At 51.6% G+C, this 139682-nt stretch overlaps 11 protein-coding genes, 4 non-coding genes and 1 pseudogene across 17 annotated transcripts in view; 8 read left to right on the top strand and 8 right to left on the bottom strand.

Annotated features, from left to right (window-relative positions):
- The window catches only part of LOC128268705 (glucose transporter type 1), a 43730-nt gene extending 36759 nt beyond the window's left edge, over positions 1 to 6971 (top strand). The window contains exons 16-17 of one of the 2 annotated variants that reach the window (XM_053005897.1): positions 3506 to 4069; positions 6856 to 6971. In XM_053005897.1, coding sequence (XP_052861857.1) covers positions 3506 to 4069; positions 6856 to 6971 — 680 coding nt within the window. The remainder of the gene's footprint in view (positions 1 to 3505; positions 4070 to 6855) is intronic. The other variant, XM_053005898.1, reaches the window with a different exon arrangement.
- A 61-nt stretch (positions 6972 to 7032) lies between these two features.
- On the top strand, positions 7033 to 10220 carry LOC128279142 (uncharacterized). Its single transcript, XM_053017861.1, has 3 exons — positions 7033 to 7052; positions 7100 to 7206; positions 7249 to 10220. Exons 1-3 carry the CDS (start codon positions 7033 to 7035, stop codon positions 10218 to 10220), a joined length of 3099 nt encoding a protein of 1032 aa, XP_052873821.1.
- An 11526-nt stretch (positions 10221 to 21746) lies between these two features.
- On the bottom strand, positions 21747 to 37869 carry LOC128268742 (homeodomain-interacting protein kinase 2). The gene is made up of 8 exons (XM_053005937.1): positions 37690 to 37869; positions 30221 to 30541; positions 25853 to 25953; positions 25573 to 25782; positions 25049 to 25495; positions 24366 to 24968; positions 22968 to 24283; positions 21747 to 22896 (listed from the first exon to the last, which is right to left on the bottom strand). Exons 1-8 carry the CDS (start codon positions 37852 to 37854, stop codon positions 21968 to 21970), a joined length of 4092 nt encoding a protein of 1363 aa, XP_052861897.1. The 5' UTR covers positions 37855 to 37869; the 3' UTR covers positions 21747 to 21967.
- Positions 37870 to 68522: 30653 nt separating this feature from the next.
- Positions 68523 to 74701, top strand: LOC128267803 (coiled-coil domain-containing protein 102A). 2 transcript variants are annotated; one of them, XM_053004728.1, is made up of 6 exons: positions 68523 to 68967; positions 70524 to 70634; positions 71048 to 72061; positions 72120 to 72394; positions 72868 to 73627; positions 73859 to 74701. In XM_053004728.1, the coding sequence occupies exons 1-6, from the start codon at positions 68866 to 68868 to the stop codon at positions 73865 to 73867; spliced, it is 2271 nt and encodes a 756-aa protein (XP_052860688.1). In that variant the 5' UTR covers positions 68523 to 68865; the 3' UTR covers positions 73868 to 74701. The 2 variants fall into 2 exon arrangements, with proteins under 2 accessions (XP_052860688.1, XP_052860689.1); XM_053004729.1 differs by lacking the exon at positions 72868 to 73627.
- LOC128267804 (lysozyme c-1-like) lies at positions 69202 to 69932 on the bottom strand. Its single transcript, XM_053004730.1, has 3 exons — positions 69738 to 69932; positions 69501 to 69653; positions 69202 to 69422 (listed from the first exon to the last, which is right to left on the bottom strand). The coding sequence occupies exons 1-3, from the start codon at positions 69868 to 69870 to the stop codon at positions 69286 to 69288; spliced, it is 423 nt and encodes a 140-aa protein (XP_052860690.1). The 5' UTR covers positions 69871 to 69932; the 3' UTR covers positions 69202 to 69285.
- A 92-nt stretch (positions 74702 to 74793) lies between the features above and the next one.
- On the bottom strand, positions 74794 to 75365 carry LOC128278197 (lysozyme c-1-like). Its single transcript, XM_053016871.1, has 3 exons — positions 75239 to 75365; positions 75009 to 75161; positions 74794 to 74930 (listed from the first exon to the last, which is right to left on the bottom strand). Exons 1-3 carry the CDS (start codon positions 75363 to 75365, stop codon positions 74794 to 74796), a joined length of 417 nt encoding a protein of 138 aa, XP_052872831.1.
- A 484-nt stretch (positions 75366 to 75849) lies between these two features.
- On the bottom strand, positions 75850 to 83919 carry LOC128279141 (elastin). Its single transcript, XM_053017860.1, has 10 exons — positions 83878 to 83919; positions 81629 to 81714; positions 81444 to 81544; positions 81261 to 81359; positions 80984 to 81190; positions 77484 to 79957; positions 77220 to 77419; positions 77022 to 77144; positions 76882 to 76949; positions 75850 to 76814 (listed from the first exon to the last, which is right to left on the bottom strand). The coding sequence occupies exons 1-10, from the start codon at positions 83917 to 83919 to the stop codon at positions 76123 to 76125; spliced, it is 4092 nt and encodes a 1363-aa protein (XP_052873820.1). The 3' UTR covers positions 75850 to 76122.
- Positions 83920 to 84428: 509 nt separating this feature from the next.
- Positions 84429 to 84501, top strand: Trnav-uac (transfer RNA valine (anticodon UAC)). The gene has a single exon. It is a non-coding gene; the product is annotated as a tRNA-Val (tRNA).
- Positions 84502 to 86499: 1998 nt separating this feature from the next.
- On the bottom strand, positions 86500 to 86572 carry Trnav-uac (transfer RNA valine (anticodon UAC)). Its single transcript has one exon. It is a non-coding gene; the product is annotated as a tRNA-Val (tRNA).
- A 1393-nt stretch (positions 86573 to 87965) lies between these two features.
- LOC128279140 (retinaldehyde-binding protein 1-like) lies at positions 87966 to 89014 on the bottom strand (annotated as a pseudogene).
- A 1783-nt stretch (positions 89015 to 90797) lies between these two features.
- Positions 90798 to 93239, top strand: LOC128267624 (alpha-tocopherol transfer protein-like). The gene is made up of 2 exons (XM_053004508.1): positions 90798 to 91547; positions 92582 to 93239. Exons 1-2 carry the CDS (start codon positions 90831 to 90833, stop codon positions 92852 to 92854), a joined length of 990 nt encoding a protein of 329 aa, XP_052860468.1. The 5' UTR covers positions 90798 to 90830; the 3' UTR covers positions 92855 to 93239.
- A 1089-nt stretch (positions 93240 to 94328) lies between these two features.
- LOC128267374 (uncharacterized protein CG1161) lies at positions 94329 to 95981 on the top strand. Its single transcript, XM_053004195.1, has 4 exons — positions 94329 to 94488; positions 94567 to 94803; positions 94901 to 95026; positions 95630 to 95981. The coding sequence occupies exons 1-4, from the start codon at positions 94426 to 94428 to the stop codon at positions 95780 to 95782; spliced, it is 579 nt and encodes a 192-aa protein (XP_052860155.1). The 5' UTR covers positions 94329 to 94425; the 3' UTR covers positions 95783 to 95981.
- Positions 95982 to 96110: 129 nt separating this feature from the next.
- Positions 96111 to 96183, bottom strand: Trnat-ugu (transfer RNA threonine (anticodon UGU)). The gene has a single exon. It is a non-coding gene; the product is annotated as a tRNA-Thr (tRNA).
- A 1606-nt stretch (positions 96184 to 97789) lies between these two features.
- Positions 97790 to 99438, top strand: LOC128279139 (uncharacterized). Its single transcript, XM_053017859.1, has 3 exons — positions 97790 to 97834; positions 97918 to 99168; positions 99232 to 99438. Exons 1-3 carry the CDS (start codon positions 97790 to 97792, stop codon positions 99436 to 99438), a joined length of 1503 nt encoding a protein of 500 aa, XP_052873819.1.
- A 2536-nt stretch (positions 99439 to 101974) lies between these two features.
- Positions 101975 to 103214, bottom strand: LOC128267425 (elongation of very long chain fatty acids protein 7-like). The gene is made up of 4 exons (XM_053004258.1): positions 103157 to 103214; positions 102892 to 103082; positions 102423 to 102803; positions 101975 to 102353 (listed from the first exon to the last, which is right to left on the bottom strand). The coding sequence occupies exons 1-4, from the start codon at positions 103212 to 103214 to the stop codon at positions 102039 to 102041; spliced, it is 945 nt and encodes a 314-aa protein (XP_052860218.1). The 3' UTR covers positions 101975 to 102038.
- An 18297-nt stretch (positions 103215 to 121511) lies between these two features.
- On the top strand, positions 121512 to 121584 carry Trnav-cac (transfer RNA valine (anticodon CAC)). The gene has a single exon. It is a non-coding gene; the product is annotated as a tRNA-Val (tRNA).
- Positions 121585 to 139682: the final 18098 nt, after the last annotated feature.

The raw sequence follows: 139682 nt of genomic DNA, 5'->3' as shown, positions 1-139682 counted from the left end.
AAATCGAAATACGAAACAAATTTTGAAGGATCCTTTTAGCACATTTTATGCAGCAAACAAAGACGAAGTTTCGGTAAAAGTGCGTCGAATGTAGGCTTTCAAATTCCGCGCTGTTACTAGTTTAGTAACATCAACTTTGTATAAGGAACGCGGATCCACATTCGGGCACATGACCCAGCTACACAGAAACCCTCTCTCTGCTGCCACTCACATCAAACGCTGCTTTTATAGGCGCATGGCGCTACTAACTTGTGAAAGCAAGTGTCAGACCCTCGTTGGGGAGCCTCGGTTCCGGTGTACGCTACGCCGCCGTTCGGTCTTCTTGCGGAAAACTTAAGAACAATCGTCCCGGCGCAGGAAGGGAAGACCCACACAAAACACCCGCCCGGTGCGTGTGCGTGTTTAAATATTTGTAGCATTAACGGGGTTGCGCACACGCCACCCGGCTCGCTGGCCGACGGAACACGTTGTTTGCGCTGTGGTTCGAGGGAACCACCCGTTTTTTTCCGTGCTCCCATTGCACCGGAAAGTTTTCCACGCTACATTCAACCAGTGTAGCACACACACACACAGACACACCGACGAGGGCCACCTCCTCTAATGGGGCTGAGTTCCAACGCGCAAAGGACCTCTGCCTGCCGCGTTGCCTCGGAGGCGCCAGTAGCTTTTCCCAACGCTCCGTTTTCCGTATTGTAAATACAACGTGTTAAATCGTGTACTTAAACCTACACACCGCCACCCACCAGCGGCCGACCCTGCGCTCCACCCGCACACACACACACACACGCACACCTGGCACTTATCTTTGCGCCGTGCGCCGCAACGTTTGTCGCAAGACCCGAAGACGAAAAACATGACTTTCATGTTCGTAAGTGGAAGATTTAAATCAACACTCTCCAGCGACAACCGTCACTCCGGCGACACACATCCCCTGGCGCGCCCGGCACACACACACACACCCGGACCCGGGACGACTCCTTTTTGGAGGGCTTCCGCTCGCACTCTTTGCGCGTGATCCTCATTATGGGGCCGCAAGCGCCGGAAAGCGCAAACACCGCGAGCGAGAAAGAGACCCCGAGAGTGACAAATGGGACCGAAAAAGCTTCGAGCGCACGGTCCCGGTGAATCCTTTTTCCCTTTCCCATGCGCCTCCGACACCTGGCCGTTCCCTGGCCGCAGGTTGTCATTTACAGGCGCAACATTTTCATCATTTATCATCACACACACACACACACCGTTGGCGGCATCATCTTTGATGCTCCGGAGATTGTGTCGCACCCGGGCAGGCGGCCCCGGCCTGCCGGCCGGCCACAACCGGAGGGCCGGGGCATTAAATCACGCCGCCAGCAATATTTCCCACTCTCGCGGGGTGTCGCCGGCACCACCACCACCAGCATCCGGATGTCTCTATATCGGGTGCGCTTTCTGCGCTGGCTGGCTGGTGGGCGAAATGGTGCCATTCTTTCGCTTCGCAGAGCCTGCCACGTCCTTGGCTGTGGCAGGTTCTTTTTTGGCCTCTCGTTGGCAATTCACAAAAAGTCGCTCACACAACTCAATCAACATAACGCAGCGGGGAAGAAGAGCACGGCGTAAAAACGAAACTGCCCGTGAGATGTTTTTGTTGGCAGGTGTTTCTGGGGCCCCGGGCCCCTGCAAACGACCGACCGACTTGCCACACCCCAGAAAGGGATAAGTGCCAATTGAGCTGAATTTCGCATCGCACTTGTCATTATTATTGCCGCTGGCTTGGCTTTATGTTGGCTTCGTTGGTTATTATAACTAACTTCATCTTCCATTATACTAACTTACGTTGTCTCTTTAAATCTCGTTCCGTGCATGTGTCGTATGTTTGTTACGTTGTTTAATGTGTGATTTTGTAGATCGTAGAACCATACTCCGTTCGCCATTGTAGCACTTTGATTTGGTTAACGTTTAACAAATGGATAACCTTTCACAAGCAGAGCCTTTCTTATTGCTTGAAATATTCAATTGTGCGTCATCTAAATGTTCAGCAAGGTCTATGTTTTGAAGTTGATTCACCAACAGTACGAGGCTTGCCTAAAATCAATAAGAAAGAGCATCGTGTTCAAGGTCTATAAAGAAAGCAGTAAAGTTCGAAGTTGAACGAAGAAAACAATTTTACCAGAAATTGAAAGAATTCACCACCAATTTAAATGAGTAACAAAACAAAAGCAGCGAAACCTAACGAAATTTATGAAGCTGTGTTCTCGTAAAAGACGCTTTTACAATGTCTTTTCAATAATCTATCAAACTCTAAATACTTTATACCCTTTATTACCGGCCCTGTGAAATTCGATGTTCGGTTTTTTGCTTCTAACGCCAGGCCAACTAGATTGATAACTAGAACCTGTGCGATTGATAACTAGAAAATGTGCGGATACCGTTTCACTTTTATTTTATTAAGAAGAAGAACTTAAAAGAACACAAAACAGTAAAACTTTTTCGAATTTTAAGTTAAATAATCTGCAGTATTTCTTCTTTATATTTCTCTGCAGTTTATTTCTTTGTTTACTACGTACTTAGTATACGTCAGATGTTTATACCCGTTAGCAGAGTAACGCCGTTAGCGTTACCGTAGTAACTTAACGTAACGTGACATTTGTTTCTTCCATTGTCATAGTAGATTAGCAAATCATTTATTCGACGAATCGATTAAATAAGTTCAATAGTTTTAAGCAAATAATGTAAATAGACACAAAGTTGTACAAAACACCGCTAATACTTCCGAAAAGTACAACAAACGTAGTTTAAACCGTAGAACAAACAAACCAACCACACTGCGACACTAGAAATGCCAATGCTGGCCCACTTAACCAAGAGACTCTCGCAAATGCTTCACCACCATCCTTAAATGCTCTCTATCTAGGACTCTTTTGCTCTCTGTCTCTTCCTGACACTCGATCACTCACCGCCACGCTCCGTTCGCCAATCCGTGCAAGCTCAGTACTGCACCGATACCGACGATAAGCCACGGGACACACCCACAACACGCAAACACACACACGTACACACCCACACACACACACTAGTCACTAGAGTTTTGCCTACAGCTGAGTCAGCACCTTGAGCTCGGCAGAGCCAAATGGCGCACGGCACACGGCGGCTCAGCTTGTTCCACGCAGTCCGCTTAGCAGACCTTCCGCTTCCGCCGGGCCAGGCGCTCGCCGACCCACCGACAGACGGTCCCACACCCGGCCGGCGGCCAGCGCAGCGCGCGGCGGCGCCCTGGCCGGCTTCTGGCTCTTCCGTAGTGTTTGGCGCAAAGCGCAAACCACACCACCGTAGTAGGTGCCGTCCAGTCACACGGCACGCCACGTCACGGGGCACGGTACGACCTTCACCCGCGCTCTCGCTCACTGTCACCCTTTCACCCAAAACCACCCCCACAAGCACTGGAGGGGTCCTTCGCGTTGCGTTGCGTTTCACTTGAACTCGTCTCGTTCCTGTACTCGTCGATCATGCTGCTGCTGCTGCGGCTCCTCAGTGTTTGGGTCCGCGATGCTCGACGGTGAGATGGGCCCGTATCCGCTGAGCGATCGGGGCACCATCGGATACGGGTCGGCCACGATGGACGGTGAGATGGGCCCTTATCCGCTCGACGGCGAAATGGGCCCTTATCCGCTCGACGGCGAGATGGGCCCGTATCCGCTCGACGGCGAGATGGGTCCTTACCCGCTCAGTGACCACAGCAACCTGCTCGGTCCGTCGTACGGGCTGGGCGGTTACGGGGCACCGGCGAACTACGGTACGACGACGACGAAGATGGCGGGCACGACCGTTGCCATCAGCACCAACTGTTCGCCGATGCCGATGCGGCGGGCGCGCATCAGCGGCGGCGGCGGCGGCGGCAGATCCTCCGGAGCGCACCACGGGAGCACCAGTAACAATGCCAGTTACGGCTACTCCGGCCACCCGCCGGCACCGGCGCCCTGCCACAGGCATGCCGGCGGTGGTGGCGGTGGTGGAGGCACTGCTGGTGGCACCGGCGGCATTCCGGTGCGGGACAGCTTTCGACGTCACTCGGCCCACGGACGGATCGTTTCCACAGGTACAGCACACGCAAATCGTAAAAAGATCCGTTTTTTGAGTAGCGTTCGATTTGCGGGGCGCGCGCGGGGCGGATGGTACTGTGGCCTTGAAGAGAAATCCCCCCCCACCGAACCTGTCAATGTGTTCCACATTACCTGTCACAATCTGAGCGATCTGAGCCTACTCTTTTACTTTCGAAACGAACTCTTCTCGGGAGCCCTTCCTAACCTCGACTTGGAGCGCTTCCTTTCTTTCGCTCTCTTTCTAACGCTCTGTCTCTCTCTCTCTTTCTTTCTCTCTCTTCTATTCCGTTTCCTGGCAGGTCCCTAAAAATGTGGCGCCCTCTTTCGGCCGTTTTCCCCTTCACTCAGGGCTTCTTCTCTAGTAGCTTCCTTCGTTGCTTTCCTCGTCGAGTCGAGAGTCCTGGCGTCGACTTTCTCAAACCGCGTCTTGCAGACATCAGGTACTGTTTGAGTTACGCTATTTGACCCCTACGCTTTGAACACGTGGTGCCTCAGAGAGAGCCCCCACCCCCAGGGGCCACCACAGTACCATCCGCCGTGTGACCGCGTGTGTTCGTGTGCGTGTGTGTCTTGTTATTAAATATTCAATGTTTCAGCGAACAAGGATCAGTCCAAGCGAGAGCCGCGGACCACGAAAAGAACCAAGTAACGTTCTCGATCGATCCACGGTCGTTGTGCGTGTCGTGTCTCTGTGACGATTGCGCTGGGCAGGGATAAGGGCATGGGGCCATCGGCCCCCCCGGAACCTGTTTCGCTTTCGTTCCTCGGCATCCTCCGTTTCCTCCTCCTAACAACTCTCTATGGCCGTTGCCGGAGGTGGACTCGCCGCGCCGTGCCTAGCCGAGCTGCAGCTCGAGCGAACAGATAACAATTTCACACACACACAGAAACAGAGACCACACACTCCACAAACATCACTCAGGCCGAAGTATCGGAGCGGATCTTAATGATGCGATCTTAATTAGAGAGAGAGTGAGTCCCGGGGTGGTGGGCCCCATTTGGTGGGCCACAAAAATTAAGCGAACGCAACAACCTGCGCCCCATCAACACGAGTCCAATTGGTGTCCTTCCGATAAATGGGGGGCGATAAAAAGTAATCCCAACGGTGCCCAAGGCCGTCAGTAACTGTCACGGTCGGTCCCATTCCCCGTTGATCGATTCACCGTTGTAGTCGCCTTACAGGACGGTACTTAGACCGCGTAACGAAGATAAAAATGCAAATCGTCGCCATCGTTTCCAAGGAGCCCTCGGCGACACATTCGACCCTAATGCGGCCGCCTGCCATGGGGCCAAATTGAAGGCGCAACAGGCCAACGAAGGCGCGGCAAGAAGTGGATTGATTTTTAGGGGATTTTAAATTTAAACCCCAACATCGTGTGTGGGAACAGCTTTGAACGGTGGGAACCCGGGTACTGTCCGGGGTTCCGTGCCTTGGCTAATCGTTTCGGCCCCCCCAGCCGTGGCCGATGATATCGATGCATAAAGCACACTTTCGGGTGTGTGTGTGCCAAATTTATGTGCAATTTATTCATGCATTTACATTATCCAGTCCCGGGCGCAGAAGATGTGGCGAGCATAATTTTGGTCGCCTCGCCGCGGGACGGGTCAAGGACGGGGACGGGATCCCCCGTAATGTTTCATCCATAATAAATTGGCGCAGCCGATCCGTTCCGTTGGCTCCGGAAAAATGAATGATGGCGACTGATGGCGCGGGACGACCGCGGGCGGGCGGGCGAATGATAAAATTTAATCCTCCTTCTGCCCGCTGCCCGGGCCGAAAGTGGGCCACGGTACCCCGGTTGCCTCGGCTACATAAATTTTAATGAGTAGTAAAGTTCCGTCCGACGTAGATAAGGGACCGCACCGGACCCCGCCCCGGAATCGCAGGGAAAACTCCATTTTTGGTCGCCCGGTGTCCAATTGAAAATTCATGCGACGAACGCCGGAACGGAACGGAGATAAATGCTTCAAGATGAACATGAATAAAGTTAGCGAACACCAGCAGGAGCAGCGCAGCGAACGAACCGGTAAACCGGTGTTGAACCGGAGCTGAAAAGTTACAGGAAGAAACTCGAACCCGGGGAACAGCAAGGCAAAAATAGTTAATACGCTGTTGACGAAACGTGTCCACGCGATCCGAACACGGCTTAGCAGGTGAAGTGACGCCATTCCCCGCCAATAGATCGAACGACACAACACGCAACAACAACAACGCAACACACTGGTAAACTCCTCATACTCGAACACCCTCGAATCGGGGGTGACCATTGCCTGAACTCATTCTCTGCATGACCGTATCGTAGTGTTGTTGTTGATCAGCGCGCAGAGCCGATCCGGATTCCCGGATTGCCGGTCTCCGTTTTCCGGTCCGGTCCGGTCCTTCCTTTTGCATGCGGAATTCTAGTGCTCCTCGCTGTAGAGCGCGCTTTCGGAATGCCTTTTCTTCGTCTTCTTCGCGCGCATTCATTCGATTTAGTTCGTTTTTGACATAGATTCGAGTTATTCCGTTCACTTTTAGCCGAGACACGAACCGTAGCCCTCTCATGGAATGTCTTTCTCTCTGTTCTCTTTCTCCTCCCTGTTCCCCCTAAACCCGTTCCGCTTGTATCGCCTTTGGCAGCCTTAGGCCCAGCCTTGCCCAAAGTAGTAGTGGCCGGTCTAGCCCGACCGCCATCCCTTCGGCAACCCTGCCCCGCTACCCGGTCAATTAATGGTTTTTGTCTCTGTTACCGCTTTCCGACGGGGCGGCGGCGCACCATCGGCCCCATCTCTCCCGCTGCAGCCGCATCCGAGCGTTGTTCCGAAGGCGCAAGAGGTACTCAAAATCGAACTGCCACCTGTGCGCCCCATCACCGTCATCAGCAGCAAGTACCTGTCTGCCAGAACACAGGGCCTTGACTGGCGAGCACCGCCTTGACTCCTAGTGCGTTCGACCCGGGCACGGCCCCGAGCGAGGGCGATGGTGGTAGCAGCAGCGGCGTGGGCGGTCCCTGTGACCACCGGTGTACCCTCGGGAGCACCGTCAGTCTACACACGGCCGGTCGGCGGCCACGCGGCCGTTCCGACGCGCTGAGCCGTAGCCGGATTAGCCTGCGCAGCGAAACCACCGGCAGCAGTGGTGCGGCCTCGAGTGGTGGTCACCATCATCATCACCACCACCACCACCATCACCACCAGCAGCAGCAGCAGCGACAGCACGCCCTGCACCCACCGTCACGGGGCCACCGGCGGCACTCGTCGCAGCAGTCGCTGTCGCACTGCCCACACCATCGCCAGCACGGGGACGAAGAACGCGAGGAGCGAGAGCGGTGCCAACGCGAGGAGGACGAGACGGCCGGCGAAGAGGACGTGACGGCCGGCGAAGAGGACGAAGAGGAGGAGGAGGTGGCCGGCACGACGGCCACCTGCACCGAGGACGAGCGGCACGCGGCCGGCTCGGTGTCGACGATGTACGCCGAGAACTGTCACTGCAGCCGGGGCAACCTGACGACCACCGACGATGACGACGAGATCCAGCAGTACTTTATAGTGGACCACACCCAGCAGCAGCCGCAGCACCACGTGCCACCGGCACCGCAGCGCAGTGTCTCGCGGCGCCCGTCCGTGTCGAGCGGGGCGTCGCGCCGCAGCACTCCGCGGTCGCGGCGTGGCACGACGACCCCGATGAGCTGCTGTTCGCACCACTCGCAGCCACCCGGGATGGCCGCTGCCGCCGCCGCTAGCTACCAGCACCACCAGCACCACCATCCGCAGCGCTTTACGGATCCGGAGTCACCGGCCGCTGTAAGCCGGCGGACCGACAGTGGGTCGAATGCGACCATCTCGAACTTCAACATCAATCCGGCGCGGTTCCAGTGCAGTTACTACACGGCGGACGAAAGCGAGAACTCGTACTGTTCGATCAGTGGCGAGAACATCCGGCAGATCCAGGCACAGACGGCCATCCAGCATCGGCTCGATCGGGAGGAGCAGAAGCAGCGGCTGGTGCCGCTGCCTCTGCAGCCGCCAGATCAACCGGCGGCGGTGCTTGCCACGGATACCGACAGCCAGCAGGATGTGGCTAGCCTAAACGAGTCGATCCTTTCGACGGGCGTCGAGTCAACGTCGAGCGATCAGCGGGGGCCGGCGGACGGTGGTTCGACGACGACCACGACCAGCACAACAACCACGTCGACCACGCAGCGCCAGCTGCTGCACCAGGTTGGGTCGGGTGGACCGGGGAGTGGAGGACGCGGCACACCGAAGAGTGCCGGAAGCCAGCTCGTCCTGACGCCGTCCAAGATCACGATCGAGAACATTGGCCAGCTGTCGGAGCTCGGCCGGACGGAGAGCTACGAGTTCGACGATCTGGACATCAACATCCCGGAGATCTTTCAGTCGCCGTCGAAGATCAAATGGAGCTTCCTGGCGCACCTGGACGAGTCGAAGTCGAACAAGTCACGCATCAGCTCCGTGTCGAGCCTGGTGGACGCAGCCAGTAGTGGGCGCGGCCGGAGCGGAACCGAGTCGGGCGGGGCCGACGTCAGCGAGACGGCCAGCGACAACGAGTACAGCCCGAACAGAATCCGACGCCGTCGGCCGGAACCCCTGCCGAGCGAGGCGGTAGGCGGCGGCCCGAGCGGTGGCCAGCAGCCGGTGGGAGCCGGCGGGATTCAGGCGTCCTCATCTAGCTGCAAGATCGAAGAGCTGCTGAAGAAGTCGTCCCCGTCGGCATCGTCCGACTTCAAGACGGTCTCGATCTGGCGCGCGGAGAACGGCGACGAGGGCAACGCGATCATCTTCCACCACGAGAGCGAGATCGTCGAGAATTGCTGCACGAACCATTTTTTAGACCACAGTAACTACGACGTGTGCCGTGTGGACAACTGTGACTACCTGATCCGGAGCAGCGACACGGATACCGGCTCGAAGCGGGCGTCCTGCGGCACGCTCTGCAAGAGCGAGGAACGCCTGAACAACGCGATCGCCCCGTCGGCCTCGCTGGCCAAGCAGCTGGAGCTGAAGCAGCGTAACGTGTTCACCACGACCGCCGGGCCGGGTGCTTCGATGAGCGGAGGGGCCTCAACCACGCCGACACTGGCCGCAACCGCCCCGACGGCCACGGTGTACAGCATCATCTCGCCCGATCTGAAGCGATTCGAGAAGCAGACGAACCTGAACCGCCACTCGGTCAACCTGAGCCAGAACCTGCCGGCCTCGCCGACGTCGTCCTCGTCCACGTCATCCATCTTTGCCGGCAACTACGGCGGCTCGTCCGTGTACCGGAACATCAATCACCACCATCAGCCGGAGGCGCACCACGGGATCTCGTCGGACTACGACAAGCTGGTCAACACCACCGCCGGGACGCTGTCACGCGGCGCCGGAACCTCGTCCCGGTCGCGGCTCAACACGGCCCCGCCCAGCACGGGCTCCCGGTCGGCCACCTCAACTCTCCGGCGACTCACGACGACGACGGGCGGCTCATCGACGACCACCTTCAACAATCAAACGACTCCGAGACCGCACTCCAACAACAACTACTACGACGACGGAGCGCGTACACTGTCGACCGCTTCGCTCCGGGGGCCACCAGTACCGCCACTCCACGATGCGGTAGCGATCGTCACGACCGGTCCGGAACCGGGCGACCCGGCGCTGCCCCCGTTCAGCATCTCGGCCGGGGCCGAAACGGCGGCCGCGGCCGCCGCCAGCCAGTTCTACAACAAATCCTACCACTACAACCTGACCGCCCAGAACCAGCTCTACTTTCAGGCCTTCTCGAACGCGGTCCGCGAGCAGGAGCAGCAGAACTGCGAGTTCCACCAGCACCAACCGCAGACGCCGTCGCCGCAGCCGCAACCCAGCTGCCCGCAGTGCTACGAGTACTACGGCTGCCAGGCGCAGTACTACGCGAACGCGACCAACGAGGCGGACAGCGAGTTTGCCGAGGCCAATGCCGCCGCCGCCGCCGACGGTGGTGGCGGAAGCAGTGCCGGGCCCGGCGGTGGCGTGATGCGACGGCGGGGTGGATGGCGCCGGAACGTAGGCACCACGCTGCGTATCAACGGGCTGGTGAGGGTGGTCCGGACGAGGGCCCGCAAGTGCGCCGACTACATCCGTCAGAAGGAGCACCAGAGCAACAACCGGTTCCGGCGGCGCAAGTAAACCACTTCACTTCGGAACGGAGCGGCGTGACGCACAACAGGATGCGAGGCTGGGGCGCGTAGGCCCAAAGGGCTCTAGAATATAAGTGAGTGAGTGCGCTGTAGGCTATAAGATGCGGCATGTTGGGGCGGTAGGTTAAGGGGGGGGGCCCACTAGGGGCCCAACACACACTAGGGTAAGCGAAGCGCTAGGAACGTCGCGAGAATACGTCGCTTTGGGTTTCTGTACCGTTCCGTTACAACGTTTCCGTTATTCAGTACACACACTGAGTAGCTTTGTCTATGCACAAATTAGACGACTAGTACGTAAGCGGTGGGTCCGTCGTGGGGTCGCACTGCGAGAGCGACGAAACGCGCCTATGCCACGAAGGAATTCTATGCCATTTCCGGGGGAGGGCGTATTAAGTAAGAAATTTGATCTTAAAATCTCTAGTCAAGACGACGGACGGGCCGGCGTCATCCCGCTTGTTGTACGTGTTAAGGACCTTGCCGAGGCGCGAGCGCGGCGCACCACACACAGATTTGTTATACGGACGACGGGACGACGGTTCCGGCTGTTTCGCTCCTCGAACTAGCAACTAAGACACTAGCACTGTACATTGATAAAGATTTTACCTTCAACCTACTCCCGGACCGCCCGGCGGCGGGCGGTTTCGGAGGGAACTTTGACTGAATTAGTTGTTTGGTACCTTGCGTTTGTAAACACACCTACCTACCTACCGTCACGCCGTCTAGTTAAATGCAAATGGAATTGCACGTGGTGGAAGGAACCGTTGTATGGTTAATTGCCGAACTGTGTTACGCGCCCCGGCCACGGTCACCGTCGTGGTTGGCTGTGTGTGCTTTTCGCGGCTATCGATTTCGTTTCCCGACTCCCGTTCCGTTTGCCCCTTCGCCGCCGATGCTGTATTTGTGGACACAATATCCCATGGTTTGCCCAATGTAAAAAGAAAACAAAATGGGACAAATAGATACAACACGGGACGGGCCGGTTGGCGGACCCTGCTTGCCAGAACGGAACACAGCTAGAAGCAAAGAAACAAACAAACAAAAAAAACATAACAAACGAACATATTTTAAGCGTCAAAACATGTAGATAATGATTTTTCTGTACTTACGTCTTAGCAATTTGACAGACACAGAAAACATCAACGTAACACTACGGTTTAATAATTGGGGGGATAAGCAAAACGAGAGAACCTAGAACGTATAAAGAAGCAAAAAAAAAACAACCTAGAGACAAACCTTATACAACTAAACCTTAAATACCACATAATGGATAACTCTTACTTACCGTCTAAGTATAATATAGATATGTAAACGGTGAAAGTGTAATACGCCCGGTCGGGAGGAGTCTAGCAAACGTGTTGGTAGAAATAATTGGAGACAGTGAGAGCGCGAGGGAAAACGAGAGCGAAAGTAGTAGAAATTTATCAACTGTATAGCTATCACTGCAAAATTATTACCTTAATTACTACACGACACAGCGAGGTTAAGTAGCCAGGCCAGGCCTGCCAGGCGAGTCCTTCGAAACAATCTGCGCAGCCGCCGGGTGACACTGGCTGTCAAAAACCGGTCGACTATCTGTCATACTGCGCAGCAGCAGGCGTCGGCGCGAACGAAACCGAACAGAAAACAGTATATTAACAGTACATATATAAAGTAATTTTGATGCACTGCCAAAATGGTTTTTAAGAAAAACTTACCTAAACCGAAAATAATAATACCGTTTCGACCGCGACCGCTAGCCCGCTAGCGGTCGTCCCAATATGTAGTGGGTTAGAATAAGGGTATCCCTCCTAGTGTGTAACAATGGCGACCGGGCGACCTGGCCCATTTCCAATCGACCGTGTTTAAGAAACGGGTTTCGAAATGAGGTCCTCACACAAGCGTTAGCGTTATTTGACACGAGGTCGCATCACTTGAACATTTAAGTTGTTTTTGGACCGTTTCTTCGTGTTCGTCTCGGGCGTATGACGGTACCGGCACATTCTTTGAGCACCGTTCCCTTTGTTGATGTCTGCCGTATCACGCCTTCTCGGGAGCATAGATTAAGGGCTCACTGTTCCCTCACTGTTCACACAATGTACGGCAAAAATCGTATTCAAATCACTGCCAGAAGCGTTTTCAAGTGTTACATTTCTCCCTCCTTGCGTTGTGCTGAAAGGGAAACGCCCAACAAGCGCGCCAAGCAGCGAACCATGAGCATTGCGTTTCCGCCTGCTTCCGTTCTCCCCGACCTGTGTTGATCGCGATGCCATATTTCCACTGGCCAGTGGGCCACTTTAAACGAAAAAGTAAACTTAAGTCCCTAATACACACACCCCCGGACAAGCATATTCCAGAAAACCCAACCTCCCCAGCATAAAAAGCACACACTCTGAACTAAGAAAGATATAGGAACTATAATGAGATACAACAGTACACTAAGGGCTAAAACTTCTAAAAGCAAAAAAAAATAAAAAATATTAAAATTCACAAAACAAAAAATCGTACACACAACCCACAAACGAGTTCGAACAATACGAGTGTCGGTAGGAAGCGTTAATCGATCGGTCGATCGACCAAACAGCGACGGAACTGGTGCCGAGGTGCCGAGGACGGGGCATGAAGCGAGGGAACGGATAACGTTAAATAATTATTAAATAAATATATTACAATGTATTCTGAAGCGAGCGAGATAGAGGATGTACAATTTATAAGTTTTTATGAAATACGAAATGGGCGTAAGGAAAAAAGGCGCCACTTGATTCCGCTTCCGGTCCGCGCGGAATCGTGTCCGTCGCAAAAGGGAGTACACACTTTGCAGGCCGGCAAGGTGATTGAATCAGTTAAACTCGAACCGGAGGACATTAAGGCAGAAATAACCAAACCGGGGACTGGGGATTATAATTCTAAATGTAAATAGGGTAACCGAATCCGTGCGGGGGATACGTTTAGGCGAGCATTAATTATGAATAGTTACGCTAACGCGAAACAAGAAAATCACGAAACAGTTTCACAAACACACACACGCGCACCCCATAAACGTAGAGTTCGAAAAAAAGCATAGAAAATTGGGGCTGAAATCGGTCGCGAAAATGCGATTCGGGGGCATTCGTTCAGTCGCTAAAACACACAACAACAAAAGGTTCACAGTTCAGCCCTACTACTTACTACACACTATCAACAAACTAAAAACACCACCAACTAGAGCCGCACTGGACATAGATACTAAGAAGCCATCGGAAGCCGCTATTAGATAAAACGAAGCGAATGGAAAAACTCAACTTTCCCACACACACAGAACTGCAGGGGCAAGTGCACTGCCGAGTGGGAGAGTACGGAGTAAACGACAGAGTTTTATCATCGAAGCGCAAGCGAATATCCATCTCTCCAGTTCCATACAACTTTGAGAATTGATCGAGGAAGAGTTCAGACGAGTCGTCGTTCGAAAGGGAGGGCGGAAAACGCCTTGGCCTGAACGAACGCCACTAATCAAATGCTAACCAAATGAAATAATTAATACAAAAATGGGGTGTTTGAAGTTAAACAAAAAGCAAGGGGTCAAAAAACATGGTAGAAACTTTAACACGGAAAACTAACAATCCCCCTTGTTCAGCATTATTACCGATTATGATTATCGTCATTATTGAATTGTTCTCCAACACACACACACACACACATACACATACACACAACACACACATGATAATCGAGTTAGAATGAACGAAAAAGGTACAGAAAATGACTACGAAAAAACAATGCGGCCGCAAGGTGATCTTCTTCAAAGTGATCGCAACGGCAATGAATAACGCAAAAAAACAACAAACTAACAGAGTATCTAAATAACGAAGAAACAACACTCATACGCGCATTCACATACACACACACACAACAGAACTAGAGTTGCAATGAACAAAATGGACAAACGTAACACAAAAAAAAACAAAACAAAACAAAAGTTAAAGCTTTTACACTAGATTCATTGAGATGAGAGCGATGAAGCAAAGAAAAATGGGCACTATTGATTTAGCTGGGCGTCAGACGGGCGCAAAACAATAGGAGAACCCGCGTAGGGAACCGAATACGAAGGCACGGTAGTAAACAGTCGTCTGAAGAAGTCGCAAGCCAAGCTAGGGAGACGAACGCGTAGGAAACGCGTTGGAGCGGTGAGTGAGAGGTGATGGGAAGGGTAAGATACGGCGCAGCATAAGATATTTATTACTTCATTTAAAGATTACCAGAACCGGAGCAAAACCGAAAGAATAAATAAACCAAAATGGAAAAATTAAATAATCTCCCGCGTTGTGCGTTTCAATTCGCGAAAGAAAACTCTCGGCAGCACTCTTGGGGGGATCGCTCGTTGGGGCAAAGGGATCGCTTGGCCACGCCCACCAAACGATCGTGCCCCCGGTTGGAAGGGCGAGACAGATACAGTGATCGTTGCAGCGTGCACACGAGATAGGCAGCTACTGTGTCTGCGTTCTCTGTCACGCTGCCGTTGCCCGGTAGCCTCAGCTTGAGCTAGCTCCTGTGCGCTCCTGCTACCCTGTTACTTTGGACCGTTTTAGCGACGGCTTGGTTTGCGGACGATTCCGCCGGACGCTAGTGGTCCCCCCGGCTCGCTAGGGATCCCCGGTTCGTTTTAGGGATGCATGCGAAATTTTCCTGGGTTATTGTATATATCGAGGAGTTGAAAACTTACCCGTAAGCTATTTGTGAAACAATTTCGGACACAGAAATGATGAACCAATAGACACCCGCAGAGGCAATTAGCATTGCTATAATAATTTGTATCTTTTTTCATTTATTTCTCTCCCCCATCTGTCGCTCTAACAATGTCAGTTGTTTGTGGGTTGTTTAGTGTTCTTGGGCGGCCCCCCTGGCTCACTGTGTGTGTGTGCTCATGTGTTCGTTTCCGGCCTACTACTACAACTGCTGTGATTGTGGTTACTCTCCGGTTGCTACGCGTTCACTTGGGTTTCGTTTGTTCACATTTTTGCTGACTATGCTTTTACTGTGTTCGGTTGTGTGTGTATGTGTTGTGTACAAGCGATCTTTTCTGCGCGCGCCCACCAAAGTGACCTGTGTGTGGTTGATTCTTTATTTTTTACATTCAAAAATATATAATTTATATATTGTTTCATATTTGCATACATCTTTAGTCTATGCGCTAAACATTCTTGTGAATTACACGCACACCACGCCACGTTCGTCTTTTGTTTTCCATTTCATAGAGATCGTCGATTCGAAGACTCACAAATGGTTTCCTTCTTAACTCTATACTATAACTTTTGTGCTTGTGCGTGGCAAGGATCCGCCGCCGGTATGCTGCTCTAGTCGATGGGATGGTAAATGTGTCTCCGCGCGCCAGCCAAAGAACGCGACTGTAATGCGTAGGACAACAAAGAACAGTAAAGTGGGTACAAAGACAAGGTGTTGGAGAGACTACAAATAGATGCTGTAATGTTATCATATTAAAGCCACACTCAGAGTACAACCCTACCCACTACCGGCTACCCGGCTTCGAAACAGCGCGCAATAAGGGAGAGAACGTTCGTACAACACACTCCGGCCTCGGGGACCGCGGGGACTCTTGTTTGGACATGTCGGTAGAAACATCTCGTTTCCTTTTAAGTCTGTCTGGCCACATCGGCTACAACTGCTAGGCATACGCTAGGCATACGATAGGTACTCTTCAAAACGTTAAGTTATGTTGTTGTATAGTTTTTGGTTGATTTTAATTTTTTCATACTTTTTTTTTAATACAAACGATCATTTCTATTATATGCACACTACACACACTACACTTTGTTTTCTTCTTTGTTGTATAAAAGCTTTGTCTGTTTACTGGTTGTCGATTGGTGGTTGGGTACACTATTTGGTATTATTCTTCACAACGGACAGACAGATAGACCAAAGGATCGCCAACAGGCGAGCTGCTGCTGGTTGTAAGCGCGGCAAGGGGAAGAACGGGGGGTCGCTCTACTGGCTGGTGATTCTAGGGAATAAATCGTTAATTCGAATCGAAATATGTTGCTCTATCCATTTTGTTAGTGCCAGTGTTTTGATTAGTATTGTTCCTTTAATGGGTGTGGTTCCCTCCCAAGGGGTGTTGCTGTAACCACTACCTTTGTGTGTTTTGTCAATAAACATTTCACTTTTGCGTTTTCTTCTATTATATTTATATATATGTATATATATATACCTCTACGCGCGCACTCTAATATTAAATGTATTATCACAAATATGTATTTTCGGTATGATGCGCTGCCATTGCCGAGCCTCTGCTCGTGTGCCAAAAACCTTTTTCTTGGGTCCTACAGAGAGAGCCAACCTAGTTCCTCTCATCCTAGGGGCAAACGAAAAGCTTTTTAAAAGGCTCTCCCCAAAACGCTTTGTGGTTCGTAATGGTGAAGATGGGTTCCATTATGGGGAAGAAAAAGGGATCTTTTTGCAAAGCAGGGTCCCAACAGCAAGTGTAATGATATTGTGCACTCTGCGCAAACACACACACAGACAGTTTTATATAGCCAATCATACGCACCAGGGAGAAAATGTCCCATGTGAAGTACACCACGAATAGACGAGTAGAAAGAACGAGTACAAGTATTTTCTGAGCTAACTAGCTTTATGCATGTGTTGGCGTCTAATGGCGTCGACGGCGACCATGGGTGGCGGCCACATTAAAGTAAAGCGCGGATCGCAGAAAGGACGTAACCAATTTGAGTTGTGTTTCGTTTAAGCAATGGTCTCGAACCGGCGCGCATAGATTTATGGGTATGGCCCTCCCCCCCCCACAACAGCAGCGGGAGTAATGTGCGTGATTATTGCCGGACTCTTCGCGACCCCAATTCGTGGTTCTCGTGTTTTAACGATTATTGTTGAACATGTTGAACACTACTCTATTTGCCCATGTAACGACTAACTCACTACAAACCGTACACGCAAACACCCAATTCAATACGATCAGATCAGACGATCATGCCCCGTGTGCGTGCTAATGCTTCTACGCTCTACTGACGTCAAAGAGAGTACCAAATAGTTTGTAACACACTAAGTAGTTTGTTTGCTTTCCACTCGTCGTAGTCTTGATTAAACACGGAGGAGCCAACGCTAAAGGTAGGTTTGTTTTGTCCAACACTGTGTACGGTCCCCGCCATTATCTTGATATATACAAACTTAGATACAGTTACTATTCGTTAGTTACGATCACATATTAGTTGCAGATACATCAGTAGATTCGGGTCCCCCCGAAACAAGGACCTCGGGGAGCTGTGGTTCGGGGTTAAACAGGGACAAATATGCTTCTCGCCCAGCAAATATCGGCATAAGTAGTGTGTTGAATAAACGCTGTTTCTCTGTACGCAGTTGCGCAACATTATGCGCCCTAAAACTGGTAGTCTAATGTCCAACACAAAGCATTGCCAATCGAAACATCCGTAAGGTGAAATTAGACCCCCCTTTTTCTCTCTAGGTTGCTGACACTATGGTTAGTTGCTCAAAAATGCTAAAACTAAAAGCCCGAATTAGATGTCTGAGTTAATCTATCATTTTGCGTAATAATGCTTAGTATTTAGATTAAAATTTCAACCCCTCTGGTGCGCTGGTTCACATTCATGACGGTCGCGGAAAATCTGAAATAAAAACACATAATTAAAAGAAGAAATGAGGTAAAAAAACCACCAATCGTTTACATGAAACCAACTGAAGAATCATCAACTGAACTGAACGCTGAAACATACCGATTCCGATGTATTCTGTGAAAACTTCTAAAAGTAAAATAGAAAGCAAGTCAAGCAAGTAAACAGAACTGGAAAGAAAACGATAAATCGGAAATAAAAACAAAACAACTCAACTCGCTTCTGGTGTTTCATTTTGTGAACCATTTTTCGCTTTTTCTTTTGATTTTATTTCACTGTGCATGACAGCGCGCCTTTCCGCGATCGTTGTTGTTAATTTGATATTCATAGATGCCTCCGCACACACACACAACGTGCGATTGACGTGTGGCTGTGTATTGTATACCATTTTATCATCATCTTCTATATTCCATTTGTTGTGTATTTCTATGTTTGTTTCATCTTCTACCGTTTTGCTCTCGTTTAGGTTTTACATTTATCCAGTTAGTTTCTTTTTAACCCACAAATTCGTTTTAAAATTATATACTTCTTCCGCTCGACGCACACACAGATATCGTTTACACCCATTTTTAGTAATGCTTACATATGTTGTTGGCTCATCATAAAAAAACGATATATCATGTATCGAGTTATGCAATTTTAATTATGTTACCACTTGTTACCAGTGTATTATTATTATTTTCATAAGGCAATATATTGTCACTAATAGTAAATAGGAGGGCGGAAAACAACACAAAACCGATCGCTACACCAATGTGTGTGAATGTGATTCTACAAAGTATCAAAAAGGGATGAAATGGGAGCCACACGTCGGTCCTGTACTACCGCTGCTACTGTTGCCCCTGAAGCTCATACTTTGAATTCATACTGACGTAGAAGAAAACTGTACACAAAATCACCCTCTTTCGTGCGCTAGTATTGTGGTAGTAATGATAGGCCCGTGGCAATAGTGTGTGTAGCTCTCTCTGTGCGCAGCTCTCTAGTTTGCTTTTGTTTACGATTATCGGTACGAATACGGTACGGTCATTAAACAGCTATGGCTAATGTGCAATATTTACTTCCAAAAAGCAGTTCCTGTAACTGATAGTAGACCATTAGATAGAATAATTACCATAAAACATGAATGCTATAAATGAGAACGTATTCATCATTATGCTCTGCTGCTTTCCACTCGCACGCATTCCTTTCGCATATTTCGAATGTCGAGTGTTTTTGTTGGCGGTTGGTGTTTTGTTCTACAGTGTTTTCTTAGTTTTTTCTTTATTGTAATAGTTCCGTACAATGAATTATCATTTCGTTTGCTGCTGCTGCGTGGGTAAAACGTGGAATAAAAGTGTGGAAACACAAACACGCGTAAAGAGAGGGGCTAAAACAAAAGAACTGCTGATACGTGATATAAGAGAACGAGAACAACATCAAACTATTGGCCCATTAATCGGTTTGTTTCTGTGTAATCTCGTGCACTGAATAATAGAAAAAAAAATCACGAATACTTCCTTACGACTAAAAAGCCAGCGACAGCGCAGGCGATTAACAAGATGTAAAAAAGAGAAAAGCTAATCACTAAAACAGACACAGACACAGGTAAAAATTAGACAAACAAAAAACTGTACAACAACCGATTGCTCATCGGGTGGAGGAAACTAGCTCCTGCGAAGAAATTACGTTACGTAGTACGGGTAAGAGTAAAGCAATCTGAACACCGCGCAAGCGAAGAGAACGAGAAGGAAAAACGAAACGCGTTCACACAGTTGACTTTGAGAAAATATTGTGATCTAAGTTTAAAGTAAACGATAAAAATCTTAACACAATAAGCTAATGAAATACGAAATAGCCAGTCTCTCTATAAATTGATGGATTAGTTTGTTTTGTTTTGTGTAGTTTGTTATATGCATAGTTTAAAAATGTAAAATCTCTCTCCCAACAAGTCCACACAGGAGGGCCCCAGGAGCGCACGATCGGGGCGATCCCTCTCGCGTTATGCCCCATCGACCCCCCGGTGCATTTGCAGATATATATATATCGCGCGTTACAGTGTGAGTGTGATACACAAATCCTTTCATCCACTTTACAAATATAGGAAACATAAACGACATATAGAATAGTTCGCCGCGCGAACGGGGTGCGTGATAATTGATTTTTGCAGGCATCATTGCCTCTCAGCTACTATTTTCTTCTGTCCACGGGAATCCCAAAACCCCGGGGGGGCACAAATGATACGCGTTGAAAAACAGGCCACACAAAAGGAGCTGACGATCCGTTTCGTTCGCGGTTCGGCCACCTTCAGCTAAACGTAAAATAATAACGTTCTGCATCCTACGCGGAGGAATTTCAGTTTGTTATTTCAAAAGACCCGATAGTGCGCAGTGTCCCTCTAAGCTGTTGTAAAGCTTTTATAAAAGAGGACAGTACAAATTAAAAACTAATACGATTCCGGCAGTCTGCGCCTGGAAGTGCTTCTGTCCAATTCAGGGTCCAATCCTGTTACTGTTTCCAAAACTAATAGTTGTCCACTTATACACTTTAAATTCAACTGTTTGCTACGTACATAAGGCAATTTTTACTTTAAACGTTTGTAACTACACATCCACTGATGCCCACTACATACACACACACACACACACCATAAACCTCTCGCCAAAGATCAGAATTAAGATTATAAGAAATTAAATCGCCTATCCTAATTTGCGCAGATTCCTTTCGGCGAGGCGGCTACGTTGCCCAAAAGGCTACCTCGCTTACAGGAAGCTGACAAACAAACGGATTCGGCAGATTTGGGGGAATTGAAAATTAAGTGACATTTCCTTACACAAGATCCTGTGACCAATGCAAGATTTAGAAAAAGTTTTACGTGTGGCTTGGGCTTGGTATTTTAAAGAGACACGATCGGATGATACTTTAGATAAAACACACATCTTTACTTTCAGCCCAAACGAAATTTTACGACTCTTTGCGTGGCTCCTACACTTTGTAAGTTTACATACGCAGCAGAGCAGCTTCGGCTACCTCTGTGCTTAGATTGATGCCTTTCCAAAAACAACATAAATGCGTAATTTTTACACTTTACTTCTCGCACATTTAGCCATAATATTTATACGACGTGGAGTCGTATCCATCGTTCCTCTTTCCTTCCTTTACACACCGAGTTTGTGAACAATTTCCCTTTTTCTGTTTTGAGCAGGTACAAACTATTTCGAAAACTTTTACACCACACGCTCCTCTCTCTGTTCTCTACTCCGTTCTGCGTGATTCTCAGCGTACCCATCTTGTGTACTGTTTTGCAACCAACTAAAAACCTCTCACAGTAACTACACTAGAAAAATGAAGGATTATAGAACAAGAATCGCTCTCGGTACAAAACGCATTACGATAGGAAATTAATTTAGTATACACACCCTCGGGAACCCTTGCAACTTGCATTCAAGTGCACTTCCCACGCAAAGACGATGGCCACACACCGTTGCCGGGGGCAGTAGGTGCACCACCGCTTTGCGAAACCCCGTATCAGTTCGTTTTGTATGTACAAAAAGATGTTTCTGTTTTTGCTCTCGGTCCTAGCCCCGCGCGGGCCGCTGTTTACGTTCACTAAATTAAACCTTTCCTTGCCTTAGTTCTCCCCGGCAGCCAGCCATTGTGGGCCCACTCAAGGACATGCTTTTCCTAGTCACTAGACGTCCAATACACATGCAAAACAGATAGTATTACTACTGGGCATCTGGTTGGAGTAGCATTAGAGATAGAGAACACGCAATAGCAGACGCCAATCGGGGAACACACATCTAAGCGCAACCTAAACGTGACGAGCTTGCCCTCGACGAGTCTCGCAGCAGGACACACAATGGAGCCAAAAGAGAAAAAAATATAAAAAATAAACAAAAATTACAACTGTTTTGCTTCCCCTAACGCTAATTATGATGCTACACACCATTTGCTACAATGGTTCATGAGGTGCGCGGGACCGTGCGGTGAAGCTTCCCTAACCGATATAAATGACGCTAACAAAAGTATAAAAAAAACAGGGTGCTGATCACCCTCTCCAAATCGTGTAGGGATGAGGATCACGATCACCCCAATCAAGCGTCGAGATCCCCGCAAAACACCGTCCAAACAGCCGTGGAGCACTTTACTCGCCAAACCAAGCGTAGTGGTGTTTGTTGGCAATCTGAGCCGGACTGAGCGGTCCGAACTGGCCGTACTGTGCCGTTGGGAACTGGATGTGCGCCGGCAGCGGGTGCGTGGGCAGAACCTGCAGCGGGAACGACGGGAACCGCTCGGTGACCGTGTCCTTCATCGCGTACGGCGAGCTGGTGCTCAGTGGAGTCTTGCGTACCTGGCGGCTCGAAGCGTTGTGCGCCGGCGGCGGTACGACGCGATTGTACGCGGTCTGATAGGGGGCCGCAGCCTGCGACACGAAGACCGCCGATCGACGGTACATGTCACCCTGGGCGTAGATGTCCTGTTGCTGCTGTTGCTGCTGCTGATGATGGTGCTGCTGCAGAATGGCGCCCGGCGAGCTACCGAGCGGAGTGTTGGCGCTCGGCTGGTGCTGACGGTAGACGACCGGTGTCGGAGCACCCCAGGAAGTGGCACCGGTCGGGGTGCTCTTAGCATGGGCATGGGGCGGCGGCGGTGGAGCGTGTCCAATCGAACCACCATGGCAACTGCCTCCGCCAACGGCGGCAGCTGCTGCTGCTGCGGCCGCCGCTGCCGCTGCCGCCGCGGACGAGGACGACGACGACGAAGGCATGTACGAGGAGGACGATTCACGCTTGTGTCCGTAGTGCGACGAGGACGACGAAGAACCCATCGTTGGAGGGGCCCAAGACGATCGCTTATCGATTTGCTGTTGCTGCTGCTGCTGCTGTTGATGTTGCTGTTGCTGTTGCTGCTGCTGCAAAGGATATTCGTACGGGACGAATTCACTCGGTTCCTGCTTCGGTACGTGCAGCGGTTGTCCGGAGGACGACGACGGAAGCAGCAGACACTCGTTCTGGGCCATCGCCAGCAGGCGCTTCTTCTGCGACTGTCCCGCATGCTGTTCGTACTTGATCGCTGCAGAAGAAGCAAAAAAGAAGGTTAATATCCGCAATCTGTTCGCACTGGGCAGCTTATTGGTCACTTACGCTGATGTTTGGGACTGCGCCGTTCGCTCTCGCCATCGCTATCACCGACCGTGACACAAGCCGTCGTAGCCGCCGAGGACGAGACAGCCGTCGACTTACGCTGGCGGCTACTGCTCCCGGTGGAACCACCGCAGGGAGCTCCACTGTGTGCCGTGTTACTAATCACGCTCATATGCTGGTGAGCCGGAGGTTGCAGATGGTACTGTTGCTGTTGTTGCTGTTGCTGCTGGTGCTGTTGCTGCTGATGCTGCTGATGCTGCTGATGTTGGTGTCCGCCACTGCCCGATGAGCCGTTGTGGGCAAGGCTGGACGAGGAGGAGGACGTCTTAACGCCGCATCCACCGTTGCCGGCACCACGACACGAGGACGATTGGCCGTTACGGTGGCAGCTCGTCGACGATTGGTGCGCTGCCTTCGTCGACGACGTGCCGTGTTTCACTTCCGGCGTCTCATCTTCGCTGTCCGAAATCGTTATGACCGCCGTCGGCGACGGTGTATCGTGGATCGTGATCGTCTGCTGTTTGTTGCTGCCACTGCCACCAGTATGATAGCCACTGCTGCTGCTGCTGCTGGCCGCTGCATGACTACCACCACCATGGCCGTGGTGTGACGATCCGTGATGGCCGTGACCATGGCCACCGTGGTGAATGTGGCCATTCTGCTGCTGCTGCTGCTGTTGCTGCGGCTGCTGCTGTTGCTGCTGATGGTGATGGTGGTTGCCACTGCTGTGATGGATGTTGCCACCACCCATCGCCATCGAAGATCCGCCGTACGATGACGACGCGGCCGAAGACGACGAATGGTGCACGTTGCTCGATCCACTGCCCGGCATCGACCCGGAATCCACCGGCTGGTAGTGCTGCTGCTGTTGCTGCTGCTGATGGTGGTGTCCGTGATGCCCGCTGCTTCCGCCGCTCGTCAGCTGCGGTTGCTGCTGCTGCTGCTGCGAATGGTGATGATGGTGATGGTGGGACGGTGCGGACACCTGGGCCTGAGTCTGCTGAACCGGGGGCGCCTGCATCGACTGCTGACTGCCACCGCTGTGCGGTGGTCCCAACTGTTGCTGCTGCTGCTGTTGCTGATAGAAGGCGGACGAAGAGGACGATCCGGCCCCGAGTGTGGCATTGCTGCTGCTGCTACTGCTACTAGCGGCCGGCAAACCACCGCCCGTCTCGTGGTACTGCGGACACATGTGGCTCCGGTTGCTGTTGTAGCGCTGATGCGGCGGTGTGTTCTCCTTGACTCGTTTCTTAACCGGCGACAATTGGTTGCTTTCCTTCTTGTCGTGCCGGGAAACGCTGGAATATTTACGAACACTAAAAAACATCACAATCTTGCTCCTGTCCTCCCGTCCGAAACCCATTGGTCGGTCGGATTCAGTGCAGCGCAGATACTTACACCAGATGATGAACGGGTGACTCCTTCTTCGGCTCGTGGTGGCTCGTTTGGATGTTGAGGTGCGGATTGGGGTAGATGCCTTCCAGCTTCAGGAACGGAGCCGAGTCGACGATCAGCGAGTGTGCGGGGCCCGGCTGCTGTGACCAGGACGGAACGATCGCTACCTGGCGCCCGGACTGGGGCCAGGCCACGTTCGGTTGCACGGCGTTGGTCAGCAGCATCCGCTGGCCGGACGACGGTTCCACCATCGACACCGGCACCGGCACGTTCACGTACTGCTGCGGGGGAACCTGCAGCGGGGGCTGCATCGTGGTGCCGCCCACCACGACGTGCTTCGTCGGGCTCGGCATCGCCTGGTAGCCGGGCGGACACAGGATGCTCGACACGAGCTGGTGCTGGAACGCGTCGGGCCGCGCGTTACTGTACTGCCGACCCACGTTGCGCCCACCGTAGATCTGGTACAGATGGTTGTCGTACGTGGGGGCCCGCTCGCGGACAATCCGCTGGACCTGGTTGTTGAACGTGATCGTCATGTTCTCCGTCGTGTTCGGCACAAAGTTCGTCACCAGCGTGGCCGTCGTGGGTTGCACACTCAAGTTGTAGCTGAAAGCGCAAAGAGACCGTCCCCCGTTATTAGTATGCTGGCCAGTATTGGGGACCGCGCGGCCCGTTGGCCAACTTACGTGTGAATCATGGAGTCCGTTCGGCGGCACACTTCCATCATCTGCACCGAGGCCTTCACGTTGTTGCAGTGCGCGTAGTCGACCAGGTGGGCCAGCGTCGTGAACGGGTGGTTCAGCGCCTCGCCGGGCGTTATGCGGCGCTCCTGGTCGATCGTCAGCATGCGCTTCAGCAGATCGATAAACTCGCGCCGATCAGTCTTCTCCGCCAGCAGCTGGCCGCCCTCGATGTCGGTCGGCACGTTCACCTGCCCGATGTCGTCCAGGCAGTTGAAGATGTACTTGCGCGCCTCCTTGCTCTTGTTGTTGGTCTCCGCCTCGTGCTCCTCGGGCGTCTTCAGCCGCCAGAACGGGTACGTTGACTCGACGTCCCGGTAGAAGAACTTGGCCGTTTTGCTCGCACTATTCAGCATGTGCTCGGTCGGGAGACCCTGTGTCTGCGATATGTACCTGGTGGTGGCGACAGGGAAATGGAAGTGGTTTAGTTTAGTTTAGGCCCGCACGGACGCCGCACGCTGGATACGCACCTGATTTGATCATACTCAGAAGAGCCGGGATACAGGGGCCAACCCAGGAACAGTTCCGCCACCACACAGCCCAGCGACCACATGTCGATCGCCTCGCAGAACGGCAGCCCGAGGATGATCTCCGGAGCACGATAGTAGCGCGACTGCAGGTACGTATTGCACACCGTTTTGCTGACGTGTGACGCAGACCCGAAGTCGATCACCTTCACGCTGCAAAGGGGGAAACGGAAGTCATTTTAATATGGCCACGGTCGCAAGGGGGTAGCAGCTCGATACGTACCGGTACGGCTGTCGGTTGGGATCAACCAGCATGATGTTTTCCGGCTTCAGATCGGCATGGATCAGTCCGAGCTGCTTCAGTTTCAACAAAGCCGTCAAAACCTGCAAAAAAGAACAGAAAAGGATTAATCCTAGGGGGTTCGCAACGAACATAACTTATCCTCTGTGATGGCTCGAAAGTGGGGCATAGTTTAATTACCTGCCGCCGCCGGCCTCGCAAAACAATCGCACAGACAGACACAATGGGTCGCCAGAAAGTCTGCGCCCTCTGCCCGCCGTTCGCTCGCCCCACCGGTCGTCGCGGGGCGACGTTGCATTAAGCATTGATTTGAAAAGTTTTCACAGTTCAAAATGGCGCCAAAAACCGGGACCGAATGGCCCCGTCGCCGTGGCGTGGCCTCCACTGGCAATAATCGGCCACTTAGCGAATAAGGCGCGACACAATCGGCGTCGTGCTTTCGGGGGAAAAGAGCATTATTGGCACACCATCAAGGCACACACAGCAAAGTTACTCTCTTCTTTACGATGACGACGGCGGCCACCAGTCGCGTCTCGCGAAATCATAATTTCACAAGTGCGGAGAAGATTAGTGCCACGAGCCATTCGGCAATCCGAAGCATAACTACGACAACCAGCCAGCCAGCCAACGCACTGCTCCGCGGGGGGAGATCGACCTTTCCAGTGTGCCATGGGAGAGTAGTAATGAGCGCAGTCGGTCCCCGGGTTGGCCACCACGCAGCAAACCAACGGACGGCGCCCTCCCCACCAGCCAGCCAAACACCAGTAAACAAAAGTTTCGTCGACTAATTTATGCAATTTACGGCATTCAAATGGTGGCGCGGCCCCGTTCCGACTACCAGTAGCTGCTGCTGCTACTACGCCACACCATCATTATCGGCCCAATCGACGGCGCCCGCGAGTTGGACCAATTTTTGCTGGCCCCCGTTTTCGTTGGCCCGCTTCGGTTCGGTCGTAGCCCGCGGCGCGCTGCACCACCAACCAGTCAGTCAGCCTCCGCCGGAAATCGCAGACTGCGCCGCTCTGCTTAGTGAAGACGATCGCAAAAACACAATCATATTTGTGTGATAGGACCCGCCGGCGGCCGGGATCCAGCTGGTCAGGACAGAGCAAAACCAAAAAAACGGCCCCACTTAAGGGCTTCGCGGAACTGGGTTCGAAATCTCCCGGCCGCGACGCGCAACAACCAGCCTCGACGAAACCACGGAACTGTAACACAACATGGCGGGCGGCGGACTCTCCCCGGAGCGCCGGAGCAATTGCGCCATAAATTCAATTAATCGCGTATGCGGTTGGGTGCATATGATTTAAATAAAAATAACACAACTAAAGCGCCGAGCGCCACTGAAATCGGCGCAACGCAGTGGATGCGCGCGGCGGCTTGCGCGGACTTGTGGTGTGTGGCAAAACAATAGACTTTTCAATTAAACCAGAGCGCGGCGCGCGGGCCTGCAATGGACCGATTGAGAAAGGAGGCCCAGCGATTCGGAATGAGGCCTCCCCGTAAGCCACCCCCCGGTTATGCTATTCACAACAGTTCAGCGATGCATCACCAACCCGGCCGGGCGGGTGCTTTCTATTTACGGTCGAAAAGTGAAGCACAAAACAGTACTACAACAACAATAATCCTCTGCAAAAGGTTTAAGGTGTTGCCAAAAGTACCGAGATAAATTCTCCTGTTATTAGCGATCGTCGATCGTCGGGTTTTAATTGATTGAAAAATGATGTCATAAGCAGCTCTCTGGCTCATCTATGTAACTATCTCATCTCACCGGACTACCCCCCTACAGTGGCCAACCCCCAAAGGGGGGCACGCGCATCAGGTTGCCAGGTTGCCTGATTCACCACCTACAGCGAGGGAGAGGCTTGGCTTTTAGGCCCATTTTTGTGCGGCCACAGAAATCGTCCCCGCAGAGAAACACCGCTCGCTCGTTACACCCCTTTTAAGGATGCTGCCACCGTTAACGATGACACAACCACGCGCACTGGCGATAAAGGCAGAGACCTCCATTTCCATATCCAGTGAATCGTGCTCGTGTGCGTTTGTTCCAAAAAAGAAGCGTTTCGAGCTTCCTTTTTGGCGTGGTGACGCGACCACGGGTTGAGGCCCCCCCCCGCCCGAGAACCAACTTAAAACGATGATTAAAAAGCATTCATCATCGTGCGAAAGATGCTGCTGCATGAAGCGGAAGACTACATGATAGGACGGGGACACACAGAATTGATGATGATTACGCTTATCTGTGCCGCCGCAAAAAGAATGTTCGAAAGATCACCATGCCAAGAAGTCCGAGTGTCCGAGTGCGTATGATTATCGGGACGGAGCGAGACGTTGGCGGCGGTCCCATCGGCCGGCTGAGAAACGGGTGCACGATCTCTGGGGCCCAGCATTAACTGTTGGCTGCTGCTTCGCAAGTGATGCCGCGCCGCGCCGCAGCATCACGGTCATAATAAACTCAACTTTGATGATCATCAACAGTGCGCGCCCTGGTGGTGCTGCTACTCCGTGCGGTTGACTGAAACCTGTTGAGAGTTGATTGATTTGTATGCATTATTCGCCAGACTCCTCTCGGTTCTCCGGCTGAGCGGGAGCCAGCTGAGGCCACAGACAGCGCTCTTATATCCCGTTAGCAACAATCGCCGGGCCTATGTTTTTGCCTCGGTTCCCGGCGAGCAGCAGCGCAACCCTTATTGGGTCACCCATCAACGAAATGAAAGCTCGACCGACCGGGTTGGTACGCTTCCAATCAAGAGCATCTGTGGGCCCCGGTCAAATTCATGCGCGCCTGGTCGAACCGAACCGAAAGACGAGATAAGCAAAATGACATCCCATCCCGTCCGGTGAGCCCAGAGCTAGCGAAGAGGATGGCCCGAAAATCATCGCCCGGGGGGGATCGCAGATCCGGCGGGGCCTGATTTCCTGTGTACAAAACCCTATGCAAATTTTGCCAAGGGGGGCTGCTGCTGAACAAGCCGGGGTGTTTTGTAGTCGCGCCAGGGTTCGGTTCTGGTGCCTGCCTGCCTGCCAGCTGCTACAGCTCCCGGCCAGCCCCCGATCAGCGTAGGACACACACCGGCTCTCGTGGTGTGTGATTGGCTAGCGAGATCGGACGAATCTGCGCGAGAAGAAGAAAGCAAAACCATGCCCTACATCCTACACACTCTCTTCCCGACTCAAGTCGATGAGTCTTTCTTCATCAGCGAGCGGTGCCGTGGCCTCACCATAAAGTAGAATGGAGAAATGTACACCGCGCGCGCCAGCAACAGCACCCCGGACACGACTGACATTCAGGGCGCATAAAGATCGTTCATAAAGGCGAACTGGCTGGCGATGTGGAGGAGGTGATCTTTCCCCGCCAACACGATCACCGGGCTGCACATACACATTAATTGCTGCACGAAACGTTTACCGAGCGTTCCGAAGCAAGTGATCCAAGGGAATTTGCTGCTCTGGCTTGAGTAAATTATTATTCGAAACGCATCGGTAGCAGCGCACCAGAGAGGACCTGCATCCTGCTGGTGCCCGCAGGTCACTGCCTGCACACGCCTCGTGTATCGACAGTTGGATGGGTCAAGCATTAAAAATAAAATAAACCTGCTTGCCTCGGCACAGCCTGTGGCAACGCGTAACGCAACCGGCCCGGGCCAGGACTTCACGGTCTCCACCGTCGAAATAAATCGTCGATCGTAATCGCGCGCCGCACAAAAGGAAAAGGGCGAAAGGCAAATTCAACACCAGAGCACGCCGCGGCCGATCCCAATGAGACCACGACAACCATATCTGAGGCCAAACCAAACCCCAGACCTGGCACAAAATTAATGTGCAGTCGCAAAACAGGTTTTTGGGGCGAACCAGCGAGAGCCAGGCGGGAGGGACCCCATAATCAACCCTTACCCGACACCCAATGGCGACTTTGGGGCGACTTCGTTTCATTGGGCACTTGTTTCGGGGAAAAGGCCCTTCGCGGATCCTTTGGTTGGCCGCCGCCAGAAGAAGCGCGACACGACCCAAAATTGTAACGGGAAGATCTGGGTGGAACTGGGACTCGATCTTGGGCGCAATCTGTAAGAAGAACCGTACACTCATGGGCACCACAACACCGATAAGCGGACCGCAGACAATATTTCTGTTCCGGGAGAAATGAGTTACCAACAGCGTCAAACCACGGACTTCGTGCAGACACCACAGGTTCTGGGTGATAAAGGGCTGTACAGACGATAACTGATTAGAGCCCCGCGTCCGAGGTCCGAACTCTACTCCTTATCGGACAGACACCACCATTCGAATGAGCTACGACGAAGAGTGTTCTAGAAACAGCGAAGCAACTCGTAACGGAGTGTTGTGACTTACCTGCTGCAGAATCGGCCTGATGTACTTCAGCGGCAGCGGCGAGAATTTGTTCTGCTTGAGGAAGTCGTACAGGTTCTGCTCCAGCATCTCGAACACCAGGCAGGTGTGGTTCTTGTGCTGGAAGCACTCGAACGCCCGCACGAAGTTGAACTCGTCCGCATTCTCCTGGCTGAGGCGGCTCAGGATCGACACCTCGATCTGGCCCTGGCGCGCGTACGACGGGTGGTTCTTCAGGATCTTGATGGCGACGATGTCGCTGGTGCCCTTTTTCCAGCATTTCACCACCTGCCCGAACGTGCCACGGCCAAGAAACTCTAGAACCTGCACCGGAAAGTCAAAAGAGAGAGAGAAAGAGGAAACATTGATCAGTGGCGCACACGACTCAGAAGGGGATTCGGGAGCTACACACGACCGACCCTGAGGATCGTTTTCTTTTCCCCCCCGCGGAAGTCAGCAAATCGCATAACCGTAAACGTTGTCACAGAGGGCCGCCCGGCAGACCCTTCGCCGCCCGTCCGTGGCGGCTACCGGTTGATCGTTTTAACACTCGGCGCCCCAGAACCGTAAAAATCGTTCGGCCGTCCGTCCGTCCGTTCGCTTTGCCTAAAACTAACGGAACCGGTTTTGCGCTCCTCTTTCGGGGGGCCCCACCTGGAGAGGAGAGTGTGGAGCCAGGCACTGGCCAAAGATGCCGCCTTCGGAGAGAAGAAATAAAATTTAGCACCCGCCAGTGGTGGTGGCCGCAAGGCGCAGCAGCGGGTACTCTACATGTCGATGAAATTGTGAAAGTAGCAGCAGCGTGCGACGAGTGATCAAAACGAAACGAGCCACCGGGGGCATATTAATAAAAGAAAAAAACAGTAGACCCCATCGCACACACACAGCGAGAGGCAGGCACACCAACACCAAGTGTGGCCGGGCCCTTAAAACATGTTTTGGGGCCGGTCACGAAACGACGGCAAAAAAGGCCCAGGCGCGCAAATAATGTTCTGACGACCGGTTGTTGTTGGGGGGTTGTGGCAAAATCTACGCGGAGCCGAAAAAGTTGAGCCAAGGTTTGTTTTGAGGTCACACCACCCCGCTTAATGACTACTGCTGCGCCCGGTGCTGCTGTTGTGAGTTGTCGGGTTTTTTTGTTTTGCGCCGAGTGTTTCCTTAATTTTCTTGTCAACCCCCGGCCGGCCGGCCAGGCCACGGTGAATGGTGACAGCAACAACGCGGGAAAAAAATAATAATAATGGCGGAGAAAAGGAAACGAGAACCATTTTTGGGGCGGCAAGATGTGTGGCAAAAGCAAACTGGTTCAAAGTGGGCGACATGGCGAAAAACGACAGCCACAAAAAAGGGGTACCACCGGGCAGCACCAGCAGCAGCAACCTGCGCAGCAACAACAAGGAGCGGCCACGGACTTCTGAGAGGCATAGAGAGAATGGTGCCACACTCCAGTAGTAGTGCCCGGCCCCAGCATTACTGGTTCATTCTATTTGTTTTAAAATTTGGCTCGACCTCGGAGCAAATTGGGAAAAAGAGTGCTGCAAAAGGGGTTGCCCACCAACACAAATTGCTGTGGCTGTGGCTCAGCACACGCACACTAATATTTGCAACACATTGTTCGAAATACAAGCCCCCGCGGACGGACGGATCATCGGACCTCGCAGCCAGCCGTCGGTACACTGGTCGGTTTCTCGGTCAATTGAAAACCGCAAATCAGATAAGCTTCTCGGGGCCGGGGCCTATGTTTTATGAAACACCCCACCGACGAGCCACCAGCGGGCGCAATGGTGCGCGGCTGTGGTCTGTTGACAAGCGCGAACCCCCTTGGTCTGGTGGTGTGGCTGATCGTGCATGAAAAGGCCGCATGCTGCTGGGTGAGGAATCATTTGCACCACACAGCAGACTGTCCCATAACTCATAAACACCTTCCCAGAGGCCAGAAAAGACCTCACCGACCGTTTGTGGTGTGGCGCGGTAGCAAAACTAGCATTAAGCGCAGCGACGACCAGCGGCGCCGCATACAATGGTTGGCCAGTTTTGAAAATGCATTCTAATGAAGAAGAGATTAAGACACAACGTTGACTGTTCTCTTTCGTCAGCTCACAACAATCGCCGGCGCCGGTGCGCAATCCGGAGAGATCGTGCCAGCGACAACATTGTGGCGTTGTTGTGCGGGTGGGTGATCATCATCATCATCATTGGGATGAGGAGAGATCGAAAGCAACTTGACGACTTGTCATTTTGGCCCCGAATATGTTAACTGAGATTAGCGTTCTCACGATCGAAATATGGAGGGCTCAGCAACAGAAACATGAGGCGCACAATCTTCTAGAGTTCTTCAAGAATGGGGTCGTTGACGCAATAATGTCGAATTCGATCGTTGTAACGGCATGTCGGACACTCCCAGTGGTTCGCAAGACTGAACAGGTTGCGACATGTTCGGGGCTCGGCTTCTCCAAAGCCGGACCGCAGAGGCAAACGAAGCGTGAAGGCAAGTTTTCTGCCCGTTTAGGCAAATGAAATGTGACAGTGGGTCGCGAATAATGATCTAAAACCAATCTAAAACATTCATTCTGAGCGCCTTCATCAAACTTTGTCCCAATTAGTTGGCCAATTTCATCAGTTCACAATATTCGATGTATCTAGAAAGATGAAGACCGACTAGGTTCAGTTCTTATTTGGATGATCGATGTGTTTATCGCCACTCAAACAGTTTTTCCCCACAACCTTGGTTACTCTTCTCTACTCATCTAAAAGATTTTCTATCAAATGAAAGATACTCCATTTCTGTAACCGATTGACGTGATAAAAGATCGGTCGTTTTGATGAGTCTTTGTCTTGTTGGGTTCATCTGCAACGAAGCAACATTTTCGAGTGCGAGAAGCAGAATCAGCAGAATCTTTTGGAGAAACATACGAGAAATCTCCAGAAGAAGCTCTATTTGTTGTATCAATTTCAGAAGAACTTTGAGGCATTCTTTAACAATCTCTCCATTTGGTCTTCCCAGGAACTAGTATCATTTTGACGTAGATGAAGTTCAAAAACAAGATTTTATCGGAACCAAGAACCCGCTGAAACAGAAGCTGTCCAACCCGACCCCACGGCTGGTCGCACGTGGCGTAATAACGCTTTGATTTTTAAACGAAGAAAAATTGCAATCTCTGTGATCGGTCCCTCCTCCGCTCACCATGATATTCGTCGCATTGGATAACTTGTGACCTTTGCCCATAAAATAATGTCACCGAAGACACGAATTAAAACGAAAACGATGACGAAAGAGAGCAGACGAAAACCCTTTCGAAAATACGCCATACGCTACCCGTGGCCGGTATCTTCGTGGAAATGAGCGCGCCAAGAAGCCAAGAAGGTACCACTTTGAAAGGGCGCATCTGTTTGTTATTGTTATTGTATTTTCACGTTACCAACTAAATTGTGGGCCTTCCATCAGTTGCAATGCCACCATCCATCTGACTTGAGGTGGAAGTGGTTCACTCAAATCGGTTATCTGGTGAACCTATTACAATTCTAAATAGAAACCCGCGACCCACCCGCGCGGCCGATAATGGTTTGTTTTCGTCGTGGTCATCCTCCTGAACACGCCCAGATAATCGCCGTGATCGGGGTCTCCCCTCCCCACGCAAAACATGGAGGAAAGCACGCCATTAAAAATAACCGCGAGCCACGACACAATAGGAGCTACTACTACTGTTGGAGCCCGATTGCCCGAGTGGGTTGAGCAACATGCCGATCAGAGCCCTCAACACAACAATCGATAAGATAGTGGACCGGCCGAGATCCACGTTCGCCGTTCGGTTGTTGTGCTATTTGCCTGTCACGATACCCCACCACCATGCCCCGGTTCTTCTGTGCGTGAACTTATCACTCATCTTCGCCGATCGGGCGGCGGCGGCTACTACTACTGCGCTGCCTGGTCGCGGTTAGCAACCAAAGATTATCCTCGGCCAAAGTTCGGCAGGGCCATTGTTGGGGTACGTCAAATACGTCAAACGCGCAAACGTCAAAGTGGCTGCGAGCTGCTGTCCGCCTTCCATTTCAAGCTTCGCCAGGCCAGCGAACACAAAAGAAGGGGGCCCGGAAGGGTCATGCTGCCAACATATTGCGCCGGTGGTGAAGAGAAAGTTCCGAGCCGATCCGATCCGGTGGTGCGTTTCGCCAGCCCTGTATAATAATGGGGGGACCTTTCTTTCTCTCTCCCTCGCTCGGCCGGACGGTGGTGTAGAGATAATGACAGTTTGCACAGAGCAGCGCAGCCTGCAGCCTGTGCGCTCTGGTCGCGTAGGAAATTATTCACGGGGCCACACGGCGGTGACTGGCCACTACCGCCACCATATTCACACGGGCGGCCCACAATCCGTAGGGAAGGGTAAGAGATGCGTCCGCCGATGTACTCACCGCCGACGACTATTTATTTTACGTTTCGTCATCGTGATACAGAGACACAGGCGGTGTCGATGATGGGTTTTAATGAGCAGACAACAGCGCGAGAGAGGACGAAACCGCGAAGCAACCAGCAGCAGCTTCATGTGGACTTCACGGCAAGAGGTACAATGTACGGGGTTTAAGTGTGTCCACAGCCTGGGTCGAGTGAGTGAAATTTCATTCACACCAAACACCGGTTCGCGGGTAACTTTACGGCGGAACGTTCCGGACATCCTGCCCACAGGGTGATACAACACCAATGAAGAGATATTATGTATGCATTGTGCGATTACTCTTACAATGCAGGTAGGACACGCAACGCCAACAAGTAGTTGTCCGCGCTGTCAGACTTCCAAAAAGGTGTGCCTTGCGTAACACACTATTGAAATCCCAAACTTATTGCCATCACCCGTACTCCGGGATTCCGGGTGACAACCGTTCGCACTTACCGGAGCGCCCGGATGCGGTCCAGACTCGGCGACGATCGGATAGCTCCAGCAGCAGCCGGCAATCAGCGTTCACCCTGGTCTTCTAAGGAGCGTCCCGTTAATTCCGGTCCTAGCCGGTTCGGGGACTGCAGCAAAAAACAAAATCAAACCCCAAGCATATCTCGTCCGGTATCGCACAACAAACCGCAGCAAATCGGAACGACAAACCGGCGAGCGAAGGACAGAGAGCAGAACGAGCTAAAGGCAAATCTTGCAAGCCTTGATAATGCTGTCTGCTAGAAGAGGGGGGACCGGCTACAACCTTGGCCACCCACCGACCGGATACCCCGGACTTACACGAGCGTCTGGTTCTGAACGGGGAGTCGCCAGGTTGGTGGTGATACACGCCGCCGGAGCGCGCATATGGCGCGCGGGCGACATCGATTTTCTTACCGAAAGAAGGTGCTCCCCGTCGTCTCAGACGCAGACAGTCTAAGGTCTCTCTAAGCCGGCCCCCGAGCGGTGACGCGGTATCCAATTTCCCGCGGAAGACCTGAACTCTGCTTCTTGTGGTCCGTCCCTACAAGAATTGCGGCTTTTCGAGGGTTTTAAAACAAACACATTCGGCGTTGCTTTGTGGTGTCCTCCTCGTAGTCTGCCGAAGGATTAGGTGACATGGTGCTGCGTCCTCGACGACGACGACGACAAATCATACCGCCTTGTACGCAACATTATCTTCGGTATGTTTATGACGAGCGAGCTGCTCTGCGTATACCCCTAAAACCTACTACACCCTTGGGTACCGAAACCGAACCGAAATTGGCACTTTACTTTTGCTTTTTATCTTCGCCCGGCATCCGGGCTGCGTCATCGGAAGAGACGACTGCAAATGACCCTGACTCGACTTGCCAGAGGGACGACTACACACTTCGGCACTACACCCGGACTAAGCCGGAGTCCTTTGAGGCCAACGACGAAGAAGATATGTCAATGGGGCCACATACAGAGCAGAGAATAGTGCGGCACAGTGAGTGGGTGACAACATATACACCACCAACCCCCACCGGGAGAGGAAAAGGAAGCGACACCGAAAGGCCACAGCGCCCTGCGGCAAGGGCAATGAACGCTCACAGCGCAATTTGCGTCAGCCAGAGCCCGTTTTTATGATGTTTGTTTCTGTTGCCTATTGATATTGCACTTTGGCGAGGCCACTTTTTTTCTTCCTTCTGACTACGCGCCAAGGAACCACCACCAACACACTACGCTGGAGAAGACAGTTATTGCGAGCTGTGTGTTGTGGTGGGGTGCCGGGGAAACCCCGTTGTTGCTGAAGTTTTCATTCGCGGCCCGAGCCCGGCGGCCGGGGTGCGGCCATGCCGCTAGTTGTTCTTAATTACACCCGTCTTTTCCGTTATCTTCACGGTCGTATACACCACCGCGCAGACTCTCTTGGTGGGGCTCGGTTGGTGGTTCGGGTGTCCGCGGAGAGGAAAGCGTGAGCGTGTGCAGTACATTATTGTTGCTGAGGGGGGTGGTTTTTCTATTTTATCCAACAATAATTTACACACTTTACTCATCATCATCGCTGGTAACTCCCACAGGCACTCGTGTCCGTGTCTGTGACTAGCGGTCCTAGCGTGGTCTGGCACGCCCAGAGTCTAGAAGGTTAGGCTGTGGAAAAAGCCTTCGGTGGAGTGTTTTCGAGGCCACAGTCCAACGTCCCTAGAGACACTCTTCTTGGGGACGCACCCTGCGCAATGAGCGTCTAATTACAGAGAATGGCCTCGGTTCGTCCTGATTGAAATCCCGGTGTGATACCAGATCGTCGGGCACCAATAGGTGAGATAGCGTGTGTTTGGTTCGATGCCTTGAGACCACAGGAATCCAAAAACCTATAAGCACTCCACGAACTACACCCATAAGGAACTGCTGGGAAGGTTGTGCGTGGCTCGACCGCTGGTGCGTGTGAATCACTGAGACCCACCGCTCAACCCGTGGGAGGACATTTCAAAAGAGTTCTTGGTCAACCAGTTCTACGAGCCAATTTACGGCGTTGGAAAAATTTGGAAATCACCGTACTCCCCGCAACGAGGTTCCCGAGGGCCAACCCCCCACGCCCAGTCGTAAAGCGCGAGTGTGCCCGCGCCTACGAGGCATTCGTGACGCACTGATTTACGACCTACGACGGCAGCCGGCGGCGAGGCCAGGTGAGACTTGCTTCACGCGCTTTGCAGAAACAATTACCACAAAAAGTTCGCCGAGGCCAACGAAAAAAAAATGCACGAATTTTTGGGGCTGAGATAAGATATCTGTCTGACGGCGCGGGCTGGTGGCCATGGTGAACTCACCGATACGAGAAAGAGTTCATAAACCTAGATCAACAAACACATCACAACGTTGCTTTTGAGGGGGGATTTCCGGTGTTTTGGGACTAGCCGCTAGTTCTCCGACACTCCAAAACGGGGAACTAGTGGCCTGGGTAGTAAAATCGTTTGGTCCGACTCTAGATTTTAGGGTGCGCTTCTTCCCTAGCGAGTTCCCAGATCGAAATTCCCGTTCCAGGGCGTTTAGTTGAACAGCTTCCTCCTCGGCCGGGTGTGGACTTACCTCATACTGGGCGGACAGTGAGTAGAGCACCTCGTGCTGCACCAGCTGATAGTCGCCGTCGGCGCCGCTGCTCGAGCGCTTGCTGGAGGTCTGCGTGTTGGCATGACCTCCTCCGGTTGCAACCTTTGAATGTGCCGTCTTGGAGCCGTTGGACGGGGCGCCCATAGCCCCGGAAGTCGCAACCGTGCCGCTGCCGCTGCCGCCGCCGCCGCCACCACCGCCCGGTACTGCGCCGCCGCCACCGCTGGTCGCACACTCGCCGCAACCACAAACGCCCTCTGCTGTAAAGAAACGAAGGAAGGTTAAGGTAATCTGATTAGATTGTCTCCTTTTCAAACACTAAAAATGGCGGAATAAATAAAGTATTGCACAAACAAAAAGGGTAATACAAAAAATTCTTAAAAACAAAAACTTGTTTGGTGACCAACTAACTAAACGTCGTAACCTTGGAGTGTCCACCATCTCGATGATAGTTGTTTTAGTCTCTTTCTCTAAAAGAACTAACAAATGCTCAGCATAAAGAAGAACCAATGGGCATTGTAAAACAAAATCCCCGCGAGTGGCTCGAACCTTAGGACGGTTTTTGCTCACGCACCTCAGAGCGAGGATGCGTGCCACGCGAATATCAATACGGGGCTAATGCGACGTTAGAGGCTCGTGACACTTTCGCTCCACAATGTCCAACGGGGACACAAAGGAGATATACCACCCCGCCTTTAAGAACGCAAAAACCACAGAGTTTACGGAAAAACCTCACTAAACGACGCTAAACAGACCGTGACACGTGCCCGGGCCCACCGGGTTTGCGTGCGTATAAATATGAGCAAGGACCAGGCAGGATATCGAAAGGAGGTCTCACAGCAAAACCTTGCCCCGGGCGGGGCTTAGCAATAGTTTTGGCCAAAAAGGTAGAAAGGACTGCGCATCAAGCGCCGACTGGGGCGCTCACCTGATGATTGATACCCTGCGGTCGTGTGCTCCACCACCACATGCCGCGACCCAAACCGAGCTGTGAACCTTTTTGCTGGAGGCCCCCAAATTTTTATGGCGTTCATAACTTGTTGGCCACATTTCGGGCGGTTGGGGTTCATGTTGATTAACTCCGAACCCTTCTCGAGAACACGCACCACACCAAGCGCCGACCGCCGGTGTGTGTTGGCAAAACATGGAAATCAACCGATCGGAACGGCTTAACGCCACCAACACCAACACCAACAGAAGCCGGTAATCTTGGGAGGACACGCAATGACACCCCGAAAGCCAGCCACAAACAAAATGGAGCCACAGAGCACACCGTTTGGAGCGGGAAATTCCGTTTTTATTTATAAAATGCTGCGCACGCTTGTGACGCACAACGCGCGCCGGGTGGTGCCTGCGTTGGAGTGCGTGTGTGGGTTCGCTTACTGTAAGACGGACGCCCCGCGGGGTTGAAAAGCCGATTTTTGTTTTCCGTCGATGACATTGCGATGAGGACGACGTCGGTTGAAATTCCTGTCGCCATGGGAAAGTCGTTTAAAAAATATGGGATCAGCCAAGAGAGGCCGATTATGCAGAGAAGCCCGCGCGCAATAGGGCGGAAGGCCGTCAGGATTCCCGGGAGGGTGGGTGTTGGAACCACCTTCCCCCAACGGGCACCAAAAGGCGGATTAATTGCGTGCGGTGGTAGCCGAGTGGCGAGCGGCGCGCGAAAAATGTATTAATGGCGACGCGGCGGCGTTGGCGAACACGATAACGAGAAAACATCGTCGTCGACGCCGGCTCCTTGACAGAAATAATAATGGCCACCCCACCGGGGGCCTCTCCTCCAGTGCAGGGGCGTGATCCTCTCTCCGGTGGTGGTGGCCGGTGATGTGGTGTTTAAATTTAAATTATTCCAACCATTTCACAACAGATGGATTTGTTTACTAATTGCACCAATCCGATCGATGCTGCGTGGGGTCCCTTCCTCGTTGTGACGACAATGGAGCCGTTCTTGGAATTCTTTTTTTAATTGGTGTAATAAAGATCAATTTCTTTTTTACTGAATAGGACAGAATTTTTCTTACCTTGGGAACCTTAATGTCAAGTTGTTCCTAAACCAAAACAATTGAAAGAACACATTGTGGCATCAGTTCGATTAATTTTACCGGGCATCTGGTGCAGGGCGCCAAGAATAGTCGGAGATCGAAACAGTATCGCATCGTAGTGACGACATCCGTTCGAAATAAATCTATATATATAAAAGAGTACCGCGTTATTGTTATTCCCTTTATAACTCAAGAACGGCTGAACCGATTTGGCTGAAAATTGGTGTGGAGGTAGCTTAGATCCAAGGGCCCCAGATAGGATACTTTTTATAATCCGATCGCGTCACAATGAAGCCACAATACGCACAATGTGTTTTTTCCATATACTGCAACGGGACAGACAGAGCGAGCTACAGAAAACAATTGTTGGCTTCTCTTTCTCACTAATGCAGCGTTCCCCCACCCCCCTTTCCCCCTTTTAATCGTAGGGAAGCATTCCCCAGTAAGTATTTACTTAAAAATAATGAAATTGTACCGTACCGTATTTTGTTTGGGAAAAAATGTGAAGATTCGTGTCAATTCCAGCAATCCTGATCTTCAGGTGAATAAGGAGATACCAATTAGGAATGCCAGCGCCAAATCGTGAACTGAATGACGTATATAATCGAGATGTTTGGGGCATGTTGCGAGATGTTTTGGAGGGGCAATGATTTTACTGACCTGAAATTTCCGCCAAACACTGCCAGTAATTCCAAGATCAGCTGACGAAATGAAGTGCTTCTCTTCTTATTGGACAACAACCGCTGAACGGTTTTAGCCTGCACCAACCAGCGACAATGTTAATCTCTGATACTCTTTCTAAACGTTCGTTTTTACGGGCCAGGTTGTTAGTCCCGCGCCAACCCCCCTGGAACGCCGGAATCGGGAATCGAACCCATGGCCAGCTGCGATACAGGGACGAGCGTTAACGACTGCTCCTATCACCGGGGGCCCATGGCCTCTGGGGCGAAACAGAGTTCGCCGGGCCTGCTAGTATCATTTAAGGCCTCTGAGCTGTGGCCAGCCACTCAAACGAGGCACGAAATGAAGTCAGTGTGTGTTGAATCGCTTGATTTAAAAGGTGGCGACTTTGCTCTGTGTTGGATGCAGCACGTTACTCGACGCCATTTTGGGAACAAAAGACCTTCTCTCATCGATGAACAAGTTACACACAAAGAAGGTCAAATGAGAACTGATTTTTGTAAAACTTTCAGACCACTATATGGCATACGAATTACGGATGCTGTTTGTTACTACTGAAGACATATCTTAGATCTTGCCCCGATCACTGATATATTAACAGTCTGATCGCCACACGCATCTCGGTGGATGATACGTTATCACCATACTTTAAGGACTAGCAGAAAGTCCATTAGGGCTGTCATTGCATCGGCCATTTGTTTTTCTTCCACACTCGCATTGCTTGATAGCTTGATAAAAACGGAAAATCACCGACAGCGCAGCTCCCGCGAGCCACGATCATTGAGAAAGTTGTCGGACAACATCCACAACCGGCCCCACAAGGGTCCCGGGGCCTATGTGTGACAACAAACTGTGCATCTTGTTGCAATGGCGCTGTCCGTGGCCGCGCACATGGAATTATGTTATCACCATCCGGAGGGGCGCCGAGGCGAATATGAGGAAGAAACAAATCGCGATCCGGAGACGACTGTCAATCAATCGCGCTCAACCCTGATCGCTCCGCTGCGGACACACATAACAAGGACAAGGAAGGTACAAAACACAGGCATCGACGCGAAGACATGAATCCGGATATGTCGGGGAAAAGGTGAGAAAAAACGGTGCACACTCGCATGAAATGGGAAATTCCTTCAACTCCTCACAATCTTTCTGGATCCATTTCTTGAGCGCTAAGTTCCTCGTCGCAAAACCTGTTTCGTCCAATCCGGCTCTAGGGCAGCGGCAGCGGCGAATCGAAGAGCATCATTTGCGAACTCATGTGTTGTGACCTGCCTGAGCAGCGTCGCGTCGCGGGTATCTTATCACCAACCAAAATATTCGCGAACCGTAGTGCGCTTTCGAAAGCCGGGGTGGCGGTGCGCAGCGTAAACATATCAAACTCCACCGCCGAAAACCATATTCCGGGGGGCGGTCGCCCGGAGAGAGCTGTCTGTGGTGTCTAGAAGAGAGCGGCGGAGGCGGCGACGGAGGGGCTGCTCAGTGTCGCTCAGTCGGTTCCCCGCTAATATTCCTCGCGCGCGCGATGACCTCTGGCAATTGCGGCGCAATTTCGACGCTCGACGAAGCGCGCAAACTGTATCTCCCGCCGTTTCACCGCGGCCACCCAAGCCAGCCAGCCTCTGCATAAGCCACGTACGAGCGCGGCATCGCACACCCCTAAAGGCGGGCGGCCACAGCTAAAAATCCCCCGAGCCACGCCGTGGTGACAGCGGGCGGCGATGCAAATAGTCATAAATGCGTTAAAAAGGGAGGAAAGCGACGCGATAATAAATCGAATCATAACAACTGGCTGACGCGGCTCGCCTCGGCTCGTCTCTGGTCGCGATGTCTCTTCAAGCACATTGACAGCGCCGGACGGATGATGGGGCGGCTTTCTCTCTTTTTTGAACCTGATGACATTTTTGGAACACTGCTGATATTGAGAATTTCGAGAATGTCCCAATCAGTAGGTAGAACTCAGACATCATATCACTTTGGTACTTCATTTGAACTGAAGCCTCGTAAATGCCCAAATCAAGATGCTCATTCCAGAAAGCCCCAGAATCGAGGATCCAGGATTCCACATAAATTTCGTAAAGACGCATTCATTTTGCCACGCGGCTTATCGCAATCGTAGAAAGTCTTTGTCCTTCCTGTGTGTGTGTGTGTGTGTGCAACACAAAAGAGCTCCTTGACGACGGGCCTCCGCCCGCCGCAAGTAAAGCTCGACCCACTATACTATCTCACCAGGATCAGGAGAGGCCAATGCATAGGCGGCAGTGCGCGCCTCTTCCACGGCCCACCCCAACTGGCCCTAAAGTTCTCAGTGTTTCTCCTCCGACAAAAGCATGCCAACAACAATAACGTTTATCGAAACAAAAATGGCGCATTGTGAGATGAAGAATGCCGCCGGCGATGGGAAAGGCCTTCGCCAATATCCGGCCGCCGGTTCATAAAAGCAAATGTTATTGATAATGGATACGGGAGCCGCCCTCCACAGCGTAACTGGTGCGCCACCCCTCGCGCTCGCACCGCATCTCTCGACGACGACGACGGCATAACCTCCAAGTCTTTCGACCGACCGCTCCAAGGTCAAATTCCCGGAAAGTTTCACACACACACACAGAGAGAGGGCCGGGGGGCTTGCGAAAGAAGTGTGAAAAACAGGAAAAGCCGTCAAACACATCGGCTTACAGTCAGAATTATAGCCGACCGAAGATGTGCCGCAGCGGACGGCGGACGGCGAGCGTGAGAATTTGGGGAAACCGACATCCCATCACCACCGCCGCGCTCCCTCAGACCCCGGTTTCCCGGGGGCCTGCTCTAGGCCTGGGAGATGGCGACGACGATGACGGATGATTGAAAGACTCGCCATGTCGGCAGGCAATCGAAAATATCTTTTCTCGATTTTCGTGCTGGGTTCGCGTTTTTCCAGCGTTCGTGGAATGTGCCATCCCTTTGGGGCGCGGGTTCTCTCCTATTCTGGACCTCGGGGCGGGCCACCGAAACGCGCGGGGATTATCGTTACTTTTTTTTCGGTGCTCCCGGCGAAGTGGCCGGAAGTGGTGGCGAAATAGCAGCCCATCGGTGACGCGTGGTGAGAGACCTTCAAGAAGGTTGATGGCCCGCAATCGGGGGTTTTGGGCTTCGATAGTGCGGCGCGTTAAGAAGTTGGTGGGGTCCCTCACTTTTTAAGGGTGAACTTGCGTTGCGTGGCGGTCCTCTAGGAGGTCCACTAAAGGCGAACAACATATTTCCACGACCACAAGATGGACAAATAATAACGGCTCGTTGGTTCTCCATTAGAGCTCACCTTTCGAGTGCGAGAGGAGGGCGCGCGCATCACGCATGGACGAACTCATCTCGCACACGCCACCACCAGCAGGCAGGCATGATGGCGCCCGTTCGTGGTGGCGTTGCCAATAATCAGCTGGGCTAAAAATAATACACTAACGAACGCAGGATGATGGGGCCAGAGGGGCCTCACAAGAAGGTGTACATAGCGCCCCGTTGCACGCCACACGTCACGCAAAGGATATGGTTTAACACTCCTCTTCTCGATAAGCTGCGAATGGAACAAAACGTTCCTCTTTAAAGGGTAACAATTTGAGGGAAAAGTCATGATATCGAATTGCTTTATTCAACACACGAACAGTGATGCGGCGGCCGGTGATGTATATTAAAAGGATTAATCAATCATTTCTGTTGAAGCGTTCTATAACGAAGAAGTAGATTCACTTTTTAAATCGCCTTTGGCCATGGAGACTGGGCGACATTTCGACTTTGCTTGTTTACTGCAAACACGCCACAGTTTATCGATAATTAATCCGCGTCGCTACCAACCACAACCGGTGCTCGATCGTCGGCCTGTTAGGACCTGTTTTCCTTCGGAACAAATCTCGTTTTACAGCCGCCATTCGCCTGTGCGTCGACCTGCGAACACTACACGCCGCGCGGGGAACAACAACATACCCTGGCGCCCACGATGGCGAAAAGTATTGAAATTCTGCCGCAAATTGTGCACATAAACGCTGGCAGTGGGCTTTTCGGACCGTAGTTAGGTGCAGTTGAGCGCACTTTGCGCGAGTATTATGCTGGTGGACCAACCGAGGGCGGCGTGAAAATATATTCAACATCATATTCAAACAATCAAAACAACGCATCGCGGAGGGGCCAAATGTTTCAAATGATAACACACATCAACACTACCTCCGCCGCTCGGCTCGGGTCGGCTTGTTTTGATGTTCGGAGAACTATGAAAATGTGCAATCCGATACAGAAGTGCACGGCCCCCCCACCGAAAGCATAACGCCGCTTTCCTGTTTGCTTTTATTATGCTCGTAGGCGCGGCGGATAGTTACCGATCATAGATCAGTTCATCGCGAGGGCGCCCCTCGGGAAAGCTTTCGAAGCGGCAAGAATCAAACCGATTTCCCAAATTCACGCTACATTTATTAATCTCGCCTTTCGCGGGCACTACACTTCAAAGCGAAATATGTTACGGAGCTGTTACTGGAAAAAGCACATGCTTCGGTACCATTCGTTCGCCGCGGTGCTACGCGGCTACAGTTTAGCTTCCCTTCAATTGATAAAAACGTTTCTAATTTGTAAAGCAACATTAACAACTGTACTTTATATTTCTAGAAACCTTGTCATTAATAAACTTGCTACCTAAATCTAAATCTTGCCTGGTAGATAGGTAATTTGTTCTTTAGGTTCAGCTCAACTTTTCTATTTCTGGAGGAGTGTAATGCACTAAATAACTTTTCACTACCTAAATGCAGAATTATGTATGTGTGCTTTGAAGGTGGGTTAACAGACACAATGGAAATTAATCTACATTCAACGCTAATGTGGCACACCAAGCAGCACCGGAAGAAAGGATGAAACAACGAAGATCGGCTTTCTTCGGCTGGGCTGGGTGGTACGCATCCAGTGCGCTAATTTTCTCCCCGGAGGAGAGTAGAGCAAATATTTAAACAATTTCGCAAAACACCATTACGAAAATTCCACACTGCGGGGGGGGGGCGGGCGCGGGAGAAAAGAAGTCCCGGAAAAATATGTCGCCATTGTTGAGAGCGTTCCGAGGCGCCTCGGAACCGGGCGCTAAATGCGCGTCGATGCGGGCTAAAAAGTTAGAAACACAACAAGATGCGCGTCTCTCCTCAGTTTCTCAGCCAGCCAGCCAGCCAGACACACTCCGGTGGGTTTCCGCCCTGAAATGGAGCCACACAATAGCCTCGCCTAGACGAGAGATCTGGTTCAGGCCGGGGACGCTTCGTCGTGGCGCCATTCGTCGTCGATGCTAAAAAGCTAGGCGCCGCTTTCTTCGCTTAAATGACACAATTATTGTACACCCAACCCAAGGGGCGCCTTCGATGGACCATCTTTACAAGAAGTGAAAAAAAAAACAATTTCCTATCATTTTCGCCCAGGGTGTTGCTGCTGCGTTGCTGAACACGTTTAGGACCAGCGAAACGTCTCCTCGCGAGAGGTGTGTTCGCCGTGGCGTGCAAAAAAAGGGCAAACATCGCGACCGGCCGGCGCACACCTCCGGGTTCCGGTATGTTCCCCACAGAACCGGCGAAGACCTTCACACGGCAGCATCCCGGGATCACAATAATACCTCTCTCTCTCGCTCTGTCTGTCTCGAGCGCAAACCGGCTTCGACGAAGGTTACACTTTCCACCTTCATTATGTTGTTGCCGCGATCTTCGCCGCCGCTAGACTTTCGAACCATCTGTCTTGCAGACGTCTTCGGAACGATCCACTCCGTCTTGCAACAAACAAACATACCCGCCCGCCCGCCGCCCGTCCGATTGCTGCCCCAATGCAAACGGGTTAGCGATATGGGTTTTGTTCTCCGCGAAACACCGCCCCACCAGAGTCGCCAGCAAGCAACAGGTTTTTGCCGTGCCCAACAGCCGCTCGGTGGAAGAGCACCATCTGAGTCAAGGACTACGCGCCGCACGACGCGCGACTTGCCCTTAATGGCGGAGGCTCCGCGCGAAGGAAACATTAGCGCGCGAATCGTGTGACAAATTAGCCCCACCGCAGGACCACGATTTCAATAAAAGCTAATCGAACCTCAATCACGTCGCACGGTACGAGGGTACCGGTGCCGGCCTAATGCGTGCAACCCTCCGCCATCCATTTATTGCGATTACGTTTGCAATCCGTCCAGGCAGGGGTCCAGGGTTGCCACCGCGGCGGATGGTGATCTAAGCCCTGTCGCTCTGTACGCGCAATAATGGCCGCCCGTGGTAATAAACGTGCGCGCGTTGCGTTGCGTGGGCAAACCTGATTTTGGGACCGTTTCCAATGTGAAGCAGGAAGGCGGCAACTATTAATGTACTATCCCAAGAGTAAATGCCAAGAGCATTGAGAGCCACGGTACATTAAAGTGCGGAGCTCAGAAAGAGCGAAGCATAAAACGTTTCTGGTTGGGAACATAAACTCATAATGCGATCGTTAAGTGCGCACCCCCTCGTTTGAATCCTGCGCGGGCACGGGTCAACGGCAACATAAACAATACAATGTATCGACGACGACGACGACGGGCATTTTGAAACTGGTGTCAAACCTGAAGGCTTACATGCCCCCCCTAGTATCTGCTTGCTAAGCATCCGCACAATGTCCTAAAACATACTTCATTTTGGAGATCGGCACAATTGATGCCTGTAACAACCCATGGCACGGCACGGCACGGCACGGCACGGCAAAGAGCAGAAAGATGCACTGTCACCACAGCGAGTCGAACATGTCCCACCATCGACACACAAATTGCCGTAATCTACATGAATGAGCTCAGCAAGAACCGTACGCGACGACAGTGATAAATGACACAGGCCGCCAGTCAGCCAGCCTTCAGATGTGATCTTCAAGAAGAGCGGCATATGAATCATGATCGACCCCATGTGAGCGTTTGACGAACCGACCAGATGGAACCACAGCCAGGCCAGGCCGCCGTTCGCGGAGTAATGTGCAATCAATAATTACTCGGCCCGTCCCGGGTCTGGAGACACGGCGTCGTACGGCCGGTCGTAAAAGTGTCGGTGTAAATTTAATTTCTGCACTTTGCCCACGCCGCTTGGCCTCTCTCTAACAAGCTACGACGACGACACCTAACACACTTTCGGGACACACAACAGTTTACGATCCATCCAAACTTGTCTCGGCACATCAAAACTCGCTCTATTAAGAGACCCCCGGCTTCAAAACACACCACACATGGGGGTGAAGCCAACTTAAAACCACATTTATCACACCTCTCCGGTCCTGAAGAGAAAACCGGAAAAATCCTATCAATTATTTATACGAAGTCCGTGCGAAGTGCGAAAAAATAACTCCGCAAACGCGGAGGAGGAATCGAAACACATGCACATTCGAAATCACGGATTGACATTCGGCGCGGGCCAGTCGTCGGCCAAAGCGCGGAAAAGCGGCAAGAAAATGGCGCAATCTTGCCTCGTCACACACACACAGTAGCAGCAACACAGTTCCGCTCTGAGTGGCTGGGTCCGCAGCAGCGCAAAAGTCACCCCGACGAGAGAACGGTTTATTGAATTATTCATAGGAAATTGAACCAAATATTGTTTTGCCGGGATTTTCATTGCTCTCGCCCCGCGTTCCGTCCGTCCTGAGCCGTGCGCGCCGGCCGGATCGACGGAGTGGGCTGCCCACAGCTGATGAGGGACCCCCGGGGGGGGCAGCGTGCACAAAAATAGATTTCTCATACCCGGAGAAAATTACATTTTTACTCTTCGCCGTCGCTGCCTTGGGCTACCCTGTGGCCCTGAAAAACCTGCCCTGCGGTGCTATTTTCTTGCACCAGCACCGACCCGCACCGAGAGGTCAGTCGGCCTTCGCGGAAAACCAGGATTACAACGGAACCCGAACCGCGCCCGTCCGAACTGTAATTTCCTTCGCCACTTCCTGGCGGAGCGCTTCCAACGGGAGGCCACCCCGCCGTTGCGCAACAAGTGCACGCAACAACCTTGCACTTTACCTTCCACACCAACGGGACGAGCAGCAGGACGAAGACGGATCTATCAAGTTCCACCGGCGTCAATCAACGTGCTTCGTCACCCGGCCGCCCGAGTCCGTCGTGGAAGGAAGCGCCACCCACCCCCACTCACCCATCGTTACACAATCAATCCCTATTTGACAAGCATCTTTGCCCGGATCGCGCGCCAACTACCAGAGACTGTATCATGTAAGATTTTTGGATTTTGATTACATCACGACGACGATACAACGTGTCGGAAGCAGGGAGGACGGTGTTTCGAAGGACACCACACACTTCGGTAAACAAGTCCCGGGTGTTGGGTGGTGGTGTTGTTGTCCAAGGAAAATCCCCAGTTGATGATTTTTCTAGGAATCGAAGAATCAAGGACTTTTATGCGACCGACCGGGGTGCAACAATGATGCCGCCTTAAGCCTTCCGGTTGTGTACTTGTGGTGCTGTGGAATCGGGAAACCTTTAGACATGTTCCAGCTTTCAACAACAAAAATAGGTCTTCTTCGTGGAGAACTGGAACCAAAAAAGTGGACTCCAACGAGAAAACCCAGCCGCGATTGATGGCCTCTCGACCTCTCGGTTCGGTGGCCTCCGGATGGTTCTTAAGGCGGGATGCGTCGTTCAAACCCTTTCCTGATTCGCGAACTTGAGCGGTCTCTTCTCACATTGGTTGCTCATTACTGGTGTATGGTGTAGATGGGCTCACCGTGGTGCCTGGTGAACGGTGATTTATGCGCCGAAATCCAGTATGGGAATATTGGGCTCTCGACGGCGGCAGGCACGCCAAGAAGGAGACAAATGATAAATTTATGCCCATCTTTCAGGGGGCCGCACATCCCTTCGACGGCGGCCGGCGGTTAATCCGACCCTAAATAAGCCCGGCGACAACCCAAATACACTCCCTCCTGTTTTCTTACCTTCTTCAACATCCGACGCTAAGCCCGGCTTTGGCTTTCCCGAAAAGGGAACGATAAGAATAAATCTATCCTGCGGCGGGTTCGTGTATTTTCGTTAGCAAGAAAAAGTTGCGAGTCCCTCCCGTTTTTGTGGGAATGAAAAATGCTGATATCGAAGAAGACGATCATTATCATCATCCCCAAGCGCAACCGAATTGACTCCATTGGATGAATAATGAGAGGGTTTAGCTTCAACCGGGGGATTAGCAACCAACGAACCCTCCGCCATCTTCTCGTAGTTCAATTTTTAGTTCAATTTAGTATCGAGATTTGGCTCGATAAACGCATCAACCGCAGCACACCAGAACCGTCATTAGGGCGGAGGCTAGAGCTACGAGGGGTGGAACAGAAAAGTTCTCGAAGCGGGATTAAAATGTTGGCAACACTTTGTGGTGATCCGGCGGGGGGGATCCACGCAAATCGCAAAATATTTGGCCAAAACATTGGTCATTCTCATATAAATAGACGGTGGTGGCCGGCCACTCGGTGCAACCGGACATGGCTAACAGAGGACTAGGGGATTTGAACAATTAAGGCCAAAAAGGACCAGAAATTGGCACACCACATTGGTCCGTTACTTGCCACCTAATGATGCCGAGCCACAAAACCCGAAACCGACCGTCGATCCGGACCGAGCGTACAAATCCGATATGCCAAACCCAAGGGAGCTTTCGGAAATTCCATCATCGTGTCTTCCGCCGAACCGACCAGAAATTCAATCCGCGAGGGTTCAGGGACTCTGCAAAAAAAAACTAACATTGGAAAACGATAAAAACGTTTGCATTACACACTTTGTAGCATAAAGTAGCGCGCTTCCTTCGCCGCACAGCAGCATGGCAGCAGGCAGCAAACGGCGCAAAAACTATACACACGTCGCTCAAATGTGACGCGTGGACCGATCGCGAGCTGTTGCCAAAAGCCAACACGAGTCGTCCAAGGCAAGGCCGAAATGACATGAGCCTTAACCCCCTCACAGGATGGCAGCAGAGCATAACATGCAAAATCATGCGTGACGGCAGAATCATTCTGTTCCGTGCGGCAACCTACCGGAAAGGCGGAAACGGTTCTACGAGGCCGGATGACGGGAAACAAAAAGGGCAAAAAACACGCAGCAACACCCGGGGTGCGTTTTGCCGATATTCGCAACATCAACCTAATGACGGGACAGTGTGCCGGCGGTGCTGCTGCCGATGCCGGGACAGCCAAACCAATAGTAATTTAATGTTAATGATAATCTGGTACACGTGGTGGTGACCGGGTATACTGCTACTGCCTGCCGGGAGTTCAACAGTCGACTCCGGGGTTCACGCGGTTTGCTGACGTAAAGCATGCGCACGAAAAAGCCGGCTGCCAATAAAATGTAATCACACGCCATGGCGCCGCCGGTCAGGGCTTCTGGCCAAAACATAATTTTCCACGTAGAATAAGTGCAAATCAATATTGTTTTGGGATGTTGCGCGAGTTTGTGAAATTCTGCTGCTCGGTTAGCGATACTCTGTATTATAAAATGAAGAATTTATCAAAACTTGTCATGAAATATTCCGGTACCTTCACTTCAGCATTTAGAATTTTTGTTATTTTTCCGAACCGTTAAGATTGGGGCATTTAATTCCTTCGCAGTTTCGAAAAGCATCCATTGGCTTCGAAAGCATAAACACTTTGCAACTAAAGGAACATTGAAAGACGAATATTCACCTCGAAAAAATGGGGATCCTCGCGGGAACTCCCGTGGGACGCACGACCACGACAAAGAGACACACTTTTCCGACCACATTTTTGTGCCATATTAATCCATTCTTCATTATCTTTACTCTTGCCGGCTCCGGGATTGGTGTGGCTATCTCGCTCGGATTGCCAATTGCGTTGCAACCGTAAAGAGGTGCCCGCTCAGCGCACCAACCCGGGCGCGATGATTATTTCCGAGTTGACGTCATCGGACAGACAAGCGGAAAATTCCCATTGTCTTCGGCCACGACAACGACCAACTACTACTGTTGCACCACTAACACAGACCCCACCGGGTCCAAGGGGGGAGGCGGCAAAGGAAAAATCACCAGCCAGGGCAGAGGGTGATTGGCGGTGCTTTTCCTGGCTTGGCATGTTAGCCACCCGCTCGCTATCGCCTTAGTGAGCTGGTTGTGTGAGTGAAGAGACAAAAGAAGATTTCCGAGCGTGACTCATGGAAATCGTGGCGTGGGCCCCCCCACGCCGATGGTTCCTGATTATCGACGGGACGCGCGCGCGGTCGGACGGGTTTTCTCTGGGCGCGCGCGCTCTGATTGAATATGCCGGTCCTCAAGACGATGGATATAACCCCAAATGGAGACACACACAGAGCACAGCGAATAAGTTATGTCCCAAAAATCTTTTCCGATCCTTTCCGATCCTTTCTGGTACCCCGGGAAGTCCACGCACGCACGCACGCACGAACCCTGCTCTTTGTTTTCGACGACCATCTGCAAAAGCATGGCGCACCGGGGCGGCCGGTTTTCCTTTTCTCTGCGCCGGGGAAAAACCGAGTGAGTCACGCCATTCGGAAGTGATTCGTTGGTTTTTATTTTCCACCGTCCACACGCCTTTCGATTCCCGACTACCTCACGTCGTCCCGGGTTTTACCGGTTCCAAAGGGAGGCGGCTCTCTCTACCCGTTGCTGCTGGCGCTTTACTTCGCCCAATTTGTCAGTATTTCCTTTTTGCAAAATACCACCACCCGACCCCCCGTTGGATCTGACCTTTTTTTCGTCGTCTTTGTTCGAAGGACCTCGAACAAACCACCGGGCGCGTCCTTTTCTTCGTCCTTTTTTCTTCAGCGGCCCTCTGGTTGTGTGAATGACTTTTCTTGCCGCATTTGGCTCATCATTTTTGACCGTCGTTACTTCGCGGGGCGTTCCTCGTTTTCTAGTTGGACGCAAACCAAATTTGATGTGCGTCCGAGCGCTAGTAGCGAGGTCTGTTTGTTCCCGACATTAATTTTATACAGGCGCGAGGCGCGCTCGGTTTTGCTTTCATTTTTTTGCGAGCAATTCATTATTTTTATGCCCCCAAGAGAGTACGGGGGGTTTTATGTACCGGGTCCCCTCATCAGCTCAAGTGTGTGTCGTTATTCGCTTCCCGCTTTAGTGGCCCGCCGTTTCGGTTGGCGACGATACTTTACCGGTCGGAACTAGTGAAGTCAGCAGCACGGAACAAAAGTGCGGTACTTGTACTTTTATGTTGTTCTAAAATTTTAGAAGCGGGGCGATTTAAAACATACAAATAAAAATGGTTCCAGAACGTTATTTGTTCGTCTCCAAACTCGCTAACGCGCCATACGGCGGGTGGTTGATCGACTTACACACACACATCACCTGTAGGTGAGACTAACAAGATTATATACCAACCGTCCCCCCCGGGGGGGCACTGTTCGCGATGGTAAGCGATAATTATATTGAGCAACACACAATGCCGACACTGGCGTATTATATTTCGCGTGCCACGTGAAAGACAAATGACAAAACATGGTAGCCCCAAAAATGGGACAGATTACCGTAATGGGAGACCCCACAAAACAAACTGCCGTTGAACACGGAAGCAGCTCCTCCGATGGACCCGGATGAGGAGGAAAAATTGAGGCCTCTTTGGGTGCGATCCATCTTCGGCTGATGGGCAAAGCGAGCACGCCTCCACACACAACTTCCCACGAGCTCTGTTAATTGACCCAAGGACCCACACGGATACTTGAAGCGCGTATGACCCAATCCTTGACCTCGCAGGTCACAGTGTGTAGTAAAGAAAAACAAGCGATCATTCCCCTGAGTCATGATCGATGTTTTGCGATGAGCTCCGTAGTTTGATTATTTCTTCCGAAGAACAACAAGAAGCTAATCACGAAAGCAAACGAAGTAAGAATTTGCGTCTTATCAACAACTACTTCTCATACTTCTCTGGAAAAATACGAGAGATCGTTTGACATTTCGAAAGGCGGCCGCAGGAGAAGAAAACAACCTTCCGGGGACCTTTTATGGTAACAGAGTGTGTGCTCGACGAGGAGCTCGACATAACCAAAACACAACAGCCCGTGTATTTGTGTGTGTGTGAACAATTTAACTGCACACAGCGGCGGGCGGCGGTGTCACTTGACCAAATAAACCCCTAAATTGAGTTTCACCGAGGCGCGGCGCTGTGATCGACACGGACACCACACACATCACAAAACATAGCGAGCGAAAATGGCTCCAAAGTTCGATTAGAAGGTAAACAAGTAAATAAAATTAAATAAACCTGCCCGGTCCAGCCCGGCCCGTCCGAGGGTTGGGTTCGCCACGGCCACAACAACTACCACTGCACATCGCTAGTAGTATGCTGCTGCTGCTAAAATCAACCTTTATCAACACACCTCTGGTGCTGCGTGCCGCCACACTAGCCGAGTGTCAAGGCGCACCACAACCGGCGGGCAGGCAGCGTGTCATTAAATAGCCGTTCGCGGCGCACCGGCCGGCCACCATCTCACTACTTTTTAAAACTCATCTATCAGTTGAAGTTCAAAACAGGCGTTGTCGGGGGGGAAAAAACTCCTTTTCGCGGTGGGTTTCTTCGGCCCGCGGGATGGCCGCGACAAACAACAACAACAACGGTCGCAACGGTCGACTTAGCACGCAGATCGCGGCGAGACTCGAAGGCAAGAGGAGGCCGATTTCAAGGCGAGCACGCTTTTTCGATGTCGTCGTCGTCGCAGTCGAAGATTGGTGTCTTTTCGGGTTCCATTTTGGCCGACAAAGAATGGAGTTACCAACACATACCAACCGGCGGTGGTGACGGGTTTCACAGATCCTGACCCCTTTCGTCAATAACCCCCGCCGATGATAGATGAGCACCCCCAATTGGGGGGATATAAGTGCATACATACGACGGCGTGTCCTTCTCCCGTCTCGCCAAAGGCCAAACCACTGGCTGGTGAAGAGGCAAAAACGATACGCGACATACTTAAGAGAGGCTCCGGCCTTTTCGGGAAACGGTGCCTTGCCTTGCACAACTTCCGTGACACAGAACTGTCACGCGCTGCTCAAGGAGGCGGTGGCCTCCCAGAAACCAGAAAAAAACAGAACGGGGACTTCCCAAAAAAGGACAAACGATCGGAACGCAAAATAAAACGGGAACAGGATTGAAAAATCAGAACCGGGTGGTACTTTTTCGCTTACCTGACAATACCTCCAAAATTGTGGCGGTGTTGTTGGATACAAAGCAGTAGGAAAAAGTAGGTCTCTAATTCTATGTCCCACCGCGTGCCGTCCACACGCTACTGGACCATCTATGCTGTGGCGTTGGTGGTGGTGATGTGTGCTTACCTGGAAGTAAGAGCGGGAAAAATATTTACATTAAAAATTGGAAACAGCCACTAGATAAGCACGAGCGCGCAGATGGCGGCGGCGGCCACGTTATCGGCAGCCGTCATGGAAACCTTTGCTCGGCCCTGCCCTCGACCAACCAGACCATTTGGCCAAGGGCAGGGCGAACGAAACGAAAACAACAACTTTTGGTGAGGCTTTCGACGCACGCACGCGCACGTCGGTTGTTGGTTCCCCAAATAACGCGTGGGTAGGCAGACCGGCCCGTTGTTGATGATTGATAGGCGCGCACGCCTTCTTGACGACGACGACAACAGCACACTTGTCGGTTATAGGAAAGTATCTCGTCCCGGTTAGCTCGAGCGATCCCGAATCCACCCGGCGGGAGGAAGGAAAACACACGTCGCCAGAGCACAGACACTGCGGTGATACCGAGACCTTCGGTCTAATTATCGCTTTTCCCGCCGGTGGAAAACATGTCGAAGACAGCAGCGAACGACCCCCACATAATGCGTGGTGGTGTGCGCGGCGCGTAGTTCATCACCGGGTCTCGCGGCGGCGTTATTAAATGAAGGAGCGGTCGGGCGATGGGCCGCGCCTGACGCGCCCAAGTGTCAGGACAATAAATGGAACGTCAACCTTTTCCCCGGGGTGGGTGGAAAGCATAGAGAAATTTAGGTCTTGGTACACACACACACACGCACCAGCGTTCAGCGTCATAATTGGCCTTGTGTGTTTTGGGTGGGTTTCTCGAGTTCGTTCGACGCACGACGAGGCCAGTAGCAGCAACAGCAGCAGCAACATTACTTTACTTAATTGATCCGGCGGCTCTGATGGCGGAGGTTCACGGGGCGCTTACAGCGCTTTTTACTTTGCCGCCGCCCGGCCCAGAACGGGGCGCCATTGGGGAAAATTCCACGTTTTTTTCCATCGCCATCGCCATTTTCCGGCCATATGGTCTCTCTCGCTGGAAGCTACAACATTACGGCCCCCCAAAGGCCTCCGACGACGACGGCGGCCACTCGCTATGCCTCTCTCTCTCCCCCAGCCCAGTATAATGGGATGCACAGACCGGGCAGGCCGCTGGAGCCGGGAGGAGTTCCAGGTCCACACCACTAATGCAAACGTGGGAGGGTCTTGGGTGGCCTATTTTTGGACCGTGCGACCTTTCTCTGGCCAAGATCCCCGCCAACGCCGTCGCCACCGTCGTCTTGGTGTTGTTGTGTCACACGGGCCCCACCAGACCGGCATCATATTAAGGCCACAGCGCGCTACTGGGAATCGGCAACGTGGACTCAAATTCACGAATAATCTATCAACCGGCTCTCGCCACAGCGACGGGACTCCCATTAGCAGTGGAGGGCACGACGCGAAACGGCCCTCTCTCTCTCTCTGTGGCTCTCCTTGAGTCCTTGAGGGCATATTGGCGAAACCATCATGCATCCTGGCCCCGGGGCCTGTGGCGTTGATGGTCGCCATCCATATGCCCGAGCGTGAGCGAGCGACTTTCACTTTGTGTCGAGATTTTGCCGCCTTTTCTTGACGGATGACCCCCCGCCGGGCCGGCTGCTTTTATGGAGGCCCCAAGACAACGGGAACCACGGTCCATCGGTTGCCACGCTTCGACACATTTAGTGATTTCCAAGAGTCCAAGGTCCCGCATCGCCCCCGCGTCTCAAGTGTCCCAAGTGGGCTGTTGGTGAAGCTCTCTTCTGTGCTGACCGCAGGCAGGCTACATGGCAGTCAATCTCCATTATTTCGGTGCTTGGAAGTGAACCTTGTTGTCGATACACTTCGTCCCGTGAGTATCAACTTTATAGCAAAACTGTGCGTTTAAGAACCCATACTGAGAAACGTATATTACTCAACAGGAAGTTGGATAAAGCGCCCATTATTTTGGAGAAGTTCACGTGCGTCGCCACGAGGATGCTGGCGCAAGTACATAACTTTGTCTTCAACGAGACGAATAGTTCAGCAGGGCAGCAACTTCTCATAGCCCGGGTCATCAACTTACTCTGACCCTTTTGCGAAGAACGAAGGCTTCCCCCTCTTGTGCTCGTTGTTCCTAAGGTCGTTCCGCTCTTCATAACTTCACATCTGCATAACTTCTCTGCATATGATGAATAACGCTAACAACAACGAGAAGCAGGACACAATCTTCTACCATCAACCCCCGGCGGAACCCGGGAGCCTTTATTCGGAATTTATTCCTTTTAGTTCCCTCACTCTCTCCTTCTCTCTTTCTCTCTCTCTGATACATTATTCAAACCCAGGAAACCCTTGGCCTCCGAGTGGTGCGTCTTGGGAGTCACTTTTTTCCTTATTTTATGATACTTTGTTCTACAATTTAGCCGAATGACGAGCATCACCCGCAGGAGGCATCCTTCCAGAGGCAGCAGCAAAAACAAACGCGATAACACGAGGTCGGACCACGGACGACCAAAACTAAGGCCCTCCACCTCCAGAAGTCCAACGTGCGGCGCCCTGCGTAACGCCGATGGCCGTGCGTGCCCGTGCCACGGGAGTGGCGCACGTTGCATTTTAATATTATTTTTAGAGAAGGGAAAGGCGCACAGAAAAAGTGACCGAATGGAAATCACATGCCCATCAACGTGTTGCTCTCTGCTCTGCGGCCGCCGCAGGAAGTCGTTGCGTGGAACCGATTTGCAAGTCCGGGAGAGGCCAGGAAAAGCCAGCGAGCCAACCGGAGCCAACCTCGAACCACAGCATTACACGCATTGCCTCAAGAGGGGGGCTTCTCTTGCTTTTGCAATGCATTACCTTTTAACGTTTTTTGCCACACATCAAATTCCACCGCGGCCCGGTGGTGCGCGGCCCATGTTTTCAGCATAATGAGCGGGAAAGGGGGCTGCACCACACCTGGCAACAGCAGGAGCAGCAGCTGCCAGTAATTGTGTGGCGTTCGCGTTCTTCCGCTTCAGACTGGGGCAGCAACAAGATGAAACGTACACAGAAGGTCCTCGCTGTTCTCGAGGAAAGCCTGTATTTTGACGCCGCAACCAAAAGGGGAACTCAACTCATCTGCTCGCTTGGGGTCTGCTGTGCATCACCACTGTCCTGCCGGGAGGTCCACGTGAGTCGATGAAACACGGCGGCTCATGTCACCAACCGACGACGACTGCTGGTCGTCGGAGGAGCGCCATTCAAGCGCGATGCATCACGTGCACCTCCGCGAACCCGTGAGGCGGCAGTAGTGTGTGTGTTGCGGGGGTCGGAGACTTGGGCTGACTAAGTAGTAAGCCACTCTCTAATGTGCGTCATACACGAGGCATTGCCGTCGGGAGGGGGTCACGTTGCAACGCCAACGCCTTCCAGCTCTATAAGTGGCAGCCCTCTAAAACCTGAACCCAGTACATGGATCATTCCCTTCGGGTAAGTCGCTGTGTCGGTGCTTACTCAGGATTAGTCTTTACCACCCGGGGTGGCCGTCGGCTGCTTCGCGGAAGCCCGGCAAATGTAGGCGTTTTTTGCTCGCCGGTCTAGGCGAAGAAACATCGTTAGCAGCCGCCTTTAAATGAACGATCAATTTGACATCTTTCGGCGCCCGGCGTAGGAAGCGCTTTCGGGAAAGCCCAGAAGAGAGTGGCTGGCTAGAGGCGCACAAACCCTTCAACAGTCACATGGTTGCCACTGTCGCTAGACGTTAGTAAACATTTTCTTCGCCCTTTTCCCGTTAGAGAGCCACGGTGGCATCCCGACGTAGACCACCAACCCAGAGACTATTCTGTTGTAACAGCAGCAGCCCCAGCATGTGAACAGAGTCCAACGGTCACGAAATTGAGGGTGGTCTGTACCATTTTTTCTCTCTTTTCCTTTTCTGCCGGTTCGAGAAATTCACGATATAATTAGAACCCACTCGAAACTAAACGCCACAGCGGCGGGGCATACAATGTATGTGAAAGAAGCGAAAAAGTCGACCATTTAATGTACAGCGCGCGCGTTTGCAACATAGAAATGTTGCTGAATATTAGGCGCTGAAAGTTGGTACATCGGACGAACAATTTAAATTCTTTCACACGTTGAGGACCCACAATGAGTGCCTTGAAAATGATAAAATTTTTGCAACTTATACCCAAGCCGAGCATAACTGGAACCGCGATCGGAAAAACATAACCCGGACTGACCGGAAAAAAAGAATGCCCCGAAGCAACACTATTGCCGAATCCAAATCTGCCGATGTGCAACGGAGAACTTTCGAAATTCTAAAATTAAAGTTCCTAAAGAAGGAAAAACGGAAAAGATGGCCCCCCGTGCAACTTCTTCTGTGACGCCACCAGAACACCGTTTTCGAAAGTACCATTTCCTCCGCTCTGACAGCTGCCAAATTTAACCCAAATGTTTGAAAATGGCCGCAACCGACTCAACCGGGAAGGATCGCAGCAGACAAGCAGCAGCAGAGCTTGCGCCATGCCCACACAACACTCCAGAGGGGCGGCGGCGGCCACTGAATATTGACTTTCAGTTTTTGATTTAAAAATAGGAAAATCAGCAGCTGAGATATGAAGTCATGTAAGTGTGGAATAGCAAAGTTAATCGATTTACTTTAAATAAAATAAAAACAAAACCCACATGGGACAGTGACCACCCGACACAGTTATTACCTTTAAAAACAATTAATCAATTTAGAGTACAGAGAAAAATAAGACCCTAAAAATGTCCATTAAGAAAGGCCCAACGGATGAGACTACTAGCTTCAGAGAAGGTTGCACTACTTTTGTATCAGAGTTTTTGTTTGCATTTGGAAAGCAATTTACTTAAACGAACAATCAAACTCTTTGCCCGCCCCGAATCGCAAAGGAAGGAGTTTTTACCGTCTCTTTACCATAGGATAAAGAAATAACAAAAGTATAATAAAAGAAAATTATCCATTCACGAACGACGACGACGAAGCGGCGAAAAAAAAACCTTTCGAACCATTCAACCATGGACATTCTCTCCTCGCGTCGCGAGAAAGGCACGGCTCCGGGGCGGGGCGGCAAACGAAATGCACCACCCCAAACCGAACCCGAACTGGATGCCCTCAAAAACACGGCCCAGGAAAAGGGGTCATAAAAGCAGGCGCCTAGGCGGATTGGCAGCCAGACAGGCCCAGGCCGGGCTCACCCCTGTCTGCGGCGCGCCGCTATCGCCCGTGTGCGCGCGGATGGACCGGAAATAAAAACAATCGCTAGTGCCTACAACCGAAAAAGTAGGCTCCTGCCGTGACCCGGTGGTTATCGACTCACTGGAGCGCACACCACGCCACGGAAACCGTGTTTCGCTCTTAGCACTTCCCGAAGATCTGGACGACGGAAGCACTGGGGGTGGTGGTTTGGGACGAGATGCGATCACACGCCACCATTTGGCGCCTTTAACCCGCAGATCGTTTCACTCCGATACCTGCGCCAGCGACGTCGATCGGAGCTGCGAGATGATCCCAGGTCTAACCCTCAACTAAGCTGACTTTAGTACTTCGCAGTTTGCGAATGGCGTGTTGCAGCGATAGTAAGAATTGCCCAGAAACCCACAACATAGTTGAAACAGGGCTCACTTTAGTCACCGGAGGCCGCGTTTGACTTTGAACACAACCTCAGCCATTAAAAAGACGCTAAAACGCAACAGCGCACCAAACGCCGTGAAAAGCTGACGCCTCATCGCGACTCGAGAGAGAGAAAACTGTGTACAACAAGAAGCGCAAGGTTTCTACTAAGAGAAAACGCCGAAACTCGAGCGGCTGAAGTCATTCAACTTCTTCTAAACAAACCCGAAAATCAAAATAGACAAGAAGAGGGGGGCCATTTTCTTTACGGGCCCTCTCCGACGGCCCCAGCGCTAGAAGCCCTGTCAGCGCCCAAAGTTTGCCCCGCTAAGGCGCGTCTTGCGTTCCCCGGTACACTTCCGGGAGACGTGGCTCGAGGTTCTTGCCGGACCGAGAAGAGCACCTTCACTTTATGGGTTTCCCTGCGGGTCTTTGCCCCGTTTGCCCTCTGTATGGCTCGAACCGGGAGCAATAAAGTGTAATCTCAGACTTTTGTGGACTTCAAATTTGATGAAGACTTGAAGGAACCTTCCCGGTTCCGTCTAGTGCCGTAAGTTACAACTCTGGCCGAACGAACCCTCCCCGCAAGCTCGCCAAAGTACGGGAAATCCAAATTATCCTATCCCTCTGGATGGTCTCTCTCTCTCTGCTAGCAAACTACCCATCAGCAGCCACAACAACACTTTCCCAATCATTCGTGGCCGGGAATTACGGACGGACGGACGGGAACGCATCGAATACAGTGCCGCGCCAATGAACATGATTCGCAGCCGTCGGATACGCACCAGAGCAGCTGGCAGCGCGCAGAGTAGTGCTCTCGGTCCCCGGGTCGGTTGGTGCAAATTCTTGGCCGCGCCTTCCACAATCCGGGCGAATTAGCCGGAGCAAATCAAGAAATAAGACCCCGACGCTGCTGATGATGATGATGATGCTACGTGATCGGTCGAGGGCCACAGAGTGGGGCCCATGCTGTGTGCTCTGCTCTGTACGTGGACTTTCAGGGATATATCCCTGATATGGTTTAGCCAACATTCCTCACACTTCGTACAGGCCACATTCGTTTGTTCAGTTTTTAAAACGTATAGTGTAAAAGGTAGCTTCAGTCATAAAAGAAATATTGTTACTTAGGATATTATGAGAAAGATGGACAGTCACGTGTGCCACCTTACCCATGAAAACATAGGGACGGACAGTGAATGAACGAACCGCGGGCGAAAGATGTTTCTGATCGCAAAAAACCCGTAACCATTTACTATACTCAAACTCACCCAAAAAGAGCACTCTAAAACTTGTCTAGAGCGATTTCTTATTTCCCCGGCAATAAACCCAAAACCCAGCACACGGCTGCGCCACTGTCGTCGTCGTTAGTCCGATGTCCGATGCCTTTCTTTCACCTTCCTCTTATGCTTATGTTGGCCACACGGACTCTTTTCTTCTTCTCCGGCTCATTTCCATGGCTTCATTCCGTTCTGATTTCGCTCCGCTGCCTCCGGTATGTAAATTAAAGAGGATATCCTCTCCCCGGATACGAATACGAATGGAACGAACCCAGCCGCGCGTACGGCTCCGAGAAGTTGTTCGAAGACTATCGACGAGAAGTTATTTTTTGCCAGATAAAGGTACGATCGACTCTTCTCGCAGGATCGAACGGTGCGCGGCGCACAAAGAAACAAAATATGCTGTGCCGAAGAAAACACGAGCAGCCGGGAAAATTGATAAAAGATTACAGCAGAAAATAAATATTTGATTTCTGTAATCAAAAACCGATCCATCAAATGCGCTCAGGAAAAGAACTAGCCAGACAACAGCGCAGAGCATGGCGCATTTGGAAGCGTTTTGGGGGGACGAAATAGCTAGAACCTTTCTGTTGAACGAATATGATTGATGCAGAGTTATGCACCACCAACGCGGGAATGTATTAATAAAATGCGAAAAATAGAATCGTACACAAAGTATTAGTGTAGCAAACGGGTCAGCGTAAGCGCCGCTCGGCGTTGTTATTGCGACGAAACTGCTAGAGTCACGTTCTTGGCGCTTATTAGCACAATAAAGCGTGACAACACTTCACGGTAACTCCGGTAACCAGCTGTGGTATAAAACCATAATAAAGCCACCACAAGTTGTCCACAAACGTGCGTACCTCTCCCATATGGTGCTCAGCCGAAGGCTTATTAAGGCTGCTCCGGCTGCTTTATCACTTTTGTCAGTTAGTGAAATGGATAGTATTACTACTGTAGTCTTTTTTCTCTACACCCAAAGGGGCCACCGTAAACGACAGATAATTGGACTGTGTTGTAGGATGTTTCCAGAAAACTTCCGCAAAATAATCTCAATGCTTGAGACAAAAATATGCCCCCTGCTCGGGCCAACGAGAACCGTGGTCTTGAACCGTGTCCAACAGGAAGGACCATAAATCCGTCGTCGAGCTCCGTGATTTTCGTGATCCTCACCGCTGTATGATGGCACGGTTCGCGCGCTGTTTACGTGAACACTGCCAACCAGTCCGAGTCTGCCGGTCGAGAGAGCTATTTTGGGCATTCTCTGCGCCGGGACCAGCCACGGCAAAGCACCAGAAGCGAGCACGAACGACCGTGTTAGTCATTAACCGGTTGAGAACTATAGAACAAGACATTCGTCCAAAAATCCCCCAAAACGAACATACACAAAATGGGATTTTTTAGGCCATAAAATATGACGCCGAGAAGGGTAGCCACTGCTGCTGCGGCCCAAACGACATTAAATTTCGTATCAGATTTCCGCCGATGTCGCTCGAAAATGGTGCTTCATTCGCACAATGCGCTCCAACACGGCCGACCACAACGACCAACACCATCGCAGGGCAGAGATTGGCAAAAGCCGGCTTCCGACAGGACACATTGCCATTAGACGGCGCTGCTGGTGTTGGTGTGGGCGTTTTTCCCTGCCCAGCACACTTCCCACGCACATCGAGAGTGAGAAGAACTTTCATTCAGAACGCCTCGCCTTCTGAGGCTGCTGAGAGTCGGATCTCGCAGGATACGTGCCCCGTGGTGCCACCAATACACGCCCAACACGGCCCGGGAGGGGGCCAATGGCTCGGGCGAAAATCCAAAACATTGCAACACCCACCCACCCACCACCACCCATTTTGCTTCGCCCACACAGCGCACCCGGCCCGGCACACACACTATCGAGCACAACTCTGAATGCGCCGTGTGTCCTGGGACGAAAGGAAAATCGCGTCAAAGGTCAACAGCATTTTCCCAAGCACGCTTTTCGCTCTCACTCTCTCTCTTTCTCTCTCCGTGTTCTCGCTCTCGAAGTGTCCTTTTTTCTTGGTGTACTGACACTATCCTCCTCTCTATCGAACGTATTTCAAGGTACACGTTAACAAAGACAGGAAGATGGTCGTTTTGGCGGAAAGGAAAAAAAAAATTTATGGTCACCAACACAGACGCAAACGAGCCAGCGGAACCCGGAGATGGTTAATCCTGGGAAAGCGCTTCTGCTCATTCTTGGCCCAGGAATGCCCGATCCCCATCCATTCATCTCTCGGTGTGACCGGCGAGCGAGAGAGAACCCCACGGAGAGATGAATCAACTCCATTCGGACGTGTGTTCCCGCTGTCCGCCAAAGCGGTGGTGCTGAATGCATGAATGAATTCCCCGGAAGGACTAGAGCCAGGGGCGCTAGTTCTCTCGATGCGAAGCACACGTTGGTGGTGCCATCTTAGTATCGCAATTAACCCGAGCACTGAAGCGTAAGTCGAACCCTTGTTTTGCAACGAACCCCTTTTTTGGTGCCAATTTTCCCACTGACCATGGGCACTGATTGGCTATTTTCTTCCCACTTCAAATCAATCGCTCGCGCGTGGATTAAAGCCCGGAACCAGGGGAGACCTTTTCGGCACCCGTATATACCCGATTTGAGACCAAAAGTGATCACACACCATATGGAAATGGAACATCACCTTGGCAACCGGTTCGAAGGACAAACCCCATGCGGCGCTACTGTGCTCCATCCACATACAAACAGTAACGCGAGACAAACAGCACCATTTTCGCACCGAAACCTGCACATCACTGTGTGACGGTTATCTTCGTTTTTTTTGCTGGTGTTTTCGATGATGGATTATAATGACACACGCAGTACACACCCACTCGCTGTGCGCGGTGGGATGATGACAGTTTGTGGTTCTGCCGCAGTGCCATTTCCAGAGGCCCAGAGTCCACAAGTACTTCAAACCAAGCCGCAACAACAACCAACACCGATAACTGTTTGAAAAGTTGTCGCGTGCAGAGCGGCGTGTTTAATCAAGCAGCCGTCTAATTTTGCCATCACAGTAAGCCGCCGCACGCAGTATCAAATGGGTTCAAAAATAAAAACCTCACCCTCGGCGGCGGCCGAGAGTTGCAATCGAAAACGGCAAAACGGTCGTATGGCGCCGAGTAAAAATAGACGAAATAGAACCGGCAACCGGGTGCGGGGCGGCCAGTAATGACAGGTTTCAAATGTGTTTTTGTGTGTCTCCGTTTGCGCAGTCACCCTCATTATTATTGGCCAGCGACCATCATCCCAGAGGCGCCACCGAAAACATATATATTGTTGGGCATGCAACTCACCACACGACACGCAGTCGGACCACCATCAGGGAGATTTAACGGTCAAATCGTCCTTGGTTCCAGAGTTTCGCGTGCACCGGGACGCCGCCGCCACCGTTAGGAATCTCAGTGTGCCGTTGGCTAAATGCAACCCCGACGACAGCGAAAGAGACCAATCCGCGGAACGTTATGAAACTATCGACCACCCTGCGTGAGGAGTATGGGCCACCGCCATTCAATTGGTATTGTGATACACCCAAACACACACATAGACACATCCGCGTGTGCGCGACGGCTTAAGTGAATGTAGCTTTGTGCGCCGCCCCCTTAAAGCATTCCCCCCGTTCTCACGAGGCGCAGAATTGTTCGCGGCCCAAAATCATATTACAACGCATCTTCTCGACCCTCGAGAGCGCACTACCACCACAATCAAGCAGGGTGCGATATGTGCGTGCCGACCAACCGACCGGCATAGCGGCTAGCATCGCAGCGAACAACGGCAACCATTTTGCCTTCTGCCAAGCACCATGACGACGGCTACGGCTACTTGCGTACGTTTCTCATCATCAGCGGCAGCAGTAACAATAGGGCATCATCCAATTGCAATGAAAAATAGAGGGCATCACTATTTGCGCACGCACACCGTCATAGAGTGGTTCGACTTGCGTTTCCTTCGTGTGTTGCCAAGGCGTTTAAAAAAGGACACAGCAGGCAGCGTGAGTGAAGCTGTGCAACGTCGTGATTACCAACCGGTCTAAAATATAGGAAAAGAGAACGTTACACGGCAAGGCATTGCTAAAGGGGCTTTCGTGGTCATATTATTTAAGATTTACATCTTTTAAGATTCATAACACACCCACCACACTTGGCAGACATGCCGAAGAAATAAACACTTACTCGCTCTCTTGTGCCGCGGACGTCGTTTTTCTTCGACGCACGCTTTTCCCCGTTTTTTCCGTGCCGCTTACTTCTGCTGTTTTCGGCCGTTCGTCGTTCGGCGGCGCAGAGTGCTCAGCTTTCTGTTACAGGCCCCCTCCCCAGCAGAGCATCGATCTGCGGGTTCGATCGAGAGAGTTGGCCCTGATCGGGACACGATAAAATGATGATTTTTTCCAGAACCGGTGCGCAGTCTTTCCTCTGCCTTCACGCGCGCTCGCCCACCCCGCACCCGAGGCGAGTTCATGCACAATGTGTGTGTGTGTGTGGGTTGTTTTGGCGGTTGGTGGTAAAAATTATGCAAACGAAAGCCAAGAAACGAAACGCGAAAAGAGAGCAAAAAATATCGCACCGCGTATTATTGGGATCTTTTTCTTCACGCCTGTAACACGGCCGCTGCGCCTACGGACCAATCAACGAAGCGCACTGCGAAATCACACGGACAGCGCCCCCGCGTGGGCACAAACACGTACACACTCACACACGCACGGGCACAGGCACACATTCACTAGATGAACGATTTTCTCTTTCTGCACACACCGTGGCCCTTGTGACGGGAGAAAGCTTGCCGTGCACACTGCGGCGCGACACGACATACACAGGACCTGCCGGGTAGTGAACAAACAAAAACCGTTGGCAAACATTCACGACGCACACACACAGACACACACACGCGCCAGCGCGCACGTACGCACTTGGCGATTGATCTTTTCGAACCAACAAAAAATGAGGTCCACAGCGTGACGACGACGACGACGACGTTCGGGTGGTGTTTCGAAATTCACCGAAAATATACAATTTAAAACGTTATTTCGAAACCGGCGGAGTGTGCTGTGAACCCTTCGTGAGCGGGCTACTTAGAAAGCGAAATGGGTCTGGAAACCAGCGGAACCAAGAATCGAAGCAATCGATGGAAGCGGTGTGAAGCGAAATTGTTTACCCCACCAACAAGCAACCTACGAGGATCGTAGAGGAGCTCTTCCAGCGGTGCAGGCGTAGACTCGCTTGTTGCTTGCTTCCACACAGATGGCCGCGATCCCGGGGGTGCCTCAGTTCTGCGTAGAAAATGTGTTTGATCTCTCTTCGTTCCCTTTCGACATCTTTGCCGCGAGTGGCGGTTTGCGTCTCTCTCTTCTTTGCTGGCCGTTTTGCCTTCGTACACACTTCACACGGCTACTGCGTGGCGAAATGCTGAAAGAATGGCCATTCGGTTTCCGGTGCTGGGAGTCCGGCGGGGCGTCGGTGCTTCTTTGTTGCGAATAATTCAAAGGCTTGTCCTCCGTTGTTAATATGACAGGTGTCACTCGCGGGGGCTAGCGCATTTGACCATCAAAGCACACCAGCAACGTCGACCACCCCACGGTGTGGGAAAAATGAAATAAACCTACGGCCGACGAAAACGAAAACACACGCTGCAACACACTCTCGCACCAACACGCACATACACGACCGAACGGTGCACGCACACACGGCCACCGCGCACTGCCGCTGCGTTCGCTCTACTCACTTCTCCTCTGTCCCGATAGGCACCATTTTCTTCTGCCCCGGTCCGTTCGCGATGGCTGCGACGTCAAATAGAAATCTGGTTAACGATGATGACCCCGAGCGCCGATCGGTGCGTCGAAGGACGACAACGTGACGATGACGACGACGATGGTCGGCCGTCAGAGGCTGTTCGCTACGAACGAACTCACACCAATAATAAGCAGCCCCGCCGTCACTGCTGCGCGTCCGTCGCGTTTTCTTACATCATCCTTCTCTGCTACGTGCGCTACTGTAGCACCTGCATGATGGCCGCCAAGAGCCAAGTAAAACACGCACTATTCGCTACCACGACGGTGGTGAGCCAAATTTTAGGTTACGGCTGCTGCTGGTGGCGGTGCATATGGTTCTGTGCACTACCCAACGACGGAAGGCGGATTACGGATCTCCTGCAGTACGCACGCTGCTGGGCGTGTGGCAGTGTAGCCCTTTTACGCCTTTTTCGATCCCGATCCCGAGAAACCAGAAGTATACCCTTTTGCACCACCGCAAACACACACACGGGCCACTTTTCTCTCGCTTTCCTTTCCTTTACTTCGCACTCGCGCAAGCGAACGGCGTTGCCGTGTGTACCGAGTTTGTTGGAAGTCGTTTCTTTTGTGCGGAGTTGGCGTCCGCTGACAGTTCCGCCGACCGAAACTCAGCGGACGCTCAGTCTGGGGGCGCCACACGGACCGTAACAATAACGTAAAATACTAAATTTGAGACTTAATCGATAACATAACACGTAACAACGAGCGTTTGTTCACAAACGTAAGGATTATGTAAGTTCTTATTTGTGAAGTTTTTTTAATTTCAACTATAAATTTTTATTATATTGAAACATGCTTATCGGTTAGGTGTCAAATTTTGTTATTTTACGTTATGGTTACGGACCGTGTGGCTTCCCAAAGTGAGTGGCTACTTTTGACACGCAACCTGTAAGGACTTTGTAGGGTTCTGCGGCCATTATTTTTTAAATCCCGTTTGCTTTAATATGTTCTAACCCATTCATGGGCTATTAGGGAAGTCTCTCCTTTAAAGTTGTTTAAATCTATCTCGATAATGGTAAAATCAGAAAACCTACTACGATCCAGGACATTAATTTGAGTTCTTCCTTGCTCAGCTAACAACTTTGCATTCCCGAACTATGAGTTGTATACGCCACATCTTTGTTTTCTTTCCGTTGGGATTCGCTGTCAAACTTTTTTCCCAAGCAAAAATGGCAGCCACGGTGTTCCGTATTATCGATTGTGTTGTTTTCCGCAGCGAAAAACGCAATCTTCAGTGAATGGAACTGGTCGTCCCGGAGTGCAAAATGTGTCCCTTTAAATAAGGTGCCATCTAGATCATTCGAATGCCAGTGGTCGGGTAATCTCCGCTGCCTTGTTGCGATACGCCAAGTGCACCGTCTATGCAAGAGATTGAAAACAAATCAACGGCAATGTGTTGAACCACCAAAAAACAGCGCAAGCAACGGTACCGTCCGCTGGATGAGAATATTGGAATCGTCAATGACCAGAAAGTCTGCCGTCAGCTTGTAGGAAAGCAACCGTCCCTCAACCGGCTTCGCAATGTCGCAGAGTGCACCAAGACGCCACCCGCCGAGCGGGGGCAATGCCGACGTGAGCAACATGTCGGCAAAGTTTGTTGACACCGAGTGGGAGGCACGTGAGGTAAGAACACCCACCTAATGCAACTTACCTCCTATGGGCTCCTTTCGGTCGGAGCAGGATGAATCCTCCGGGACGGCTACACATGGCAGTAGAAGAACTTTCCTCACCCAGTGCAACATTCGGTCCGCGGACCTGGTGTTTCGATCGCAGGCACCACAAAACACGACAACATCGTTCGCGTAACACCGGACCACTCAGAATTGTTTCGTGGTGGACTTTCTTTCTTGAGAAATGACAACGCTGGTGCTTTTAACTACTATCTCTGGTTTCTGTATGCGTGGGAAATGGTTTCCACAACCCATCTATGGTACGGTGGCGCTAAAAGCAGCTCGTGACGGACGGAAGCGTCTTCCCGTTGCAGTGGTTCTTCCAACCGTACCAGGCGTTAAACCCATGCCGCTTGAACACCAGCTTGGCGCACTTAATGTCATCCGTGATATCACCGTTAATCAAACCTGCAAAGAAACAATCAAACAACCATCCCGTCGGTCAGCTCGGTTGACTGCGCGGTTCAAGGGCAGACGGCAACTTACTGCTGCACTGCACGTTACAGTCATTCGATCCGTATCCCGAATCGCACCAGTACTTATTGTTGATCTGAAATAGCCCGTAGTCGGTCGAGCCGTTTCTGTTTTTATTCGTTGCCGCGGTGTTGAAAGCACTTTCGTGTTGCACCAAGCAGACCCCTGGCCAGAGAAAGAAAGCAAACCATTGGCGATCGAGATCGAGAAACTTAGCCATGAGACACGGCGGCTCATTTCTTCACTTACAGTCCGCAACAGAGGCCTTCGGGATACCGTTCTTTACCAACTCTTTTGCCAGCTCACACTTGCCGTACGTTTTACCGCTGACGGCGGCACAGCCTACCAGCGCGATGGTTACAATTATGCCGAGTAGTTTCATAGCGGCTACTTTGGTGGATCGTTTGCTTCTCGCTGGAACTTTCTTTTTGAACAGTTCCGCTGGACAGATGCTTGTTTTTATACCAGCCTTCCCTTCGGAACTATGCACCGGCAGTTTTGGAAACTGGCCATAATTATTGCGCAACTGCTGCTCTCGACCACCACGAATAGAGAGCGGCTAATTTCGGAGGCGAAAGTCACTAGTTTATTCTGGGGCGTGTGGCTTATCTTTCCATGTATTATCAATTCATTATCAATGAATGTACTTGCTGATGTTAAACAGCCGTGGGTACGTACGGCCACAAGGTCGAACGGGAAGAGGGGAAAGGGATTCAGAACACACAAGAAATGTGTGTACAGCTGTAGAATGTGTGTTTTCGAATCATTCTGCTCTGTGAAATCGTTCCCAGTGTGCCGAAAGCGATGAAGGAACACGACGCTTGTCGCTGAATGCCCCCGTCGGGGATTCACCGGTCGTTTGTTTCAGGGGATTTTTTGGTCAGATTTCCTTTGCTCTATCAAGAGTTGCCAAGAGTTTACAATGTTAGCTGAGCAGTAGTTGCTGAAAGAATTCCTCCCTAAAAGTGCTAACCATAACTAATAACTAATTTGTGCGAAAGATGGCCAATAATTCACTCTTCTTTCCTCCGGCAGTCCCAACGGCAGCGAGAGTTGGAGGAAGCTCGGGCACGAGCCGCGCAGATGGAAAAAACAATGAAATGGTGGTCCGATTGTACAGCAAACTGGCGCGAAAAGTGGAGTAAGGTAAGGATGTCGCTGCTTGCGTATTTTCTCCGAATCGGAAAGCTAACTAAGACAAGCTGCGCATTATTGTGTCATTCTCGACCGATAACCTGTAGCTTGAGTGCCGCAGGTGGGAGTGGAATATTAAATCAATATTGTTACCTTGAATGGTGCATCCTTTTTTCCGTTACCGTGTCGGTGTTGATTCTAGTTGCGCCGGGCACTCTTGCTGTGTAAACCAACGACGGCAAGCCCGTGGTTTCAGTTTCAGCTTTTGGTTGTGAGACTTTCGCGAGAAAATGCGTAGCTGTTTCGCGGAAATGCTCCAAGAACTCGAGAAAGACACCAATCGTGTCCTATCGAGTGTGGAGGTATTTCGTTCGCCCGTGTTCTACACGACCGATTGTAATGACACCCATCTCTTCTCTTATCAGGTACGAACCGAGAGGAATAAGGCGCGCGATGAAGCGAAACAGTTGCGCAGCAATCTTGAGGCGGCCATTAAGGAATCCAACTCGTACAAGCGTGAAAAGTGCGAGCTCGAAATGCAAATCACTCAGCTGAAGAAGGAGATGGAAAAGGTGCACACCCTCATGATGAAGCATGCCGGCCGGTTCAACAAGGCGAGCCTGGACGCTGCCGACGAACCGGACCGTGACGGGCGTGGTGATAACAACTGCTCACCGGATATCTCGTCCGATGGTCTGAAGAACGTCAACAGCGAGGACGGGCTGGTGACGAAGCTACCGAACCTGCCGGACGACGGGAACTGTGCCAGTTTGCCACCCACCGCTGCCAGCGCCGATCTCGACATTGAAGAGTACATTCTGCAGGGCGGTGCCATGCCGAAGCATTCCATAGAGTTTAAGGACAAGAGCGAGCAGATGGCCGAAGAGCGGCGCCTGATCCAACAGCTTTCGAAGGACGACTACGATGAAGACTATTTGCTGCAGAAAATTTCGATGCTACAGCTGCGGCTGGACGATGCACAGAAAACGATCCAGATCGAGCGCGAGGAAAAGGCGGCCGTCCAGCGGAGTCTGGAGAAGACGCGACACGATATGCAAGAGTTGCGCGACAAGTGTGAAGAGCTGCGGTCGGCCAAACAGGATGCGGTGCGGGAATTGCTAACACTGCAAGAGCAACACCGTGTCGAAATGCGTATCACACACAACTCGCTGCAAGAGGAAATCGCTGCTCGGGAAACGCTCGAACGGAGGCTGTGCGAACTGCGTACGGAACTGGAGCGACTGCAAGCTGAAAATGCGGCCGAATGGGGCAAAAGGGAACGTCTCGAGACGGAGAAACTAAACATGGAGCGCGAAAGCAAGAAACTGCGCGCTGAGTGCCAGGATCTGCAGGAACGGCTCGAGCGCAAGGGCCGTCCGCTGGTCAACAGTGACGTCGAGCTACGTTCGCTGCAACAAGAACTGATGGATAAAAATAAAGTAAGATTATTGGGTTTTAATCGTGGAATGGCAGTTAATTGTATGTTCTGGTCTCCAGGAACTGAGCGACATCCGCTACTCGCACAGCAAGATGAAAAAGATGCTTTCGGAAGCCAACACCGAGCTCGGCCATGCGGTTAGACGGGCGGAACAGTATGAAACGGAGGTGAAGCGATTGCGGTCTCGGGTGGAGGAGCTTAAACACGAGTTGGCTGGCGCCGAGGACGAACTAGATGCAGCCTGCAACCATGTCCGGCGTCTGCAGCGCACGAACGAAGAACTGAGCGGGCAAACCGAGGGCCTGCAAGTGCAGATACAACATCTTCAAACTAGGTAAGAAACGCTAAAGGAAGGATTGCCCTCCGCTGTTTTGGGTGCATTTGCCGCAGTTTTATTTCACGCACCACACACTCGTCTACGTCTCAACGTTCCATTTCTAAGTGGCACAAAGAAATTATATTTCACCGTTTTTGGCGTTGAACCATTGCTTTACGATAGTTGCCATTGAGTTCAAACATTCCGCTATTTACGCTTGGCTTTAGCCCATCCCTTTCACGGATTGAGTGGACGATATAGCTTTCTACACATTTCTTTTGTTTACTTTGTACTTTCTTTTGTGTGGTTTCCTGGTGGTTCCCTTAACATCTCTGCTATTTCCTGATGGCTGCGATACTGATTCGCTTTCACAACCCACTAACCGATCGTCTGGTGGCTGGCTAACATTGCGTAAAATTAACCTCACTCACATGCTCCCGAACACAATACCGTGACTGCTCTACTAACAACGCACAACCGAAACACGGCAGTCCAAAGCAGCAACAGCAGCACGAACTGAGCAACTACAAGGCATCGAATCGCTCGAGCAATGCCTCCAACGTGAGCTACAAACCAAATATCAACGATCTGAAGCAACTGTTCGATAACTCGTCTCGCCACTTTAACGATCGTCCACCGGAACGAACGGCCGGCGGACCGATGAAAGGATCCTCCGGTGCTACTCAGACACCGTCCTACATTCCGCTGTCGTCCGGATCGTATTACGATGCTAAACCGAGCTACATTGACCACGATGCGCCGTCGCCACCGTCGCTGAACAACAACAAATACGAGTTCGAACGTGCCAAACAAAAGTTCGACAACATTACCCGTGCGGCCGCAGCTGCTAGTGGCGTCGGTGGCGGCGGTGGTGGTGGTGGACAAAAACCACGCGCCAACGGCGGCGGTGGGTCAACGAAGCAACACAGCTCGAGCAGCTCGGCAATTCCGAAACGGAACGCTCCACCTCCGGGTCATTTTATCAGCGGTTCGTACTATGAACAGAACGTATTTCCCGGGTCGGCAGGAAGTGGCCCTCCCAGTGGTGTCGGGGAACCACGAAACATACGGGCCGTGGGAGATGATATGCCACCTACGAAGAGTCAGGGACACGGCAACGAAATGGTACAATCATTCGATGGCGGTCAACCCCCCTACGATCATTCTACACGGGCCAACCATAAGCCCATGAACATTGGCAAGCTGAACGATGTCAATCTGGATGGGTTGAAGGTATCGGAGGATGATGAAGTAAGTACCTGTGGCCCCGGACGGGGTCGGCCTGATGAAGACGAGTGTATTTTTCGGTTGTGCATTTTGCCTGCGACGTAGAGGTATCCGTGTTTGGATGTGTAGGATAGCTGAGTGTGGTGTTGCTAATTGCATGGAAGAATAGTGATGCTCTATTTGTTTGTAGGATCGCTCATAAATGTGAGTGCCCTTAAAATGGTTCCATTTGTTTCTCTCCACCACGTCCCACAGACTCCGTAGCTATGGTTCAACAAATCTTCTGTCGGCCAATGATGATAACAGCGATAACGAGTAAAAAGGAACGAATCTACAGCAACGAACGCACGCACGCACGAAAAAAGAGATGGCGACATCGTGGGGCCAATGGTGCGATGGAGTTCAACGCATTCAATCATCCGCGGTAGAGGTACGCCTCTCGTTGGAGCTCTCTTTATGTACTCAAATGTTCAGGAAGTAGCAGATACACTCGTCGAACAAAACCTTAGCGTTAGTGCACATTATTTATGAACACTTATCAATACGATCACCAACGGAAAGGATCTACTCTAGAATAGGAATGATAGTCCTTCCAGACTCACTACCCTTTGGGACAGTAACGTTCTCTACAAAATGAAACATAGCCATAAAAGAGAAAAGTATTAAGCAAGCAAACAACGATTCCTCCTTAACGAAACGTCTCCCAAACTAAGTACAATGGTGCACACTTTCCATTCCTGGCACACATAAATAATGAACTGTAACAGAAAAGTATTCAATACATACAGCAACAATGTTTATCATAGTGAAGCAGTGCTAACGGAACGAGTCCCTCAATAAATTGATTCCGCAGTGTTTGGTACCAAAAAATAAGTGAGAAAACATTCTGCTTCAAATGTTTCCTGTACGATTGGTTGAATTTGGCAGAGTTTAAATTAATGTCTTAGAAATTAGTATCTCAACGGGACTATCTCTACTTCACTGTCCTGGGTTTGCTCATTAGCGCTGTTACGCTAACACGAACTACTTCCGAACGATAGCAGCTCGAACGCTACTGTATTAGAAATTATTCTGTAATGTTTAATTGAATAAAATATATACCATTCGTTGTGTTTAGGACAGCAAGTGAACCAACGGTCTTCGAATGCAAAATCGCTTAAACTTTATTAAAACTGGGATATGACTCATTTTCAGAAACATTCAGCAACGGTGGGAAGCGTCTTTCCTTGACACTTGTTAATCCAGCCGTACCAAGCATTGAAACCTTGGCGATTGTAGATAAGCTTGGCGCACTTCAAATCATCCGTTGCATCGTTGTCAATCAGAGCTGCAGATTAATTGTGCATCGATAAAGGGATCTTCAAGTGATCGTTCCTAATTTCTCACCCAAGCGCACGATCCTTACCTGAACACGCAATTTTGCAATCGCCGCCGGCCCCGGACGAGGAACACCAATATTTGTTATTGATCTGGAACAGACCGTAATCGGTGGAGCCGTTCGTATTTTTGTTGGTAGCGTCCGATTTAAAATTGCTTTCACTCTGCACCAGGCACATCCCTGGAAGAAACGGTCAGTGTGTGTGATATAAAATTCTTTCCTACAAAATGGAGGTGTCCATTTCGGATCAAACTTACAATCTGGCAGCTGTGACTTCGGGAATCCGTTGTTAAACATGAGACGAGCCAGTTCACATTTGGTGAACGTCTTACCGTGGGCCACGCCAAACAGAACCAAACCGAGAGCGAACAAAAATACACGCATTTTGAGGCGAAAGGAATCAAAGTTTCACGAGTAAACCGACGAGTGGAGCTCCCGTCGGTTGTTACTCTTTTTATATGAAAAGTTCGTTTATAAGGCTCTGATTCAAATCAACACTTGTGATAACAGTAGTTTTTTGCAATGTTTTTATCTTACCCCATATTTTCGCGGAATAGTTTTCAAGGTTCAACGTTCTCGGCCCCGGAATGGTAAATTTAAATCCAGTGTTTCCGTATTTGTGATGCAAGTTCCTACAAAAAATCCAATCAAACTTGGTAGATATTGACACAGATTGTTGGAATTATTCTACACTTCCTTATGCGCTGGGAGTTGAGAGAAGTTTGGGCATGAGTCGGGCAGATGGAGAAGATCAAGAAACGGGTTGTGTAGGGATTAAAACACGTGCTGCTTTTCCATCCTGTAACACAATTTATTTTCGCTAAAGTGTGAATAGTTTTGTAGTGTGGTGAAGTTGTAATTTTCGCTACCGTCACACGTTCGATCGTTAGAATTATTTACTGCAAAATCATTTTATGTTAATAAGTGTGATCAAACGCGGCACTTGCCTGTGTATCGTTCTTAAATATTTATCCTGTCACGGATCGCCCTCTGAAGGAGATCCAGTTCTCCTTCGAATTGTTATGGCAATCGTTTTAGTTTCAGTTGGCAGTGTTAACATCGCTTCAAACCATTGCTTTTGGTGATGCCTACATCTTATCTGCTACGAAAGGTAGTTTTGCCGCCAAGAACCGTTTGCGGTTCAACACTTCCCGTTTGCCGGTGGCTTTGGCCGGCAGATTTTACTACGTCCATTCTCACCGTACACGATGTTGCAGGAGAAGGTGAAGTAGCCGCAAGTGGATGATTTCGTGTAGTACGTCGACTCGTAGTTCTTCCCCGGTATTGCCGGCACTTTGCTGTTCTCGTCTATTCCGGTCACCTGTTTTGTCACGGAAATGTAGCTGTCCGGCTGGCCGGTCTTCCGTGGGTCCAACGGGACCGTTTCGGCCGGTGTCTCCTCAACGCCATCGGTCGGTGTGTCCTGTTTGGTCGCCAAGAAGCGCGTACTGTACCGTGGAGTTGTGCTGGCCACATTCAGCACGCTTTGCTGCGAGTTGCCTCCAGTGCGTTCCGTCGTAACCGAGTGAACTGTCGATCGCCCGTTCTGTGTCTGAACCAGCCGGAAGTTGTCACCGTGCGGAACGAACGCCGATTGTCTCTGTGTTGGTCCAGCTTGTGTGAACAATCTACCATTGCCGGCCGTGCGTACGGTCACGGTAGTGGGTTCCGCGATCGTTGTGGGCTTGGTGACCTCCTCGTCGGTGGACGTTTTGCCCGATCGCCTGCTGAGCTGCGTTGTCTCGTACTCATCGTCGTATTCTCCATCCTCCTCGTCGGGGTCGTCGTAATCTTCCTCCACCACCGTCGAGGGCGTCGTGCTGATAAAGCTCACTGCACGACGGTTGGATTAGATTGCGAATCAGCCAATCATCCGAGCTCCAAAACCTGCTACACTTACCCGAGCTTTGCTGCGAAGTCCTGGTACGCATTCCGTTACTGTCCACCGACTCCTTGCGAATTGTTGTTCTGAAAGAATGAATAACCGATGTTCAATCTGGGCCGATCATGCGGACTAAAAGGTCGCAAAAGTGATCATACCCCGTCGATTTGCCAAACAGCCCGATCGAGTGGAATAGATTTTTGCTCTTCTCGCGGTAGCTGTGGACTTGTTCCTTGGTGCCTGAGGCGGCCTGCGCAGCCCCGTGGTACGCTATGCCAAACCTGAGAAATCGGGAAGGAAAATCGCAATAAAACTGATTCGAAGTGACGGGTGAACAATAAGAAAGTTTTGCTCACTTGAAATTGCCACTGATCTGCGACTGACTCTGGCCGGAATGAGCGCCGGATTGGGCCGACGCTTGTCCTCCGCCATTGAATATACTTTGCTGTTCGGCTACCTCACTCTGAGGTCGGAAACCAATTTGTGCTTGTGACGATGTTTGACCGGGACCACTCGATTGAGCGTCGGCCAATCCTCCTTTCTCGTTGGCCACTACCTGTAATACATCGTCAATAGGTTTATAAAAAGTCGTCTTAACACAGAACCAAGCCGCTACTAACCTCCGACTGACTTTCGTGACCCAAGCCGCCACTCTGGGACGTTGCTGAAGTGCCCCCGGTCTTGGAATCAACCTGTACCAATGACTGTGACTTACCAACACCACCGGTGCCTTGGGCTGAACTCGTGGCACCCTCTTTACCGCCCGATACCTGGGCTTGTGCTGCGCGGTCGTTGTCACTTGTCTGGGCGCTTGCACTGAACGATCCCGTTCCCGTGTACGTACCCGACACTTGCGTCTGTGCCGTTCCACCGTTTTTGCGTCCTTGAGCCGAGGCCACGACCTCACCGTTCTTCACAGATGACTCAGCCTGCGAGAAAGCATCGTCCTCTTCTTCGGGCAACTGGATTGGCTGTGGAGCAAGATCACCACCACCGGCACCGGCGCCACCTGTACCTGGTTGCTGTTCTAACGATGTGCCGCCGGCACCACCTGCACCAACGGTTGACGATCCGCCGGGATACGCTCCTACCCCACCCGGATGTTGGCCGGTACCGCTAGGATAATATCCGGGATACTGTCCACTCGCAATAGGGTGCTGTCCCGTTCCAGTGCCTCCTGGATATTGCGATGTTCCACCACCCGGATATTGACTTCCTGCTCCACCGCCAACACCCAAATAGTGGCCGGTACCTGAAACGCTTCCTCCAGGATACTGTCCCCCAACATGCTGTCCTGCTCCAACGCCTGTTCCAGGATATTGACCTCCTACTGCACCTCCCGTTCCACTTGGGTACTGTCCAGTGCCAACACCCTGTCCTCCAGGATACTGTCCGACTCCTGTTCCCGTTTCTGCGCCTCCTCCAGGATATTGGCCTGCTCCAGCGCCAGTCCAAGGATGTTGTCCTGCTCCTGTCCCGGTGGGGCTTGGGTACTGCCCTGCGCCTGTACCAGAGGGATAATGGCCTGTTCCTGCACCGCCCGCAACGCCCGCACCGCCCGCACTAGGATATTGTCCACTTCCTTGTTGTCCCATTCCGTGCTGTCCAGCTCCTGTCCCTGTAGGATAGTATCCTGCTCCAGCCCCTGAAGGATATCCTCCTGTGGCCGGACCTGTTCCACCGGGAAACTGTCCTGTTCCCACTCCATTGCCTGTTGGATAGTGTCCAGGCCCTGCTCCTCCAGGATACTGACCAGCCCCTGTACCGCTCGGATATTGGGCACCACCAACTCCTGTTGGTTGTTGACCACCGACAGGATACATTCCTGCTCCTCCTCCAGGTCCTGTTTGGTATTGGCCTTGTCCCACTCCAGCACCTCCAGGATAGTGGCCACCTACTCCGGAGCCACTGGGGAACTGGGCAGCTCCACCTCCTCCCGGATAAAATACTTGGCCAGCTCCTGTTCCAGTTCCTGTTGGATACTGTCCAACGCCCGGGCCTGTACCTCCAGGATATTGGCCAGGGTATTGACCAGTACCAGTACCAGACCCGCCAGGATAACCAGCTCCACCAGGATACTGTCCACTACCAGGAACTCCTGCTCCACCAGGATACTGTCCACTGCCAGGAGCTCCGGCTCCACCTGGGAACTGTCCACTACCAGGAACTCCGGCTCCACCAGGATACTGTCCGCTTCCAGGAACTCCTGCTCCACCAGGATACTGTCCACTACCAGGAACACCTGCTCCACCAGGATACTGTCCACTACCAGGACCTCCGGCTCCACCTGGGAACTGTTCACTACCAGGACCTCCGGCTCCACCAGGATACTGTCCGCTTCCAGGAACTCCTGCTCCACCAGGATACTGTCCACTACCAGGACCTCCGGCTCCACCAGGATACTGTCCACTACCAGGAACTCCTGCTCCACCTGGGAACTGTCCACTACCAGGAACTCCAGCTCCACCAGGATACTGTCCACTACCAGGAACACCTGCTCCACCAGGATACTGTCCGCTACCAGGAACTCCGGCTCCACTACCAGGTCCCAGTCCAGGACGTACGGCGCTCCCTGGATGTTCACTACCTACACCACCAGCCACATGATGTGATCCCACGCCAGGCCCTCCAGGATGGTGCAAAGTACCCTCGCCGGTACTACTGGCAAGTTGACCTCTGCCTGGTACCGTATCTCTTCCAGGTCCTACTCCCAACTGTTGTCCTGGGTGAAGAACTGACTGTGGTCCGCCATAACCGCCGTGAACAGGAAGATGATGAACAGTTTGTTGTGCTCCTCCCGTCCCAACGAGAACTGTGACCCCTCCGGGGTGAGCATATACTGTCTGTTTTGGCGGTCCATGACTGTCTGGTGGTCCAGGAATAATTTTTACTGGTCCATGACCGTCGAGCCTACTATCGGATCCAATCACGGTCTGCTTGGAGTGCCCTGTACCGACTAGAACCGTCAGCCCGCCGGTAGGATTAACCACGGTGTGGTCGTGGCCCGGCAATGTAACAGTGTGTGGACCTTGGTAAACTGTTTGACTGCTTCCTGGAAGTGGTGGCCCTATGAGATGTTGCTGTGGTCCATGTTCTTCTCCAATTGGTCGGCCATGCTCATCAAATCTTGTTCCACCAATCGGCCTCCTCTGGGCATCATATCCTGGCCCATGGATCGGTCGGCCTTGGGCATCAAAATCAGGCATTCCTATATGCCTGCCATGTACATCAGTACTAGGGACTCCCGTTCCGCCAGCTGGCCTTCCGTATTTATCCAAACCTCCTCCACCCGTAACAGGCCTTCCCGAAACGCCGGATTCTCCTAAACCAGGACCATATTGGTCCAAGGCAGACCCGTCTCCTCCAGAAGTTCTGCCTTGTCCTCCCGGTCTTCCCGATCCTGGTCCTCCGATGGGTCTGCCAAGGGAATCAACGGCTTGAGCAACTGTTCCAGGTCCCCTTGTCCCTGGTCCTCCCGTTACAGGACTACCTCCAGGTCTTCCATGGGCATCTATACCACTCGCACCAGCTCCTGGACCACCATTTGATCTACCATGAGCGTCAACGCCACCTCCCCCGACTCCTGGCCCTCCTAAGGGTCTTCCGTATGCATCCACACTTGGTCCTCCCCGTCCTGGTCCTCCAATAGTTCTGCCGTGAGCATCGGTGCCTCCTGTAGGCTGCCCGTTAACATCGGCACCTGGATGACCTTCTGCTGCTGATCCACCACTTGGTCTTCCGTGTGCGTTACGACCCGGACTTCCTGGTGTTTGTGCGCCGATAGGTCTTCCCTGTGCATCTACACCTGGTAATCCTGTTCCGGGGCCACCCACTGGCCTGCCATGGACATCACCACCAGGCCGTCGGGCGCCGTTACCTCCAGAAATTGGTCTACCATAAGCATCTACTCCTGCACCGGTATCTCCATGTACAGGTCTGCCTTGCGCATCAACAACTCCCATTCCGGGCCCTCCAATAGGCCTCCCGTAAGCGTCCACCCCTGTTCCTGGGCCTCCGCCCGTTGGTCTTCCAAGCGCATCGAAACCAGAACCTCCGTGAACGGGGCGTCCTTGAGCATCGAAACCACCAGTCTCGGTGCCAGGACCGCCCATTGGTCTACTATGAACATCGAAGCCTGGTCCACCAGTTCCAGGACCGCCGATGGGTCGTCCATACGCATCGGTGTTTCCTGTTCCCGGTTCGCCAGGTCGCCCATAGACATCAGATGCGGGCCGTCCATTGGATCCCGGATCGTATGCTTCTGGTAATCGTAACTTATCTCCCGGTCTTTGTTCGTCCGAAGCTTTCAACGGATCGGGTCTGGTATCTATAAACAATCAACACAGGTACACGGATAACTTTGAGTCTCTAATTTCATTCACCATTCCTACACGTACCGTAAATGTAGCTGCCACCTCCATCGACCGAACCGTAACATGTTGTACAATCCGCCCCGAGGGATTGACTCTGAGCCTGTCCCATGCCATTGGAGCCTGCTGCAACCGGACAGATTCATGCCACGGCGAGGGAAAACTCAATTCTAGATTAGACAGCTACACGCAAACAGCACTTCGACTTACCAACCGTCGCCCTAGAGCTGTGTTGGGTGGCTTCAGCCTCCGCTTTACCATCTTGACTGTTACCGAAATGAAGGTACTGAGACTGAGTCTGCCCCCTGAACCTGTGGCAGGTAAATGGTGGAGGCAAAGTTACGAGTTAAGGTGCGCACTAAACACCAACGAAGGACACCAAAACCAATACGTACGATCCTCGCAGGTTTCCGTTCCGTTTGTCTCGAACCAGAGGACTAATCTTTAGGTCAGCTGACTCATCAACTCCGGGGCCATTTTTCTACACGGAATGCAACCAAAATATAACCGCATTAGTCATATATTGAAAGGGTGTCTGGTCTCTCTGTCGAGACCCTCACAGTGGACGGTCCAAATTCGAGTAAATTTATTTTATGGCGGATAAACTTTAATATTTAAAAAAAATGTTTCTATTATAAGTATGTGTTCAATCGGCTGTTATCATCGTTGCTTTTAGTGTGTTTGGTGATATAATTCTAGTGCGAGATACAATAAAGCAATTTAGGTGGGTTTATAGAGTCCGCCTTAAACCGAAATAAACTAAGAAAAATATCCCTTAAAATGCAAAAGGATTGTAAAAATATCTCGTTTGTAACGCAATTGGTAACGGAATGTTCACAAAAAAGTTTCTTCTGTTCCCGGGATCGAACCGTGGGCCTCCCGCTTGTTAGGCGTATGTGGTAACCACTTGTAAGAGACATTGGCAAAAACGCAATATTAGCCTCACACTGCGACTTACTACAGAAGATCCTTTTAATTTTCTCACTTACGGAATCAAGGACTGCCGCCTGCACAGTAAGGCACAAGGCAACCACTAATATTGCCCAACGTGCTAGTTGATCCATTTTGCCCGCCTATCGGTCTCCACCTTCTGTAGGTGGAGGGTAAAATGTTTCTTTAGTTAACTTCTTGAGCTAGAAAACACTCGAACCGGGCGACGGATGCAAAATTCACGTTTAACACAATTTCACCGCAAAATAGGTACACTTTTGCAGTCATTGGCTCCGATTACGTAACACTACTCCACCATTCACAGGCTGAAAGTGTAAACCGAGAAAGTAATCACTCGGTGCACATTAACTGGAGGTTTCGGTCACGTTCCGTGGAATGGCAACCTTTGGCTCTGTTTTACTGGAGCAGGAGGGATTTCTTCTCCCAGCGCCGCAGCAACGTGTTGCCACTTTGAATCGCGTACGCACTGGCGGTTAACTTGTCACTTTAACACACTTTGTGAAAAAACACACATCGTTTCAAGCGATCGTTGGACGATTAGAAATGGGGCTTCCGGTGCCCCCGGTCCAGGCGATTAGCCACTTCAAACAAAACTTCACTCAACGCCCGACAAGACGGAATCTTGTGGAAACTGCGAATATAGGTTCAAAAACGCAAGTGGCACACTTGACACGCGCGGCGATGACCCACTGGATGATTGGCAGGCACCCCCCCGCGTCTGCCTGCGTCCTTCCGGATTCTGTGGCTCTGATCAGAGAAGACTTCTTGCGGCTCGCAAGACTTCACGGGACCAAGAGGCAACCGTCCCGGAGAACAGTCCGACGGCAAGTGATGGAGAACCGTTCTGAAACGGCACAGTTCGTTCTCAACTCAGTCGATCGATTCTGCAGAGGTCCACACATAAGTCTGCCCGGCAGTCGACGATCCTCTCTTGATCTCTCATTCGACGCACTCGTCCAATCTCGTTCGCACCGACCGACAAGTAACTCCCACCGTCTCGTTCGCACACCGTTTACATACCGTTTGTCATTTCTCCCAGCGACATGTTATTGTTGGCCGTCGAAGTCCAAGTCGAGGTACGAGACCGAAAGTGAAACCATCAATCGGCAACGGTCTGCCTGCATGGCTCGCTCGGAACGTGTTCTAATCATTTTCAAATAAAAATCAATAAAGCCAATATATTCGAACGCGCAAACGCGTGCGGACGCACTTACATCTGGCTTCGCTTAACGCGATCGCATGAACGCCACGGCATTCGAAGGGAGTATTGCACCCATCAAATATCGTGGGACCATTTGAACCTTAGTCAGCTACGGCCCAGACAGAGTTTAGTAGCCACCGGAAAAATAACGGCTCTCTACAGCATCAACGTCTGAAACCCTTTCCAACAACATGTGGCAACTATTATTACTCAGCACGCCGTTTTCGGTATGATCCCGAAAAAACCCAACATGTCGGCCAAAAGAAACGTTTTGCAACAGCGCGGCATTGGTCGAGCGATTTTCATTTGGAAACCAGAAGAAAAATAGCGCAAGCTTCTTGGAAAACTATTTAAAGAAGGAGAACCGAAACCAGAAACCAGGCTTTTGGGAGAAGTATTGACACGCGCGTCCATTCCGGGTTCTTCGCGTAATACTGACCAATCCTGCGGACGTAATCCTCCTGCGCTTAACCCGGTGGTCCAGATCCGTACCGTACCACCGGCGGCTTCACTGATAACGCACGTCGTCGTCATGGTGAGCCTGGGCATGGCGCGTTATCATTTCGCGCGTTTTATTAGCTCATCGTGTCCGTCGGCACCAATTGGTCGGTGTAAGGGGGGATACGGAAAGTAGAACCACAAACGGGACGAGCTACAGAACTTAAAATATCAACGAAAGACGGCACATTAATCAGGCCAGAGAGTGCAGCGATGCGAGAGCGAGAGTGCTGGGATTTGGTGGTGCCCATGCGACATTGACCTTTCTGCTTCCGACACAGATTTCGGGTTTTTGATTCCGGAGGACCCTCTATCGCAGCGGGCACACCGCGTTGTCTTTCCAGTGCCTTCTCTCCATTACGAGCGCTCATGAATGTTTTTGGAGTTTTTCCGACAGATTCTCGGCCAACTGTTTTGAAGAAAAAGTCACTGTCTATGTGAAAATCTAACTGAAACTCAATTTCGAAAAACGATGTACAAATTTACCGGTTATTAGAAACTGTGTTTGATATCAAATAAGCCTTTAAACCCTCGCTCTGACAGACGGTTCCATAGTGTAGCGGTTATCACGTCTGCTTTACACGCAGAAGGTCTCCAGTTCGATCCTGGATGGAACCAGCGCAAAATTTTTTGCTACTTTTTGTGGCATGCCGTATATCTGGTTTTCATCTTAAATTTTTTTTGCATCAGTAACCTGTGCTGCCTACTCAGTTCATCAAAGGCGAATGCGGAATCTAAAGAGGCTTGTATAGTTTTTGATGCTTTGGAGCAGAAAAACAATAATGAAAGTGGCAAACTGAAATAGTTCTGACTTTTCGGTTTCTACGCCCACAAAGAGAGCCTCCCTACGCTAGTTAGGAGCACAAAGCTGGCGGCTGATTGAATCTTGCAATTAGTGTCAAACTATGAAACACACCATGCCCTTCTTAGGGTGGAATGAGTATGTCATTTGTCAAGAGTCCAGCAGCAGCAGCAGCAGCAGCCAGAGTCAGGCAGTTAAACGTTTCAATCGATCTCAGTACTAATTGAGAACAAACCTCCGCATCAATCCCAACGCACAAAAACTTGGGCAGGCCCTTCGTTCTCTCGTGGGGCCCTCTTGACGCGGTTCAATTGAAAGTTTTTATGCTTTTCTTCCCCGGATTCGACCTCCCGGGGACGGGCAATACGGGTTGCGCGCGCGAACCAACTCCGTTCTAGTGTGGATCATTTTTCATCTCCATATTCGAGAGTGATCGGAGTACTAAAACGGGGTCTTCCCCATCAGGGTTTACGATCGAATCGCGTTCGGGTGTTGAAATGAAGATACGATCAAATTAAGTGCCGGGTCGTACGGAGCGATTGGGCGCGCTGCGAAAGAAGTGCGTGATGAATTAATTGCATTAAGGGCACCGAGCCTCTTAAGGAGGGCCCGATCATGATGCGATTAATCGCTCGCGATATTAAGTGACAGAATGGACCCGAACCAGAACTCGCCAGAAGCGGCCGTACCATCTGGAAAGAGTTTTCCTCCCCAACGGTAGTGTCACAATCGCAAGCTTTTAAAGTATGTTGGGAGTTTTTTTTCCCCGCTCAACTTTGAGTGCCAGTTTATCACTTTCAATTAATGTTCTAATACAATTGGTCGGTTAATGGCGACTTTCAGAAGCGGAGAGTGGAGCAATGAGCGCAAAAACCCAACGTCTATATCCATTGCTGGCTGTTTGCGAAGCGCGCTTTCGTCATACTTGTTGACTTGTTGAGCCCTTCGATTGCCTGGACGATTAACTAGAACGAATCGCATTAGGAAGGTTGCGAAATAGTGTCTGTTGGTTCCAGTAGATGCTACGGAAACAGTGTGTCAATCTTCTCTCGATTCGCTCAGATGTTAAGACCTTCAAGTTGCAAGCATAATGGTGTGCTATCGGAACTTGAGTGGTCGATCGTAAATTACTTCCTACGCACCATCAGCGGGAAACAAAAATCAGCCCTCTTATCTAAACTTAATCTGGCAAATTGTACAAACGTATGAAACGATTGGGAAAAGCGAACAATTAGGCAAACACAATACGTCAACCATCAATCATAACCGCCAGCTGGGACCGGGAGCTGGGTGTCAAGTAACATGACAGACTGATCTGATAACCATGTCGTCACCTTCACCGTCGTCGGTTTTCTTCGCTTTTCCAGTGGGCCACCCGTTTTTCTGTGTAGGTTAAAATAAGAAAATGCAACTCTCATTTTCCTGTCGCCTCAAATAGGAAGGCCTTTTGGGTTGTTGCGCTTTTTATGCTGGCTCTCGTTGTGTGTGCCTCGGGCGGCTCATTAGCATAGAATCATGTTCCGCACGTGACGAACGTGGGACGCGTATGACGCTGCGTCTAATCACTTCGCCCAATCACTCCTCGGTTACGTATTGGATTACGGGCAGCGTGGTGCGTGCATCGCATTTGTCACCGTTCAATTGGCCTTTTAATCGCCCATCTTCAAGATTCAGATCTTATTGCTTTTCATCGACTCAAATCGGCGGTTCATCAAAGGTCGTACGAAACCTATTAGATAAAAACAGATTGGTGCTAAATGTTCGTTGTTCAAGCCGAGAAAATAAATAGATAAATAATAAAAAGAAGCTTCTGCTGGTTCCATCCAGGATCGAACTGGAGACCTTCTGCGTGTAAAGCAGACGTGATAACCGCTACACTATGGAACCATCGTGCGAGCCGAACACTGCATACCGGTCTTAAATATAGCTCCCGCGAGTATGACGAAGCGAAGCGTTCCGAGGCGCAACGCTTTAGCGCGATGAAGCGTTTCCTCCCTCGCGCCTATTTGGTGCAATTTATAGATTAGTGTGAACATTTCCAATTGTTATCTTTCAATAAAAGTATTTAGGCTTGTGATTCCAAAGTAATTCCATTCCAACCCATAGAAACTATCACCAGCTATACCACTCTCATTTTTAAACATATGTTCCGAACACATGTTTCGAAAACTCACGGTGATACACGAATTCCGTTCGAGAAGCTTCTGACCTTCGCCGATCACCGATCAAAGCAGCAGATCACAGATGGAAACCTCATCAGCAAAACCGCCAGCGGCAGATGAGGAAACGCGGACGCACGAAAATCGTTGACATCGGGCCCCACATCTGATCGATAGAGTGTGTGTGTGTGTGTGTGCGTCGCAGTGACGGTCCGGGTTTACCACAAGAAAACTCCTAATCCGAGACAAAGTTTCGTTGGGTGGGGCCCACAAGCCGAGCGCCCGGACCGTGCCGTTGCCCAAGCGGCTTCTTTTCATTTTGACAAAACGGTGGCCGTTTTTACACGTTCATAAACTTGAAACGCATACGAGAGGCAGGATGGTACGCCAAGTTACCCCACCTCGGCCGTTGCAACCGCCCCGAGCATATCTTTTGAACACATTTCTCTTCGATGATTGATATCCGAACGGGGCCGCGATCGGGAGGTTCGCAGAGACTTTTGACGAAGGCGCCGCTGTAGCGATCTGAAGGTCGCCTCAACCGAGGGCCTTGGATTGGTAGGCTCGGGTTGCGGAATATATCAACCAGCTAGCTACGTGGTTGCGACTAACGGTACAAGGTGTGTTGTCGTCACGCAATGCTGTGCATGCTATTGTGTATGCTTGCCACACGCCGCTCGGTCGAGACGCATTTTATTTCTTTTCGATTATTGGTTTCTACACACAATCGAGATCAAATCTGCGTCTCATTGTTCCGCTCGACCCAGACCCAATCAAACGCCGTAGTATCAAGCTTATCGTTAGGATCGACGCGTGTCGTTATCAACTAGAATTAAAGGCTAACCCAAACAGGCAGAGCATCATGTTTCCGTTTCCTTGAGAAAAGCTAGTGAACCGTTGTGTCTGCTACCGTGCAAGTACTTGTTCTAGTCCTTAGGGTTATCTAAACGACGGTCGCTGCGTTACGACAAAAAAAACACGTTCTGCTGGAAGCGTGTTCAGGTAGATCCCTCGAAACGACCGACGACTACCCGTTCGCCGGAATGTCGTTCCGTAAACAGGCTCTTAACCTGGAACGCCTCGGTGCTCGATTGTCCGATTGTTGGGCTTTCCGCCGCCGCCTAATCAACGGTCAGCTTACGAAAGCTGCCGACCATCGTTTCTTCGTCGTGGAACCCGTTCCGGTGCCCACGTGCGGTGCCGGCCGATGGTGGGCCCGGCACGGACAGGTCCATGTGTAGCTGTTGCTCAATCCTGAACCACTTCCGCTGCCGTTCGAACATTGAGCGAAAGTTATCGTTCGCTTTCTCCAGCGACTGCCGGCCACCGTAGATCGTCGGCAACAGGGCAGGGTCCAGTGAGCTGCGGAGCTCATCGATCGTGCGATGGAACTGCGAAATGATGGGGCCGATTAGAGACGTCCTTTAGTTTTGGTTGTCCCGATTGCTTACCTTAAATCGTTCCTTCATTTTGGCACTCAGCAGCGGAAGGTACAGATCCAGCAGGAGCCAGGCAAACTTGGGCACTTGTATCATGTGCACCTCCTTGACGCGCATCGCGATCAGATCGTTGACGTACTCGGCCATCAACCTTACGTCACTGATGCTCCACATGCCAACATGTGCCATCGACATACCCGAGAAGTCCATAATGATCACGAGGCCGTGCACCTGGATCCGCTCGTACTCTTGGCAGGTGCCGACAATCAGTCCACCCAGCTTCATTTGCAGCAGTGAGGTGGTCGTTTTCGGGTCCAGTGCACCGACGCGACACAGCACCACCATGCGTTTCCGCTCGTCGTACCCTAGCGGCACAATCGCCGCTAGATCTAGCATCCGCACTACGCTGGGATGCAGCGGATCCGCCCGCTCGCCGTACGCATCGCGCGATCGCATCACCAGCGCCAGCAACCGCTCCAGTATCGCACACGCTTCGGCCACATTGAATTTGGTGAAGCGCAGAAACCGCAACAGAAACACGGGATCGGTCCGGCAGCGGACAATCTGGGGGTGTTTCGCAATGAACTGGCGCATCTGGGCGATCGAGGGCTGGCGAATGTCGCGTCTTCGCGCAGTTCGTCCTTAGCAAGGCGAAGATCATTCTCGTCGAGCGTCGTCCGGTACGGCACGTACTCTGCCGGGCATTTGTTCGCTTCTTCGTCGTACTCCATATCTTGCAGGGGGTCGCAGAGTGTAGAATTAGAAACTCGCGCTACAGACCCGGCCAGAACGACGGTCAGTTCGCAACTGACTCGAAGGTTGTCTGGCCGCCCTTATCAATGAGCTAATTGTGTCGGGGCGTTTCTCACACGATCTGTGGTTGCAATTACAGGAGAACAATTACCGGCCCGCAGCAGGGAGGCCTCGATCGACGGCACACGGATCGGCTCGTACGTGAGACGTGTTTAGAAACTCCACCAAGTACCCGGTTGGGTGAGTGTTGCAAGTGTTGGCGCGTGTTCGAGAAGAAGCACTACCGAAAGTGCTTTCAAACGGAAGTATTGTTGCGTTACCCCGCGAACGCGGCGCTTGTGAAACGGAGCAAATGACTGGAAAAACAGTCAACCTCGTCTTATTCAACACGGAGAGTGGATGACAACACGGCCCGACGGCGGGCACTAAAACGCAGTCGAACGGAGCGAAATTATTCCGAGACCCGTGGAGCCGAACATTCCGACCTATCGGGTGCGATTGCGCTTGCCGCGCCACGCCGCGTTGTTGCAACAGGACTCGGTGCCAAAAACCAATAGAGCAAGATTGAATGCCCCGAAAGGTAGTGTGTTGCCGCTTAGGAAAAAGTAATCAACGACAGTACTGTTGTTACGAGCCTGTGGGCATCTGATGACGGCGCTGCCGGTGACTCAACGCCATTGAAACGTGAAACGTTAGTCTGTTTCTGTTTTGTTTTAATTGATTCGCATCGCAACCCTGTGCACCGTTATGCAACGCTCCGGCTACGATCGATCATTTACCGGCTATCCAGTCTGAACGTTTAAGCGCTTAATCTACCATTTCGACAGTGTCCAGAAAGCCCACTGCGAAGAGATCCCAGCGCAGGCGTTTCAGTCTGGCCGAGTGCGGTTATGCTGATGAGTCGCGCGAAGAGCCGAACCGGATGGCGCGCCGATCGACCGGCGGAGGATCTGCGCGTGACCATGACCTATTCTCGGGGTGTGTCTTTCGCTGTCCTTCACTTACTTACCATCTCGTTTTACTCGGCGGTTGGTCAACCTTTTGTCGGAACCGTGCATCAATCCGCTCAGGACAACGACTATGTTTGTTTGGGCCGTCCGACATGGCAGAGTTAATCTGTTTACTTGACTTTAAAATACACCTTGTCATGCCAACGTAAAACAGGCACTCAGGTGTCAGGGTCCTTGAGTGGTGGCAATCCCCGGGATCCCCCTCAGAACGTGCTCCCACTTCGAGTCAGCGCAAAGGTCAAGTATAGACACTGAAACAACGACTTATCATTACCACCGGGGACACCCATTAGCGTCTGGCGTGGCCGGCATCGAAGATCGAGCCCATTTGGGATCAAGGTTAGGGCCGGTCGCATGCGCATTCCAAAATGACGACGCAGCCACAGCTTTCTTTCGCTCAGCCTTGCGACCATTCCAGAGGTCCGATACTAATTTTTGTAAAATATAACACCACCTCTTTCTGGGTATCCGACATCGGGTCAGGGGCCGTCACGAACGTCACCACCGGGCCCGCAGAGCCCGAAACTCGTTTGGTGTCTGACCAACGCTAATAGACAGCCCGCAGAGCGAGAGAGAGAGAGAGAGAGAGAAAGTGACACGAAATTCGTAACTGTGTCGGCGTAGGAACTGGAAAGGGAAAGACCAGGCAGTGGCCACACGGCGGTCCGCAAAATGTGGCGGCCGGGCCGGCCGCGAAGCTTTCGCAGGTCTTCGGCGGCGCACCCAGCCGTCAGTTGGTGTTTGGTGGTGATCGCGAAACCACGGCGACGGCGGCAGCAACAAAATGACAGTGACGTACGGTGTCGAGAAGTGTCCGGCCAAGTTCGACGAGTACCGGTGCACGCTGCCGGACCATTATCGCAAACTAGCGGCCGAGCAGCTGCGGGAGGATGACCTGATCCGTAAACAGGCACTCGACCAGATGCGCCAGTGGATCGCGAAACACCCGTACATCCGGCGGTGCCGCACGGATGCTGTGTTTCTGTTGCGCTTCCTGCGCCAGCGCAAGTTCTCGATCCCGAAGGCGTGCGAAATGCTCGAGCGCTACCTGGCCCTTCGCCAGTCGTTCCCACACTGGTTCCAGGGACTCGACCCCTACGACCAGAGGATGATGCAGCTCAACGACGACGAAGTGTTCCACGTGTTGGGTTTCGACTCCAAGGGCCAGATCGTGATCCTGATCAAATCGCGCAATTTTCGCGTCGATCGGTACGATCTGGTCGATCTGATCCGTTTCCTGCACATGAACATGGAGATCCTGTCGTGCGACGAGCTTGTCCAGGTGGCCGGCGTTGTGCTGGTGGTCGACTGCTACGAGGCGTCTATGGCGCACTTTACGCTGTTCCGACTTAGCGAAATGCGCCACATCGGGCCGTACATAAACCAACTGCTCCCGATCCGGTGCCGGGAGATCCACGTTATCCGGCTTCCGAAGGTTGCTGCCTCGATCGTCGATCTGCTGTTCGCCTACGTTAGCCCCAAGCTGAAGCACCGGTTCTTTGTAAGTAATCGACGCGAGCTAACGTTTCCCTTTCACCGACACCGAATTCCTCAACCGGATCGTGGGTGTACCCCGCTCACGGTGCTGTTGACCCGTGTGGCTGGAAGCTGTCTGAGTGTGAGAAGAAATTTCGACAAAGTTTCAAGGTCTTCACGCGGCACAACACGCGGGCGCCACCGTTGCTTCGTTGCGCAATAGATTGTGTTGACGCAGTGCCTTGTGACTCTCGACGGCAAATTGTGACTCTCGGTGGTACTAATTATGAATTCTAGCCCTGCGGTAGTAGACCAACCGTTTTCGGGCGCTTTCATTGCGTGTAGAAGGTGACTCACAAGTGTGCCCCTTTCGAAGACTTCTCGAGACAATCGTGGAGGATTAACATCTGTTAGCATTTTTGCGACATTCTACCCACCGCCACCGTAGACAAATGGTCAAGGGCACGTTCCCGTTAGAGATGCACAGAAAACCGGATCGTGGAAAGGATATCGAGACAAACGGGCAGAAAATGAATTTCGTTTCGCGCATATTTCTCAATCTCCGCAAACGCCACCCCACCGGGCCCATCTTTCGCGGATCGAATAAAATGCAAATGAGCGGTGATCGGGAAATTTCACATTCACAACGTATTCAATCTGATACGATCCGCACCGTCCGGTTGTTGAAAACGGATGGTGAAATTTCACCCGGTTACTCGCTCACATTGACTCCGCGCAGACTTGAAAGGAGCATCATTTTATTGGCCGATGCGCGGCAGAGATTCGAATCGTTGCGGGCTGCGAAGTTGATAAATCAATCATTAAATTTCCAAGATCAAACAATGAACCGTACCGCTTAGAAATACAATGTTTAACACTCTCTTGCCAAAACCAGCAAGTCCGTATCACTCGTTAGTTTCGCACCTTGGCGAAAGGCTTAGCTACATGAGGCAATGAACTTATAAGTTGGGCTGCAGAAACCTGTTTCTAATTAATCCAATGACGATCCGGCACACACTTTCATTTTGTCTAAGCTCATTCGATTGTTTTCCGTTCCAGTTCCACAAAACTATCAACGAAGTGGTGAAGCACCTTCCGGCGGCCATTCTTCCGGCCGAGTACACTAACGAGGACGTCGAACCGAAATCGTTGACGCACGTTTACAGCAAACGGACCATGGATAGCCGCGAAGAGCTGAAGACGATGGACCAGATGGAGATCGATGTGGCAAAGTTTTCGTCGGTGTGGAACAAAAACCTGCCCACCGGATGTGCCCCGGGCGGCATCGATGCGGGGATGGTGGGCAGCTTCCGCAAGCTGGATATCGATTGATCGTGCCGGGGCACACTGTGTCACGGATCACGTTTGTACTGTGTTAATCTAGGGTGTAGTCACCAGCGACCCCAGGAATGTGCGCGCGTGCCGAGAGGTTTCTATACTTGTTCCACAACGTGTCACAAATACTGAGTGTGTGACCAACAGGAGAGGGGTCCTGGCATGCTTGGCTTTCTGGTTTCCTTTGCTTTCGATAGTGGTCGAGGTTTCCAATCAACACGGGCTGGGTCCCGGTGCTACACTCTTTTAGGTTGTAAGTTTACGACATGTTACGTTTTTCCTTAAATGGTTTTACGCTGTTTCGTCATTAGTGTTAGGAGCACAAATAGTAGTACAGAGCACCACAGTAAGCAAATATTGTTTTCATCACACTCATAATAAATCGAACTTAACGAAAAGCAGCTCCGTCATGTTTTTACAGTGTCCAATTTTTATCGCGATTCAACCCATCAAATGTGAGCCGTCTGGGATTTTGGATATTGTCGCCACACCGTTTGTTACAACACAACCCGCAATGTAAAATTGTTCAGAGGCCGAGACATGTATCCCGAGGCGGACTAGCACTAGCAGCGACTGGCGGCTATAGATTGTCCAAAGTCCAGCCATGCTGCAGTGGCCACCCAGCCGGCTGGACGGAGATTTCTATGATAAATGAAAGTCATTGGGATGGGTTTGAAGGAAATTGATTGCCGTCAAAGAGGACAACGTCGCGGGTGGACACGGGACGGAGTAACTAGCGGTGTAGTTTCTCCTAATTTTGATATGTAAATAGATTTATTATGATTTTCTTCTTCTTTTGGCGCTACAACCGCTGAGCAGTCTTGGCCTGCACCAGAGACAATGTTAACCTCTGATGCTCTCTGTAACATTTTTTTTTAATTTTTACGGGCGGGATTGTTAGCCCCGCGCCAACTCCCCTGTCACGCCGGTATCGGGAATCGAAACCATGGCCGGTTGAGTGACAACCGATCCCGGGATTCGAACCCAGGCCAGCTGCGCTGACAGCGAAGAGCGTCACCGACTGCTCTATCAGCGGTGGTATTATGATTTTCACTCGACATAAAATGTCGAGAAAAATTGATTTTTTTCTCTATGTATCAACGGTCGCTCTCCAAAAGTCTTTTCCGAGTCGCATTATTTTGGCCGTGACTGTGTTGAAACGATCGAGTATGTGAGAAACCGTTGTACTAAAATCTGTTCGAGCGCCGCTTATTTACAGTTTGTTGCGATAATTTTCGACCTATAGATAAAATAGACCTCCCAAACCAGTGAAAGAGTCACAACATAATGAAAAAAGAGAACTTCCTGAATTATTGCCGAATCAACATCAACCAGCAAATTTCAAAAACAACAAGAGAAGGTTTTAGTACAATTTCGTACCATGCCCAAAAACGTGAGAAGTTGCTCACTGTCGTGAGCTGTGGCTGTCAATGAGAGCGTGAGATGACATGTTCCTTTCACCCGACTTCAAAGCCATTCCGACGCAGACGAAAAGATTTACAAAGATTTACGTCGTCGATTAAAATTGCGACTGTTCCCTGCCTCGGGCACGTTGAAAGCATTGCACAATGGCTCGTAAGTTGTGGTGCAGTATTGCGTTAGTGGTTTTCATTTGCTTCACGACGGCACAGGTAAGAATCTAGGCGATAACAATGCATGGGCGTAATGTAAACAATGGCGCCCGCAACGTCACTTGGTCGGTTTTCTAGGCCCAATCGTACGAGGATAAACGCTGCAAGTGTATTTGCCCGAGCATTAAAACTGTGGATGAGGGAGGTGGACAGGGGACGGACCGGATGCTGATCATTGACAACGTGCCACCGAACAAATGCAATTGCGACGGTGTCATCCTGCCGCGGATAGCGGGCAAGATAAAGGGCAAGGGGCAGGAAATCTGCCCGAGGTGCGACTGCAAGTATGAGAATCGTAACACAACCATCATAAAGGTATGATTCACCGTCTGGAGACGAGTATTCCGGAACTTTTCGGACACTGCTTAACGGTCGATTGACGTGCCCCTTTCGCACTTTGTTCTGTTTACAGGTGGTCGTGATTATTGTGATATGGATTATATCGCTGCTCGTTATCTACATGCTCTTCCTGATGTGTCTCGATCCGCTGCTGAACAAGCGTGTTAAAGCCAACTACCAGGAGCACACCAATGAAGACGTAAATTCCGTTACTGACAGTATTAGCTCTTGCAGCAGTAGTATTAATGGGCCCGGACCGGGGCATCACTTTCGCCATGCGTATAGAAATAAGTATAGTCGAAGTTTCGTGCAGGAGACGGCAACCCGTCTTCCGGCCCGATCCGGCGACAGTGATAGTAGTGATGTCGAGATCATCTCCGTCGCTCATGACGATCGCGGAGAGCGTGTGCGGTTGCTGAGTGACTAATCCTTCATGTGTTCCCCGTTTTATGTTCTCCTTTCGACTACTTTCGACAAAATACTTCCTCATTTAACCCGTCAAAGACTGAAATGCAGGGACCTCTCGGAGCGGCCATCTAGTGCACCTTTCCGGAATGCGGAATAAAACAAGCCAGAGTTACTCTGAATCTTTCGTTAAGCTTTATCTCATTATTGTTTGTCCACCCCATGCACCTCGGCACTTACTTCATCATCATTTCGCAACCTATTCCTAACCCTTGGCATGTTTTGTGACGGCTTGGAAATCAGTTTGCTCGTAGTTGGTGGTGATGGAAGCTATGGATTCCTGGGAAAGTACCGCGTTTAAAATCTCTTCTTTTTCCCTGTGTGTGCTTGCTTGCAGGACGACACGGCCGTTACGGTGGGCAATGGCCAGGATATGCATGTTCGGGACAGCAACGTGCTGAATCGCGTCGGCCACCAACAGGACAAGTGGAAGCGTCAGGTGAAAGAGCAGCGCCGCAACATCTACGATCGCCACACAATGCTAAACTGAATCTGGTTGACGCCAACGAAAACGATCTGATGAAAAGCAGCATTGGGTCCGGGTGCTTAATCCTAAGCTTTCCAATTATTTTGACAATTTGGGACTGTTAAAAGAATTCCACACCAAATGTCGATAATGGAAATACGCTTAACTTATTGTTTTTGAGTGTAGTGTAATAAATTAGCACCGAATCTGAGATAAAATCGTGTCCCAAGATCGACTCGCTTTTTTAAGAAACAAAGAAGCTGTAAACGAAGAAAGTATTGTTCTTGTTATGATAAAACAGTATAGGAAAAAAAAACACATGTGATAAGGCAGAAAAAAAAATACATCATCCTGCCTCCTGTGAGAATCGAACTCACGACCGCTGGTTTACAAGACCAGCGCTCTGCCAACTGAGCTAAAGAGGCCATTGAGTAAGGAGCATTCACGAGGCAATAGAAGCCAGCGGCAGCTCGAAGTTACAGCGGAGAGTGTGTTTTTTATGCCATTCTCACGGAGTTTATTTGCAGGGTGTCTTCTACTTGCATGTGAAGAAATGATACGAAAACTAATCGAATAACTATATTTTATTAACTATAACAAACTATATTTAGCCAACTATTCGGCAACAGATTTATTAATCGATTGATAAATAATATAGCCAGTCATATTTACTGATAATTTTGCAATTAGTAAATATTTTAATTTATGTTTTTCATGAGTATTCGTAATTACTCGGCTTTTACAGCACTTTTACATAGAATACATAAAAGCATTCGGTTAAAATGTTAAGCACGTTGTCAAAAAGTACAAAATATGATTAGCGCCCAACGTGAGGCTCGAACCCACGACTGAGCGAAAACAACCGCCCGACTATTTAGGACTCGCTGATCTTTGAACCATCACAAACAAGGACTCCGTTGAGAAAGGATACAACAGGAGAGAAGAACTCGTTGACACGCCGTGCCACGGAGAGCGCTTTTTCCCCGACAGTATAGCCTCGTTACCCATAGTACCGGTGGCCTGAGTGCACCAAATCACAGCATCACTCTGCTGCAAACGACGAACTCTGAGCCCATCCATCGCCTACAGACCACAGAATCCGCGTTCCGGAGACCCCGAAGGAGAGTGTGAGTGCGTGCCACATTCGGGGACAATCGGGTGCAGCTCGCGTGGCCGCGTGTTGCGCACGGCTTGGGCGTGAGTGAAATGGCGAACCGCGAGCGCGTGCTGAGCACAGGTTTGGCGATCGCACTTACCCGGGTCGCATGCCCACTAGCGATAAAAAGGTAGCACCTTGCCGGATACGCAACCTAGTTCGAGAAGTGCGGGGCCTGAGAGACACGATATCGCACGCGGGCGTCATTGAGATACGGAACTCTGAAGAGTTGTAGCGAGTTCCACGGTTGGTGGGGATTACACGACGAGCTTTTGCTTTAAATCAGCGCAAAATGTCCGGGAACTCCCGCTTCAGAAATGTCCAAGTTGCATTAAAGTAATTAGAAATTTACCCCAGATGAAACTGCACCACTAATGGCTTCTAATTGGAATATTTATTCTGATGAAATAGTTTTAGTGCAATACATAGAGAGCGGGAGGGTAGTCAAATTCATTTGGGTATAATTTTTTTGCCAATCCCTTACGCCTTAAATTCTTCCACGACATTGGCGCTATTTAGTGTGTCAATTGGTTCGCGCAGGTTGAAGACAGATCGTGGTTTGTTTTCCGTTTCAACGGTTTAAAGCTTGTTTCAATTGGCGCAGAAAAAAGCGCCAGCAACACGCAGTTGTGCAAAGAATTCGCGCTGGAGAGGCTAGAGCGGGGACCTTCTTCTTCCGCCTGTCGAAGAGAATGTTTGTTCAACTGGGCCACGGTTTTGATTGCCAGCGGTGGCGCATACGTTGGCGAGGAATATGGCACTGATTCGACGGTCGGAAAGTACCCGACCGATGCTAGGGATTCAAAACAATTAGCATCGCCTAGGTTGCAGTAGTTTCACGGAGTAGACACGAATTTGGTGTGGATTTCGACACCATGTACGCAGCGGTCGTGTTGGCAGCCCTGTGCTGGGTAGTGCAGGTCAGTGGACGTTGATTACAGGATACTAGAGCGTGTGGTAGCCGGAAGCCGGCGTTGTCTAACGATTCCGATGGTGTACTTAGGTTGCACACTCTAGACCGGACTTTGGTCTCGAGGGTTCGGTGCCCGGGACAAATCGGATCACCCGACAAGCGATACTGGCGCAGCAGCACTTTCTGACCGTCGATGACTACATTTTGCCGGATCTGCGCTCCGACGTTACTAAGCTGAAGGAAGCGGCCGTCATTCTGCGGGCAATCGGCCATCAGGTGAACAACTTGGGTCCGGTACTGATGGACGCCATATCGACGGCCGTCAACGACGACAGCGGTGATATTGGGCAGGTTTTCGAACTAGTCAGTTATGCACGGTTGGCGTTCGTAAGCTATATCAACGGTGCCCTGTCGCAACAGGAGACAAGCCTAACGGCGTTGCTCCAACAGTACGTCAGTGATCAGTTGCAGGACGACTTTTTCCACATCATGGCGCAGCTCATAGTGATGGGCAATACGTTCGATCAGCTACAGGTGGCCGTCCAGGCGGCCTACAATGCGGCCGGCGGTGGCCCTGTATCGGCCCAGCTCGTGCAACAGTACATCTCTGTGAATCTGGTGACTACGTTGAGCCAAACCCTTTCTGCGCTTGCGTACCGCATTCCGGTCCTGACATACACGATCACCTCGTCGCTCGAGGACATCCAACAAGCGGATGACTACGTGTATGGTCTCGCCGCGGACAGTGAGCGTGTGGCGCAGGAAATAGCCGAATCGGGTGCGGACTTTTACCAGCAGGTGTCCTCGTACGCAACGGACGTGTCCAGCGCTATGAACGCACTGGTGGCCAGTTTTACTCCGTCGCTGACTAACGCACTGGCAACGGCTACGGCGTACCCCGATCCGTCTTTACAGGTTCCCATCGGCCAGCTGGCCACTCTGGTGCAGACTACGCTGGCGGCGACGGTAGCGTCATTTAACTCCGCCTATGACGCGAAGATCCAATACCTCTCCACGTTGCTGCCGATCAACACGACCGATGTAACTCCGCCCGAAAGTGATCCGCTCACCGTCCTCGTCGATGTGCTGATTGCGAACTGGAGGTACTCGCGTTACTGCTTCTGGAAGTACTCGGGCGTCCTGTATAACACACTGCTCGTGTCCAACGGTGCCGGCGAGTGCTACGACCGCGAGGTAGAACGGTTGGCCAAGCTTAAGCAGGCGCTTCTGCTCGAGATCGACCTCCTGGCGTTCAACTTGGAGATTGTGGAACCATTCGTAGCTACCTGCCTGTTTCTCCCGGCGTCGGCTGCCTCACGCGTTCCGGGGTGTATTCAAGAGGTAACCGCGGCATTGGCCCATTCAATTGGCTCTACTCTAACGGTCTTAATCCTTCGACAACAGCTTGCCCAGTACTTTGCCAACATTTACAACGCCTTCACGCCTCGGTTGGCCAGCTTCACCGCGTTGGCCGCTATCGAACTGGACGCCAGCGAGCAGCGACTGTCCGTGTGTTGGGCGACCCGCACCCAGGAGGTACAGTTCACCCTCCAGCAGCTAGTACCGCCGATAAACAGCTGTGCCATAGATGGACCGAATGCGAGCTATTAACGTACGCCGGTAAGACTTGACTAGGTTACGAGTTTAGTAACAGAAATACAGATGGGCAAGACGGAACTGCGGTTGTACTTTATTCACACGAAATGTTGCTCCTAAATGGTCTCCCGAATGGTCTCCGATATAAAATTGGGTTATTACATTGGACTCAAGAATTGCATTAGCTCCCGCGCCAGACCGTTTGTGGAGTGATCCGAACGGGCCCTGGAGTTGGATTACTCCGCCAGCGGACGGCCGGTGTCGAGACCGGTGTCGAGCCGTCGTCGTCAGCGGAAGTGGTTCGGGTTGAGGTTTCAACGTCCTCACGCGAATACCGCACTATGTATTACGGAATGTAAAATCACCCATATTGAACCACTGGCAACGTGGCGCTCGGGTCCTCAGGTCCTCCCGGCCCACAGTTTGCCGTGCCGGTGCCGATGATACACTTCCACAAAAGCTTCCACGGTCTCACGGCAGTTTGAAACTTTGGGGCCACATTTTGCTTCCCCACGCTAGCGCTCTGTCTTTCGTGCTTTCTCGCTCTCTCTCTCACTCTCCCCCTCTCTCCCTCTATCTGTCACGGGCTACACTTTTCAGTTTACTACGGGCGCATCCGTTGATCATAACTTTTCCGGCTGGGATCTCAGTACGGTCTTACGAGGACCAGACCGAGCATCAGCTTCTCTTATGTGACTTCCATCTCCGGCTCTCTCTGTCACTCTCTCTCGGTACCGTTGTCTTCCTTGCGGAACCTACCACCATCCCGGTGTATCGGAATGCTCGAAGCAGGCCGAGAAAATGGGAAGTCTATTTCCTCGTTGCGGTTCGGGCTCGGAGGCAGCATCAACGGAGCAGGCGACGCGGCTACGGTCGGAGCACGATAAATAAAGCATCCACCCTGGTGGTGCAAGCCAGTGTGCCAACCATGGCACATCCTAGCCGTGGATAACTCCGCAACCGTTGGACGGAACAATGTCCTTATGCTTGTGCCCTGGTCACATCCCGCCTCGGGCTTATAACTGCATGGCGCACGGGACGCCTCGGCCGTCCCGACGTCCAACATTGCGTCCGTGCGTGTGACGACTTCTACGCGTTACGTACGAAGTGCCGATAGCGTAGTCTTCTGCAGCGTGGCCATAGACCAGGGCCGGCAACCCATTTACTGCATCTGCCGGTGAGATGGATGATGTCTGAGCGGCTGTGTTTGAGCTATAACGACGACGATGATGAGGTTGATGACGCTGAACGGAGACCTTCGCTCGGCCAGGCAAAGGAAGTGCCATTTCTGTTTTTGCTTCCCGGTGCACTCGCCGTGGTATTTTGTAGGTGGACAACTGACCCTTCTGCTTGGTTTCGGAGTAGCGTACGCCATGTAATGCATTCCTCCAGCCGCCGGGGCCAAGATTCGGGGAATCGAACAACGCTCTGAACGGCAGCTTGCGGTGTTGGCGCCATCAGAAAATGTGGTTGGCGCGAATCTGGCGCGAATCCCTACGGTGGCCAGGCACTCCATAACGGTCCGAACGAACCCGATAATGTGCCATGTTTGCCACCTGTGCTCCTAAGGGAAATGAGTTGACCGAAATTGGCCGCAAAATGGAGCCGGGGATTTGGGGTTTGTTGTTTTCTCGGGGCACTCTATTTGTTGCGAAGTTGGGCACCCGAAAAGGGAATGTTGAACGTGTGCACACACGAGTATGTTTCGCGAATACTATAAGAACTTATTTTTTAATACTATAAGAACTATTTTGCACGAGATTCATCCGGTCACCAATCAACTTCAAGAGAAATATTTAAAATGCTGTGAAGGTACTCTCGGAGATATCTGAAAATTGTTCGACCAGCCGATCGGATTAATGACTGCCAGTTCTTTGATATAATTTTTCTAGTTGTGGTGAATTCAAGGTACAAAAAAGTACACTTTCTCATGGAAATGAAATAAACGAATGCTTAATAGCCCAAGAAAAGGGTATGGTGCTGAAAAAAGGAATGCAAAAGGTCCTATCCACGTCAGACGCTGACTACGCACAGTTCCGCTACGAAGCCGTAACGTTTGAGCAACATTTGCCCAGGTAAGTACCAAAGCGGGAGGGTTACGGCAACATTCCAGTATTACCGCAGGATTTGCGCGAGCATAGTATAAATTATTCATGTTGTGAAATTATTTTCTCATGAGCACATGCAGCAAGTTGCAGTTTGCAAGGTGGCGCAAAGCGGTGCGCTGCCTTCGCCGCTTCGGTTCGGTAGCGACGCACGATGATACGTATTTCTTAAAGGGATCCCTAAGGCTTCGGGTCGGCCGCATCCGAACGCATAAGTTAGAGCCCCGCTACGCAGCTCGCGTTAATCGAAATTCAAATTACCTTACCGTTTCTCGACTGTCGACGGCGGTGCATATTTTACCGTAGCCCCTATGCAGGGCGCGACCTTTGGGTGACGTTTCTTGTGTGATGAAACAGTCGGCCCGATCGGCCGGTACTTAGCCTCCAAAAGTGCAACTCAACACTGGTGGGCAACAGAAATGGTGGCCTTCAGACACGCGCGCTGGTGGATTTGTTCGCAAAAGTTTATTGACTAATTTTCACAGAAAAATAACACAACTACAGGGTCCCTTAGGAGGTGACCACTTTCGTTTTGCCGCGCTCTATGCACTGGCCACTGCCACTGTCGGTGGTGGCCTTCTCGAGCGGCCTGCCACAGGACTCCGGCGGTTGAACGCCATTTTGGGTGCCGCTCTCGGTGGCCTTCGCCGCTCGTGGCTTCGATGCCGGCCTCTTCTTCATGTACGCTTGGTAGTAGAAGTCGAGGAAGAGACAAAACATGAACAGGTTCTGCGGCAGAATGACGAACAGTGGCCACTTCGGAAAGGTGCAGTTCGGTTGGAACAGCAGCACGAACCACTGCAGAAAGATCATGCCGAACTGGATCTGGAAACCGGAAGAGAGTGCGTGTTAGACCCGTCGATTGGCGCTTGAAGGTGCGCGGTCGGTACTTACGATCTGGAGCTGGGTGATGTACTTCTTCCACCAGAGATTACCCTTGTACTTCGGGCTGACGGAGGTGAGGAAATAGTAGAAGTACATGACCACGTGCACGAAGCTGTTGATGAAGCCCATGAACACGCCGTGGCCGCCGGGGAACCACTTCACTCCGCTCCATATCAGCATCACCATGCCGGTGTGGTGGTACACGTGGAGGAAGCTTACCTGGTTCTGTTTCTTCCGCAGCACGAAGAAAATCGTGTCGAGCAGATCGAGCACCTTCACCAGGAAGTAGTAGTAACAGCGGCGCGCTATCATGGTCGGCACCTCCGTCGGTGAGTAGTCCACGGGCTGACACAGGAAGCTGTAGCCACGCAGATAGCCCAGTCGGAAACCCTGCGGACGTGAACCGGCGGTAGATAACGGAAGACCACGTCAGCATGCTCGGGCTCGCGCCGCTCGCGCGTTTGGGACCGGAACCTACCTCGACGAAGAGGAACGTACAGATGACGACCTGGGCCAGGTTGTAGTACTTGATGATGCGGTCGATGCGGAACGGTTTCTTGTTCTCCATCCACTTCGGTCCCCACTTGAGGACGAACATCAGGTAGAGCCCGAGTATGGTGGCACCGGGCCACGGAGTGCCCATCAGGAACCAGCCATTGACCCGGGGATCTGTGAAGTAGAGACCACGCGTGGAGAAGTGAAGCACAGGGACAATGGGGGCCCTGGCCGACTGACTGACTGACCGCTGACTTCGTAGTTGACGTAGTGATAGAATGACGCCAGGTACCGCAGCACGAGCATGTTGCCTGTCGTCAAAACTTAAGTTGGATCGACGTGAACCGCGATCGATGTGTTTCGGAGAGCCGGACACGCCACCAGGGAGCGGTCTGGACTAGTTAGAACTTAGAACATTACTGAGCCCGCCGGTGGGCGCGTGCGGCGCATCGAGCTCATCGGGGTTAGTGTGCTGTATTCGGTTAATTCCCTTGGAAACCTGCTCAGACGCACACACACAGTGGACGGTTAGACGGTTCCCATGGCCAACACGGCAGCGGCCGGGTTCAGTTAGAAGAGAGACAGAGAGAGAGTGTGTTGGGAACGCCGGCAGACGGTCCGATTCCGATTGTCGACTTTGTGTATAATTTTCCATTTCAAATTGCCCAGGAACCGTGTGTGGTTTCCTCATTGCCATGGACGGCGACGGCGACAGTCCGCCGCCGCCGACCGCCACCGCCATCCGCGCACTCGCGCACCCCTTCACCCTCTCGCGGGAGTCGCGTTATTGTTTGAAGTCGCATTTTGCAATGTACTACGCACGCGACTGCAACCGCTAAAGGGCTTCTCGCGGTGCGTGACCTTCGAGCGGACGCACTACGCACCAGGTTGAGCCGGCTCTGGGGCGCACCGTGACTAGATGTTGGGTGGTGGATCGCCTCGACCGAGAGTTCGTCGACCGGTGGACTTTGGGCCCTCGGACTTCTTACTGGGTCATAACACAACAAGTTCCGGTGGAATAATGGACGATTTGTGGGCAACATTGTTGCGTGACAGCCCGCGACAGGTATCGTGCAGGGTGACTTGAACAGACCCCCTGTACACTATCGGTTGAAGTATCTGTGCCAGGTATAATGGCAATCCACAGTCTTCCCGATACGGTAACGGCTAATGGCCGAAGCTCGAAAGGGGTGTTGTTTAAAGTCAGTGTGCCCAACTGTGTTGCTCGAGTAGCCGCTCCAAAACGAAATGGAAGGACGCAAACTCGGCTCGGCCTGGTGAGGTCTCGGAGGTGAGGTAAATGAAAAATGGCTCAAATGATGTTGCGGTAATCGTGTCAATATGTTGTAACGATAATTTATAGCAATGTCCCGATGTCGGGTGCGAGATTTTATACGAGCCCACGAGTCGATGATCCGAATCGCCAGGATCACACTCCCTGGATTGCCTCCAACTTTGTTGTCATCGAAACTAATCGAAACAGGAGGAGCAGACCGTTCCTTGAATTGTGCCGCGCGGTGGGCCACACCGCCATTCGGACGGTAAATTTCACCATTCGGCTAACCGCAACAGCCGACGACCGCCGGGGTGTCCGGGTTTGCACCGCTGTGTAGCTAATAAATCGGATGCATTTTAATGCAGTATGCGCTGTGATGGTTGGTTGTTTAAGAGGACCCGGTCTGCTGGGGATTATGTTGGACACTGCACGATGCATAAGAATTGGTTTAAAGATTGTTTCGAATGTTAGCACGCTTGAATACCACGTTTCAAGCTTTTCCGATGCTGAGACACACAGCAGAGAGTCTGGGCAGAGGTCTTGTTTTAATTACCACTCTTTTTTGACTAACTACTGGCTGGCTTCAGAGGCTAGTTCCCGCCGCCCGGTTTTACCGTACCCGATGCCCCGTTCTATGTAAATGCTCACATTATGTAACCCTACAACTACGAACTCCGTTCATGCACCACGTTTTTTACCTTTTATTCCTCCCCCCCAAAATCTCGACAATGGCAGCAATAGTTTTACGGAACTTTGGGCCACCACACTATGTAGCGCCGGCAGAACGTTGCCCGAAGGGCTGGCAAGGAAAAGTCTCCCACCACGAACCGTCAACGGGAGCGGTGCCTGGATGGGGCGAGGCGAGGCCACCTTTTTGGCATTTGGTAGGGAAAACTGCAGTGGGAACTTCCTGTCGGCCGGCCTGGAACCGGTGTTCGCCGGCGCTTGGAACGATGAAGTTTTCCCGGTGCGAAGAAGAGCGTGCAGAGCTAACTAGGAGCGCACTCGGCTGGGTGAAAATGAATTTTCCGTCAACGACGCCCATCCTTGTACAGGGTGGACCCAATGGAGTCCACGGGGATCGCAAACGGTGTACTGTCCACGAGGAGCACCCGGACCCCACCCGGCCGGCAGTAGTTGATGCGTTTGTGGTTCGTTTGATGGAGTGGTTGCTGCTGCTGCAGGTTGTCCTCCTCTGTTCGTACGGCGGACCAACTCGTCACCGTGTTGCGATGTCACCGACGGCCCGCGACCTTCGGGGGTGTTTATTTTGTGCCGAACTTTGCCCTTCGGCCATCGGTCTCAACTGATGGTGGCATGTAATGGCATTACTGCCGAGGCCAAGGCGAATAACGCTGAGCAGGACCGAAGGCGCAGCTAACGTCTTGGCTACAATGTATTGTTGTACTCATTGTTCGCATGATTGGTTGAGTGCTTGGAAGCAGGCCGTATGGTGACGTATAGCCCAGTAACGAAAAAGGACGTTCCTGAGGTTTCCGATTCCAGCTGCATTCAATATTATCAATTACCGGGATGAAATGTAAATTATTTGGTACTTATTTTCCTCTTTGGTTGATATTTTTTTCTCAAATAATGCTTCAAATACTTCTTTACGATTATTTTCAACATGGTTAAAGGGATTAAATTCCCAAACCTTAAAATTAGATCATGATGCTTTGTTCCTCTCGGCTCAGTTCAGTGTTCTGGGGCACTACGCAGCAGCATATTGGTCGTGCCACTTCGGATGCCCTTCACGTGGATGTCGTTACCGCAAGGGAATGGCGGGCGCGTAGCACCCATTGGAGCATTAATCCTTGCTTCTCTTACTCATCGTTGTCTTGCCTTGTTGTTTCACTTTCTTTCTACGTATTCCAATTCCTTGCCGTTCAAGTTTGCGAGCGATCAAAACAATTTACCACAGACAACTCAGTGGGCAAGAGCTCGAACCTGGACTCGGCGTGAACATTGGTGGCGGCCATAAATTAGCAATGTTATTATGAATATCAGCATCGATTGCGGGAAGGTTATCTGCAGCGAGAATCGAGTACACAGGCTGCGCTCGGTGTGCACGGCACCGTTTACTTTAATATTTACTCCAATGTATTTATCATGTTTTCTTTGTTAATTTAGAACTTGACAATATGTTTTTCGAAAGCAACAAATATAATGCTGGTTAGCGGTTAGCGACGCTGCAGATCAATCGTATTTTCTTCATCTTCCGACTGGCGCCAACCGCCACGATACTTCTGAAAGGTTCCCTATATCGCCAACCCGGGCGGCCATCGAGCGATACCAGCGAAAACCCATGACAATACCCCGCGCTGTCCTCGGGCAACGGGATCACTGGAGTGAAAGTGAAAGTTCGTAAGTTCGTGGATACCGTGTCTCAAATTCGCGTGAGTGGCGACAGTGCTCGCCACTTGCGGCTCACTATCACCGTCTGTGGATCGGCGTGGGATATCGTTATCGTTTCGCGGCGATATGGAGCAGAGCAGATATGGCCACCATTTTTGGTCTTTGAAGCTGCGACAGAGGTCACCCCGCTGAATGTCGTCGGAAGGTTCAACCAGCTCAGTTCGTGATTGATAAAATGTCCGTTCTTTTTCGGATCTTCTTTCGATGACTCCGATGAAGTTTTAATCTCAACTCCTCGTTGAGCGGGTTTTGCCCAACCTCTAGCCGTCTGGAGTCTAGCTCATGGTTGCCGTACCCTCACCCTCTGGCTGGCTAGTCCATAACTTGTCTGGACGTCTCGTCTCGACGTCTGTGTGGCTACTGCTGACGTTTGCCAAGGTTGGCGCTGGACGGCGCGGGACGATGGTTATTGAAGTAAGATAATTGTATTTACTGGCTCCGTTCGGTGTCGTCGACATCTTCTTTCCCGCTTCGCGATTGGCGGGATATCGCAAGACGCGTACGGCGTAGCCGAACGAAAGATTGTCCTTTGTCCCAGCGAGCGGTGGTGGTCCGGGCGGAAACAGAACTTGGTATGAACTTGGTGGTATCGATTGCTGCCCTCCTTCTGACGCATCTCCAACGAGTGCTCAACGCTCAAAGACGGCAAAACTCTTGCAGAGAGCGTTCCATCGACGGCTTAAGATTCATTCAATTAGCCGATAGGTTTTTGTTGTGTTGAAAGTGAAGAATCGAATCGAGTGATGATGAGAAGCGAAACGAGATGGGCATCAAACAGCTTCCTGGTTTGTTACCGCCCGAAGCTGTTTCTAATGTAATCAAGAGGAAGTTGTGAATTTTGCTGTGGAATAAAATTGAAGTAAAATCACCGAAAAACATTAAAAGAAACACCCTAGCTTTTTAGACCATAATAAGCTCCATTGGAAACCTTTCTTACGCTAAAATAGTTAACTTTTTGGAACTAGAATCGTACATCGTATCGAAGCGAAATGTACATTCTCCAATGTTAGTCCGGGGTAATAGTTTTACTTTCCGTTTCCGTTGGTAAAACAACTGTAACCACCGTTGCAACTCATCACTAAATGACGCAAACAGCAACGCCGGGACGAGCCAACGAACGGTTCGACAAATTACTTCTCCATATTGCTTCTCTGATCGATGTGATCTACGCGTCGCCGGTGACGTTGCAGTTTGGAGGCCCCCGGAACGGCCGCAAAATGTGTTTCGCAAACCCTCCAAACTGGCCAATCGTTTCGTAAACCATTTTCGCCAAACGCATCCTTGTCCGGTCTTCGGCCAGGAAAAGCTAATCAACGCCGGGGCCAATCGCAGTACGGAGCATTCTGGCAACGCTACGTTACGTTGCTTACAGTGCTGGGACGCGTCCTGCGAGTTCTGCGTCAAACGGAGGCTGGATTTGTTTATTCAATGTTCCGAACCAGCCCGACCGGTTCCCTTACGGTTCGGTTTGGACGGCTTTTCACTGGTGTCAACGATTTTGCTGCCTGGCCGGTCAGTCACACCGTCTGGAGGCTTTCGCTCTCGTTCCAGTTGGCCAGCCTCGCCTCGGCCGTTTCGGGTGGCGCAGATTTTCGAAGGACCGTTCGGTTACCATCTACTTCGATTACCGATTCGCAGACCCTCCAGCAATTTGTCGTACACGTACGGTACGGGTCGGCCGTGCTCGGCGCTGGTGTACGATGCACTTCGTTTGCGCCGGTCTTGGGCCTGTCAATACTATGTATTGACTGTGGAGTGTACTTTGGCAGCAGTTGTGCGATGCCCCAATTGCCCGAATGGCTGATCCAGACACACACACACACACAAGGCGCCGCACGGTGGACAGGTCCTTCATCAAGCAGGTCGGCCCTACGTACGGCTGCAATCCTGCTGCATCCCGGAGCTCAGGCCAAGGGAAAGGTATGAGCGTTCTCGTTTTGCGGTCTTCCTCTTTTTTACGGTTCTTCGACGGCCAGAGAGAGAGAGAGTTCAACCACGAGTTCTACGGGGGCGTCGTGAAGGTCGGCCTGAGGGTCCTGGTGGGGATGCCGGTGAGGCTGGCGATGTTTGAATGTCATACATAAAGCCAACCTTGGGATCAATCGACCTTTTTACAGTATTCGACCGATGGTAGCGGTGCAACTGAATTTACGGCAATTGATTTTATTTACATTCAATGATTTAAATGTTCCGCTTGTATAGGATTATCCATTTTGTAATTTCAAAAAAGTTCTTTAATAAAACCAAATGAAAATCAAGTTTTCAATGAAATATTGTTATTAAAATATGCGGGAAACATAATATTGTTCAGATAGCGCGCCGCTAAGAAAAATACTCTGTGGGCTATCTCTGGAATAGAAGTTCAATAACTCCATGTCAGTTCCACCATCAAGACAAAAAATGATGGGGACCTTACGAAGATCCTTGTACGACATTTTAAAGACCAAATATGCCGTGGCCTGCCATCCGCCATACACTGTCTGCCGAAACTTTTTCCCAAATGAAGTGTTTCCCCCGGTGATAGCACTCCCCATCCCGTCTCCGCACACGCCTCACACCCCCCGTTCACCCGGTCCATCCGTCCGAGTGCAAAATTCAGCAGCTCCTATCTCGCGGGACCGGGTGGAATCGCCCGCAAGGTCCCGCAAAACACCCACCCACCCACGGACACGGTGGGTGGGTGTTTGGAAAATCGGGCGTATTTATGTTGCTGGTTCGGTTCGCCCTTTTTTTGTAGGTCATCCGCCCTCGGTCCGATCGTGGACGGGGTCCGGGACGAGGCTGGCCGTGAAGGAGGATGCAGAATACATTGGCCCTACACATTTTGTAAATCGATTTGGTCGATTCCTGTGCGACCGCCAGGCCCGCCCGTCCGGCCCGGCCACTGTCACCCAACATCCGACCCCAATCCCCGCGTAATCAACGGGTGGGTGCAATCCCGGCCCTCTCTGTGTGTGTGTGTGTGCGAAGGTCTGCTCACTAACCGGATATTCCCGATGTGTCGAACGGTTGAAGTGCTTAGCGTGGGTCAGCGGGCGGGCTCGGGTGGAGGTCCTTCACAGTTGTGGGCGAGGCTTTAAGGACGGTTCCAGGGGACGGTGGGTGGCTCGGAGTGGAGGCAGACAGGGGATGTGAAAATATTACAAATGTATGCCACCGACGGAGGCACCGTAGCGATTCTCGGGCCAGGGATTTTGGGGATCGCGCTCTCTCGCTCACTCTGGTCCTTCTGGTACGTATCCTGCGAACGTCGCTGGCTGGAATTTAGTACACAGGTGGTTGAGCCGAGAGTTCTCGCTCCCCGAACCCAGCGCCGGTCGGGCAGCGGGGGTTTAGTGGGGAATCCGGTGCGGTGAGGTGAGTCTGTAAATAAACCTCCACCGAGCCTGCGGTGGGGTTGGCGCGAGGTCGGCGGGTGGCTGATGACGCCAGAGGGCGCTCCGGTGCTCGATGGGAAAAGTTCCATTTCCCAGCGCGATCCAAGGCAGGAGGGTGGCAAAAAACCCGTGCTGGTATTGGTGGCCCCGGTCGGTATGTCGGTCGGGTGTCTCTCTGTCTCTATGTACGGTCTGGCTGGCCGTGGCTGTGGCTGTAAGTGGTCCCAGCGAGAGCGAGCGAGAGAGCTCGAGAGCGGTGTCCCTTCTCCGGTGGAGGTGGCGGACACAGGATTCAGTGAAATCATTGCACGACTCTCGAGCTCGAGTCCGTTTCGTTAACATGCGGAATCTCGTCCTGGGCTCCGGTGGCGGTTGGTTGCCCTGCAGCATCCTTTTGCGGTCACGGCGGGAGAACGAAATCGGTAGTGGGAGTGGGAGGATACAGAGAGAGAGAGAGAGACAGACAGAGTGAGAGATAGCCAAACGGCGTGGAAGAACCAGAGAGGGCCGAGCCGAGGATTATGGATGGAATGCAGATCATGTTCGTCGGTAGCATTGTTCGTTGCTGCTACTACTGCTATCTGCCATTGTCACTGTGACGGGCGCTGTGGGAGCGCATCGGACGGGAGCCGGGACTGCAGTTCCTTGTACCTGACACCCTTGAGCCACCCTTGCTTCCGGCCAGCCGCGCGGAGCGGCATCGTCCACATTCGCACCAGCCACTGCCGCTGGGTTTCGGGTGCGTGCGAGTGTGTTTATGTAAAGCGCCCGATTGGCGATCGAATCAATTATCATTAATTCATCTCGAAGAGTATCAAACACACACACACATAGGCACAGGCACGGCAATTGGTACAATAAATATTGTTGACTGTAGTTCACCTTTTTGTAGCCACCGGCTTAAGCCAGATTGTCCCGTGGTTTGCTCGAACCGAAAAACGAAATGACCATTTTAAAGTGTGTCAGAGTACACTTTAGATAGTTTTTTAACTTGGAGAAGAGGTTCCATATCCCAATGCAAGCTTTTTGAGAGCGGTAAACTGATGTTTAGCAAAATACCATAATTCGAGCACTTTCGAGCAGTTTATACTAACTGATGACGTTTAGCGAAAACCACTTTTAATCGGGAGCAAAGTGCTAATATACTTTCCGTTTTGCTGATCGGTGTCATGGTGTCATTGTTTGGGGTTGTTGTGTTCTTGTTTTGTGGTCGTCAGCTGATCCGTAGCCGTCGGTCACCCCCGGTGCGTCTTTCGGAAAGGGGCAATTTTCTCCTCCAGAATTTCTCCGGCGGCGAGAACTTAGTGTTTCGCCTCCTATCGAAGGGTCCTATTTTCTCTTTCTGGTGTCTAACAAAAAGATCAGATGAAAATAAGGGGTTTCAGGAGAGCCACCAGTGGGCTAGTGGAGGGCTACCAGCCAGCGAGCCTGAGCCCCTGTCACTCGAGCCTGGCGAGCCTTCGGAGTGTGGTTGGCTCGAGTGGCCGAACGCCGCTCGTCGGAAGCGGAGAAAATGGGTTCTACAGACACTTCTCCTCAAGCGTGACCGTGACGCACCAAGCTTTCGATGCTGAGGCGAACATGCGAGATGGCGAAAATTGGATGAAGACTCGGATACTCCACGAGCTTCCAGACTTTGGAGCGAGAGAGAGAGCTAGAGAGAGTACATTTTGCATTAAAGTGAAGAAAAAAAAATCTATAAATTGATTCTTACTCCAAGAGCGACTGCCCGTTCGGATAAAGTGCTTCCCGGCTATAAGGATAATTAAATGTTTTGTTCATTATGCCGTTTCATAGAGATCATAGAGCTGCGTTTAGTGCAGGAATTAAACACCCTCTTCATGTTCCAAGAATTCAGCTACGGCCGGATTGCTTTCCTGACATTGTTGCATCTACATTTCATGGTACCGTAGTCTGGTGTATGGTAGAGTTCTTACTTCTGAAACCGTAAAGTTTAAGTGTAGTTCGTGAAACATTGTTAAGCCAACAAACTTCAGGAAGTAGAAATTTCAAAGTCCTGTGGCTTCCGCTGGCAATTGGGCCCGACTTGCTGGAAGACTCTTGGCCGATTGCTTAAGTAAACGACTGTCCTGCTAAGGTGGGCATACGGTTTCCGACCTGATCAATCTATCAGATCCCGCCCGTCCCGGACCCGGTGGAAGCGGTTGTATCAATTTATTGGAATGTGAACATGTCGGTGGATTGGTCCCTGAGTCGGGCCTTCTGCGGCCAGGCCATTACAAGCGCAGCGCTAAGGGGAGAGGTGAGCTGCATGTTTGGCTACCTCCAGCTCTGGCACGGAGACCACACGAGAGTAGCTCCTTCTTACCGTTGAGCGTTAGGCCAACGTTTGGATTCTCGTTCGAATTATGCCAAAGCTTGTTCGCATATGAGAGGGAAGGTGCGAGAGAGAGAGAGAGAGAAAGAAATGGAAACCACCAGACTGCAGTGAGTGTCCCGGCAAGGAGATGTCGTTGGCGGGAGCCATAGCGTTGGCATCGATACACTTGTGACCACGCGGCGTATCCTTTGTCCGGCGTGGAAAGTGGACACTGTACCTTGATGTTCCCAGCCCGGTCCGGATATGCGTGTAACGATCCTTTCTCGGTTTCCTTCGCACAGGGGCCCGCTGTCCGCATTTTATAATAAATGGAGCCGAAATTTATGCATTTCGGTGCCGAACGGTTTTCGGCCCAAACAGTTGGCACACCGCCCCAAAACGGGGTGGCCACTCACAGGACGCGCATGCACCGTTGCACTCTTCCACCCCCCCCGTCGAACATTCTGGGGGTTCTGGCGCACATACCGCCACCGCCACGTCACGCGCGGTACGATAGCCCTTGAGCCCTGGTAGTTTGCACAAAAGGTGGTAACAGATGCTGTTGTTGCTGGTGTTATTTACGAGGCTGGACTAATCTGGCCGCTCTGCACCATCACACCGGATGGCGGTCCTTCGATCCTGTGATATCCTTGCCGAGGTTTATCCTCTCTCTCTTTCTCGCGCGCGCGCCCGCCCGTGCAGCGATCGTTATCTCTCTAATCCGTATCTTCGACAGCCGATGCGTCGGCTTTGGCTGGGGAGTGTCGGAAAATGCAATCGATAATTGACCGGAAAGTGATGGTGTTTACTGGCAACGTGCATCGTTTGCTCATTTATTGGGCAGTGAGTTCGAAACGGTTCTGACATCCCCGGCACGGGTTTTGTTGGCGTTACGAATTGTGTAGAATGATTGAGTTGAAATTATAAAAACTTCGGTATTTGACCATGCGGACTTATTCAATATTAGACCTGTTCAAACAATGTTTGAATATTCCAATTGTTAAACGGAAATCAATTTTAGTAACTAAACAAATCATCAAATAAATTGAATTCAATAAGAGCCACAACTGTATGGTGAGATTCGTATGCTCACCCATAGTGAGAGCGGCAATTTGCGTAACTTTCTCATTCCCACCTCATTCTCAGCAGTTCTCCAATAAAGGGCAGAAAGAAACGAATCATAAAAATGTTGGATGACGCTACCGTCACTCAATGTTTCCCGATGCCTAGATGCATCAAGAGCTAGTGCAATTATGAAACTAATTTTTCATTCACTAATTTAAACCATGAGGTTGTTCTAATTTCTCGAACGACCCATCCAGCTGGAGTCGTATCCTTTGTTCTGCCCTTTTCCCTGGTGTTTGGACTGCCTTTGTGTCACGACAGCGGCACAGTCCCTACGCCGTGCTAACTCTTTCCAAGCCCATTCCGGTGACACAGTCACCGATACACGCACCCTGAAACCACGTGCGGTGGTGCTGTGCTTATGGGTATAAAATTTTCTCTCAAAATTAATCTCCCTACCCCGTCAAACTGTATTAGATTAAGTGTCAAAACGGGCGGGCCATTAGACTGCTTCCTGCCTTTCTGCTTGGCATATATTTTGGTCCGCTGGTTAACCAAACTGGGATTTAAAAAGGGCCAGTTTATGCTACTCGCGGTGCGCGTGACGCAATACTTTCCGGGGAAACAAAGGCACCAAACCGTTTGGCTTCGTGTTGTTTGTGTCATGCTGTTGGTGTTTGCTTTCCGTTCGTCCCCGTTCTCTGAGGGTGACTCTCTGCTTGATCGTCGTCGCTCTGCTCTATTTCCGGAGTTGCGCGTCTCGAAGGGTTCCCCAATCGGAGGCCTCCGGGAGCATCTTCGGCCGTGATTGATTTACGATCCTTGCCGCCGCCACCGCGTACGTGCGTGCGTGAAGTTCTTGCTGCTCAGCGAGGTCAGCGAGTGGGTAACTGGACTCACTCCGGCCGCTGTCGGTGATTTATTGGAATAATATTCAATTATTGGGAGTTGGGCCCGGACGAGGACTCCGGTGGACCGGCCATTGTTTCGGACGTAATTTTATTACGGTTTGTACCGATGTAGGGTGTAAGCTTTTTGCTTTCTTTCGCTGTAAATAGTTTTTATGAGCAATCGAACAATTGTAGTCGTGGCAAACGGCAGAGGTAGGCAAATGGCACGTTTGCAGTTCACTCGTCGAGAGAGTGAATCTTATGGAATTGCCGAAAATGATACAAGATACAGTAAAATGGTACAATGGTGCTGGTGTTGGTGCTTACCGGCGATAGTGCGTAAAAAATCTATTCCTTTTTTCTTCTTTCTAGCTCTTATAAATGTATTATTGGTTTTTGCCTAACGGGGTTGATTAAGATTGCGCTCGGTTCGTTAAGGTGCGAACAATTTCGCACAACGGGACCCAACTCAAGTGTCAAAAGATTGTTTGAAAATGAGACAAAACCCCGCGGTAGATACCGAAGACACACGGAGATAGCGGACACACACTAATTGATATGGACTGGGACTCGGGACTCGAACACAACAACGAAACAACGACAAAAGACAACGACGAAAGACAACACACCCCAAAACGGTCGATGACAACAGTCCTCCTCGGCGTCGCTCGCAGAAGCCCAAGTCTGCCGGCCCGTGATCTACCAGCGGCGCAAAAAACAGGTTCCGTGCCGAGCTCCAGGACCAGGGGAGGTTGGCCTACACCTCGCCGTTCCGTTCCTCCCACAAACCGCCCACTGCCCGGCACCGGCCGCCCTGACACTAATAGCTCATAAATTTATCATCGCACATATCGCGCGCGCGAGTTGGCGCGCGCATCGTGGCGAACTTCTTGCGCCCCGGATCCGATCCGGGTATCCGAGGTTCTCCAGCAGCACCAGCACCAGCAGCCAGGCGGCGAGTTCTCCCGCTAGCGGTTCGTGGTGCGAGTGGCGAACGTGTGCATAAATCTTGGGCCATTTAAAGTGTGTGGCCGAAACCAGCGACCGACCAGCGCTCTGGACACGGTCGGCCTTAGTATTATCACAGCGCGGAGGGCCAACAGTGTCAGCGACGGGCAAAACTGGTCACCACAATGGTGTGCGCACAACTACCAGCAAGGCGCACGCGGGAAACCCCTCGCGCGCGCGCGCGCGACCTGCTCATTATCGCGCGCTTAATCATAATCCTTTGCCGGCAGTCGGCGGAGAAATGCGAGTAGCATCTCTTGCGGCTCGCGCGCCCCCCGCCAAAGAAGGAACCGGAGGTCGCGAGGACCGGCGGCGCTGTCTCGGGTGCGCCTAAACCAGTTTGGTTGCGCCAACCGATCGGCAGCGACCGATCGGACTGCGGTGTGTGTGTGTGTGTGCAAAGTTTGCTCTTTCCTTCTGCCAAGACCTTGGCTAAGGTCCGGCCACCCACCTCCGGACCGGGCGTGGGGGTGGGTTTCCGGGAGGACCTTGGAACACGTTTTCGGACAGCCGCGCTCCGCGGACCGAGGGTGTTCGTGGTCGTGTTTTGCAGAACTTGAATATTCACGAACCGAGAAGTCGCCAACAGAGTCGCCGATCTGATGTGTGGTTATCCACCGACACAAGCGCTTTGTCGCTGGCGAAGGCACGTTAATCAATCAGCTATTTACATAACCGACCGAGGTACAAACATTATTTGATTAATAAGACATGCTGTTATCACCCAGTATCATAAGTCGTCCTTTATGCGTCCCCGTTGGACGTTAATTTTGAATCATAGCAAAAAAGGGGCGCCTAGCAAGACCTTGAAACGAAAGCAAAGAGGAGTATCGTTACGCGTGTGGCTTTTAGCTCTTACCACCCATAAACCTTTGTAAGTAGAGCTTCGGTCGCGAAAAACCCGGCTGTGCACTCGTTTGCCCAAATGGCCGCCACACTACTGTAGGCGATGCAGTTGTGCACATATTTACCTGCGTGTGGCAGAATTTAGAAGAATTTAACCAACATATCACTCTTAAGAATTTCTTATTCGTTTTGTTACAATAAAGATTGGCCGTAGTAAGGAAGAATATCGATTCCATGGTCTGGCTCCATTTTATTGCCAATAAAAGCGCAAAAAAGTTTCGCTGCGTCGATCGTAGATCGAACCAGGATCAACTGCTTGGAAGGCAACTATGCTGACCGAGGCTGGATGCGACTTCTAGCGCTACTGGCCAACCGGTTACCGGGGGAGCCCAGTGCGCAATGGAAACAATCTCTATTGGTCCGAAATTGGTCCGCAACACCGACGGGTGAGATTACCCCGCCGGAATTCGGAGCTGGCCTTTTCCGCGCTCCGGTGACTGACGGCGCAATGAGAGGTTACTACCGCCGTGTAGCCGTGTTGTTGTGCCGTGTGTGTGTGTCTGTGAGCAGTGAGCTGGAACGCAGAACTTGAGTTGTGGCCCACTTTTGCCAGTGTGTGTGTGTGTATTTGTGGTTTCCATCGCTCGTACACCCGTGACTGCCAGATCCATTCTTTTTCCCACCGCTCAACACTCCATAAATCATCCGGAGATAGCGTTCCGACAAATCGGGAACGTGTGTTTTGTCGAGATGCCAATACAGCGCAGAGCAGCGGCGGCGGCGGCGGCAGCCGCGTGGCCGAACGGTGGCGGTTGAGATCGATTTTAGCTATTTTTAATTCATTTGCAACCAATTCCAATCCGATGGCGTCGTGTTGTTGTATAATGTTGCCCGCGCCGGTGCTTTCTCACCCGCACCCCACCGGTTTCAGCTGCGCTCTCTTAATGTTGTGCCTTATGGAAGGAAATCTGCCCGAATTCGTGCCGCGTGTAAACAAACCGGTGCCGGTTTGGGGCGCTGGTGCGCGCTCTTCACAATATAATGAGAGTCAGATGGCGGCGGCGTAGTAGCGAGTCGGCCAGGATTTTCTTGAGCGATCTTACAAAATTTGGTCCGCAACGCATCGTAGCTGCCGCCGGTGATCGTCTTACGGTGATGGTTTTCCTCAACACAGCCGTACTGTATTGTAAGCAAATTCGGAGCAAGCATCGGAGGAGGAGGCGTGGAAAGTAAACTCGCCGCTTCGCCCTTTTGCAGCGTCGAGCACTGACTGACCGCAAAACGTGTCCGTGCCTCGCTCGCGACTTCGGGTTGTCTTTCGTTGCTACAGCACGGGGCGCGAAGCCGTCATGTTTCAATTAGGCAAATTTTATTTATCGCCAATTCGGCGGGCTTTTTTTTGTTGCTCCAAGATTGGGGATCGAGTCGGTTTCGGTGCCCTCGCGGTTAGCGTTAGCTGCATGTGGTTTTGTTATTTTAGGATAAATTTGTTATTTCCAGTTCCGGCTGGAACGAAGGGGCTGCCTTTCCAGCCTTAGGCCGTTCGGAAAGTTTGGCGGGTAGTCTTTTTCGATTACTTTCGAAGAGTGGTTTGAAAGATCGTGCTTAGTTTGTAAATTGCAATTTTACTGGCAGTTTGAAACAGGCGGGACTTGAACAAGTTATTAGCATCTTACAACTTTAAAGCACCAAACCCGGGCACGATCCGCGGCAGCATAAGCATAACCAAAACTGAGTTCGTACCCGGGCACCACTTCTACTTCCAGCGACTCCAACGGACGATCGCAAAGCGGCCACCGGAGAAAAGGGACAAAAATAGCATAAACCAAAGCGAAAGCAATGTCGGAGACACAAAAAAAACAGAAACCCACTCTCCGTTCGAATGAGAAACAGGTTTCGGCAGCGGAGGGCTGTGCCCGGTTGGGCCCGGCTTCGCGCGACAAATCTGTAATCGGCTGTGTAATTGAGCTATGCGTTGATTGTTTGTTTTATGCTCCGTTTTCTCGCTCGCTGGTTTTGGGGAGGGCGCTAGGTCGACCGACAGATGTGTGTAATGCTCCGCCGAGAGGTATCAATATCAGTCCACCGCCGCCATTTGCCTCGGGAAAAAAGGTGGAGCACAATCAAGTCGGTACGGATGAGCGGATGGTGGAAGGGAGCTGCGCTGGGTTGCGATCTCAAATGTCGCATGGCAACATGACAGTTCCGACAGAGGATCGCGAGATTGCGAGATACATTTTTTTTTGCACCTTCCATTGACCGTGTCGATTAAACCAAAACAATTGCCTAGGCTCTGAAAAGTGCATTGATTTCAGCGAACAGCACAGGTGGCAACCGTTGGGTGTATAATGAATCCGACAAATAAGTGACACCTACGGGAGCGAAAGGGGCCCATAACGTTTTATGACAACTGCGTTCAATTGCGAATGAAAAAGAAACGAAACTCCTGTTCTAGTTCCTGTCTAGTTCCGGGTTCCAAAATCAGCCAAGAGTTACGAAGAATTTTGTCTGCGTCTGTCTCATAGCAGACATCCTCCCCAGGCAAGCATGGCGCTGTTCGACAGCGCTGGTTCTTAGTCGTTAGGTCTTACCTAGCTTCGGTTGACGATGTTACGATCCGCGACGGCATTAAACAATCTCCGCTCGGCGATGTCACCCCAGCGGGCACTTCCGGGAAAGCTGCCGAAAGGTGAAAAGTGGGGTTAACTCGCGGGAACCATCGGACGGGCCAGGATATACGTGATTCGCGGGAGCGTGGAGCCCGACGGCCACCCATTTGGCCCACTATCCTGGTCCGTCGCCCGTCCCGAAATGTCCGGTCCAGCGCGCAAGCCGATCCAGTCCGGTACGCTCATTAGTTCCATCTGACGGGTACCATTTAGCACCCCGTTGTAGGTTGATTATGTTGGAAAACATTAATCAATTTTCCACCCGCGACACCACCCATCGTGGCCGGCCAGCCGGCCTATCAGAGTCCCGGAGTTCGGGTCACCGAGGCTGGGCCGGTTCCGCGAAGGCTTGGTGGCGGTGCGCGTCAGAAATCATCGGATGACACTACCACCAGAGACACCACCGGGTGGCGTTTAGTGTGAGTGAATTGAGCAAATACACCTGCCGTGCCCGGAGACCCACGCACCCCGGCCCGGGGGACACCCACCCACAGCTTGGTGAATCCTTTGTTCGCCGCCGAAAAGCGAGTGGCAACAATAATCGCAACTCGCTTGACTGGAGACACGCCGGTTTCGGGGAGCATCCGCCCGATCGTCCTGCAGCCAGCCGTGCAGCCGTGAGACTAATTAATTTATTAGGTTATTGATTGGGCCGATGACTTCCCGTCCCGTGCCGTCCCGGGTCGGCCTAAGCCGCGCGACCAGATATTGCTCAAAATGTCGTTTGACGTCACGAGACGGACGGAACACTCCACTGCACGTCTTCCCGGTGGAAACTATATTATTCTGCGATCTGGTCGGCAGGCGCAGCGACAGGAAGTTGCTCCCTTTCAGCGAAGTTCACTGACGACCCCTCGGAAGCCGGAACCTCTGGACGATAGAGGGCGCCTCCATTCAGTGGCTGTCTGCCACGTCCTGCCAAGTCGTGGATGCCGCGCCACGCATCGATAGATATTGTTTCTCTTCGGCGCCAAGGGTGCCACTTCCAAGACTTGCGGGCTGGGCCTGGGCGAAACCGTGGCACCGTGAACGGCAGATTGTTTGCATAATTGATAGGCAGAGCTATTAAACAAACAACCGCGCGCGCCTCCTTCGCCGTTGGGCGTCCTGCGAGAATCCTCGGTCGGCTCGTCGGTCGGGAGATCTCGCTGCTCGTTTAATTTATATCTCCAGCATATACTCCCGGAGGTTTCGCGCGGCGGTTATTATAGGCATCACTCATCTGGTAAATCACCGCGAGCCCGCGCTCCGCGCACCTCCGAGCCCTTCTTTCGAAAGGACCTCGACCGGACCATTAAAGCTGAGCTCGCTGTCACGCCTTTTCGTGCGCGGGTCCGTTCGCGAGAGCGAGTCAGTATTTAATTATCGGACTGCCATATTTGAGGTTGCAAATTGAGCACGGTTTGCTGTAGTGAGTGTTGAGAATGTGATTGAAATGGATCGAAATCAGACTGCTCGCGTTTGTTGACTTTTATTAGATTACATTCGAGGGTGCTAATGCTAATCGAACGTTTTGTTTCCGTTGTCCCAATCACTGCCCGTGGCCGGTATGGCTGGGTTTGATTACATCAACTTCGGGCCCGGCCATCCTGGTCTGCTTTTTCTATTGCGAAAAGGTGGCCATTTTTCACCTCCGCCAAACGGCCCGAGGGCGAAGCTTCAGGCGAACAAGTAATGGGTACCTCTTTTTGTGAGTTAACTTGTGATTTAATTTATTATCCCATCACGGGCGTCGGCCATTGTTTTCATAGACAAATATGCGCTATCGAACACCGGAACACCGTCCGCTATCTGTCGGCATCGACAACGCGGTTCTGTTGGCCGTTGAATGTTGACCGATAAATGCAGCACAACTCCAATCTGGCTGCCACGGAACACACACACACCCAAGTCCAGGCCCACGGGCGATGATTCTCGTACAGCCAAACACACACTGAACCACGTTCGCGAATGTGGCATTAATGGTGCTTTAAGGGTGCACTCGGTGCACCGAAAATCCTCTCATTAAAGCACACGGCCAGCAGCGGGGAATGTTTGCCGGGGGCTTTTAAAGCTTCACTCCCGGCTTCCCACCAAAAAGGGACCGCAACGCGATGGGAGGCCGTCGCGGTGGGCTGGTGCAGTGTTAAGTAGTGAAATCGATGGTAATTAGTACGCTTGGCGCCGCCGATGCGCTTCTTATCATCGTCAATCAGTCGGCGGGGCACCGCTGATTATGTTGTTTGGCCGGAAGGGAAGAGGGACCACCATCGGTGTGGTCCGTTTCCGCACCGCCGAACACGGCCGCCAATGAAATATGTTGCGTCTCTTTGACATCTTAATGCAAACGCATCACCGCATCACCGTGTTTGCCTTCCGGTGGGGGGCTGCGGAAGTTATTACGCCCGTATTGGCCCACCTGTGTGGGTGTGCGACTAAGGATACCGACCGATGTTATCGCTCCGATCCGATTCCGGATCTGATATCTCTACAAACTAATCAACCCCCTCAAATCCACTTGAAAATTGAAAGGGCTGCGAATCGATCGATTATCGTTCGGCGTTTTGTTATACGCTAAACTAACTGCGAGACCATTAGAAAAAAAAGGATTTGTCTAGCGATCTGATACAACACGTTATGAACGATTGAACATGATCTAAACAACTGTCCGAAATTTGCCACTGATTCGGTGAATGGTCTACGATCTACGCACCGCGAACCGCGATGTGGTCGGCTCCAGCGTTATCACCGATCAACGGTTTCCGTAGTGTAGCGGTTATCACGTCTGCTTCACACGCAGAAGGTCCCCGGTTCGAACCCGGGCGGAAACACTCTCACTGAACGAACTTTTTATTGCTCGCTCTTCTCATTGCATTCATTTTGTTTGTGTTTTTGTCTGCTTTTAATTTACAAACTAAAATAGTTCCGCCACAGCATTCGTCGCTTCCGACTTTAACGGCCGTTATTATCTGACGCCATATTGGAAGGCAGACGTGCAGTGTTCGGGTTCGTCGGAAGTTTCTTTCGACAGAAACCGGACGATGCCGCGGGGAGTTCTGATTTATTTCATCAACGCCGGTGCGGCTAGAGTGAGCAACTCTTCCATTCCCGGCTTCGGGGGCATTCTTTCGCAACTCCAATAACCGTGAGCCGCGACCGAACGCCTGCCAACCCCCTGCAACGGCGCCGATGAAGATGTCCGACGGCGTGGTCCAGCATACATATATCGTGTTGACTTTGGTCTCGCCAGAAGTTTGTCTATGTGTTCGGTGGTGCACATATTTGCATCGACCGAACGCACACGGGCAAACCCGGTTCTTCACGGCTCCTGTGGGCGAAGAAGTTCAAGCTCGATTTCGAAGGCATTCCGGAATGCACTCAAAGTTGTCCATTGGAAGTTTATGATTCGCTTGCCCGCCGTGCCGGCGACGAGACCGGCTAGAGTCGCTACAAAACTATGCACAACATCGAACGGCAAGAGTCAAGTGCGCGTTGCCTGCCGGGGGGTGGCAGCTGGTTCCCAAAACCGACCCAAGACGGGCTTCTTGCCAGGCTAGACGAACGTCTCGGGCACATTTGCCCGAGCGGATAGTTTCGCCGGGTTAAGCGAAGAGTTGCTCGGATTGTTTCTGATTTTCTCCAGAGCCGTTGATGGCCACCGACCCTCTCGATGTCTGTGCGGTTTTGTGCGCTCCTCGTGTATCGGCAATAGGCGGCTCATCCCCGAGGCGCACACCGGAGGTCACACACCGAGGTGGGTGACAGTATTAATGGTGCCGTTCGTTCGATGACAGTCGTGGGGAAAACTTCAGCGCCAAATGGACGATGAGAACCGACGCGTTTCTTGGGTGGCGGCGCGGGTTGCGAGTTTAATGAAACTTCTCGCCAAAACGATCGGGACTCACCGGGAGCCACCGAGTTCCGGGTGGAGGTGTGGGGATTACTTTTCGGCTGACGGCACGGAGGACAGTGAAAACTAAATGGATTCGAGCTCGGCTCGAAATGGTTGGGGTGGAATTTGCCCGGTCCTCACCGCCTGACACAGGCACAGGTTGTAGCATACATAGGACAGGAATCGATTACGGCACCACCGAGAACAGTACAACGATATTGGTGTGGATGTTTGAAAATTAACATTTATTGACACTCAGCGAAGTGCAGACGTCGAAAGTTCCGTAGATGTTTAATCTATACAGCGGATGAGTTTAATTATGATTGGGATGTAATTTTCTTGCCATTATGTGCAATAGATAACTGCAATTCGGACTTTTAAAGGTAGAAACGTATCTAATGCGAATTTAAAAAGAAACTAAAATATATATATAAAAACAAACTATTGTTAATTGGGAGTCATTGCGGTGTCATGTAAAAATGGGCCTGGTTAAACAAAATAAAGACAATATTCTGCCACCCCTACAAAAGCCTCTTCACTTCAGGAGTTATAACACGCAATGGGAGAATCGGATCGGAAGTAGTCAGTTCTGCGGTGGAAGAAGCCATTCCATGCCGAGAGGTGCGCAATGCGACCGTCCTCTCCTTCCGAGGAAGGAACTCACCGGACTGGATGCTTTTCCCCTTTCCCGGCCAGCGAGAGAGTTTTCCCCAAAAATCCGATTCCAGCCACCGACCAGGGTTGCAGGATAGTGTGTGGAAAGTGTGGAAAATCGGTCCATACTCTACGCCGGCGGCGGAGAGTGAGTGGCCCAGCTGGAGATCGGTCGCAGGGCGTATTGATTCCGAACCGCAGGAAGAAAGACCCTGCCTGTCTTTCGCTGGTCGCCCCCGGCGAAGGGTGAGCCGTGTGGCCAACATAAATCATGATCAACCCCATTTGGCTCCTTTGGCCGTAGTCGCTGCGGCGTAAGGTGCGGTGCGTGCGCCAGAGTAGTTACCCCACGGCATCTTCGCCGGGGGTTCGACAATCGTCGCAAGTGGGTGCTTCATTGGGTCGCGTTAGTTTAGTCACGTGTTCGGGCTGTGGGCCAGCGAGCTGATCAAATATTAATTTACGTGCGGCCCGGTTTCTGGTTAGCGATGTGTGTGTGTGTGGGATGGGTGTTCCGTACCCTTTCCCGCCCGCTCGTGTCGATCTTGCTAACGAATGTTTGTACGAATTGCCCCCAACTTTGGGCGCGTGTGTTATGTTTTGCCCAGATTCGTAGGCCACCCGTTGCGCCCTATCACTCACAACCAGCCGCGATTCTAATTTGGCCAAAGTGACGTAAAATTTCACCTTCAAACTTCAGACACCCGACCCGGCACGGCTCCAGCGCCGGAGATGCCGGTACCGTATTATGTTTTACGCGAATGAGGGAAGCGAAAGAAAAATCCACGACCACGGCCTCTGCAATCGGCGATCGATGGCGAGAATCGGCCGTGTTGGCGTCCCGGGCGCTGTAAACAAATCGCATTTATTTTTAAACCCTCCACAACTCATTACTCGCGAGTGAAGATCGTGCGCTTTCGGGAATCGCGCCAGGAGGGGCCACGGCAAGCAACACCCGAAATGCGCGCAATTGTGCTGTGGTGTCTATTGGGTTCGGCTTCGGCGAAAGTCGTGGGCCGTGGCGTTTGAAAAATTCGTTTGATTTTCACTGGCCCCAGCGGCGCCATCTTCCAGTGCGTTTTCCAGTGCGCAATCACACCACCGATCGAAAGTATTAGGGTGTCTGCTGTACATGCATATCGTTTTCCATTAGTTTTTAAATTTAAAATAATAAACAACAAAATTTCTCTTATTTAAGTCTTAATTTCACCATAAAAAAGAAAACTAGCAGTGATCATCCGGAATTCCTCCATCTTCTAGAACTCCCTCAAAGTTACTTCAAATCATGAACAAAAATTAAAAAAAACGTCCCTTCCAGTTAGCTCTCGATTACTTTTGAGCTCCAGTGTTTGAGTCGCAAGCAGACATGTTTACTAAATTGTTGCGATATAATTTATTCGCAATATTCGTCCGTCTACGGACGGCGCATTTAGCATCGGCATCGGCGCCGACGCCGAACTCTGCCGTTGAGTACAAAGAGGGTGCGAAAAGGGTGCCATAGTTTACGCACAGCCCCTGGGCACTTGTGCGTCTGGATGGCTCCGATCGCGGCTGAGATCGAATCGACTGGTCTGGGTGTGCGGCATGTTTTCTTTGAGTTTCGGAACATTTTTTCGGAACCACAGTCGAAACGCTTGCCGTCAGCCGTACGCTCGGAGCACCCGGATTGGTGACCAACTGCCGCCTAGTGGCAGCCATCTCTATTGTGTTAAGGGGCGCCAAGAAGCACTGTTTGGTGGGTGTGGTAATCGGAGCGTTGAAGAATTGATTGGGGAAATCTTAAGTCTAGGACTCCAGTCCCGGTAGCTACAGCTTTTCTTTCTCTCGGATTGGTTGGCTCATGTAGAGGAATTTTGTAACGAACGTAATCAATACAAGACAGTCGTTACGATGTTTGGTCGAATCCATTGCCCAATCGGCAGGTGGCTCGGCTTGACTGCTGCTGGCGGATGGAAAAGAACATCTCCTCCCAGCAATGCAGCCAGTTCTTCGAAGGCACTTGGAGCGTACGAGCTGCGGTCCCCCTTGTTCCCCAAAGATGCTTCGTGTTGGAGTCTGGTACATCATCGTGGTGGTGAAGGTGAGCGCTAGGCTTCTTAGCGAGTGATCAAGGCGAACGCGTCTTACACAGATTGCTGATGATCATTTGTAGATCGTGCTTGCTGTAGCCAGGCCCGATTTTGGCATCGATGGAATGGTCGAGGGAACTCAGGCCGTGGTCGGAGCAGTTAGCGCACTCCAGGAGCAGTTCCAGCGGCTGGCCGGTGTTCTAGATTTTCCACTCGCGTCCTCAGACGACCAACTGAGCGCTTTTCTCGCCCCGCTGGCAACAATTGCCGAAACGGTGGCGGAATTCGGGACAGCGCTCACGACTTTCCTAACGAACTTGGCATCGAGTAACGGTGACTTGATGGGGTCCTACGCGCCAGTGATGAGCACACTGGCCCAGGTGCAGACATTCCGAGAGGACGGATTGCCACTCTTACTCTCGACGATCACGTCACTAGGTGGAGCTAGCGTTGCCCGCCAGCTCTCGGACGTGTTCCAACAGGTCAACCATTCGATCACCAACTTGTTCGGGGCGCTGCTGCAGCTCATAGTCGGCATCACGTCGTCCGACAGTGCGGACGAAGTTTCGGCGACCCTTGTCCGGGTGGTTGAACAAACGGTTGACACCCTGCGAGCGAACGTTGTCGTCATGCTCTTTACCCTCGGATCGACCGGTGAAGGATTGTACCTGGCGGATCAGTTCATGACGCAGCTCACTACCGCGCTGGGTCAATCCTCTACCGCCGATACCTCCGCCGTGAATCAGTTCAGCACCGAACTCGACGGACTGCGACAAGACCTTACCATCCGGACTGCGTGTCTGGTGCAGGGTTACGTGAATTTCGAGCAGTCCGTTGAAGGTGCCTTAAGCCTGCTACCAAACTCGCCCGGCTGTGTCCTACGGACGGTGGCGGAATCACTCGTCCACACGCTGACCGACGACTGGGAGCGAGTGGTTTGCGTGGTCAAGACACACTACCAAACGCTAGCCGCTGGGACCGGCTTCATCGAGGATCTGTCGACGGCGTACGGCGCCATCCGCCAACTGGGCACCCTCTTGGCCGGGGTCACGTTCGTCAACGGACCGTACGCACAGTACTGTTACTACAAGTACAGCCTGCTGGTGTTACAGCTGGCCCAGCGTCTGACGGATGATGTGGGGCTGTGCCTAGCCACCGAAACCATTCGATTACGCTCCTTGCAGGACTCGCTGGGGCACATGTTCCTGACGGTGCTGTATGATGTCGAGGATCTCCTACCGACACTCGAAGTCTGTGGCCAACTGTACGAACAGCAGGAGCAGTGCATGCGAGAAGTAGGCGAAGTGTACGAACTGTTGGCCTCCAAGACGGATGCAAAGTTGGCTGTGATCGAAAAGTTCTCCGTCTCCGAAACGGGTGCCAGTCTTGACCGGTTAAAAGTGTGCGTGCTCCGATCAACGTACACTGTACTGCACCAGAAGCTGGCTTGCCTACGGCTCGGTATAGAACAGTGTCAGTCCTGCGGACCCAGCTGCACAGCTCTGGGCCAACCACCGGCTTGCGCTTCTACGCTCTAGCACTAGTAGTTCGATCATCATTTGCCTTTTAAACAATAAATGTTTTTATAATACTTTGAGGGTGGGTTTTTTTTGGGTTTGGTGGCAGCATTAAGCAACTGCAATCGAAATCTGCATCGATCGAGCAACTGCAAAACCAGATCAATACAGCAAAAACTCAATGCTGTGTGTCTGGTGGTACCAGAAAGGTGTGGTGTACCACGAGCTCCTAAAACCTGGAGAAAGCGTTGATACAGAGCGCTACGGACAACAAATGATCAATTTGAATCATGCATTGATCGAAAAACGACTGGGGAGGATGTGGCCCTCTGTATTCACCAGACTCGGTCCCTTCCGAATATTATTTATTTTCATCGATAGCACACGCATTGGCAGAGCAGCATTTCGATTCCCACGAGGAAGCGGGAGAAACGGGAGAAATGTACAGCTAACGATGGCCCATACTTTGAATAAAATAGAATTTTTTATTTCAACACAATAACCAAGTGATTTCTTTAAAAAAAAATCCGGTTTCATACCTCTAGTACCTGGTAAGTTCTTCAGCATAACAACTCTGGACGGGTTACATTTTGTAAAAAGCCTCATTTATTTTTGCACATTTTCCTGCCTCCGATTGGGTAGTTCAGCTACGAAAGCCACTTTTTGCAACAGAAGTTCCCACACACCCAGTAGCCCCTAACTGCTGAAACAAGTGGCCATGCCCTGTGTTAGCGATTGTGTTAGCGCTCCGAAGGTATACATATCCGTCTTGGCAAGGCAGATCTGCAAACGTTTCAAGCATGCCCCAACCTCTGTCTGGACGAGCGCCGTGAGTAGATCATACTTCTCCAGGTGTAAGTTGCCCAGCGGAGCGTAGAAGGACGTCAGCTGGAAGATGAAATGAACGATTGAGTACTCAGCAAAGTCGCGCCCGTCTGCACCGCTCTTACTTCCACTACACACTCGTTCTGCTGTGCTTCGCTGGCCGCCACACAGACTTCCAGGTTTTCCCACAGATCCTGAACGTCGTACACCAGCAGGTCGCCCATCTGCACCAGGAGATCACGCAACCGGCACAGCCGGGGGCGCTCCACATCGAGACACTCGTTGGCCTGCAGCAGGGCGACGGCCGGAAGATCGTTGACCAGCGCCTCGCTGTAGGCGAAGCAGTACGGAGCGTTCGCCCCGGACTGCACCAAATAGGACGCCAGTTCGGTAGCGCCATCGTAGACGGTCGAAGCGTCCGGCACGGCGTAGAGCGCCTGCTGCAAGTCCGGCAGGAACGTGCCCTTTGCCGCCGGCAGCACCGTTGAGGTGAATGCCGACAGTCGATTTAGCCCGCCGACTCGGAACACATCCAGTGCCGCTGTAAGGCCTGCGTAAGCTGCCGTGTCCTCGATGCTGCCCACCAAACCAGCCGCCAGTTGCGTGTCCTCCTCGGCGTACACTGCCGCGACGGCGTTGTACTCGGTCACCACGAAGCCCAGCGCGACATCGACACTCGTCTCGAACGCGTTGTACGCTTCCACGAGTGGCTCCTGCATACCGGCCACACTCTGCTCGAACCCGCCGTAGAACTGGTCCGCCTGCTGTATGTTTCGTCCTGCGCTCTGAAAAACGAACACCAACAACGGTAGGGTGTTCTTGGCCTCCAGCAGAGATGTGACGAGCTGCAGGAACAGCGTTGGAGCCACGTCAGACGATTGGCTTGCCGTGGCCAGCGCTGTCTCGAGGGCCGTAAACGCGGTCACTACATCCTCGAGCGCACTGGCCATTTCGGCCACTACACCGAGCACTGCGCTGCGCATAAAGCCACCGACGGAGGCGGGTAGTCCGGTGGTGGCCGAATTCAGCACGCCCGACAGGGTTTCGAATCCGTCCTGCAGCTCACCGAACGTTCCCTCGAGATCGGTGTTGCTGGACGTAGCAGCACTGAGGGCCGCCGCTAGTGCACTCCCCTCTTCGGCCAGCCCACTCGCGATGGAGCTGTAGTACGTAAGCTGTTCCGCCGCTGTTCCACCGGTCAGGGAGCTCAGCGTGAACTGTAGCGTTTCGTCAACCGTAGCTATCAGAGCGCCAAGCTCATCGCCCAGAGCGCTAACGTCCGCCGTTTTGGTGAACGTCAAGCTGGTACCAAAGTCGGGCCGAGCCTCGCCGACGGCAACCTGCGGGGGGACGGAAAATGGATCGTTAGGGTGTGGGCTGGGCGACTCCGGGTGGCTCTCCGGGGGGATTACCTGCAGGATGCAGACGGCCCAGCAAAGGTAGCTTAGGGATCCCATTGAGTGCGTTACACTTCGGGTGTGCGGATGGTAGCAGTGTACGCCCGGTTTGGGTTGGACTCGTTTTATAGTTTCGTGGAGCGTGATGGAGCCGAGTCGTGTGCTTGGCCAAGAAGCTGACCAAATAAGTCACCCAGAGAACCCGGACTGCCGGCTGGCTGCATGACGAAATGCATCTTCTGTCAGGTGTGTGTTTTAAAATGATGCAACCGTCTCGAGTGAGAACATTGTGGGGACAACTTCTGTGGACCTCAATCGTAAGGTTCTACACTTCCCGAGGTAAATCCCGTGTGCGACAAAATTTCGGTGTCAACGGATTTCCGTTCACACGACGATTTCAATGTTACTGGCCTTGTTTGTCGAGGTTAATAATGACTATCTAATGTACTCTGCAGGAAGCGAACAGCATGCGCGTGCGGGGACAGCTGTAGCTTCCTTCCGGATGCAGCGTCATTCCGGCATTCGGTTGTTGTTGTGAAATCCATCGTCCCATGTAAAGTACCCAATTAAACCGACCTCAACAGCTGGCGACCAGCGTGGCGACATCGACCTGGGCTGATGGTGATGAACTAGAACTTCGCGCCGAGATTAGTGTAGCCCAACCCAACCCTGCGAACTCCAGCTGCAAGGTGTCGGTAATTGGCCCATCGGCCCCGGCTTCAAGTGTCTGATTTGTTTCCCGTGTTTATCTCCCGTCACCCAAGTCCGGAATCTGTGGAGCGCCTCGCATCCCGCGCCGTGATCGCTGACCGTATGAAAGGGTTTTCCCGGGAGAGGGAGCCCCTCACAATCGGAACCCTACTATTTACCTAATCAATTTGCAAGTGGATACGGTTAGCCGCCGCACGTCGCTTCGGGGCCCAACCTGGGTGGGTGCTCCTGGGTTACGATTTCCGCCGCTTCGGCCGCTTTATGCGAGCATATAAATTGCGAGTGGCGATAGCGGAAGCCCACGCGAGAACGGGACAGTCTGTAAGGTGGCAAAAGAGCGAGAGAAAGAAAGTGGGAGAGAGAGATAGAGAGCGAGGTGAGAGCAAAAGTATCTCTTGACCGAAGATGATTATCCAGATTGGTGAAGGTGAAAGGGGAAAAGGGCCACACAGACACACACACAAGCACACTGGGCAGGAATCTAGGACCTCTCTGGCGGTGGTGGTGTTCCCCAAGCGGAACAAAGGAACCGAAAAGGAGCGAGCGCCAAATCAGAAAGCCAGCCCGAACCGGATGCCCTGTGATCGCGTTTGTGGCTTGGAAGGGAGTGAGTGAGTCTCACACTTGAGTGGTAGTGGCTAGTGGCCGTAGCAGTTCCCAATCTTCATTTTTTGCGCCTTCGCCCCACAGAGCGATGTTTTTGTGGAGCCTTTTTCTCGTTTCGCAGGGCTCATTTGAATGCGCAATTGTTTGCGTACCGGACCGGAGAGCCTTAGACCGAGCCAGTCGGTTGTGGATCGATGGTTTCTGGTTCTGTCTCCGCAATCGGGTTTTGTTTCGCTGATTGTAGCTGGAACACATCTTCTATTACGATTAAAAAGGGGGTTGTTTGTAACGTTCGTAGCTGTGCCTATATTTGTATCGGTAGCCATCTTGATAGAGTTTTCCAATTCTAGGGCTCGTAAAGACTTATCAATCCACACCAACGCCCATACAGAGCCATTCCGGGAAGTGCCAGCGAAGAGCAAGCAGTAGCAACAACTCGGAAAGGGGCCGACCGCCGAAAGCTAGGACAAGGACGGCAGGAACTGGATGCTTATGTTTTTGGCAAGCGCACCCACCGCAGCCTTCGGAGAGATCGAAAGTCAGCGGAAGCAGCCGGCTGGCCTGTTATTGTGTTGGTGTCTGATTATGCTGCTCATGCTTTCTTGCTGCGGTGGGGTGGAGGGAGGCGGCCACCGTGCCGGAACCGTGCGGGACGGAACAGTGCTTCTCGCATACCAAGCACATCTGCCTGCCGCCAGCGCACCGCAGCCTCGTTGTCTGATGGAATTTATTCCCGGTTCGGTCTGCCACTTCCGCCTGGCCTCGCTAGGCGGGCTCTTGTGCGGGCCATGGAATGGGAGAAATTTCCCTGCTGCACATTCTCGCCTTTCCAGGACCCTTCCTGCCCGGTCTCCGTTGGTGTTTCCGCATCCGGTGTTTGACTTTTACATCGCTGTGGCCTCCTTTCTTGCTGGATTTTTATTGGGCACCCGAAACCGAGACAGAGAGAGAGTGGCAGCAAGTGAGTGTGAGAGAGAGAGAGTGATAGAGAGAGCAACGCAAGTGAACGATGAAGCGCAAATCGGCTTTTATTTATTGTATCTTCTAATAATCGAGTGGCGCTCTCTCGATGCCAGTGCCCCGGGCCGGGGATGCGGAAAAGTGGTCCAAGGAAAGGCGGAAGGAATTTGTCGGGAAGTTTTTTGGCACCACCTCCCGCGGAAGGCTCTCTGGGAAAGCGGAGGAAATTTATGCGATATAAAGAGCAGTGTGCGGGTAGCCGTGTCGCGAACTCGCCCGAACGGGAAACTGGAGAAGGCATAAAATTGTAGGTCGTTTAGATTGTTTTCGATGGGCGGGCGGTCGGTCGAGGGGGGAGCTGTCGGGGGCCATGGTTGTTTGATAAACCGTCAGTGATTAGTCAGTGGCAGGGTGATGGCAGCGAAATATATTCAATCTCTCGCCCATCAGAAGCGGACGGGCTCGAAACCGACCACACTAGCCGATGGATGCTGCCTTCTCAGCATATTTGACTCAAAATGTTGCATTTTACTAAAGCCTTTTAGAAAACACTTTGCCGAACCGTTGGAAAACTGTGCCCCACGAAACGCTTCGTGAAACGATTGCAAACGCTTCCTCGATACTCATACTCAAGTAATTTCATATTAAATACATTAACATGGCCCATAATCTGGGCAATCGAGCCAAGCTGATGGTAGAACAATTGAATCCTACTTGAGCTGCGCCACATACAATGTCCCGAGACACCGCCACACAACATGTCGGTGAAAAATTGCTTTTCCCTGCCCCGAAGTCAACGATGTGAAGAGGCATCCCGCCAAGTCGCATATCCCGGCACCATCTGCTCTGTCCAATTTCGCTCTCTCTCTCTCTGGCACTACCACTTTGACTCCCGCTCGGAGATGGGTTGCGACGGAGCTTCGTTGTCCTTCGCTCCATTGTGCCCCGATCGGGAGGCGTCGTACCCTCACGGAGCACCGTGGCTGGGCCGTGATTGGAATAATGATATTTACAAAGAAACCAACGCCGAGCCGGGCCAGGGCCCGGGAGTCGGGAGAGTTTTCTCGCCCGTTCGCTCGACGTAAAAGTTCCTTAATCCACGGCTCCCAGGAGCATGGGTCACGGGAGCATCTACGGGGCGCGGGTGCGAGGGTGCAATGATCTACAACGTTGTAGCGGGAAGCTAGTGTAAGCATATTCATCCAGCATCCTTCACGCTTCAGCGGATGGCGAAGTAGCGAGCGAGAAAATGCCGTGCCGCATGACAGCGGCGATGATGACGGTGGTGGCGATGATGATGATGATGATGGTGATGGAAACATAGATAATGTGTCAAGGAGTACATAGTACTTCGCTCTAGTGGCAGCCAGGCAGACGGTAGCGGCAGTGTCAAAAAGTAAGTAGATTTTTCCGTTCGGTTGGACCCCGGCCATCACGGTGGATGGGAAGCGATTTTAACGCTGTGGCCGTGAAATTTACCCTTTAAGCCCGTGACAGAGCGCGAAGAACGTTACCAATCACGCTGAATGGAATCATTTAACCGGGGGGTAAAATGTAAAATAAATAATATTATTAAAGAACACTTGAATGGTTAGCTGAACTCAAAGCGAGTACATAAACATGCAAAAAAGACGTACATACGGGAGTAAATAATCGAAAAAGTCAACAAACGATGGAGTGAAACTGGACAACTTTAAAGAGAAACAGAACCATACATAAAACACCCAACCTTCGGAGGACAGACCAAGACATCCAATTGTGTAGTGCTCGTAGTGAGCCACATAAAATGTATAGAATTTTAACAGCTCCACATTTAACAGCCGCCACGGTGCACGGTGTTTGGCTGTGCTTTGGTAGCGCCCGAAGGCAAACATGAAACTTTCATTCGATTGTTCCTCGGTCGGGAACCGTTCGCACCGTTCGTCAGCCACCGACGCCGACGGATAGGGTTAGCAGATGGGCAGCCCCCCTTGCGTACCGTCACCGTCGCCAACATTCCGGTCCGGAGCGAAGAGCGATGTGCTACGCAACAAAAAGCGACAAGCGCGAACGGTGGCCACAGGACACACACACTCGGGCCCTCCGTGTCCTGTTCGAGCGAAATATTTTGCACAGCGCTCGAAAGAAGCTCGACTGTGGCAAGGATAGGAAAGTGGAAGAAACAATATGAAAACAGACAACCCACCGGCCGCCGCCAGGAGGGGGAAAAAATGGCAACAGAAGTTGAAAGCTCCGCGCTTCGTGGCACGGGTGTGAAAGCGACGGCAACAAAGAGAAAGAGAGCGCATGCTGGCGCACGTAGAGCGCTTACTAGGTGGAGTGTACAGTATGGGAAATTAGAAACAAAGAGAACAAAGAGAGAAAGAGGGACAAAAAACGGGCCATCCTGTGAGAGAACGGTTGTACGGAGAAGAGCAGGCGACGCAACTGGTAAGCTGACATATTCCAGTCCAAGGAGTCAGAGTGAGAGCGACAGTGGTGTGAGTGAGTGAGAGAAAGGTAGCCGACGATCGCACGACAGAGCGAGAAAGCGGATCGAAGCGCAGAGGAAAAAAGGCAAACATTTATTTATGCAAATAAAAGCTACGTTCGTTTATCGCCCTAAACTGCGCCCCCTTCTCCGAAGGGCCTGGCTATCTGTGCGGGTGTGTGGGTGCCGATGCCGATGGATAAAGCGGCCACAGCACCCGGTTGGTGGATTTTTGGAAACAATTTTCACAATCAAAAGCTCACATTAGCGTGACTCTGTGACTAGGACTCAATTTGACAGATGGATGGACTATCGTGATTCATTATGCGAAACGTACCAAAAGTCACCAAAAAGTCATTTGGTTTGAGCACTAGTCGCGACTTTTTTGAGAGGCACGAATTTGAACCAATAAATGTCAGCGACTTTCATTAAATTTCCTCCAACAGAGCGAGAGAGAGAGGCTAGTCTGTGGCCATTGAATGTGAAGTTTGCCGACGATATGATAATGTGCGGTGCTGTTGACGGTACTCAGCAGAGCTTTTGTCAAAGTACGCATCCTCATCCGTGATGCTTCGTGGTTTCGCCAGTGAACTCCACTCTGCGCTTTGTAGCCATTAGTGAGAAGGAAACGAAATCACGTGTGCGTGTGTGTGCGGGGAACTGAGCACCGACCAGGAGAAAGCGAGAGCAGCTCCGCGTGTGGCCGAGAGAAAGGATAAGTTTCGAGGAGGAACGCAACGCAAAAAAAACAACTAATAGTTTCGATGGAGGTGCCTGGTGGTTGACGTTACCGACCGGCAACGGCCAGTTGGCCGTTGGGTTGAGTATCTTTTTTTTGTTCATGTGCCCTTAGCGCTTACTGTCTACCGATTGCAGGGAAAAAAGGCTGTGCCAAAATGGGTAGGCAACAAATGACGGTCTCGACGAGGGTTGCGCTCGAGTTGGTGGACCACTTTTGTTACTATCCTGCAGCACATCCGGCGGCGCCACAGCTACAGTCGCACGAACGCAGGACTCAGCTCAGGATGCCTGGAAAGGGACTACGCCTTTCGGGCGGCCCACGCTACTACCGGGCAAGTTTTGAGCCACGTGACGATGGCGGCGGCATCAAAAACCATATGCAACTCGCTCGGACTGAATATTCGATGTACGTTACGGGTTGGGCCGGGCACATGAGCCTGGGCTGCAGGGAGCCTAAAACAACTAACCGGTACGACTGGGTGGCTGGAAGGTCGGCGATGCCTACAGACCGATCCGGCACACACACACACACTTCCCTAACCGAACCGTATGCTGGTTGTTTATTTATTTGCGTACGATTTAGAAGGATTTTGTTATTTGAATTTCGAAACAAAAACCTGAAGCGGCCGCGCCGGACAAAAAAGCCGTTTGCCAACTACATCATTTTGGGCCAACTCCCGGTGGGTTGGTGGTAGTGTTTTTTTCTGGTCGTTCTACGTTCGGATTCCGGCAGGATTGCGCCGACAGTGGGAACCGATAGAGTTGGGGCGCTTGTGGTTTGTCGGCGATTCCCGCTGCTGGCACTGGAGGATTGGAATGCATGATTACATTTATTAAATTATGCCTCTCGTTGTTTCTGGACCTTTCGTTTGCAGTTCATTAGCCACCAATTTCCAGGTACTGCAGTGACGCTGGACACAGTTGCTAGTTACTCAATTCCAATGTAAAGCATACTAAAGTACAAAGAAACAGTGCAAAATGTGGATAATTTAAACATAATCCTCCGCCCAGAGAATTGAAAACAATCAGCCTGTGCAGCGGAGGACGTAAAAGCTCGCTTTGCTAAAGCGAGACTATTTCATCTTCCGTTCGATGTCCGCCAGCCTTTTTGCAGCACATGTGCCCGGATCCCGATGTAGCCTCTCGGTGGTGGAGCCTCGCTTCCCGAAACCCGGTTGCCGTCGGGCTACCGTGCCGTGGCATCGTTTCTCGATTTATTATCCTTCTCAACTGGCACGTACCGTGCAGGACGTACCACGATAAGTTTCACAACCCCAGCTCACCCAGGCCGGGCCGGGCCGGGTTGGGTATGGTCTCCAGTGTCCTGGCGTGGTCACAGCCCATCGTCCTGTGGCGCTTGTCGGTAACGGCAAAGTTAGCTGCCGAGTCAGCTTCCGTCCGATGCCACAACGCAATCGGCTACGAAGAAGCACATTTTTGGTACCGAGGCAACAAAATGCTCGACGACTTACACAAACGCAGGAGGTGGAAGTGGCCGAAGGAAGCGCGGAATGCTGTCTCGCCCAACGCCCCCCTTCCCGTCTGCTAACCGCTGCTTTTAGTCCGCAGCTAGTTTGCCGACAACATTCATCTTTAACCTGCTGCAGTTCTGGAGTTCCGCTGCATTCGTAAAGTGCATCCTCTCAGGTGCAAAACGCACCACAATGGATTTGGAACTGTTCCGTAGCCATCGCCCAGCAGCCAACGCGGTTGACTGGCGAGACGAGGGCTTAGGTGGCTGCGGGCTAAATTCCAAGCGAAGACCGTAATTTTCTCGACAGGACTGTCCGCCCACTCGATGGCAGCTGAGGTCTTGTGTGGCTCGCAGCAGCGGAGGATGTGCCAAGAAAGTTTAACGGACAATGGACCTTGCGCATGGTAGCTTTATACGGTCTCGTCTATCGGAAGACGATGATTTCGGCCAACCAACTGAACGGTTTTCGGACAAGCTTCTTGCATTTTACTTCGTTTTGGTTCTTTTCAAAACAAATATTACATTTACTAGGTGTATGCGTTGAGAAGTGAAATTTTAGAATGATGGCTGTACCTGCCGATTGGGACCTCCCAGTTTTGCGGTTCATTCATCATTACCTCATTTTGACATCAGGTAAATCAGTCCAGGTCGCAAAAAAAATTAATCAGTTATCAAACGACCGTTGAAAGGGTTAGACCATGCCAACTTTTGTGCCTGAAAATGACGTTTTGCGGGGATTATTATTTTTCTGCCCCTGATGAAGAAAACTGCTTCGGAATCGCACCAAATGCTTGTCGGGACTTGGTTTTGGAAGATCGCTGTGCTTTGAGTGGTTTAAAAAACTTCAAAATGGCGATTTTGACTTTACAAAAAAAAGCGTCGAAGGACTCCAAAAAACGGACTTTCTGATGGGACAGAAAGGTGTGGTGTTTCACAAGCTCCTAAAACCAGATGGAAACGTTAATTCCGATCGCTACTGACAACAAATGATCAATTTGAACCATGCATTGATCGAAAAACGACCGAAATGCAATTCTAGTGGGCTTCAATGGGGGCGCCTGGTGGCCCGTGGAATCAAGCACCAGGCGCCCAAAAAAACAAAACTGTTTCAGGATACTATCAAATCACTTGGATGGAGCTGCTATCTCTCCCCGCGTTATTCACTAGACTTGGTTCTTTCCGAATATCATTCATTTTCATCGATGGGACACGTATTGGCTGAGCAGCCCTTCGTTTTTCCACGAGGAAGTCGAAATTGGATGACTAATTAGTTTACTTAAAAAGTCGAAGCATTCTTTCGTCTGGGAATCCATGATTAAGCAGAGAGATAGGAGAAATGTATAGCTAACGATTGCACATACTTCGAATAAAAAAGAAATTTGCATAAAAATTTTAGAAACATTTTTTGTCTGTTAAAATATTTCACTTCTCAACGCACACACCTAGTAGCTATAACTCTCCGTCTTGAACTCGTTGCTCACAACAACTTCATTTGGGTGGTACGTAAGCAAAGGTCCTTTTTTTTCGGGAGGCCCCATTTTTGTAGAATCGTGTCATTTAACGTTAATCCGAATGCCATCCAAACTCCCGGACCCGGAGGGGTTTGCTTTCCTTGGTTGCGCTATGTGGCTACGATAGCAATCAACGGAATTCCGCGTTGCGAAACACGGAGCGAAGGAACCGAAATGCCAAGGTAACGGCACCACGCTCTGGCGATGGCGAGTATCGAAATTTATTGTCATAAAAATGAGGTTAATAATAGTGTTCGGCAGAGCGCGGCCGAACGCCACATGCAGTTAAGTATGCGAATTTTATGCTAAAAGAAAGAGCCTAAACAAACAACCAATACTGGATGCGACCGGATCACCCGGAAGACCTCGAAGAACGGTTAAAGGTTGATAACGGCCGGACCGCAGATTCGCTGCGCGCCATTCGACTGGAGTTTGGACTGGCCTGACGAATGCCAAAACAGTGCCAAGAAAAGAAAGAAGTGAAGAACGAATTGGAAACTAGTTCTCCGGTGCTGTCCAGTAATAGGACCTTAACTGGGAAGGCTAAAATTGGAAGCAAACTCGATTGGCTTAGCCGCCATATGTCATAGTTTGGTTCAGACATATCAGAACAATGTGTCAGCATTATTCGAGATCGGCCTAGATTGGCCTCGCAGCACAATCACGGATTCCAGTAGATTGAAACCTAACAATCTGGCATTTCACAAGCGGTGAAGCAATGAGTCTGGACAAGGGAGAAAACACTCCAAGATGTGGCGTGTTGCAACTGCAGCTCAACCGCATCCCGGACCCCTGGCGAGTGCTTCGGCCAAACATTCCGTCGAGGTGTTTGGATAGCTGCTGCTGCTGCTGGATGAATTGCTTCAGCTCCACCAGCGGGTTCTAGCGAAGGGATCCGGCGACCCGACCCGAGCTATAAACTATTATAAAAGCTAGCAAGAGCACCGCAGGTAGTGGCATTATTTAGAGTACTGGTGGTGGCGTGCTGGTGTTACTGTCCAACGAAAGGCGAGCATCGGAGCAATGAATCTTCCTCTTTGGACCGTGGCGTTGGGCGTCTTTTGCCTTCTGCAGGTACGCTTGTACAGGAACTGGGACACCGAGTAGTTCGCTGGCTGAAGAACTAACCCACAGTTTGCTCTCTCCGAATACCCAGCGTCCGGTAGCAGGCGATCCACGTCCGGACTTTGCGCTCGATTCCACGCTGTTCGGTACGGCGTATGCGATCAGCGCCGTCGGCGATGCCGTCGCCGAGTCTAACAACGTCGTAGCCAATCTGGAACTTACGCTTCAGTCGAACAACCCACTGCTGGCGGAGCTGTTGGCTACGTTGAATGGTATCGGAACCGCCGTCAGGGCCGGTGCGATGGGTGTGCTGACGCCACTCGGATCTCTGGCACCGTCGAGCGATCCGACCCAATTCGCCCTTTTCGACCAGGTGCTCACAGAGCTCGAAGGGCTGCAGGGTGCATTCGACAGCACGCTTCAAACGATCGCCACTTCGCTGGCTCCCTTCGAAGGTTCCTGTCTTACGGCCCAGCTAACCGACGCCGTGACCAGAATCTGGCACGGGCTGGCCGCCCTACACGACGCACTGATGGCGCTGAAACTGGCCGTCAACGAGGTACTGCAGTTGCCCACCGGTACCGATCCCAGCTGTCAGCGTGTCAAGCCACAGTTGGTCTATGAGGTAGTGTACGCCGTACGTAACCTACGCGCCTACCTGCCCGTGGTGACCTACTCGCTCTCGAGCACGGTGGAAAGCGTGGCCATAGCCGACGCGTTTCTGGTGCGTCTCACTACTGTATCCACCGAAACAGAAGACCCCACGTACTACGTGAATCTACTTGTCTCCGGTACCGCCTCCATCACGGTGAGCAGCGAGATGGAATCGGTGGCAACCACCCTGTCACAGACAAAGACCGCTGTCCAAGAGCTCTCCAATATTCAAGCTGCGCACAACTACCCAAACTTGATGGCTATGATCGACAACTTCAACATGGCGCTGCAGCCGGGATCTTCCCAGTCGGACTTCGAATCCAGCCTGTCGGCCCTCGGACCGTTTCTGGAGACAGTGCTGACGGACGTCGAGGTACCGCAGG

The sequence above is a fragment of the Anopheles cruzii genome, chromosome 2 (assembly GCF_943734635.1).
Source record: "Anopheles cruzii chromosome 2, idAnoCruzAS_RS32_06, whole genome shotgun sequence".
Classification (NCBI taxonomy): Eukaryota; Metazoa; Arthropoda; class Insecta; order Diptera; family Culicidae; genus Anopheles; species Anopheles cruzii.
This window is presented reverse-complemented; position numbering and strand designations above follow the sequence as displayed.

Coding starts and splice junctions, on each gene's coding strand:
- LOC128279142 (XM_053017861.1), top strand. CDS start 7,033: ATGGTGGTAGCAGCAGCGGC. Junction 7,053..7,099: donor ATGGTGGTAGCAGCAGCGGC/GTGGGCGGTCCC, acceptor GAGCACCGTCAG/TCTACACACGGCCGGTCGGC. Junction 7,207..7,248: donor CAGTGGTGCGGCCTCGAGTG/GTGGTCACCATC, acceptor ACCATCACCACC/AGCAGCAGCAGCAGCGACAG.
- LOC128267425 (XM_053004258.1), bottom strand. CDS start 103,214: ATGCTCGTGCTGCGGTACCTGGCGTCATTCTATCACTACGTCAACTAC. Junction 103,083..103,156: donor CGTCAACTACGAAGTCAGCG/GTCAGTCAGTCA, acceptor TCTACTTCACAG/ATCCCCGGGTCAATGGCTGG. Junction 102,804..102,891: donor GTACGTTCCTCTTCGTCGAG/GTAGGTTCCGGT, acceptor TCACGTCCGCAG/GGTTTCCGACTGGGCTATCT.
- LOC128268742 (XM_053005937.1), bottom strand. CDS start 37,854: ATGGGCGCCCCGTCCAACGGCTCCAAGACGGCACATTCAAAGGTTGCA. Junction 25,496..25,572: donor TCTGAGTATGATCAAATCAG/GTGCGTATCCAG, acceptor CGCCACCACCAG/GTACATATCGCAGACACAGG. Junction 24,284..24,365: donor TCACCCGTTCATCATCTGGT/GTAAGTATCTGC, acceptor GATGTTTTTTAG/TGTTCGTAAATATTCCAGCG.
- LOC128279141 (XM_053017860.1), bottom strand. CDS start 83,919: ATGACGACGACGTGCGTTATCAGTGAAGCCGCCGGTGGTACG. Junction 77,420..77,483: donor GTCACGAAAGTCAGTCGGAG/GTTAGTAGCGGC, acceptor GATGTATTACAG/GTAGTGGCCAACGAGAAAGG. Junction 77,145..77,219: donor CAGATCAGTGGCAATTTCAA/GTGAGCAAAACT, acceptor CCGATTTCTCAG/GTTTGGCATAGCGTACCACG.
- LOC128278197 (XM_053016871.1), bottom strand. CDS start 75,365: ATGCGTGTATTTTTGTTCGCTCTCGGTTTGGTTCTGTTTGGCGTGGCC. Junction 75,162..75,238: donor GAAGTCACAGCTGCCAGATT/GTAAGTTTGATC, acceptor CGTTTCTTCCAG/GGATGTGCCTGGTGCAGAGT. Junction 74,931..75,008: donor TTGCAAAATTGCGTGTTCAG/GTAAGGATCGTG, acceptor ATTAATCTGCAG/CTCTGATTGACAACGATGCA.
- LOC128267374 (XM_053004195.1), top strand. CDS start 94,426: ATGGCTCGTAAGTTGTGGTGCAGTATTGCGTTAGTGGTTTTCATTTGC. Junction 94,489..94,566: donor TTTGCTTCACGACGGCACAG/GTAAGAATCTAG, acceptor TCGGTTTTCTAG/GCCCAATCGTACGAGGATAA. Junction 94,804..94,900: donor GTAACACAACCATCATAAAG/GTATGATTCACC, acceptor TTCTGTTTACAG/GTGGTCGTGATTATTGTGAT.
- LOC128267804 (XM_053004730.1), bottom strand. CDS start 69,870: ATGAAACTACTCGGCATAATTGTAACCATCGCGCTGGTAGGCTGTGCC. Junction 69,654..69,737: donor GAAGGCCTCTGTTGCGGACT/GTAAGTGAAGAA, acceptor TTCTCTGGCCAG/GGGTCTGCTTGGTGCAACAC. Junction 69,423..69,500: donor CTGTAACGTGCAGTGCAGCA/GTAAGTTGCCGT, acceptor GTTTCTTTGCAG/GTTTGATTAACGGTGATATC.
- LOC128267624 (XM_053004508.1), top strand. CDS start 90,831: ATGACAGTGACGTACGGTGTCGAGAAGTGTCCGGCCAAGTTCGACGAG. Junction 91,548..92,581: donor AGCTGAAGCACCGGTTCTTT/GTAAGTAATCGA, acceptor TTTCCGTTCCAG/TTCCACAAAACTATCAACGA.
- LOC128279139 (XM_053017859.1), top strand. CDS start 97,790: ATGTACGCAGCGGTCGTGTTGGCAGCCCTGTGCTGGGTAGTGCAG. Junction 97,835..97,917: donor CCCTGTGCTGGGTAGTGCAG/GTCAGTGGACGT, acceptor TGGTGTACTTAG/GTTGCACACTCTAGACCGGA. Junction 99,169..99,231: donor TTCCGGGGTGTATTCAAGAG/GTAACCGCGGCA, acceptor CTTCGACAACAG/CTTGCCCAGTACTTTGCCAA.
- LOC128267803 (XM_053004728.1), top strand. CDS start 68,866: ATGTCGCAGAGTGCACCAAGACGCCACCCGCCGAGCGGGGGCAATGCC. Junction 72,062..72,119: donor AACTGATGGATAAAAATAAA/GTAAGATTATTG, acceptor TCTGGTCTCCAG/GAACTGAGCGACATCCGCTA. Junction 72,395..72,867: donor ATACAACATCTTCAAACTAG/GTAAGAAACGCT, acceptor GAAACACGGCAG/TCCAAAGCAGCAACAGCAGC.